This window comes from Rhinoraja longicauda, chromosome 1 (genome assembly GCF_053455715.1).
Source record: "Rhinoraja longicauda isolate Sanriku21f chromosome 1, sRhiLon1.1, whole genome shotgun sequence".
NCBI lineage: Eukaryota > Metazoa > Chordata > Chondrichthyes > Rajiformes > Arhynchobatidae > Rhinoraja > Rhinoraja longicauda.
Window position 1 is genome coordinate 127,464,495 of NC_135953.1, and position 144,179 is coordinate 127,608,673.

General features: G+C 44.3%; 2 protein-coding genes across 4 annotated transcripts; one reads left to right on the forward strand and one right to left on the reverse strand.

Moving 5' to 3' along the window:
• Nucleotides 1-49,613: 49,613 nt before the first annotated feature.
• ap1ar (adaptor related protein complex 1 associated regulatory protein) lies at nt 49,614-104,486 on the forward strand. Of its 2 annotated transcripts, XM_078406369.1 has the most exons (10): nt 49,614-49,897; nt 70,887-70,935; nt 72,591-72,617; nt 80,590-80,615; nt 81,054-81,150; nt 85,549-85,647; nt 91,726-91,790; nt 95,316-95,392; nt 96,244-96,366; nt 101,799-104,486. In XM_078406369.1, the coding sequence occupies exons 1-10, from the start codon at nt 49,764-49,766 to the stop codon at nt 102,062-102,064; spliced, it is 963 nt and encodes a 320-aa protein (XP_078262495.1). In that variant the 5' UTR covers nt 49,614-49,763; the 3' UTR covers nt 102,065-104,486. The 2 variants fall into 2 exon arrangements, with proteins under 2 accessions (XP_078262495.1, XP_078262503.1); XM_078406377.1 differs by lacking the exon at nt 85,549-85,647.
• An 8,130-nt stretch (nt 104,487-112,616) lies between these two features.
• Nucleotides 112,617-118,804, reverse strand: LOC144600642 (TRAF-interacting protein with FHA domain-containing protein A-like). 2 transcript variants are annotated; one of them, XM_078412495.1, is made up of 3 exons: nt 118,677-118,743; nt 116,184-116,304; nt 112,617-114,410 (listed from the first exon to the last, which is right to left on the reverse strand). In XM_078412495.1, the coding sequence occupies exon 3, from the start codon at nt 114,388-114,390 to the stop codon at nt 113,827-113,829; it is 564 nt and encodes a 187-aa protein (XP_078268621.1). In that variant the 5' UTR covers nt 114,391-114,410; nt 116,184-116,304; nt 118,677-118,743; the 3' UTR covers nt 112,617-113,826. The 2 variants fall into 2 exon arrangements, with proteins under 2 accessions (XP_078268621.1, XP_078268612.1); XM_078412486.1 differs by lacking the exon at nt 116,184-116,304 and having other exon boundaries at nt 118,677-118,804.
• Between the last annotated feature and the right edge of the window lie 25,375 nt (nt 118,805-144,179).

A 144,179-nucleotide genomic window follows, 5' to 3' on the forward strand; every position in this document is an offset into this window, starting at 1 on the left:
AATGCTGAATAAATAAATGTTAATGTACAGTGTACCTCATTATTACTCTCAATGGGCCTAATATAAAAAGGGAGGGAAGGCAGCAGTGTGCAGGCAAGACCTGAGGCTGCTGGTGAACCTGGAGAGCCAACAACTGACGTCTACTACAAACCTACTACAAACCCACCAATTCCCACAGTTATCTGGACTACACTTGCTCCCACCCTGCCTCTTGCAAAGACGCTCAATTTACTCTCACTTCACTTACTCCCAATTTCTCCATCTGCTCCCAAGATGAGGCATTTCGTTCTATGACGTCCAAGTTGCTCTCTTTCTTCAGTAAATATGGTTCCCTCCCCCCTGCTGCATCTTCTCTGTGTCCCATAAATCTGCTCTCGCTCCCTCTCCCCCACATGAAACAAGGATATAGTTCCCCTAGTTATGAATAAGGGGTAGGCCATTTAGAACTGAGATGAGGAAAAACGTTTTCACCCAGAGTTGCGAATCTGTGGAATTCTCTGTCACAGAAGGCAGTGGAGGCCAATTCACTGGATGTTTTCGAGAGGGAGTTGGATGCAGCTCTTGGGGCTAATGGAATCAAGGGATTATGGGAAGCAGGAACAGGGCACTGATTTTGGATGATCAGCCATGATCATATTGAATGGCCTACTCCTGCACCTATTTTCTACGTTTAGTCCTTACCGTTTTGCCAGACCAACAGAGGTCAGGGCCTTGGTGGGGCTGAGATGCTAGCCCACAACGTCGGCCGGGGAAGTTAGCTATGGGATCTGCTGGCTCAGGCAGAACCCGAGTTCCTGTGCCCCGGCTGCAGGTGGCAAATTCAACCCACCGATCGGCCATGGACGTCAGCCATGAGAACAAATCTGCCAGCTCTGGCCAGGCTGGAGTTCTAGAGCCCTGGCCGCAGGGGGCAAATTCAACCTGCTTCCGGGGGGGGGGGAGGGGAAAGAGAGATATTTTGTCCGGATTAATGGGGGGACCGACCACCAGTTGCCGAAAAAAAAGTTGGTGATGGACCTGTACCAGATTCCCGCTGTTAAGATTATATCATGGTGCTGGGGCCAGAGGGCTGCAATGTTTGAATATTAGGTAGGTCTGGTCTGTCCATGAAGGGAGCTTGTCGGTGCTGGGATTCACTCGTTATAAGTGACAACTTGCAACCAGATAGATGTTAGAAATTTCCAATATTATTCCTTAGCCAGTGCATCCTGCCTCTGGAGAAAGTGGGGGTGGAAGTTAAGTTCAAGGCCATTGGCTGCTTCAATAAACCCAGCCTTTATTTAGAGGGGAACAAAGCAAGTAAGCAGTTAAATTAAGAAAAGACATGAAGCATGTAATGTATTATATGTTGTTCAATACTCTTTGAGATGATGAAAGTATATGTTCCGTCAGAGAAGAGGAAATGTAAGGATACCCGAAAGCATCATTTAGCAATGCAGCCCAGGCCATCAAATACACTAGATGAAGTACTAGACCAAGTGGCTCCGTTGGGCCCAAACCTCTCCTGCAATGGTGCAGCACCCTCTTCTCTCCCTCCTACCCCTCCCTCTCCCTCTCCCCCCCTCCCTCTCCCCACCCTCCCTCTCCCCCCCACTCCCTCTCCCTCCCTCCCTCTCTTATTTTTCCCTAGGGACAATACAAGTGTAACATCATTAGTCAAAATGATATGCATCTTGGAGAGGATGTGACCAATGGTGGTATTGCCAACCACATGCTCTGGGCAGTACTTATTGTAGGTGCTAAAACACACCTTACAGTTGTGAAAAGTGTGTGCATATCAGGAATGGTTTAGGTTTAGACTTATTATTGTCATGTGATGTGATGTACATGAAAAGCCTTGTTTTGCATGGTATTCAAATAGATCAGATTACTATACATTGACATTAAGCAAGCTAAACTCAAGTATAATAGGTAGAGCAGAGGGGAATATGCAGAGTGTGTCATGTAGTTGAAGCAGATGCTGATCAAGTGGACTCCATTTATTTTCATGATCTATCGAGCTTCAAGTATTGGAGCTGCATTTATCCAGGCTAGTCGATATTACTCCATCTTGCCCTCTGAGCCTCATTGATGGTGAAAAGTCAGTAGGCAATTGACTTGCCAGACAATGTGTTAAAACTAATGCTGCATGCTTGACTTCGGTGCTGCCAGATTATCGGAATCTCCAAAGATAGGCACAAAATGCTGGAGTAACTCAGCGGGACAGACAGCGTCTCTGGAGAGAAGGAATGGGTGACATTTCGGGTCGAGACCCTTCTTCAGACTTTTTTCATTTTCTAATGCTGACCAGTGTGGAAATAAAATGTTGTGAAAAAAAGCCGCACGAAGTGCCAAACACACCAGAAGTCCTGTTCGATGGAACAATGATTTATTTATTATCATGACTAGAGAGGTAGAGCGGAATGCTATCAGAATCTCCGGATTGTTATTCTATTGACATTCCAACCGGCTTTTAATTAACTTTGGGTGTTACGTTGCCGAATAATACATTTTCCAGTGAACCTGGTAAGTTTCAAGGAAAAGTGGGAAAGAGAACCAGATTGTGGGAAAGAGAAGCATCACCGTATGCAGATTTGGAAAGCTTGGGACCCCGTTGAGATAGATGTGGGACCATTGGCAGATCCAAGTAGTCAGACAATGGATTATCCTGAGTTTTACTGATGCATGTGGCTAGTCAAGTCAAGTTATGGGGAATCGTATAGCATTTAACTGGCATGACTTGGAAGCTGCAAGATGGCGAGGTAGACCGAAAGTGCTGATTCTCTTTGCTCTTTTCCAGAAGAGGATCTGCTATACTCTTCTGTATACAGTATGATTTGACAGGATAAATTACAGAACAAGCATTCCGTTGTATCTCTGTACTCGTGATGATAAATAAACCATTGTACCATTGAACATGACTTCTGGTATGTTTGGCATTCCGTGTAGCTTTTTTTCACAACATTTTATTTCCACACTTGTCAGCATTAGAAGATGACAACTGATTCATGTCAACAATATTTGTCAAATGTCCTTGTCCACCAGGATTATTGTACCCATGTAAGTGGCCAAATGAAATCATAAAAGCGTAGAAACAAGCCCTTCAGTCCAATTTGCCCACGCCGACCAACGCGCCCCATCTACACTCATCCCACCAGCCATCACATGGCCCATAACCCCTCTAAACCTATCCTATCCATTTACCTGCCCAAATGTCTCTTAAATGTTATGACAGTACCTGCCTCAACTACCTCCTCTGGTAGCTCATTCCATTTACCCACCACCCTTTGTGTAACAAAATAAAGTTACCCCTCGGGTTCCCCCTCAAGTCCCCCCCCTCACCCTAAGCCTCTGTTCTCTGGTTCTTGAGAGTTGTGAATCTGTGGAATTCTCTACCTCAGAAGGCAGTGGAGGCCAATTCTCTGATTGCATTCAAGAGAGAGCTAGATAGAGCTCTTAAGGATAGCGGAGTCAGGGAGTATGGGGAGAAGGCAGGAACAGGGTACTGATTGAGAATGATCAGCCATGATCACATTGAATGGTGGTGCTGGCTCGAAGGGCCGAATGGCCTCCTCCTACACCTATTGTCTATTGTCTTGAACCTCTACTCTGGGCAAAAAAACTCTGTGTCGGTCCTGATCTTGTTAGACTTCCCAAATTGCCACACATCACGTTCCTCTGTATTAAATTCCATCAACTGTTCCTCTGCCCACCTGCTGTAATTTTTCACAACCATCTTCACTATCTGAAATGTCCGCCACTTTAGTGTCATCTGCAAACTTGCTAATCATGCCTTGTATGTTCTCATCCAAATCGTCTATATAAATGACAAACGGCAATAGGCCCAGTGCCGAACCTTGAGGCGCACCACTAGTCACCACTAGGCCTCCAGTCTGAAAAAAACAGCCTTTCACCACCACCGTGTGACACCTTCCATGAAGCCATTTGTCTGTCCATTCAGCTATCTCTCCTTGGATCCCATGCAATCTAACCTTCCAGAGCAGCCTACCATGCAGAACCTTGTCGATTGCCTTGCTGAAATCCATGTATGCAATGTCTACAGCTCTGCCCTCATCAACCTTTTTGGTCACATCTTCAAAAAAAATCAATCAGATTCGTGAGACAATATCTCCCACTTACAAAACCATGCTGACTCTCCCTAATCAGCCCTTGTCCATCTAAATGCATGTATATCTTATCCCTCCGGTAAATTTCCGACCACAGATGTTAGACTCACTGCCCTACAGTTCCCAGACTTTTCCCTGCAGCCCTTCCTAAATAGAGGCACTATATTTGCAACCTTCCAATCTTCTGGCACCTCCCCATATATTTAATGTCTTGTAAATGTGAGAATATATAGAGCATGCATGAACTTTTCAGTTGTCCTTGGCAAAATACTGCACATTACTCTCTCTCTCTCTCTCTCTGCTTTTCCTTGTCACAGGCTCCTATGGTTGTTGCAGAAAGCACTACTGATGACTACAAGAAGATGGGCACATTCTTTGGCGAAGTCAATAAATGTCTACTCAACATTGGCTTCTCGCGGATGCCATTTGGGGCTCGTGTTGTGGAACCAGTCGTCATGGTTTTCTTTTGGGTTCTGCTAGGTTTCCTTGGACTACAAGCGTTATCTTTGGTCGGTGCTCTCTGCCTTGTTATTATTTTCATCCAAGAATAAAAGAGGTCAGAAGAATGTACTTGAAATTCACTTTTCTACTTTGTACGTTATATAATTATGTTCAGAATTTGTATTGATGTGAATATGAATATTTATTATTTGGATATATAATATGCCAAAAGAACTTTAAAGTATTGCTATGTACCAACTTTTTAAAGCTTTTTTAATCTTTGCAAAAAAAAGTGTACTGTATATAAATGTACAATATTTACAAGGCTGTGGCTGAAATGCAATATTTTTAATGAACGTTTCATTTTGGATAGCAGGTGAATTTTTTTTGTGGAGAAAACTCAGGACATGAAGTATGAAATAGTTGCCATATTATTCATCAGTAAAAGTCTTGATTATTGTAACGTTATTTTTACTGTAAACTTTTTAAGCAAAGCCTTTGCTTTAGTAGCAGATGTATCTTTGGATTCTTCTGCAGCGCACTAAAGTGAAGAGTTACTTGAAATGTTTTTCTCACGCCAACTTTCATTTCATTGGTAATCTTGAAACTGCTGAACAATACATGGATATTTAAAATAAAAATATTTATAGCAAAATATATACAGTAGCATTGTATGCCTTGATTTATATTGTTTCTCTTCTAATTGGTCCTTATTCTGTGAAGCAATGCCCCAGCTTCAGATATCAACATTGAGAGAAGAATATATATACTAGGTGGTGTGTATATGGACAAGCTGTCATGGTAGAGACAAGTACAATTGTGACTTTCAATAGACACATCATCGGGGACATGGATAAGAAAGGTTTGGAAGGATATGGGCCAGTGGGAGGCATGTGGTGGCGATGATGATGATGATACTTTATTGTCACTTGTACCTGGGTACAGTAAAATTCTTTGTTTTTTTGCATACAAAGGAGACAACAGAGTCACCAACCACTAAGATGCTTACAAAGTTACAAAATGTACTCCTCCCTGCTTCGTTTCCCCACCCCACCCCCTGCTGGGTCCCCCATTCACGCCACCCCCCCCCCCCCCCCCTACGCCAGGTCCAACTTTGTTCTCAGCGGCGCCACCCAACCCTGACCCGCTTGACCTTGACCTGACCTGCTCCGACCTTGACCCGAACCGCTCTGAACGTGAGACTCCGACCCTGACCTGCTCCGACCTCGACCTGACCTCGACTCGACCCGCTCCAACCTCGAACTGACCCGCCCCAACCTCGACTAACTCGCTCATTCTGCTCTGTGAGTGTCTGATTGAGTGAGGTGTGAGGCTATGACTTTTGGTGTATGTTGACATGTGGGGCTAGTTCGGTTAGGCAACTTGGTCGACATGAAAGAGTTGGCCCAAAGGACCTGTTTCTATGCTGCATAGCTTAATAACTGTCACGTGGAACGAACAGAGCACATTTGGGAAACAATGCCACAACAGCAGAATATAAATGGGGTGACTTAGTGTAAATTGCTAAAGACATTTATGTTGGAAAATTGCAACATGATCATATTAAGTCACATAGCAAGGCATCAGGCCCTTTGGTCCACAGAGAATGTGTAACCCGTCAAATTCTTATTCATTACTAATCCCATCCTTTAGCACTTGGGCCATTGCCTTTTATGCATTGGCATTTCCAGTACTCATCAAAATATTCAAATGTAACGAGAGTACCTTCCTTCCTCATCCAACTCCAAGAATGTGTTCCAGATTTCAGTCATTCTCTGGATAAAATAACTCTTCCACAAACCTCCCACAAATCACGTACCACTTACTATAAACCTGTAACCATTAATTATCGATACCTCGTCAAGACGCCTCTGTCTGCACACCCTACCCATGGCCCTCAGTTTTGTACACTTGTACACTTCATTCGGGTCAGTCTTCAAATCTGAGCCCAGCCTGTCTCTACTCAGCGGATGTATTCCATTCCAGGCAATGTCCTGGGAGGGTCCCATGGCACAGGCCCCATAGCAGAAGCGTCCACGTCGCGGGGCTGGAAACTGGAAGTGTCCTGAGCTAATCCTGCCACCATCATCGTCTACTGTACAAATGACGGCTCCCACTGATTGGCGCCGGAAGCTTGCGCCCTTTTCAGGACGGACGATGACAGTGGTGTAACATTTGAAACATAGATGGTGGACACGAAAGAAGAAGACCATGGCACAGCTCTATGGGCTGCTTCCTCAATTCCAGCAACCTGGGACAGGGCGGCACGTAGAGTTGCTGCCTTACAGTGAATGCAGCGCCGGAGACTCGGGTTCGATCCTGACTACGGGCGCCGTCTGTAGGGAGTTTGTACGTTCTCCCCGTGACCTGCGTGGGTTTTCTCCGAGATCTTCTGTTTCCTCCCACACTCCAAAGACATACAGGTACGTAGGTTAATTGGCTTGGTAAATGTAAGAATTGTCCGTAGTGGGTATAGGATAGTGTTAATGTGCGGGGATTGCTGGGCGGCGCAGACCCGGTGGGCCGAAGGGCCTGTTTCTGCGCTGTATCTCTAAATCTAAAAAAAAATCTAAAATCCTTACCTCTAATACTGCCTGTGCAGAGTTGGCATGTTCTTCCTGTGAGTGCCCCAGTTTACCCCAACATGATGCGTTGCGCTGATGGGTGAATTGGCTACCACATATTGTCTGCAGTGTGTCGGTAAGTGATGGAGTCTGGGGAAATGTTGATGAAATCTCTGCACACTACTGAAATTGCACGCTTCCTATAATGTCTCGGCCAGATTTGCATGTGATCGTGTACAGCTGTGGCCTAACAAGTGATTTGTTGTAAAACCCTGTTAATCTGGCAGGCTTGGGAATTTAGTTACACCCAGGACTATTGGATGATAATCTTAATAATATGTAAGCACACCTATAATTCCTGTTTTTGATGCACGGTAAAATAATAAATGTCCCAGTGAACCACAGGGAGTTTAAAGAGAGCATGGTAATTTGGTTCCCCAAATATGGGAATCAACACCCATTTTAGCCAGATGCCAAACTCTCAGGATCACCGAGTTATGGAGTGGATATTCAGTGTTTTACAGTAAATGGTTGCAGCTTAGCCTCCCTCCTCATTACTTCCTAGATTCCTAATGTTCCAAAAAACTGCTGGAGGAACTCTTTTCCTCTCTCCCCCAGGGGGGGATTGGCCGAATGGCCTATTTCCACTATCACTTATGACCCTCCCCTCCCTCACATTTCTTCCCTATGCCCCACCTGGATCCACACCCATTATTTCTTCCACTAAACTCCCTCATCCTCTCGAACCGAACCCCCCCCCCCCCCCCCCCCCCACCTTTACCTACATCTCTTACTCTGTCCTATTAATGCATGCCTCTTCTCTCCTTATCTTACCTGTTTTTTGTTCTCCTTTTTATCTCTGGCCTTTGTCCACCCATCTGCAATCAAACCCCTTCATCTGGATCCAGCCATCTCAATAGACAATAGGTGCAGGAGTAGGCCATTCGGCCCTTCAAACCAGCACCGCCATTCAATGTGATCATGGCTGATCATTCTCAATCAGTACCCCGTTACTGCCTTCTCCCCATGCCCCCTGACTCTGCTGTCCTTAAGAGCTCTATCTAGCTCTCTCTTGAATGCATTCAGAGAATTGGCCTCCACTGCCTTCTGAGGCATAGAATTCCACAGATTCACAACTCTCTGACTGAAAACGTTTTTCCTCATCTCCGTTCTAAATGGCCTACCCCTTATTCTTAAACTGTGGCCCCTGGTTCTGGACTCTCCCAACATTGGGAACATGTTTCCTGCCTCTAACATGTCCAACCCCTTAATAATCTTAAACATTTCGATAAGATCCCCTCTCATCCTTCTAAATTCCAGTGTATACAAGCCTAGTCGCTCCAGTCTTTCAACATATGACAGTCCCGCCATTCCGGGAATTAACCTAGTAAACCTACGCTGCACACCCTCAATGGCAAGAATTTGGAGACCAAAACTGCACACAGTACTCCAGGTGCGGTCTCACTATGGCCCTGTACAACTGCAAAAGGACCTCTTTGCACCTATACTCAACTCCTCTTGTTATGAAGGCCAACATTCCATTGACTTTCTTCACTGCCTGCTGTACCTGCATGCTTCCTTTCAGTGACTGATGCACTAGGACACCCAGATCTCGTTGTACGTCCCCTTTTCCTAACTTGACACCATTCAGATAATACTCTGCCTTCCTATTCTTACCACCAAAGGGGATAACCTCAAAATCTCCTTCCTTTCTCCTCCCTATTCTTCTTATCGAGCCCACATCACAAGATTCGAAATTGTTCAGCCAGCGCTGAACATACTTCTCGGCATCTGCCCACAACGGCGTCTTGCCCTTCTTGTGCGCTTGTGTGTGTAGTGGTGGAAAGATTGGTGGAAACAGGGGCTGCAACGTGAACGCTCTTTCCTTGACCCCCCTCCTCCCTGCCAAAATCAGTCTACAGAACGTTCCTGACCTGAAATGCTTTCTATCCGTGTTCTCCAAAGATGCTGCCTGACCCGCTGGGTTACTCCAGCACTTAGTGTTTTTTTGTTCCAGGTTCCAGCATCTGCAGTTCCTGGTGTCCGCGAGAGAAACTCAGCAAGTCGAGCAATATATCTGTGGCGGCAAAGGAATTGTCAGCGTTTCCGGCTGAGACCCTGCATCAAGACAGGGAATGCATTGGGAAGATGGCCAGTAGAAAGAGGTAAGAGGGGAGGGTGAGTCGGGTTGGTAGATCTTGGCTGGAATCTAGTGACATGCAGGACTCGGGATCCCTGTGTGTATTGTGTATATCCTAGCCTTATTAATCTTAACATTATTCAAGATTCAGTTCCAGCTGCCCTTTCTCTGCCCCTCTTACAAATTCGTCAACATTATTCTCTAGATAAAGACTACCCTTTTCACTATCAATAAATTTTGTCATAGAAAACATAGAAAACAGGTGCAGGAGTAGGCCATTCGGCCCTTCGAGCCTGCACCGCCATTCAATATGATCATGGCTGATCATCCAACTCAGTATCCTGAACCTGCCTTCTCTCCATACCCCCTGATCCCTTTAGCCACAAGGGCCACATCTAACTCCCTCTTAAATATAGCCAATGAAATGGCCTCAACTACCTTCTGTGGCAGAGAATTCCACAGATTCACCACTCTGTGTGTTAAAAAAAACTTTCTCATCTCGGTCCTAAAAGACTTCCCCCTTATCCTTAAACTGTGACCCCTTGTTCTGGACTTCCCCAACATCGGAAACAATCTTCCTGCATCTAGCCTGTCCAACCCCTTAAGAATTTTGTAAGTTTCTATAAGATCCCCCCTCAATCTTCTAAATTCCAGCGAGTACAAGCCCAGATGATAAGTCATCTACTAACATTAATTATACCGCCAACAATCACAGTATAATCACCAATCCCTGGAGTACTCCACTTAGCAGGTGAGCAGCACCAAATTTCTGGGGGTGAACATCACCGAGGATCTCTCCTGGAGCAACAACATCACGTCCATCGCCAAGAAAGCCCAGCAGCGCCTCTACTTCCTCCGCAAACTGAAGAGAGCGGGAGCACCCACACCCATCATGTACACTTTTTACCGAGGTGCCATCGAGAGCATCCTCAGCAGCTGCATCACTGTGTGGTTCGGAAGCTGCACAGCCTCCAGCCGTAAGACCCTGCAGCGCATAGTGAACACTGCTGAGAGGATCACTGACGCCTCACTCCCAACACTCCTGGTCCTTTACACCACCCGCCTCACCCGCAAAGCATTGAGCATTGTGGGTGACCCCTCCCACCCCTCCAACAGCCTCTTCACCCTCCTGCCTTCAGGGAGAAGGTTTCGCAGCCTGAGGTCAAGCACCACCCGACTAAAGAACAGTTTTTTCCACCAGGCTGTCAGGATGCTGAACTCTCTCCCCTCCCTTCCTCCTCTCTCCCCTGCCCCTATGGGACCTGGACTTTAACACCCCACACACACGCACATCCAGCACCAGACACTTTTTTTTAAAAAAAAATTTTGAAGTGACTATATTTTATATTTTATGTTTTATGTTGATTGTTGTTTGCTGTGCCTTTTGTTTTATGCACTTTGTTCCTCGGGATTGTGGGAAACGGTATTTCGATTTTCTGTCTGTGTGAACTGGCTGAGGATTGACAATAAAATTGACTTTGACTTGACTTGACTTGTATCAAGGTTCCAAACAAATGCAACCCATGAACAACAATCTCTATCTTCCAATTTGGCAAATCACCCTGCAGCTCATGGTTCTTAACTTGTAGGCCAGCCTTCCATGTGCGACCTTTTCAAAGGCTTTACTGGTCCATGGATAATACAGTAAATGCAACACTCTCATCAAAACTCATTGTCACCCCCTTGAAAATTTCTAACAAATGAGCCAAACAGGATCTGCCTTTAACAAAGCTGCAGTGATGGTCCTTGATTAACCCCTGCCTCTCCAAGAGCAGATTAACCCTGAATTTCAGATTTAAAAAAAAAAATCAATACATTTCTGTTCGAATCACATGGATAAATGAGTTGCATTGGATATTTATATTAAATTGTAGCTCCGATGTTCAAAAGTCTTGATAAACTGTTTTTTTATCATGTAAGGATAAAACCAGTTCAGGGATATATAATCGGGGATCATGTCCATGTCATGTAGTGGCCTTCTTTTAATGTCTATTGTGGGTGATGTGCCATTGGAAATTAGAGTGTAAAAGCAATAGCTCCCTATTTAATACTCATACAGGCACAGATGTAGAAGAGGCCAGGTGGGTGTGTCCTAAAGGAACGTCCTTTAATTCTGAAGCTATGACCTCTGGTCTTAGACTCTCCCACTAGTGGAAAGATCAACCCATTGAATGACAACCCATTGAATGATGCATGGGTTTGAAACTAGGGGCCCTCGTGTTATTTACAGGTTTACCATCTCTTAATTCTCAACTGCCTCATGTCCCTGTTATTCAAGATTCAAGATTCAAGATAGCTTTATTGTCATCCAAATTGGACGAAATTCAGTCACCCACAGTCCAACAACAAAAGCAATCAAAATAGGCATTAAAATTACACAACCCCCAAAACACACAAAAGAAACATCCATCAAGAAAACATCCATCACAGTGAGTCTCCTCCAGTCCTCTCCTCACTGTGATGGAAGGCCACAATGTATTTTCCCTTCTCCTGCCGTCCTCTCCCGCGGTCAGGTTGTTGTGGCTAATCCTTATCTCATCCTGGCTCAAACTTTAATCTTATCTGCTTCCTATCACTGGCCACTCTAGTACATTTCTCACCTCTTTCCAGTATATCCAACAATTGTACATCTGATCCTTATCTCAAAGATAGACACAAAAAGCTGGAGTAACACAACGGGTCAGACAGCATCTCTGGAGAAGAGGAATAGGTAATGTTGTGGGTCGAGACCCTTCTTCCGACAAGAGCTCTGCATTGAAGTTCTCCTCTCTCCAACGAGAGTTCTGCAGGTATGCCTGATCCTTATCTCATCCTGGCTCAAACTTTAATACTATCCTACACACACTAGGGACAATTTACACTTATACCAAGCCAATTGACCTACAAACTTGTACGTCTTTGGAGTGTGGGAGGAAACCGAAAATCTCGGAGAAAACCCATGCAGTCACGGGGAGAACGTACAAACTCCGTACAGGCAGCACCCGTAGTCAGAATCAAACCCGGGTCTCCAGCAGTAAGGCAGCAATACCGCTGCGCCACCGTGCCACCTGTCACAGTCTATTGTCTCATTCGGCGTATGGTGTCCAAATGGTCTAGAAAGTCTCATGCCTATTTGTCTGATCCTAACAACCAAATCTCGATATGTGCACATATATGCTTCATTATAGCCAATCAGGGTCTGTGTGCATATTGTGGTTAATTTAGAGAACTGTTTGTTGTGTAAAGATATCTCTGTTAGTTTCAGAAATTGATTTAATGTCATGTGGCGAGAGTTCTTGTAAACGTCACTCAGCTGCTATTTTGGTCGGGCAATCTTGGATTGCACAAGTCTGCCTTAGTAATTCCAATTAATAATCATGCTTGCAATGCCAATAAAAGACTGAGCTCATTGATATTAAGAGGATGCAATGGAAATATGTTGCCTATTAGAACAGTACTGGCTATTTGGCCCACAATTAAATTGTCAATGAGTGCTCTGAACGTCTCTTAAAATTTCACTCTCTGTCTCACTCTGTTCCTTAATACAGGCAATTCTCAATTATAGTGTTGAACCTAAATTGTCAGACTGTTTCACACTCTGTGCAAAGTGATCAGAAATTTCTTTGCAAATAAATAATGGGAATACCAAAGCCTTGCACTGAGTTTATAGATGTCTTATGTGCCCTTCTATCTTGTGTCTTCCCACCATCTGTGACTACATTTTCCTTCCAGGATCCTGAGGGGTAACCTTTTTACACAACGAGTGGTGTGTGTAAGGAACAAGCTGCCAGAGGAGGTAGTTGAGGCAGGTACCATTGCAACGTTTAAGAAACAGGTAGGTTGGTACATGGATAGGATAGGTTTAGATGGAAATGGGCCATATGCAGGCAGATAGATGGGACTAGTGTGGATGAGGCATGTTGGTCGGCATGGGCAAGTTGGGCCGAAGGGCCTGTTTCCGTGCTCTCTGACTCTGTGTGATGACACAGCGATTCACTTGCACTTCCTTTTATTTCCGAATTTCCGTTTCAGATTTCCAACAGCAGCATTTTTTAAACTTTTCTACTTCTAGCCAGTTCGAAAACGACTACTGTTGTTTTGTGCTCTTCGCAGCCATGTCCTGACCTGCCGACTCTCTCCCATTGCTTTAAAATAAGAGCAGATAGAGCTGGAGGTATACATCAGTTCGGACAGCATAGGTCGAGCGACATCAAGGAGGTTAACATTTCAGGCCCTTCCTCAGATGCTGCTTGCTCTACTGAGTGTTTTCGGCATCTTCTCATTCCGTTTCAGATTTCCAACAACAGCACTGTGTATTGCATCGCACGATTCCAGCTTTATGTTCTTTTTGTTTCTATGTTTTTGCTCTATTTACACTTCGTCCTGACTGATTGCCTTTACCACCCTCTCTCAATAAACCCTAATGTGCATCATCCCTCTCTCATAGCCTCCACCCTATCATAGAAACATAGACAATAGATGCAGGAGTAGGCCCTTCGAGCCTGCACTACCATTCAATATGATCATGGCTGATCACCCAAACTCAGTTCCCCCTTTCCTATTTTTTCCACGATATCCCTTGATTCTGTTAACCCGAAGAGCTATATCTAACTCTCTCTTGAAAACATCCAGTGAATTGGCCTCCACTACCTTCTGTGGCAGAGAATTCCACAGATTCACAACTCTGCCTACCCCTTATTCTTAAACTGTGACCCCTGGTTCTGGACTCCCCCAACATCGGAAACTATTTTCCTGCATCTAGCCTGTCCAGGAACCAGGGGACACAGTCTAAGAATAAAGGGGAGGCCATTTAGAACTGAGGTGAGAAGAAACATTTTCACCCAGACAGTTGTGAATTTGTGGAATTCTCTGCCACAGAAGGCAGTGGAGGCCAATTCACTGGATGAATTTAAAAGAGAGTTAGATAGAGCTCTCGGGGCTAGTGGAATCAAGGTATATGGAGAGAAGGCAGGCACAGGTTACTGATTGTACATGATCAGCCATGATCACAATGAATGAGGGGCGGCACGGTAGCGCAGCGGCAGAATTGCTGCTTTACAGCGAATGCAGCGCCGGAGACTCAGGTTCGATCCTGACTACGGGTGCTGCACTGTAAGGAGTTTGTACGTTCTCCCCGTGACCTGCGTGGGTTTTCTCCGAGATCTTCGGTTTCCTCCCACACTCCAAAGACGTACAGGTATGTAGGTTAATTGGCTGGGTAAATGTAAAAATTGTCCCTAGTGGGTGTAGGATAGTGTTAATGTACGGGGATCGCTGGGCGGCACGGACTTGGTGGGCCGAAAAGGCCTGTTTCCGGCTGTATATGATATGATATGATATGATATGAATGGCGGTGCTGGCTCGAAGGGCCAAATGGCCTCCTCCTGCACCTATTTTCTATGTTTCTATGTTTCTAATCCATTCAAGGCGGCACGGTGGCGCAGCGGTAGAGTTGCTGCCTTACAGCGAATGCAGCGCTGGAGACTTGGGTTCGATCCTGACTACGGGCGCTGTCTGTACGGAGTTTGTACGTTCTCCCCGTGACCTGCATGGGTTTTCTCCGAGACCTTCGGTTTCCTCCCACACTCCAAAGACGTACAGGTTTGTAGGTTAATTGACTGGGTAAATGTAAAAATTGTCCCTAGTGTGTGTAGGATAGTGTTAATGTGCGGGGATCGCCGGGCGGCGCGGACTCGGTGGGCCAAAGGGCCTGTTTCCGCGCTGTATCTCTAAATCTATAAAAATAAATCCAAAAAATTAAGAATTTTATATGTTTCTATAAGATCCCCTCTCATCCTTCGAAATTGCAGTGAATATAAGCCCAGTCGATCCATTCTTTCATCATATTGTCAGTCCTGCCAAACCGGGAATTAACCTGGCGAACCTACGCTGCTATCATTGATATTCCTTTTGTTTGCCGCACCATCCCTCTTCTCTGCAATGTATGTTCCTAAATGTATCCTGCTTTGATGCAAGTTCATTAACGTGCGGTGTTAAATCTTTGTCTGGCTCTCCTCAGAAGCTCACTGAGCTGCTGAGCATTCGCACTTCCTGTTTTTATTTCATGCATGGCGGATCTGAAAGGAAAATTGTGCACTCTTTGTTCCATGTGGTAAGCCATTATTTTTTTTGTCCTAAGCGTGTTTTACAGAAATTAAACTGTGTGACATGATGGCACTGTGCAGCATAGTGCAATTTCTATGCCCATAATTGTGTCATTGTATAGAACATGGAACAGTACAACACAGGAACGGGCCCTTCGGCCCACAATGTATGTGCTGTACATAATGCCATGCACATCATCTGCATGCACTTAGTCCACATCCCTCTAATCAATGCATTTCCACATGCCTCCAAAATTAGTGCTCATCTTCCCCAGGTCTCTGTCTGAAACACTCCCAACAGGTTCCTACAGTTCTTGACCAACACTTATCAGTGCCATTAGTAGATAACATTTACTTGGCCCTTCTCCCACACCTTGGCAATGCCCGAGACCGACATGTGACTGCTTGCTTTCTCTCTGTTGCTGTCCCCCTGGTTGCAACATGGCAGTGAAAATTATGCTCAGTTCACTGGCCCATCTAAATGCATGTGACCTTTCATTTATAAACTACCTTTAACCTGTTCAGATATAGCGTGGAAACAGGCCCTTCGGCCCACTTTGGCACATTTGTCATTAAAGTGAGTTTATAATCATGCTATTTATCATTATAATCGTATAACGTTGTAATTATAACATCAATAAGATTGTCTATTTCCAGCTCCTTAACACTGCCAACACTTGACACTGCCTCCACTTATCTACTGATGATGCTTTTGTCTATTCCTCTTACTCTTAGACATCCATTCCAACCCCTTTCATGGAGAGCATCCTTCTCTCAACTCACCATAAACCTGAACTTGTCACACTCACTCTGCTACTCATGTCCGAACTCAGGTAGAGCCCTCTGAATCTATCAACACCATGCCCATTTATTCACAAAATGCTGGAGTAACTCAGCAGGTCAGGCAGCATCTCGGGAGAGAAGGAATGGGCGACGATTCGGGTCGAGACCCTTCTCGTCTCAAACCGAAACGTCACCCATCCCTTCTCTCCCGAGATGCTGCCTGACCTGCTGAGTTACTCCAGCATTTTGTGAATAAATACCTTCGATTTGTACCAGCATCTGCAGTTATTTTCTTATAACACCATGCCCATTTGTCTATCTTGACACCTGGTTAAGTTATATCTTAATGATTAAGTTCTAATCCTTCCTCTCAAATCCGGTCATGTGCTACGACCTCCCTATCATTCTTATTTAATTCAAACCTTCAGCCCGTTGAAATAAAAAATAAGACAAAGTGCTGAAGTAACTCAGCGGGTCAGGCAGCAGCTCAGGAGGACATGGATGATTTTTTTTTAGATTTAGATTTAGAGATACAGCGCTGAAACAGGCCCTTCGGCCCACCGGGTCCGCGCCGCCCAGCGATCCCCGCACATTAACACTATCCTACACACACTAGGGACAATTTTTACATTTGCCCAGCCAATTAACCTACATACCTGTACGTCTTTGGAGTGTGGGAGGAAACCGAAGATCTCGGAGAAAACCCACGCAGGTCACGGGGAGAACGTACAAACTCCGTACAGACGGCGTCCGTAGTCAGGATCGAACCTGAGTCTCCAGCGCTGCATTCGCTGTAAGGCAGCAACTCTACCGCTGCGCCACCGTGCCGCTTATGGGTAATGTTTCGAGTCTGAAGAAGGGTCCTGTTGGTTGCAACCTTTCCCCCATTGACGAACTTTGTACACTGCAAGGGCCAGGAAGCGAGCGGGCAAGATCATCTCTGACCCCTCTCACCCTGGCCATAAAATCTTTGAAGCACTTCTCTCTGGAAGGCGACTCCGGACTATCAAAGCAGCCACAGCCAGACATAAAAATAGCTTTTTTTCCACGAGTAGTAGTCTTTCTCAATAACCAAAGTCTGGAGTCTCTTTTTTGCTCTGGTTTATTTTCACCCACATGTTTAGACCGTAATGTTGTACCCTTATTGTTTTGATGTGTTTATGCTTTATTCTTAATTGTTAACTGTATGTTTGTGTTGTCATTTTGAGCGGAGCACCAAGGCACATTCCTTGTATATGCACATACTTGGCCAATAAACTTATTCATTCATTCATTCACTGAGATATCTGTGGCCCTCCACCCTCCAATTGTGACTTTTTGAGTATTTAATCACTCTACCATTAGCATCTGTGTCACCAGCTGTCAAGGCCCTAAGCTCAGAATATCCCTCCCCAATCCTCCATCTATCTTCACCCTGTATTAAGATGCTCCTTTAAACACCATCCTAATTAAGCTTTCAGTCATTTAACCTAATAATTGTTTGTACAGCTTTGTACAGCTTGCCATCTTATCTTGTTAGACTATACTCCTGTGCAGTGACTTTGGACCATTTAATTTGTTATCCTGTTCACTGCCAATTTTGTTTTTACTCTGTTGGTCATGACCCCAGCATACTCGGGGGTGGCACTAAACAGGTTAAAGGTAGTTTATATATGAAAGGTGACATGCATTTAGATGGGCCAGTCAATGCATTCTGCCACTCTTAAAGAGATTTTAGTGATTTAACGGCACATTTTCCAGTAACATTACATATATATTGGGCGGCATGATGACACAGCAGTAGAGTTGCTGCCTTACAGCACCAGAGACTCGGGTTCAATCCTGACTACAGGTGCCTGTCTGTACGGAGTTCGTACGTTCTCCCCGTGACCTGCGTGGGTTTTCTCCGAGATCTTCGGTTTCCTCCCACACTCCAAAGATGTACAGGTTTGTAGGTTAATTGGTTTGGTATAAATGTAAATTGTCCCTAGTGTGCGTAGGATAGTGTTCATATCTGTGGATCGCTGGTCCATGTGGACTCGGTGGGCCGAAGGGCCTGTTTCCACGCTATATCTCTGAACAGGTTAAAGGTAGTTTATAAATGAAAGGTCACATGCATTTAGATGGGCCAGTGAACTGAGCATAATTTTCACTGCCATGTTGCAACCAGGGGGACAGCAACAGAGAGAAAGCAAGCAGTCGTCTTTTCTTCATGTGTGTGCTCACTCCAAAAGGGATGTTCACCTGGAATTGGGATCCAACTTTTGCTTTTCATTGCAAACGGCAGTGTGCTTTTTAATTTAAATATCTGGTTGGAATTGGGGCGGCAGGATACCAACGTAACTGACATGATTAGTAAGTTTGAGATGACACAAAATGGGTGGCATAGCGGCAGTGAAGTAAGTTGTCTAAGGTTACAACTGGATACAAATGCCCCAGCCGATGAAGGCAAGCACGCCGCAGGCCTACTTCATCGCTCTGTATACCTGTGTGTCATTTTGTGCCCCAAGTCTCACTGATCACAGTATTACTGGATCTAGATCCTGGGAAAAGTGAGCAAGGGAATGGTTGGTACAATTAAACTCAGACAAGTGGGAAATTATCCATTTTGGGACGTCAAACCAGGCCAGGACAAGCACAGTTAATGGCAGGGCCCAGTGAAGTGTTATTAACTCCCAGCGAGACAATGAGTATAAAATGACACTCAGGTAGACAGAGCGATGAAGAAGGCATGTGGCTTGCCCGCGTTCATCGGCTAAGGCAGTGGTTACAGGAGTTGCTACGATGTGTCAGAGAAGACCAACTCGATGGTTGAAGCACACTTGCAGTATTGTGTGTAGGTCTGGTGGCCATGCCAAAGGAAGGATAAGATTATACTGGACAGAGTTGAGAAAAGATTCACAGGAATGAGGCCTGGATTGGAGGGCTTGAGTTACAACGAGTGAATCGTTGGCTGGGACTTTTTTCTATGGAGTGAAGGAGGTTGATGAGTGACCTTCATAAGAAGTTTATGCAATTATGAGAGGCACAGATAGGGGAGATCACAGCCATTTTCTAAGTGTAGGGTAGTCTCAAACTAAAGGGCATAGTTTGAAGATGAGAGGAATGATTAAAAGGGGTCCTGAGGAACACGTTTTTCACATTGATAGTGATGGGTATATGCAATGAACTGGTGGAGAAGGTGGTAGAAGGTACATATACAACATGTAAAACACATTTGGACAGATACGGCAGGAAAGATTTAGAAGGATATGGGTCAAATGCAGGAAAATGGGACCAGTGTAGATAGGCACATTGATGGTTTGGACATGTTATATCATATCATATCATATACATACAGCCGGAAACAGGCCTTTTCGGCACACCAAGTCCGTTCCGCCCAGCGATCCCCGTACATTAACACTATCCTACACCCACTAGGGACAATTTTTACATTTACATTTACCCAGCCAATTAACCTACATACCTGTACGTTGTTGGGCCGAATGGCCTGTCTGCACTGAATATATCAATGAATTTAACCCAACCAGCAACTCATCATCCTGTACTTTTCAAGTGTCCTACAAAAGCAGTAATCATAAAAGGACAAGATTTTGTTGTGGCATGTATACGGACTCCTTGTAATAATGTTGTTATACAGTAATTGAACTATACAGCACGGAACTAGGCCACCTAATCCATGCTGACCAAGTTGCCATGCTGGGCTCGGTTCAGGTTTATCATTGTCACATGTGCCAAGGTACAGTGGAAAAACTTTGTTTTGCATGCTATCCAAACACGTCAGATAGGCCCATGCATAGTTACAATCAGTTCAAACTCAAGCACAACAGATAGAACAGAGGGAAAGATACAAAGTGCAGTATATAGTTCTCAGCATCGTACTGCATCAGTTCCATAGGCAAAGCCCAACTTTCTCAATGGGGTAGAGGGGAATTGGACATTATCCTACCTGATGGAAAGACTGTTCAGAAGGCTGTTAACAGAGTGGAAGAAGCTGTTTCAGAGTCTGGTGCTGCCCGCTTCCAAGCTTGAGTTAGTTGGTTTAGTTTATTGTCACGTGTACCGAGGCACAGTGTAAAGCTTTTGTTGCATGCTAACCAGTCAGAAAGCTTCTGCACCTTCTGCCAGATAGGAGTAGGGAGAAGAAAGACTGGCCGGGGTGATTGATTATGTTGTTTTGCTTTTCCGGGGCAGCATGAAATGTAGATAGAGTCAATGGTGAGAAGTCTGGCCTCTGTGATGGACTGGGCTACATCTAATACTCTGCAATTTTTTGCAGTCTTCGGCACGGCAATTCCCAAAACTACGTTGTAATGCATCCAACAGTGTGCTTTCTATGGTACATCTGTAGAAGTTTGTAAGAGTCACTGGGCACTATCCGAATTTCCACAGTTTGCTCAGGAGGTAGAGGCTTTGGTGTAGACAATAGACAATAGGTGCAGGAGGAGGCCATTCGGCCCTTCGAGCCAGCACCACCATTCAATGTGATCATGGCTGATCATTCTCAATCAGTACCCCGTTCCTGCCTTCTCCCCATACCTCCTGACTCCGCTATCCTTAAGAGCTCTATCTAGCTCTCTCTTGAATGCATTCAGAGAATTGTCCTCCACTGCCTTCTGAGGCAGAGAATTCCACAGATTCACAACTCTCTGACTGAAAAAGTTTTTCCTCGTCTCAGTTCTAAATGGCCTACCCCTTATTCTTAAACTGTGGCTCCTTGTTCTGGACTCCCCCAACATTGGGAACATGTTTCCTGCCTCTAACGTGTCCAACCCCTTAATAATCTTATACGTTTCGATAAGATCTCCTCTCATCCTTCCAAATTCCAGTGTATACAAGCCTAGTCGCTCCAGTCTTCCAACATATGACAATCTGCCATTCCGGGAATTGACCTAGTAAACCTAGTAAATGTAAAAATTGTCCCTAGTGGGTATAGGATAGTGTTAATGTACGGGGATCGCTGGGCGGCACGGACTTGGAGGGCCGAAAAGGCCTGTTTCCGGCTGTATATATATGATATGATATGATATGATGATGATGATAATGTGGTATTATGTGGTTCATCCATGATAAATTTGCTCGTACAGTCTTGCTATGGAGGGCGTGCAGCGTAGGTTCACTAGATTAATTCCCGGAATGGCAGGACTGTCGTATGTTGAAAGGCTGGAGCGATTGGGCTTGTATACACTGGAATTTAGAAGGATGAGGGGGGATCTTATTGAAACATATAAGATAATTAGGGGATTGGACACATTAGAGGCAGATAACATGTTCCCAATGTTGGGGGAGTCCAGAACAAGGGGCCACAGTTTGAGAATAAGGGGTAGGCCATTTAGAACGGAGATGAGGAAGAACTTTTTCAGTCAGAGGGTGGTGAAGGTGTGGAATTCTCTGCCTCAGAAGGCAGTGGAGGCCAGTTCGTTGGATGCTTTCAAGAGAGAGCTGGATAGAGCTCTTAAGGATAGCGGAGTGAGGGGGTATGGGGAGAAGGCAGGAACGGGGTACTGATTGATAGTGATCAGCCATGATCGCATTGAATGGCGGTGCTGGCTCGAAGGGCTGAATGGCCTACTCCTGCACCTATTGTCTATTGTCTATTGTCTATTGTCGTAAGTGCATAGGGAGTATAATATGATGAATGAATGATTACTTTATTGTCACATGTGACAAGTCAAAGTGAAATACGTTGCTTGCACACCCAAGGTATGCAAATAGTCGCCATCAAGGGCGCTGACAAAGTTACAAATTATCCCTGTGCCAGGTCACCCTTTGTTCTCCCCCCTCCCCACTCCCTCACGACGGTCTCCCCCCACCGGGTCCTCCTTTGTTCCTTCCCCCTCCCTCATGACAGTCCCCCCACGACGGTCCCCCATTGTCCTTCCCCCGGCAGCGGCGTCCTCGCTCCCACATGGTCCGTCCTTGTCCGTTGGTCGGCGCCATCATCGACCGCCGCGGGCTCCAAAGGGGGGCTGAGAATACATCCTTGCAAGGCACCGGCGTTGAGAATTATTGTGGTGGAGGAGTAACCCTATCCTCACCAACTGAGATCTGTGAGTGAGGACGTCAGGAACCAGTGGTGCAGAGGGGGGAGAGCTGATTCCTCGGTCCAGGTGTTTTGGGATGAGTTTGGATGACATCGCGCTGTTGAAGCAGAGCTAGAGTCGATTAAATAGAAGTCTAACATAGGAATCTAGGTGTTCCAGAGATGGGTTTAGGGCCAGGGAGATGGCATCTGCTGCGATGGTCAGCAAACTGCAGTGGATCAAGGCTGGCTGGGAAGCTGGAGTTAATGTGCACTGTCATCAGTCTCTATGCACTTCATGATGGTTGGATGTTAGTCCAAAATGTCTGCATTTGGCCCATAGCTCTCTACACTTTACTTATCCATACATCCATTCGGAAGTCTTTTAAAAGTTGTAATTGTGTCTGTTCCTATAGCTTCCTCTGGCAGCTCATTCCAGGCATGGACTACCCTCTGAGTGAAAAATATGCCTCTGAGATACCTCTGAACTATCTCCCATTTCACCTTCAGTCTATGCCCTATCATTTTAGAATCCTCTGCCCTGGGCCAAAGACTGTGAGCGTTCACTTCATCAATGCCCCTCCTGATTTTCCCTTTGTAAGGCAACCTCCCATGGTCCCCTCAACCTCCCTCAGTCCAAAGAAAAATGTTCCAGCCTATTCATCCTCTCCATAGAACTCAAGCCCACAAGCCCAGGTAACTTCCTGGTGAATCCGTTCTGCTTAATGACATCCTTCCCATTGCCAGGTGGCCGGCGCCATACACAATACTCCAAGTGTGGTCTCACCAACGACTTATACAGCTGCACCACTATGTCCCATCTTTTGTATTTAATAACTTCCTCCTTCTGCTTGCTAAAGTGAAATACTAAAAGACATTTTTAAAAAAGGTCCTATGACAAGTCACAGTGAAATTCATTGCTTGCACACCCAAGGTATGCAACCCCCACCCAAGGTATGCAACCCCCACCCAAGGTATGCAACCCCCACCCAAGGTATGCAACCCCCACCCAAGGTATGCAACCCCCACCCAAGGTATGCAACCGAATGGTCTCCTCAGTTACACCTGCAGATAAACACCACATCCAGTTTAGACTGTAGAGATACAGCGTGGAAACAGGCCCGTTGGGCCACCGAGTCCCCGCCAACCAGCGATCACCCCGGACACTAGCACACTAAGGACAATTTACAATTTGACCAAAGCCAATTAACCTACAAACCTGTATGTCGTCGGAGTGTGGGATGAAACCGGAGCACCCAGCGAAAACCCACGTGGTCCTGGGGAGAATGTACAAACTCCGTACAGACAGCACCCATAGTCGGGATCGAACCTGGGACTCTGGCGCTGTGGGGCAGTAACTGTACCGCGGCGCCACCATGCAGGCTAAGTAGGCTTGAAGGGTAACTCGCCAACTTCTGCTCCTAATCCATATTTTGTGTGTTCCCATTAGGTGCCATCGGCATTGAATTTGGGTGTTAATAGAAACAATATTAATAAGTAACGGATCTAATCTGCAACTATCAGATTATACCAGGCTGCTTCACCATGGGACCTATTGCAAACATAAAGCTTAAGGTTATGCTTCTCAACCCACAGAAACACTGCACCCCATGTGACATACTGATAAAAAATAGCTGTTGAGATGTGAAGTTGGTTATACAATCTTTACACCTAGACAAATAAAAAACAACCTGCTATGGATGTGGAAAGTAGTGAAAAGGCAGATGAAGGAAATCAGCATTAGCAGTTAGGCCGCAGAAGGCATAACTGGGAAAATACATTACTATCATTGTAAAAAGATGGGAAACACCCTATTTTATCTTTTGTCTGTGGTGTGTGGTTGCAGACCACATAACACATTGGGCAGCATCTCCCCTAAGAACCATTTAGCTGCAACTGTTCAAAATTACAGGCTTATTTGAAAGCAGGCCAAAGGACAGTGGTGCCTCTTGGCCTATCTTCTGATTAACATCCCATGGATTCATCAGGGACATTTCCTGTGATACCTCCCTACATCTGCACCGGCAGGTAGCCTCTGCTCTTGGCAGTCTCACAGCAGCACTGACATGATTGGCACAACAGGCCTGTGAATGAGCAGTGGGCCGCTGGACATCAACCAAGACAGGCTGCATTCAGAAGAGCAACTGGCCCTTATGGGACACTAGTGTACTCTCACCTAGTATTTGTGATCTGCCATTGCTTTTCCTTTCCTCTTCCACAGAAACTGATGGACGAAGACTGAATAAGTTCTTCTTTTTTTTTTACATTCATTTGAGAATCTAAAATGAATCTAAAATGACTGGTAGGGCCGAACGGGCCTGTTTCCGTGCTGTAGTTGTTATATGGTTATATGGTTATATAAAACTAATAATGAAAAAGTCTGATTCCGAGAAAGAGGCCTGCCGTTGCAAACGCAAATAATAGGATATGAATAATGTGGTTAAACAGCAACTCAGTGCTTCATTGAGTAACAACTGTACATCCATTTAGAAGAATTTGTAGACAAAGCTGTTTTGGTTAAGACTGTGATATTTCAGTATGGCCCCTTTTTATGATTATCCTTTTTAGATATCTTTAAATGACCTCTGCTGACCCTAACCTTTATGACCTTTTTATTTCCTGGCGCTATTTTTGTTTGCGTTTTAGCTCATTTTAATCTCTTTGTTTAGCAGTCACAACCTGGATTCGGCAAAGTTCAAAATCATCAATCTTAAATGATTGAGGTCAGCCACTTCTAACCTCTTCTGGTGTACATATAAGTGATGCTATCAGGAGAGTTGTCGAGAAAGTTAGGAGGAAAAATAAATAGGATTAATGTAAGAGGTATGTGGGTAGTTGCAGGAAAAATGTTCCCAATGTTGGGGGAGTCCAGAAGCAGGGGTCACAGTTTAAGAATAAGGGGGAGGCCATTTAGGACTGAGATGAGGAAAAACTTTTTCACCCTGAGAATTGTGAATCTGTGGAATTCTCTGCCACAGAAGGCAGTGGATATATTCAAGAGAGAGTTGGATACAGCTCAGGGCTCATGGAATCAAGGGATATGGGGAGAAAGCAGTAACGGGGTACTGATTTTGGATGATCAGCCATGATCATATTGAATGGCGGCGCTGGCTCAAAGGGCCGAATGGCCTACTCCTGCACCTATTTTCTATGTTTGTATGGTCAGCAGTAACGATGGGATGAATGGCCTGTTTCCATGTTGTATCTCTACATGAATCTATGACTCTAAGCCTTACCATCCACTGGGAGCCTGCAGCTTATTTGGAGAGTTCATCTGGGAGCACATGGCAGGGAGAACATTCTTCCTAAGGTGAGTGACATTAAAAGCTCCAGTTTATTGGAGAGCTGCGAAGGTAGTCGACAAATCCAGACCGCCATGGTGGCGCAGGGGTAGAGTTGCTGCCTTACAACACCAGAGACCCGGGTTCGATCCTGACCACGGGTGCTGTCTGAACAAAGTTTGTACGTTCTCCCTGTGACCACGTTTGATTTTCTCCAGGTGCTCCGGTTTCCTCCCACACTCCAAAGATGTACAGGTTAATTGGCTTCGGTAAAATTGTAAATTGTTCCTTGTGGGTAGGATAGTGCTGGTGTACAGGGTGGTTGCTGGTGGGCTGAAGGGCCTGTTTCCATGCTGTATCTCTAAAGCAAAGTCTAAATTGGTAATAGGTTGAGAAACACTGGCTTAAATTAGGCAGAAGCATAAATGCATTTGTTAGTAACTTCTCTGTCCATGTGGAGAGTTCTTGTCCATTGATTTACTGTTCAACATGGTTCCTTTGTTTATTTATCCTATGTATGTATTCCTAACACAACAGTTTGATTCATGTACAATCCTCATTAAATTAGAATTTCCTACTCAGCATATTTCATTGTGACTGTGGGAAGTAAAACTCCTTGGCCACAAAGACAGGTGCCTGAGTCAATGCTGCTTATTTGTTGATTACAGCAGCAGTCTATGCTGCCAACTTTAATGCAAAACCCGTCAGCAAAGTGCTAAATTAAGGAGGGTGGAAATCTTGACATCAGCGTGTCAAAATTTCTTCTCCGAGTTAAGATCACAAAGTTTCCACTGATTTCTTACTGTAACAAGATTGAATAGTCCTGCTGAGAATAGCATTTGTGACTTTGCTCACAGATGCTTACGAAAGATGAGACTTTTTTGCCTTCCACTGGTAGCTTAATGAGCCTAAAATGAGTTTATTGACGAAAATGCTTCAATAACACAGATTCTGCCCAATGTTACTTCCCAATGTTAAAAGCCAATCATAATTTACCAGTGAGAGCTCCTCTCCTTTCTTTGGTAAGCCATTTAAACTGACCTGCTGTGTACGACTGAACGTACTTTTATGTTAAGTTGGTACCTCAAGAAGCAACTGCAAGATGGATAAATATGTCAAAATGTAATAATGGAAAACGCTGGAGGCATGCAGTGAATCCGGCATCAAGTGTTGAGAGAAAGCAGAAATAATTCCTCAATAATTATAACAAGATGAAGCTGTTGAGGTATGGAGAAACGCAGTTACTGCTTGGGAGCCCAGAAAGGGCAAGAGCTCGCAGGTCCTGTCAAATAGAGGAGCTGGAGCTTATTCAAAAGCCTGCATTGCCAATGGCCAGATTGTGGGCCTGGATGATGTTTGGGTAGGAAAGCCTACTATGCAATGCTGCAGTAGGGAACTGATGGTCAGTCAGCAACAATAAGGATGTGGTGGGTGGCACCTTGGAGAAAGAAGAATGGTGGGAGGGAAAGATTGTGGTACGAGAGAATCACTCACGCGAGCCTTGGATCAAACTAAAATGTATTCAGTTGATCAACCTTTCACCTGCAGGAGGGAGAAAGAGGCCCGTTCACCGTACTGGTATGGTCTGCACATTATATCCCATTTTTAGAGAAAAGCTACAGTATTTTCACCAGTGTAGAGATGGTCAGTTATCTGTTCAGGAAGAATCCAATAAGGGAAGTCTCAATCTCTCGCTCTGACATCATATTCCCTGCATGATCATCAGTGCCTTGTGGTCCCCCTCCCTCCCATTGGTCGGGATATAGGGGACACTTGCCTGAAGCTTCTCTTGGTTCAACAATTACCCATGGTGACCATGGTGAAGGTACCAGGAGCAGGCCCATCATCTCCAATTATTGTATTCCTTCCAGAGATCTTTTGTGTCTGTTATGCCACAGTTTAAGAATAAGGGGTAGGCCATTTAGAACTGAGATGTGGAAAAACTTTTTCAGTCAGAGAGTGGTGAAGGTGTGGAATTCTCTGCCTCAGAAGGCAGTGGAGGCCAATTCTCTGAATGCATTCAAGAGAGAGCTGGATAGAGCTCTTAAGGATAGCGGAGTCAGGGGGTATGGGGAGAAGGCAGGAACGGGGTACTGATTGAGAATGATCAGCCATGATCACATTGAATGGCGGTGCTGGCTCGAAGGGCCGAATGGCCTCCTCCTGCACCTATTGTCTATTGTCTATTATCTTGTGCCCTGTTAATCAACTATCCCATTTATTTGAGATAACAGGTATATATCATTGCTTCCCAATGTATCGTTAGATATATTTCTACTTGTATGCTAATGTTGATGGGTTCTGTCCTAACTCAGGCACTTGGTTACCACATAGACAGCACTGGAGGTATTCAGGGTTATTTGCCACTCACAGAGACAATCCCAGAGCTACCTCTGTTTAGTTTAGAGATACAGTGCAGAAACAGCCCCTTCAGCCCACCGAGTCCACCAGCAACCAGTAAAATTATCGTACACGCTAGGGACTAATTACAATTTTATCAAGGCCAATCAACCTACAAACGCACGTCTTTGGAGTGTGGGACAAAACAGGAGCTCTGGGGAAAACCCATGCAGGTCACGGGGAGAATGTACAAACTCCATACAGACAAGCACCAGTGGTAAGGATCGAACCGGCCCTCTGGCGCTGTAAGGCAGTAACTCTACCACAGCGCCACTGTGCCGCCACAAACTGTTATCCTGTTATCTCTATATATATGGACACAAAGACTGCCTTGTCGTTTAGTTTCCCATGACGATTCAGCTATTTCTAATGGGGCATTCTTCTGGACTGCTTGTAACTTACCCTGCACTGTTCACAAACCACATCTGATTTATTTGGGTGGAGAAAAATATATTCTGTTTCACTATATGCTTTATAGTGCATTATTCTGTTAATCCTACGTTCAATTTTCTCTGTGCACAAATGTAACATTTCAATGTTTAATGGCATTCTGTGCTTTGTAATTATGCCAGCAACATTTATTTAAAGGGTCCTCTGCACCTGGTAACTGACATGGTTACCAATTAGTCAGAGAGTCATAAAGTGATACAGTGTGGAAACAGGCACTTCGGTCCAACGTGCCCACACCGGCCAACATGTCCCAGCAACACTAGTCCCACCTGCCCGAATTTGGTCCATAACCCTCCAAACGTGTCCTATCCACGTACCTATCTAACTGTTTCTTAAATGTTGGGATAGTCTCCGCCTCAACTTCCTCCTCTGGCAGCTTGTTCCATACACTCACCACCCTTTGTGTGAAAAAGTTACCCCTCAGATTCCTATTAAATATTTTCCCCTTCACCTTAAACCCATGTAATTTAGTCCTTGACTACAAGGAATAGAGTCCCAGCCTACTCAACCTCCCTATAGCTCAGACCCTCTAGCCCTTGCAACATCCCTGTAAATCTTCTCGGTACCCTTTCCAGCTTGACAACATCTTTCCTATAACACGGTGCTTAGAACTGAACACAATTCCACCAGGGGCCCCGCACGATGGCTGCCTCGCCTACAGTCTGCCTGTCCTTTTCACTCTTTTTGTTATTTTTGTAAGTTTTAAAAGTATGTGTAAATGTTCTCTGGTTTGTTTTATGTGGGGGGTGGGGGAGGGGGGAGGGGGAAACTTTTTTTCAATCTCTTACCTTGCCGGAGATGCGATTGTTTTGCGGATCGTATCTCCGGTCGCTCTGCGGCCTAACATCACGGAGCTGGAGGTCTTGCCTGGGACTGTCCTTGAGTCCCCACGGGGGCGTGGACTTATCATCTGAGCCTGCGATCCCTTGCCTAGGATCGACGCTCTAATGCAGCCTGCGGACTTTAACATCAGGAGCTCGCAGTCTCGGGTTGAGACCGGACGGGAGCTTCAAAAGCTGCACGAGGTTCGACTGGTCCCGACCCGGGGTAGATCGCCGACGCGGGGGAGCTGAGATCCCCCCTCCCTCCCCCGATGAAGGAGCTTGATCGCCCCGACGAGGAAGGCTCGCCGCCGGCTACGGGAGTCAAGATCATCCCGTCAACGGAAGGTTAGAGCCCTCGACCGCTGGAGGACAAAGAAGGGAGAGTAACCTTTTTTCACCTTCTACCACAGTGAGGAATGTGGAGGAGTCACTGTGGTGGATGTTCATGTTAAAATGTGTTTTGTGTGTCCTGTTGCTTTTTATTGTTATTGTAGCGACCATAGAGAGTGGTCCTAGATGTCGAACCCTCAGATTGGCCAGCGAGGTCACGTGTGGGTGCGACCGTAGGGATTGGTCCAGGGAGTGAGATCGCTGATTGGACAGCGTGGTCACGTGCGGCTTTGGCGCCTAAAGGAGTCAGTTGAGAGACTTCTTCGAAGAGAACAGTTAGTTTTAATGATTGTCTGTAATCTCGTTATGTAAACTTTGTGATCGAATATTGCTGTCGCAATAAACTTCTTCAACAAAGAACGAGCCTCCAGACTCGCCATATTATGACTGTATGGCAAATGAAGTTCCTCGTATGTTGCAAAACATACTTGGCTAATAAAGTTTTATTGTGATTGTGAATACTCTAAATGCAGCCTCACCAACGTCTTGTACAAGGAACACTTGTCTGCCCCTTGAAAGAGGGTACTCAAAGATTCAAATCCATTGCATCCAAATGAAAGGAGACATGTTTCTGGCAATTAAATGTTATTTATTAATGTTTAGTGGGTCAACATAGACTCCATCCTCACCCAGACGACACAAGCTTAAATCAGTTTTACCAGTTTTACTTGTTTAATCTTTCCATGGTTCCACATTAGCTTGAATGGATCAGTGACTCAAGTGGGTCCACTCTTCTCCTTGTGTTGGAAGGAACTGCAGATGCTGGTTTTAACTGAAGATTGACACAAAATGCTGGAGTAACTCAGCGGCCCAGGCAGCATCTCTAGAGAGAAGGAATGGGGGATGTTTTGGGTCCAGACCCTTCGTCATACTCAATGGTGATGTTTTGGGTCAAGTCTGAAGAAGTGTCTCGACCCGAAATGTCACCCATTCCTTCCCTCCAGAGACGCTGCCTGGCCCGCTGAGTTACCCCAACATTTTGTGTCTATCTTCTCCTTCCCTTGGTCCTCTGCCCAATGCCGTTGACACAAAGCCAACAAATCCTTTGATCACTCATTGTTTCCCTTCAACTTACATCTTCCCACTCGAACAAACTAAAAGACCACCTCTGAATCAAGGACAGCCATGGCAGGAAAATTGTAAAAAGAATAATATTTATGTAACCTAGCTAAATAACAGAAATATTACACCTTGTGAAAAACCAGCCCTTTACTGGTCCTTTGCCAACTCCTTGTGCCTGATTCAACACCTTCGTGGGCATCAGCAAAGACAGAGGTCAGGCTGCTTAGATTCAAGCTCAGGTGGATGAGGTCTTTTGGAATCCCATACTCTGAGGTTTGGAGCTTGGGAGAATCTCGCCAAAGACTACTCCATCTGCACCTCATGCCCTTTGAAAGACAAGAGTCCCCACCTGTATGTCCACTTCCAGGCTTGGATAGCTGCCTCTGGAGATGGTCCAGAGGACGTTTACACGAATGATTCCACGAATGAGTGGGTTAGCATATGATCAGAGTTTGACAGCACTGGGCCTGTATTCGCTGGAGTTTAGAAGAATGAGGGGGGACCTCATTGAAACGTACAGGATAGTGAAAGACTTGGATGGAGTGGGTGTGGAGAGGACGTTTCCACTAGTGGGAGTCTGGTACTCGAGGTCACAGCCTCAGAATTAAAGGATATTCTTGTCGGTGAGGAGGAATGTCTTTAGTCAGAGGGTGGTGAATCTGTGGAATTATTTGCCACGGAGGGCTGTGGAGGCCAAGTCAGTGGATATATTTAAGGCCGAGATAGATAGATTCTTGATTAGCGGGAGGTGTCAGAGGTTATCGGGTGAAAGCACGAGAATGGGGTTAGGATGGAGAGATAGATCAGCCATGATTGAATGGTGGAGTAGACTTGATAGGCCGATTGGCCTAATTCTTCTATCACTTATGATCTAACATCATCTATCTCATTGCACAAATGCATTTCAAGAAAGTGTCAGATGTTCAAGAGAGCGTTAGATTCAACTCTTAGGGCTAAAAGAATCAAGGGATATGGGGGAAAAAGCAGGAACGAGGTACTGATTTTAGATGGTCATGATCATATTGAATGGCTGGCTCCAAGGGCCGAATGGTGTAATCCTGCACCTATTTTTTCTCTATTTCTATGTTTCTAGTAACAATACCGTGGGTGTGAACTCCATGATGGAGATCACAGAGGCATTGTATGGTTTACGTTTTGGTTCTGAAATCCTACGTTTGAGTCTAGGCATGTTTGGTCTCAGTTCGTTGCCGTGTTTGAGCTTGACATCCTATTTCATAATATGCCCAGAAATCATGCATTCATTCTCAAGGCAGGCAACAACGATGTGCAGTTGTGAACATATACTGCAGGTTCTCTGTTGATCCTCTGCGATTTTCCATTGCATTGAGTGTAACAAAAATGCAGCCCTCTTGTCCAGTTGACTAGAACATGAACAGTTGTACAGTCTCTAAAGTGGACTATCTGCTGTTGTGCCTGTCTCCAATATCAGTTTTTTACTCACTAGATGGAGCTCTTAATGAGAGCGGAGTCAGGGTGTATGGGGAGAAGGCAGGAACGGGGTACTGATTGAGAATGATCAGCCATGATCACATTGAATGGCGGTGCTGGCTCGAAGGGCCGAATGGCCTCCTCCTGCACCTATTGTCTATTATACCATCATCCTGAGAAGAAATACATATGGATAGAATGGTTTTTTAAAAAAATTGTGTTCAACAACGCCTCAAAGTAATACAGAACACCTTCACTGAACACATTTGCACAGTTCGCTTGGACCAACCTGATCTCCCGGTTGCTAAACACATTAATTCCCCTTCCCATTCCTACACTGACCTTTCTGTCCTAGGCCTCCTCCATTGTCAGAGTGAGGCTAAACGCAAATTGGAGGAACAGTATCTCATATTTTGCTTGGGCAGCTTACAACCCAGTGGATAGACACAAAAATCTGCAGTAACTCAACGGGACAGGCAGCATCTCTGGAGAGAAGGAATGGGTGACGTTTTGGGTCAAGACCCTTCTTCAGACTAATCATATGAATATTGATTTCTCTAAGATCAAGTAACCCTGTTATTCCCACTCTCTAAATCCCTCCCCCACCCAAATCGCTCCAGCTTCTCGTTTACACCCAACAAACAGCTAACAATGGCCTGTTTCCTTTATCATCGTTCCTTTTTTGCAGATCTTTCATTCATCGTTCTATATCTCCCTACATCACCGTCTATATCTCTCGTTTCCCTCTCCCGTGACTTTCAGTCTGAAAATGGCACTCGACCCGAAACGTCACCCATTCCTTCTCTCCAAAGATGCTGCCTGTCCCGCTGAGCTACTCTAGCATTTTGTGTCTCTCTTTGGTTTAAACAAGCATCTGCAGTTCCTTGCTACATAGATCCAACTGCATGTTTCAAGTCTGTCTCCAAGGACCAATTAACCACTCAGTGTTATCGGGTCAATCCTTTATCAGCAGGTTGGAGCTGAAGCAAACGGTTGCTAATTGCACTGCGTTGTTTTTCTTTGTGGCAATGAATCAGGCATTAGTTTGCAGAATACCACCAAAATCACCATGTTGCATGTCTTTCAGGCTGTGGTTAGCTTTGAGAGGAAATCATAGAGATGTATTACCACTGAGCAGAGCAAAGACAGACCAGTCTCCAGTGCACAAGGGAGTAAAGCATATGATTAATGATATGAATTTAGCTATCTTCAACTTCAGTTTCAATTAATACCTCAAAACGGCTTCGAAGCGGATAATTCTTGCACTCAAATTGGAGTGCTCCCAGTACAAGTATCCATTCATTTGCAACTCTTGGTTAGTTTCCTACCAAAGTGTTTCCTATGGTCTTCAGGGCTTTTAAAAAAAAATAGGTAGCTGCAGGTTTCGGTCGGGCTGAAAAGCCCCAACAAATCCAGGCGCCTTGTGGCTGTGTAACATTCGTCATGCGTTGAGCAAATCCGACACATCGCCAGAGGGTCATTGCAGTTTGCTTTTATGTATTTACCAAAATAATGGGGGTTAATTTTTAACTCCAATGCATTCAGTGAGAGTTTAATGAGACTGTTAAGAGTTCTTCGTCTTCTTTAACGATTGGCAGAGCAATCTCCGCCTGATGAAAGAAACATCGATTGTGGCGTTGGTGAATGACGCCGGGTTCGGTAGTGACCACACCGACACTCACAGTAGGGTGAACTCACAGTGGTAAGAAAGTCCAGGACCGCTGTCCCTCTCCATCAGAGCGCATGTCCAGTTGGGCTGGGGATTTTAGATTTAGTCTTTTTTTTAATTTAGAGATACAGCGCAGAAACAGGCCCTTCGGCCCACCGGGTCCGCACCGCCCAGCGATCCCCGCACACTAACACTATCCCACACCCACTAGGGACAATTTTTTTAAACATTTGCCCAGCCAATTAACCTACCAACCTGTACTTCTTTTGAGTGTGGGAGGAAACCGAAGATCTCGGAGAAAACTCACGCAGGTCACGGGGAGAATGTACAAACTCCGTACAGTACAGCACCCGTAGTCAGGATCGAACCTGAGTCTCCGGCGCTGCATTCGCTGTAAGGCAGCGACACTACCGCTGCGCCACCGTCGGGCTTGTCCCGGCAGCTCAGCCCTGGACTTCGAAGGAGGTGGTGTGGTGATCTCAGCCTTCTCCCTGCAGTTCAGCCTTGCCTCCCGGAGACGCTGATGGTCTCAGGTTTAACCTAGTGGCTCAGCTTCAGGCTTGATGAAGGGGCGCTGGCAGACTCTGGATTGTTCTGTCGACCAGTCTTTGCCTCTATGCGTGTGTGGGCCCAGTCCCTTGTCCGTGGGAAGGAAGAGGCACTGGCATCTCAGGCTTGACCCAGCCACTCAGTCTTAGCCTCAGTAGAGGCGCTGGCTGCCTGGGGTTTCGTCCCAGCGACCCGGACTTGACCACACGGTGGTGCAGGTGGTCTCAGCTCCTGAGACCACCTGCACCACCAGTGGCTCAGTCTTTCTCAAATCTTCGACAGACACAAAAAGCTGGAGTAACTTTGGCGGCAGGTCGATAAACTGGAGGTTATCCACTTTGGCGGCAAGAACAAGGAGGCAGATTATTATCTCAATGGTGTCAGATTAGAGAAAGGAGAAGTTCAACGAGACCTGGGTGTTCTTGTACATCAGTCACTGAAAGTAAACATGCAGGTACAGCAGGCGGTGAAGAAAGCTAACCTTCATAACGAGAGGATTTGAGTATAGGAGTAAATAGGTCCTTCTGCAGTTGTACAGGGCCCTGGTGAGACCACATCTGGAGTATTGTATGCAGTTTTGGCTTCCTAATTTGAGGATGGACATCCTTGCTATTGAGGCAGTGCAGCGTAGGTTCACAAGGTTAATCCCCGGGACTGTCAGTTGGAAAGACTGGGCTTGTATTCACTGGAATTTAGAAGGATGAGAGGGGATCTTATAGAAACATATAACATTATAAAAGGACTGGACAGGCTAGATGCAGGAAAAATGTTCCCAATGTTGGGGGAGTCCTGAACCAGGGGCCACAGCCTAAGAATAAAGGGGAGGCCATTTAAAACTGAGATGAGAAAAAACATTTTCACCCAGAGGGTTGTGAATTTGAGGAATTCTCTGCCGCAGAAGGCAGTAGAGGCCAATTCACTGGATGAATTTAAAAGAGAGTTAGATAGAGCTCTAGGGGGCTAGTGGAATCAAGGGATATGGGGAGAAGGCAGGCATGGGTTACTGATTGTGGATGATCAGCCATGATCACAATGAATGGCTGTGCTGGCACGAAGGGCCAAATGGCTTCCTCCTGCACCTATTTTCTATGTAACTCAGCGGGACAGGCAGCATCTCTGAAGAGAAGGAATGGGTGATGTTTCGGGTCGATACCCTTCTTCAGACAAATCTTAAGGGAGCACTTAAAGTTAGCAGTTCGTCTCCCTTCCCCCTCTCTCTTCCTCCTTCTCTTTCTCTCTCTCTCTCGCTCTCGCTCTCTCCCCCTTTCCCCCCTCTCCCCCTCCTCTCCCCTTGCCAATATCTCCCAACCCTTTCTCTTCCCTGTCCCCTCCACCGCTCACCCTGGCGTGCACCCATTTCTACCAATATCTTCCTCCCCCTTAGTAACCTGCTCCTTTCCCCTCCTCCGTTCACTCATGTCCCTTTCCCAACTCCCTCACTTCCCCATTACCCCCCACCCTATCTCCTCCCCCTATCCCCTTCCACATATTCCTCCATCTGGATTTACATTCCACTCCTCTTTGCTCCGTAACTGACGCCTTTTTGACTCAATTTCATCTCTAGCCTTTGTCACTTATTGGATCCATCTGTCACACAAACTTCGCTCCCCTGTATCTTTCTAGCACTTGCCTCACCCCCATCCCACCTCTCTTTCCCGATTTTCACCCCCCTACTGGAATCAGTCTGAAGAAGGGTCTCAACCCAGAAACATTGGTGTCCTTTCCCTCCCCAGACGCTGCCTGACCCATTGAGTTACTCCAGTACTTTGCATTTTACCTCTTGCTTTTTAATTGTCACATAAAGAATTCTCAGTAAGCAAGACAGGAAGGACAAAACACAATACTCAATTAACTCCTTTAGCATTTAATACAATGCAAAATGAAGATTGGTTTACTCATTCATAATTAAAATAAAGTTTGGAATTTCAAAATAAAAAAATATATATCAAAATATTTATACGAGGAAATTAAACTCCACACATATTGAATTTGATTCTTTAGACCAGGATGTTTGCTGATCAATCATAGTTTAATCCATTAGAATCTCAGATTTCACAGAATAAAGCTTTTTCAGGATATTTAACATTGACTAATATGAGACTAATTTGTAAATAATGTCTGTGTTCATTTTCACTTAGTTTCTTTGGAGCAAATTGGTACCACTTCAGTATCGAGCAGAAAATTTAAGAAATTGGGTGTCAATTGTTCACGATAAAAGATGCTGAGTTTCTCCAATTTTGTCTCATTTAAGGAGAATGGATACACATTAGCAACAAGGTGTGTTTCTTGCCTTCAGTCTCTGGGAGTTATGAACATCTGCAAGCTCAGATGCAGTTCAGCTATGTAGCAAGTATAAGTTATACAAGTAACGCCACAGGAACTATTTCTGCAATGACTCGAACAGATGTAGAGTCTTTGAACCATCCAAGGTTGAAATCTTCCGTTTCCGATGCAATGATTTCTGACTTTGACTCCACTAGTTTGACTATTTTGAGTTCTACAGTTCAATCTCAGTAAAACAATCATTCCTTTCATACTATTCCTAGGGCAGCTCCACCCATAAAGCCACTGGATGATCCCTCAGTCATTTCGTGTCGGACTACTGCCATGATATTCACCTTACGGGCGGGCGCGGTGGCACAGTGGTAGAATTGCTGCCTTGCAATGCTCGCAACGCCTTAAACCCAGTTTGATCCTAATTACAGGTGCTGTCTGTACGGAGTTGGCACATTCTCCCCACGACCCTGTGGGTTTTCTCCGAGATCTTCTGTTTCCCCCCACACTCCAAAGACGTACAGATTTGTAGGTGAATTGGCTTGGTGTATGTGTAAATTGTCCCTAGTGTGTTTAGGATAGTATTAACATGCAGGGATCGCTGGCCAGTGCAGATGCGGTGCGCTGAAGGGCCTGTTTCTATGCTGTAGCTCTAAATTAAACTAAACTAATCCAAAATGCAACTTCCCTTCCTCTCTCTCCTATCCCACCTGGTGCACCTTTACCATGGAACATTAAGCCAACGGTCCTGTCCTTCCCTTCGCCAGGTTTCTATAATTTCCCAGTCCCACATACCTATCTAGGCCCTAAAAGTTCATCCATCTTACCTGTCAGGCAACTAGCATTGAAATAAATGGAATTTGATCCAGCAATCTTTCCTCATTCTCATCCGTGCACCGGCCTGTCGAGTTTAGTTTATTATTGTTGCCACATGTACCAAGGTACAGTGAGAAGTTGTTTTGTTGCATGCTATCCAGTCAACGAAAAGACTATAAATGATTGCAAGCAAGCTCTCCACAGTGTACAGATACAGGATGGAGGGATTCATGTTTAGTGCAGGATAAAGTCCAGTAAAGTCTGATTAAAGATAATCCGAGGGTCTCCAATAAGATAGATGGTAGAGATCAGTCTGAAGAAGGGTCTCGACCCGAAACGTCACCCATTCCTTCTCTTCCGAGATGCTGCCTGACCTGCTGAGTTACTCCAGCATTTTGTGAATAAATACCTTTGATTTGTACCAGCATCTGCAGTTATCTTCTTATACAAGATAGATGGTAGGTCAGGACCGCTCTCTAGTTGCTGATAGGATGGCTCAGTTGCCTAATAACAGCTGGGAAGATGTTGTCCCTGAAATTGGAGGTGTCTGTTTTCATACTTCTGTACCTCTTGCCTGATAGGAGAGGGGAGAAGAGGGAGTGACCGGGATGAGACTGGTCCTTGATTACAGTGGTGGTCTTACCGAGGCAGCGTGAAGCGTAGATGGAGTCAATGGAAGGGAGGTTGGTTGTGTGGTGGTCCGGGCAACATCCACAATTCTCTGCATTTTCTTGCAGTCTTGGATGGAGCTGTTACCGAACCATGCTTTGATCCATCACAATAAAATGCTTTCCACAGCATTTCTGTAGGTTGGTGAGAGTTGCAGGTGACATGCCAAATTTCCAATGCCTTCCAGGGAAGTATAGAGGTTGGTGTACGTTCTTAGACGTTGCTTTGATGTGGCTAATCCAGGACAAGTTGCTGGTGATAATTACTCCTAAGAACCTAAAGCTTTCAACCATCTCCACTACGGGGCCATCAATGTATCCCAGGCAAATGTTATTATCAATGCATGTGTGTACCACTTCACTTCCTGAAGTGGATCACAATCTGGCTGCTCGTCCTCTCCCTTGAGAATGTTCTGCAGCCACTGAGAGACATGTTGAACCCTGGCACCAGGGAAGCAACATAACATTTTAGAGTGAAGATAGACACAAAAAGCTGGAGTAACTCAGCGGGTCAGGCAGCGTCTCTGGAGAGAAGGAATGGGTGACGTTTCGGGTCGAGACCCGTCCTCAGACGGAAAGTCACAGGGAATGGGAAACGAGAGACATAGACGATGATGTAGACAGATATAGAACAATGAATGAAAGATATGCAAAAATGTAATGATAAAGAAAACAGTCCATTGTCAGCTATTTATTGGGTGAGAACGAGAATGAGCCCGTCCGGCGGGGTTACTCCAACTTTCTGTGCCTAACACCATTTTAGAGTCCCGTTTGTGACCACAGAATCTCCTGTCTGTCACCTTAACTATCAAGTCTCCTACCACTACATCCCTGTCTGACTACACCCTTCCCCCACGTGCCTTGGTGTGACAGATGAGCGTTTGATGGCACAGGGCCAGTACTTGCTGGAGTTTAGAAGGACGAAGGGGGTCCTCATTGAAACTTATTGAATAGTGAAAGGCCTGGATGGAATGAATGTGGAGAGGATGTTTCCACTGGTGGGAGAGCCCAGGACCAGAGGCCATAGATTCAAAATAAAAGGGCTCACCTTCAGAAAGGAGATGAGGAGGAATTTCTTTAGTCGGAGGGTGGTGAATCTGTGGAATTCTTTGCCACAGAAGGCTGTGGAGGCCGTCAGCGGATATTCTTAAGGCAGAAATTGACAGATTCTTGATTAGTACGGGTGTCAGAGGTTATGGGGAGGAGGCAGGAGAATGGGATGAGGAGGGAGAGAAAGATCAGCCATGATTGAATGGCAGAGTAGACTTGATGGGCTGAATGGCCTAATTCTACTATTCCTTCTGACATGAGATGAGGAGGAATTTCTTTAGTCAGAGGGCGGTGATTCTGTGGAATTCTTTGCCACAGAAGGCTGTGGGGGCCAAGTCAGTGGATATTTTTAAGGCAGAGATTGTCAGATTCTTGATTAGTATGGGTGTCAGGGATTACGTGGAGAAGGCAGGGGAATGGGGTTGAGAGGGAAGGATAGAACAGCAATGATGAATGGCGGAGTAGACTTGATGGACCGAATGGCCTAATTCTGCTCCTGTAACTTATGACCATGAACTTTTGAACCTGGCCTTTGCTGCTTCTTTCTCCTGAACAGTCATTTGCCCAAACAGTATCCAAGAGTGTATACCTGTTTTCGAAGGGGGTGGCAACAGGGCACTCCTGGGGTATTGGCATGGAGCTAAGTGCGAGTTTATATTTCATCGTGCCACTCATGGAGTTAGTGCTCAACTTTAATTCAAAGGGGGAAGATCATTTTTAGTGCACATGCTTGCTTTCACAGGATCGTTTATCAACGACAATTTAAGATAATTATCATTGTTTTGCGTTCTTCACGCCAAGAACTCGACTCACTGCCACGAGCGGAAATAAGACGCAGTGACTTTGCTCCAGCAACCTGGTATCAATGTGTCTGAAGAAGGGCCTCGACCCGAAACGTCACCCATTCCTTCTCTCCGGCGATGCTGCCTGTCCCGCTGAGTTACTCCAGCATTTGGTGTCTAACCTGGGATCAATGCTGACCTCTAGTGGTGTCTCCCTGGAGTTTGCACATTCTCCCTGTGACCACATGGATATCCATTGGATATCCTCCCACATCCTAACGAAGTGTGGTTTTGCAAGTTCACGTGCACCCAGTGTGTAGCTGAGTGGTGGGATCTGAGGTACGACAGTGGGAACGTGGAGAGAATAACATGGGATTTGTGTAAAGGAGTGCTTGATGGTCAGCCCAAGGGCCCGGCCTCCATTCTGTATAACTCCATAAGTTGCAGCGTGTACATTCAAATGTCCGTATTATTGATCACCGAATAGAAACGTAGACATAGAAAATAGGTGCAGGAGTAGGCCATTCAGCCCTTTGAGCCAGCACCGCCATTCAATGTGATCATGGCTAATCATCCATAATCTGTACCCCGTTCCTGCTTTTTCCCCATTTTCTTTGATTCCGTTAGCCCTAAGTTAAGTTCTAGGAGCAGAATTAGGCCAAGCGTCCCATCAAGTCTACTCCTCCATTCAATCATGGCTGATCTATCTTTCCCTCTCAACTCTATGCATTTTATTGACAATGCACGTCACTTTTTTTTTGATAGTACATGTGTGCCAGTGGTGAAGGGATGAACACTTAGAGTGATGAAACCGACACCAATGGGGCAGACTTCTTTGTCCTGAATAGTTTAGTTTAGTTTAGAGATACAGCACGGAACCAGGCCCTTCAGCCCACCGAGTTCGCACCGACGAGCGATCCCTGCAAATATTTTCAGTCAGAGAGTTGTAAATCTGTGGAATTCTCTGCCTCAGAAGGCAGTGGAGGCCAATTCACTGGATGCATTCAAGAGAGAGCTAGATAGAGCTCTTAAGGATAGCGGAGTCAGGGAGTGTGGGGAGAAGGCAGGAACGGGTTACTGATTGAGAATGATCGGTGCTGGCTCAAAGGGCCGAATGGCCTACTCCTGCACCTATTGTCTATTGACACAAGCCTACATACTGTATAACGTACCAGCTCTGTCCAATTCAAGGTAGTGTTGCCTAGAAATGTATTTTTGGTTGTGATTGCTAAATTAGCTATTTAGCCATATCAGAGTGTTGTACTCTGTTTCAACTGAAGTTGGTATTGCGACTGCGGAGGAATTTCTGGGCATAAATTTTATTTCTATTTAGGGATTATAGGGACAATTTACACTTTTACCAAGTATTAAACCCAAGCCAATTAACCTACAAACCTGTACGTCTTTGGAGTGTGGGAGGAAACCGAAGATGTTGGAGAAAACCCACGCGGTCACGGGGAGAACGTACAAACTCAGTACAGACAGCACCCATAGTCCGGTTCTCTGTCCATGTAAGGCAGCAACTCTACCACTGCGCCACCATGCCACCCGTTCTCGTAAGTTGTTGAGCTTGCACTCGTCCAAACAAATGGAGAGAATTCCACCATCCTCCATCAATGTCCTGTAAAGGTGAAGACCCTTTGGGCTCTGTCAGGAGGTAAAGGGCCTGTCCCACTTAGGCGATTTTAAGGCGACTGCCGGCGACTAGGCTGTCGCCGACAATTCGCCAGGGTGTCGCGGGCATGATCGTGAAGAGTCTTCAAAGAATCGTAGTGGATCTCGGCTCATCGCTGAGAAATCAACCGGTATGAAATTTCTCGGCGACAGCTGGCTTGTCGCCAGGTATCATTGCATATTGCGGGCGCTGTCGCATGCTGTCCCCAGGTTTGCTAGGTTCTCTTAGATGCATTTAGAAGCACATAATATTAAATTAAGTAAAGTCATTTGAAGATACCATAAAATACTTGTGTTTAACCAATTTATTTACCGTCAGGACATTTGACAGGTAGATTGGAGGCGACAGTTTGACGGTCAGGTAAGCGTGGGAATTTTTGCGATGTTTATGGCCATCAGCGATTACATTTAAAGTAGGCTCCCAACCCAGATACGTAACCCAGAAACCAGATATGCATCTCCTGTACATTTTTAAAGAATGCCCATACTCCGCACAAAAATCCATTTTACCACTTTTAAAATTAAATTTCTTAATACTGCTATTAGTAAACTGGAAGTCAATCCAGTTTATGCCTTGTTACCATGAAGCTTGGTTTTCACGTATCCCGGGCAAGATGTTGTATTTCAAAACTCAAGTAATTACCGACTTGTCAGTGATTTCAGCGAAAATTAGGACGCCGGAGAAGCATTGACAGCGTGGGAATTTCACGATGTTTCCGAAGACGGTGTAATCTCGACCTGACTCGGCATTGTCGTGGTCATTGTCGTAGGGTAAAAGAAAAATTTTGCCGATCTGCTACAACTTTGACAGTCGCCGGCAGTCGCCTACAAAAACGCCTAAGTGGGACAGGCCCTTAAATCACTCACTGAAGCATACCCATCCTCTGACCTCGTCTTATAACAGCAGTATTCATGTGGCCGGTCCAGTTGAGTTCCTTAGTATACTGACCCCTGGATGTTGATGTGGAGAAACTCGGCAATATTAATGCCATTCACTGTGAAGAGAAGATGGTTAGGTTCTCTTGTTAAAAATGATCAGAACCATCTACAGCGTTCTTCATTTGTACAAGGTACAACTGGTAAGGTACATCAAGTGGGTGGCAGAGTTGCACAGTGGTAGAGTTGCTGCCTTACAGCGCCAGAGACCCGGGTTCAATCCGACTACAGTTGCTGTCTGTGCGGAGTATGTACGTTCTCCACCGTGACCTGTGTGGGTTGCCTCCGAGATCTTCGGTTTCCTCCCACACTCTAAAGACGTACAGGTTTGTAGGTTAATTGGCGTGGTATAAATGTAAAAAATGTCCCTCGTGTGTGTAGGGTAATGTTAATGTGTGGGGATCGCTGATCGGTGTGGACTTGGTGGGCCCAAGGGCCTGTTTCTGCACTGTATGTCTAAACTACACTAAACTAAACTAAACTCCAACTAATGAAGTATTTTCTCCTTGGTGTCTATTGATTTCAGATTGCCAGGGTTCCTGTACATGACACTTAATTTAGTGCTGCCTTGATATCAAAGACAGTCAGTCTTACCACAGCTCTATGGGCCATATTTGGATCAAAGGGTGTGATCATACAAAAAACCCTAACTGGCCATTGTTGGGCAGGTTATACTGTAGGTGAGTAGGATCTGCTTGATAAAACTGACAGAAATGCCTCCCATCAATTTACTGACAACTAAAATTATTTTGATTGGGTGAAAATTGCCAGAATTGATTTTTTCCTTTGTGAACAAGATGTACCGAGCCCGTTTTTCCCACTGTTGGACAGATATCATTATGGTAACTATTCTGGTTCAGCTTGGTTAGAAGCACCGATAATTCTGGAGCGTAGATCTTCGGTGCTGCTGCCAGGATGTTGTCCGGTTCCTTTGCCCTGCTGTATCCAGAGCTCTCAGTCATTTCTTGATATCAGGCGCAATTAATTGAATTGGCTGAAGACTGGCTTCTGAGATGGTGCAGATCTCAGGAGGAAAGTGAGATGCTGCCTGGCCCGCTGAGCTATTCCAGCTTTTTGTGTCTATCTTCGGTTTAAACCGGCATCTGCATTTCCTTTCTACACACGGATCATTCATTGGCCAGTTGTTCAGACTCACATTTTATGAAATCTCTTAAACAGGTAGATGCTGGAAAGTTTAGGGCGGAAATTCCAGACCTTGATAGCACAGGTCACAATCTGCAATGGAGCAATTTAATTTTGGTTGTTCAAGAAGACTTACTTGTAATCAAGATAACAAATGGTCTTAAATTTAAAGTCCTTTGCAAAATTGCTGAAGGGGAAATGTGGGGGATATTATTTCACACAAGATGTTATGGTGTGAAACACTCTCTCTGTAAAGCTGATGGAATCACATCAAACAAGGTCTTTTAAAAAGCAATTGGGAATGTAATTGCTTGAGTTAATTTTCTGGGAGACAAAGCTAGGTCAAAGGATTAAATTGATTAGTGCTTTCAAACGTCAGCATGGGTGGTCAGTTTCAGGGTAACTGTACTGATTAAACCCGTGCAGAGATAATTCCATAGTGTTAGCTGTCTCTCTTTGTTCACTCCTTATCTTTACCATCATAACATCCACCAACAATCAGCTCACCCTAACTTTCTGATGACTTCTGTGAGGTTTCTAGAACAACCTTGCGCATTTTTATATACCAGCAGAAGATGATCATGTGATATAAGTACCTCATGATTCTGTGACTTGCTGTTGGACAACAACAAAAATTTACAACACTGGAGTAACTAAGCAGATCGTCTGGCAAACATGGATAGGGAACATCTCGATCGGCATCCTGCTTTGGACTAGGTCGTAGGACAGCTAGAGTCTGAAGAAGTAGACATACTGCAGCGAGCGAGCATGTTGCTAAACTCTCGTTGAAGAGAGGTGCAGAGAGACAGCATGTTGCTAAACTCTCGTCAAAGAGAGGGGCACTTCTGAAGAAGGGTCTCGACCCGAAACGTCACCCATTCCCTCTCTCCTAGATGCTGCCTGACCTGCTGAGTTACTCCAGCATCTTGTGATACCTTAGAGTCTGAAGAAGGTTCCCGTCCCAAAATGTCATCTATCCATGTACGCCAAAGATGCTGCCTGACCCGTTGAGTTACTCCACCACTTTGTGTTCTATGCAAGATTCCAGCATTTGAAGTTCCTTGTGTCTCCATTGACCTGAAGCTATAGCTTTGTTCCTCCTCTGCAGATGCCGCCGTGCCTGTCTCCAATATTGATTCTCCAATATATGGTTTATACTTTTTCTTCAAAGAAGAATGTTCCATCATTCCGGATTGGGGTTAATTTGTTTTGTCATCCATATTCATCAAATACAACCTGAAACATCCAAGAATGAATGAATGAATGAATGAATGAATGAATGAATGAATGAATACTTTATTGACACATATGACATGTCACAGTGAAATTATTTGTTTGCATACTGTAGGTGTGCAAATAGTTGCCGCATAAGAGCGCTGACAAAGTTACAAAGTATACATAGTATCTGTGCCAGGTCCCCTTTTGTTCTCCCCCTCCCCCTCCCCCTTCCCTCACAGTGGCCCCCCCACACCGGGGCCTCCTTTGTTCCTTCCCTCAGCAGCGACGTCCTCACTTCCACGTGGTCCGTCCTCGTCCGTCGGTCGGCGCCCTCATCGACCTCCGCACTGACCTCCCCACTATTGCAGCCGGGTCCTTTTCGGACGTCTCCATGATGCTGACCCAGGCCCCAACCGTGGGCTCCATTGACTCGCGGTGCGCGGGCTCTGGTATCGGCCGCGGGCTCTGCTGACTCAGGCTCCATCAGCCACATGCTCCGCCGGTCGCGGGCTCCGTCAGCCACATGCTCCGCCGACCCAGGCTCCATCAGCCACATATCATATCATATCATATATATACAGCCGGAAACAGGCCTTTTCGGCCCTCCAAGTCCGTGCCGCCCAGTGATCCCAGTACATTAACATTATCCTACACCCACTAGGGACAATTTTTACATTTACCCAGCCAATTAACCTACATACCTGTACGTCTTTGGAGTGTGGGAGGAAACCGAAGATCTCGGAGAAAACCCACGCAGGTCACGGGGAGAATGTACAAACTCCTTACAGTGCAGCACCCGTAGTCAGGATCGAACCTGAGTCTCCGGTGCTGCATTCGCTGTAAAGCAGTAACTCTACCGCTGCGCTACCGTGCCGCCATGCTCCGCTGGCCCAGGCTCCGTCAGCCACATGCTCCGCCGGCCGCGGGCTCCGTCAGCCACATGGTCCGCCAGCCGCGGGCTCCGTCAGCCACATGCTCCGCCGGCCGCGGGCTCCGTCAGCCACATGCTCCGCCGACCCAGGCTCCATCAGCCACATGCTCCGCCGACCCAGGCTCCATCAGCCACATGCTCTGTCGGCCGCGGGCTCCGTTAGTCACATGCTCCGCTGGCCCAGGCTCCATCAGCCACATGCTCCACCGGCCGCGGGCTCCGACCCACCGGGTTCCGGCCTCGCCAACTTCGCAGTTGGCCGGGAGGCATCTGCTGCAGCGGCTCACCAGGAGGTCATCGTCATAGTCATAGAAATGGAACTTGAGTCATGTTGTAACTGTTGTAAATGACAAAGAATTTATTTTTACTTTACATGGACAATTATAGTTTGAGTGAACAGGACTTCTAGATTATAATCTTGATTGACAGATAGTTATTAGAGTTGCGGGTCAATACAGTTGGAGAAGGATACATATACAATAAACTCAGTAAAGTCGTGGGGCAGATGCAATGCGTACGTAGTACATAGTGATGATCTGAATCTCAAATTACTCATAGTTGGGGCAGACTATATTCAACATCCAAAGGAAATTGCAAATCAAAAGTCAAAGCATATATTTAACATTTGCATGGATATACCTAAGTCATCTTTGTAGACACAGTTGTCCAAGTTCCATAGGTGGAAGAGCTGTTTCCTCACAGCGCCATATCTGGGTTTGATCCTGACCTCAGGTGCTGTCTGTGTAGAGTTTGAATGTTCTCTTTGTGACTGTGTGGGTGTCCTCTGCATTCTTCTGCATACCAGACTTCTTCAGATGAAGGGTCTCAACCTGAAACGTCACCCATTACTTCTCTCCAGAGATGCTGCCTGTCCCGCTGAGTTACACCAGCTTTTTGTGTCTATCTTCGGTTTAAACCAGCATCTACAGTTCCTTCTTACACATAAAAATCCCTAGAGTAAGGAATACTGCAATTTATCCCCTCACCCAATGTTTGTTTCTTGAATGGTATGTCCAGGAACATTGAATCATGCTGGGATATACAGAAGATAAACCAGAGTTTTTTTGTAACAAGCCAAGGAAACGCAAATATATTTATGTGTGCTTGCATACAAATCTATCAATACTGTACTATTGGGCGGATGCCTAAACTTGGACAAAGTTGGACTCTTTTAGTTTAGATCAGTTTAGAGATCCACCAAGTCCACCGACCAATGATACCCACATATTGACATTATATTAAATTATAATGTAAATGTATAATATTAAATTATATTTACCAAGCCAATGTATCCACTGTACATACCTGTACGCCTTTGGAGTGTGGGAGGAAACCAAAGATCTCGGAGAAAACCCACGCAGTCACGGGGAGAACATACAAACTCTGTACAGACAACACCCATAGTCGGGATCGAACCCGGGTCTGTGGTGCTGCGCCACCCTGCCACCTGTGCTGTTGTTCAAGGAGTTTTCAAATTTATAGAAGGCTTTGGCTAAACCACATCGAGAAGACTACACACAGTTCTGGGCACTGCAATTCAGGAAGCAGAAACTGGCCTTGGAGAGGAAGAGTATAATCAGCCAGAATGTCACTGGGTCACAAGGGTATAACCTAGGGGAGGATGTTGCATTGCACATGAATAGAAAAGAGTGAAGTATTTAAGGGGCTGAAAACATTTAATAAGATGGCAGGAAGGAGCTATTTCCTCTGGTCGGGATGCCCAGAACAAGTAGGCATTGGCATAAAACTGGAACAAGGCCACATTCAGTTTTACTGTCAAAAAGCAGTAACAACTGTTCCACAGCTCTGCGAGCTGAATTCTGATGTAAATACTGTATCACACCACACTCTAGCAGTGATTATAATCCAGCTGAGCCAATGCTTCATCACCATCAATGCTCTTGATTGAGTTGGATGCAGCCTAACCTGGAGGGGAAGTAGTGGAGTAACCTTTACAAGAAAAAACTACGAGTCGAGATAAGGAAAAGCAATTTCAACCTAAGAGAGAGTGGGAGTCACCACACAAGTTGCCAAGAAGGAGAGGCTCAACAATGGGACCTCGGTGAGGGTACTCCAAGTCTGGATTTCATTCAAGTATTAAGTACACATCTGAAATAAAATTAGTATTGGTTGTGTTGAATTGCTACGAGACATATTTAAATATACTGAAGTGATGTGTCATGGAGAATCTACTGTATTCCTGTTGTCAAGTGCTTGTTGAAGGGACATGGAATCGTAATAAGTTCAGCAAAGAGGCTGCACAGTTTTAATTCAAAGAACAAGTACATTGTCAGAGTTAAGTACAGATCTGAGAAGAAATAAATTGAGGGAACCAGTCAACAAAGGGAATCTGTAATGACTGTATGTACTTGCAAAGAATACTCACATACTTCTATTCAAAGAGAGAAGTGGTCATAGAGTCATGCAGTATGGAAACAGGCCCTTTGACCCGACTCATCCATGATGACCATGATGCCCATCTATGTAGGGCATATCCCTTTAAACTTTTCCTTTCTATGTACCTGTCCAGATGTTGTTTAAATGCTGTTATTGTACCTGCTTCAACCACCCCCTCTGGCAGCTCATTCCATATGCCCACCACCCTGTGGGTGAAAGAGTTGTTGCACAGATTCCAGTTAAATTTTAAACCTATGTCCTTTAGTTATTGATTCCCCGACCCTGGGAAAAATACTCTGTGCATTCACCCTATCTATGCTGCTCATGATTTTATACACCTCTATAAGATCACCCCTCAGTCTTCCACATTCCAAGGATTAAAGTCCTAGCCTGCTCAACCTCTCCCAAAAACTCAATCCCTTGAGCCCTGGCAAGATGTGTGCATCTTTTAGAGGTGGTGCGAAGTGTTTCTGTGTAATAATGTCATCATGCAAAAACCATGTGAGCCCCTTGTTGTTATGTCTGAATAAAGTGCACACATTTACGTAGCCTATCCACACCCTCCACAGATGCTGCCTACCCACTGAGTTACTCCAGCATCTGCGGTGCCTTGTGTCCGCACACCTTCTGTGTCTGTATATTAAAAAAACAGCTCAGCTCTGAGCAGGTTAGTGGCAATCAGCACCGTCCAAGGTTCACTCCAAGTGCATTATCCCACACGCTCCAACATTTCTTTCTGTCAGCAGCCCTGCAATACTAGTAAATGCCCTTTGTTCAACCTTTGTCTTGGTTAGCAATCTTCATCTTCCCTTATCTACATGTTAAGAGACAAAATGCTGAAGTAACTCGGCTGGTCAGACAGTGTCTCTGGAGGCTGCCTGACCTGCTGAGTTACTCCAGCATATTGCGTCTTTTCTTTGTAAACCAGCATCTGCGGTTCCTTGTTTCTACACTTATCTACATGTTATTTGTAGTCGCAATGAATACCATTCTTGATTGGTATTCATTGCAACGAATACCATTCTTGATTTGTGCGGGTGTCAGAGGTTTTGAGGAGAAGGCAGGAGAAGGGGGTTCGGTGGGAGAGATAGATCAGCCATGACTGAATGGCGGAGTAGACGTGATGGGCCGAATGGCTTAATTCTGCTCCTCTCATTAATGATCTTATGACCATGTTTATAAAATTCGGGGGGGGGGGAATGCCAATCACCTGCACTTGAAGCTGCATAAAAACTTGAGAGTTGAGAATTGAAGAGGAGAATTGAAAAGCTGAGAGGAGGAAACAGGGAGCAGTGAAAAGCCAGTTGTTATTGCGGCTCACTGCCGCCTGGGGGAGCGCTGGGCGCGATTCCGAGCGCCCTGGCGGCCGAGCGGGAGAGGGGAACTGCGGCGCCCCCCAGCGTCAGGAGAGGGTGGAGCGGGGAGGAATAGCGAGGAGAGATAGGGGAGCTGTGGCGCCCCCAGCGGCCTGGAGGAGCAAGAGGAGGAGGAGGAGGAGGGGGCGGGGCAAGCAATGAGACGTGGAACGTGGCCCGGGCCGGGCCTGCCGGTGATGGGCAGGCGCGTGCAGGAGTCCCGGGGATTGTCGTGGTGTTGCTGCTGCTGCTGCTGCTGTCACTGTTGCAACCTCCACCGCCACACATGCCCCGCTCTTATAACCCCCGGGCACATGGGCTTGTCCTATGGACCCGGGCTTGTTCTTCACTTTAGCCCAGTGTCTTGTTGGTGACCGAAGAGCATGTGCCATGGGCAACTGCTGGGTTCAGTGCATGCGGTTGTTCAGGAAGGAGGCCAACAGAATCCAGCGGGGCGGAGGGTGAGTCTTTTAATCATTGTTCAGAGTGTTGCAAATTCAAGCGACGCTGTCTCAAAATAGGTGCGCACTGAGCGAGGTTTAATAGTTAAATTGTTTGGCACTCGTCTATTTTTATTCAGGTTATATATATCTAATGAAGACTTGCTACTTGAACTACTTGTTTGCAAAATAAAATCTTTTTTTTTTTTAACATTGTTGATTTTTTTTGTCTTGTCATTTGCCGGGAAGCAGTTAACATCCCTGAAACACTCCCTTCATTTAATTAGAGCTCAGTTTCAATGTGCAGTATCATGATGTCACATTTCACAAAGAGCTCGACGATAGAAATGTGTAAAAATAAAAGTCTTGGAGACTATCTAATATTCAGAATTAATACTAGAAATGCTTGGAAACTAAATACATGATTGTATTCATTTGGTTGTACAATCCTATTTTAATGTCACATTTTTATTTCTAAAAATCTCACTCTTTGTAAAGTTGCCATGTAATTTCTTACATCCTCTTTTCAAAAGAACTCAATGCATTTCAGTATGCGGACAGTATATAAGAACGAGATATTTAATTATGTGATTTGCTATGATATGTTTTAATATGGTCAACCCTTTCAGGAATAAGGTGAATGATCAGTTTCCAAAAGAGTTTGACAACTAGTATCAAAGACTGATAGGCAGAGAGTGTATTTGATTTATTGCTCTCAGATAATGGAAATGGTCTGATTGTATTAACTTGACCTTATCTCTCAAAGCTAAATTTGTAAGGAACAGTGTAAATGAGCAAAAACTTCTGCTATAAACGTTTATTCAGGGCTTCAGGACCTGTATTGTAACACCATTTTGTTGTGGCTAAGTTATTGTCATCTCAATGTGGCAATAAGCAGTTTTGCACACTTCTGGGTGTGTTGATGAATGTCATCCATAATTTATTTTGCTCATTTTTCTTCAAGAATCCTTGTTTTCTTGGACTATTGTCAGAGCACTAAACTTGCCCAACTGATGATAAAATGTGGACATTGCGTTATTACAAAATTAGTGAGATTTTCTACCAGATTGGTTGGACAACAGGTGTTGGTGGCTTGCACCTTGCTAATGCTGAAAGAATATTGGATGTTATTTAAAGGGGTAATCACTATAAACCTGTATTTATAGTCGGATGAACACTGCTTCAAATCTAGTCAAGCTTATTGTCATGTACACCAGTGCGATGAGGTACAGGTAGAATTAGAGTTGCTGCAGTAGGATTAGAGATGTGATCAAGAGCTTGATGGTTGTAGGACAGTAACTGTTCCTGAACATGGTGATGTGGGACTTCATGCTTCTGTTTGTTCTACCTGACAGTAGCAGCGAGACGAGGGCATGACCCAGATGATGGAGATCTTTGATGATAGGGCTGCTGTCTGGGGGCAGTGACTTGCATCGATGCTTTCCATGGTAGGGAGGGCTGTATTCGGTGCTAAATCAGTTTTGGGTGGAGACTGGGCTAAGTTCATCCAGCCTCTTGAGTCCCTGAACTATGGAATCATCATACCAGGCCAGGATGCAACCATTCTAGATACTTTTGACTGTGGCATCTGCTGAAGTTTGACTGTGTTCAGTTTTATAATGAATTCCTGTAAACCTCTAAGAAAGTAGACATGCCAGTGAGCCTTCTTTGTAATGACATCGAAGTGCTGGGGCATGTCAATGCTTGACAATTAGAAGTCATGATAGACACTGGAGTAACTCAGTGGGACAGGCAGGATCTTTAGAGAGAAGTAATGGGTGACATTCTCTTCAGAGATGCTGCCTGTCCTGCTGAGTTACTCCAGCATTTTGTGTCTATCTTCAGTTTAAACCAGCATCTGCAGTTCCTTCCTACACATTTAGAAGTTATCTACTCTTTCCCCTATCGATAGACAAATGAAAGCTGGCACTTGGTCTTACAACTTGTGTTCATGTTGAACGCTGAGCCTTCTGAGCATCTTCATTTAAAGCTGCAAATAAAACTGCTTTCAAGGACTCAATGCCCAACTGCTTTTTCACCTGTTCAATGGGCCATCTTTGTCTTAAATATATTTCTTGATAGACCAACATCTACGCAGGTCATGATTCCACGAGTTACCCCCATTAACATTTGTCACCTTTATAAAAACGCAAATGGGAGCTTGGGCCTATTTCTGCACTGGTATCTTGCCAGACCTGAGTTTGCTGATCACTATTCAGTAGCAGAGCTGAGGTCATTGACACACTGTATTCCACCACCTCCCAGGAGCAGGCAACCTGGCTAAAAACATACCTGCTTTGCAAGCATCTCCAAAGTGCAGCCATTTGGAGATTACACTCGTGTTCTTGCAGATGTCCCTGACAAACTCCTAGTTTAGTTTTTGGAGATACAAAGTGGAAACAGGCCCGCCTAGTCCGCACCGATCAGTGATCACCCGTACACTAGTTGTATGTCAGATCAGTTTTGTATCCTACACTTTATGGGCCGTCTACATAAGCCAATTAATCTACTAACCTGCACGTCTTTGGAATGTGGGAGGAAACCGGAGAACCCGGAGAAAACCCACAAGGGAACAGGGGAGAGAATGTATAACTCCATACAGACAGCACCCGCAGTCAGGATTGAACCCAGGTCTCGGACGCTGTAAGGCAGCAACTCTACCACTGTGCTGCGCTAGTCTGCAGGGTTTCTGTTAGGGCAACCAGCAATCTGCTATTGGAAATAATGTCCCAGTTTTCAGTGGGAAATGTCCTGCCTTTGTAGTGAATCAGTGTTGTGTTGAGATTTTCAAAGTAAACCATACATTCTAGATAATGGAAAAGCACTAATGGTGTCGTGTGCTTTCACCTTCATGTGCTGTTGGAAGTTCAAGGGTAGGTGTGTGTGTGTGTCAGAAGAGCACATGGTAATGCACCAGTGGTGAGTATTGTCAATTATTTTGGCAACAACTGTAAATGGTGGTTGGCCTTGCATCAGTGGGCATAGCTATAAGCATAGCTATAAGGGGGGGGAAGTTTAATGGAAATTTGTGGGGCAAGTTTTTTTTTCTCACAGAGTAGTGGGGGCCTGGAAAACATTGCCAGGGGTGATGGCGGAGGCAGATATGATAGTGACATTTAAGATGCTTTTAGATAGGAAGTGCAGGGAATAGAGAGAGATGCATGATGTACTGGCAGATAAGATCAGTTCAGCTAGACATTGTGTTCAGCACAATCATTGTGGGCTGAAGGGCCCATTCCTGTGCTTATTGTTCGATGTTCTATGTGGACTCGGTTTCTGTTTCTGTACTGTATCTCTCTCTAGTCCTGTGGCTCTACTTGACAAGGAGGCATGGGATTGGGGATGTGCCATATTATATTTGAGGTACAGCATTGACAATCCTAATTCCTTTGGGTCTCGTGTAGAGAAGACATCCACCTTGCCGGTAGAGTGACCCACCTACCTTTTGAGGTCTGTGCCAGTAACCATAGGAACATGAGTGATGCCTCAAATCCCTGGAGCAGTGGAAACAAAATAAATCTTACTACTGATGGAATACTGGTGATGGTGTGTGTTTGTGGCCTGACTACGTTCTCAGCTGCTTGTCCAAATGCTGGCAGCTTTGAGAAGTCCAACTCTTTTAATGCTTGATATTCCTAATGCAAAATGGGGCTACACAAGGGAGTCTGAACATGCTGTGTTTCAATCAAGGCTCATGCATTTCATCATGTTTTTTATAACAGTATTAAGGAGCCATGTAATGATGCTTTAACATTTAAATGATGGGTGTATGGAACAAGCTGCCAGAGGAGGTGGTTGAGGCTAGGACTATCCCATCGTTTAAGAAGCAGTTAGACTGGTACATGGATAGGACAGGTTTGGAGGGATATGGACCAAACACTGGCAGGTGGGACTCGTGCAGCTGGGACATGTTGGGCTGAAGGGTTTGTTTCCACACTGTATCGCTCTATGACTATGACACACAAAATATGATGTACACAAATTTTTGTTTGCTGTACTCGAGTCATTCTGACCAATGGCATATGGACTTTTCGTATTCACATTGCAATTTTCAACATCAGTTCATTAAAAAAAAAATCAATCCTGTTAAATGACAACCTATTTTAGATAATTTTATGTTCATCAGTTCAATGATGCTGCAGGATCCAACAATCTGATGTATTATATTTCTTATCTCTGTCTTTCTGTGTCAGTCAACCTTGTGCATATGTCGTACAGATTAGACTCTGGCTAAACCACCTCTTAGAAACATAGAAAAATAGGTGCAGGAGTAGGCCATTTGGCCTTTCGTGCCAGCACCGCCATTGAATATGATCATGGCTGATTATCTAAAATCAGTTGTCCGTTCCTGCTTTTCCCCCCATTTCCCTTGATTCCTTTAGCCCTCAGAGCTAAATCTAACTCCCTCTTGAAAACATCCAGTGAATTGGCCTCCACTGCCTTCTGTGGCAGAGAATTCCACCCTGTGGCAGAGAATTCCACTCTGTGGCAGAGAATTCTTCACTCCTATGTCTGCCTGGTCTGATATTTCCATTGCCCAAGAGACAAAATACGTGTCTATTATTGCCAGGAATCCTCTGTGAACTTGTCTGTTGGGAGTCTACTTGGTCTCTGCACATGCTGTATAATTTGTCGAGTTATTTACACTAGAGAGAGCCAGGATGAATAGGCTCAGATTAAGGTGGGTACGTAATAGGAGGCTGCCTCAAAGAGCGAGTAAAGTAGATGGGCAAAATAAATTAGTAGACAGTATAATCTGGGGAATGTGAGACTGATTCCCTAAAGAGGACATGGGCTTTAGATAAAATGGTAGACACAAAATGCTGGAGTAAATCAGCGGGTCAGGTAGCATCTCTGGAGAAAATGAACAGGTGACGTTTCAGGTCGGGACTGAAGAAGGATCTCGAAGCGGAACATCACCTATCCATTCTCTCCAGAGATGCCGCCTGACTGGCTGAGTTACTCCAGTATTTTGTGTCTTTCTTTGCTATAAACCAGCATCTGCAGTTTCTTTTCATATTTTGTACAAAATGGTGCTGTGAGGGAGCTGGGTCACCTTGTACATGAAACATAAATTCAGCATGCCAGGGCATCAAATAATGAGGCAAGTAAATGGAATCACAGAGCAGAACCAGAACGGTCCTGACCTGGAACATCACCTGTCCATGTTCTCCATAGATGTTGTCTGACCCGCTGAATTACTCCAGGACGTTGCTTTTTTCTTTCATGTAAACCAGCATCTTTGTATCTTGTTAAGGTAAGCAGAATGTTGGACTTGTTGAAAACAAAATGCAGTATAAAATTAGCCAGGGCTTAGTACAACTTTGGTGGGTTCCATGCTGGAATAATATACACCGCACTTTTGATTTCCTTATTTAAGGAGGGTGTATTTCCATTGAAGGCGATTCAGAAAAGGATGAATAAGACATTGTCTTCTGATGAAAAACGGGAAATTGGAAGAATGAGTGGTGATCCTATTGAAGCACAAGATGAATAAATTTGTAGATGATGCAATAATTGTGGATGCTGTGAACATTGATGAGGATAGTCTCGGGTTACTGAAAGATTGATCAACTGGTAAATTGAGTGGAGCTATATCAGATGGAATTTAATCCAGGTGCATGTAAACACAATGAGTGGTAGGACCCTAGAGTGCATGGAGGAACAGCAGTGCCTTGGTATAAAAATCTAATGATCCCTGAAGGTTGCAGCACAAGTAGACAGTATGGTAAAGAGCGTATACAGGATGGTAATCTTCATTAACAAAAGCAAAGAATGGTGATGCGAGGAACTTGTGGTACAGATTTGTATAACATTGGCGACGCCACAACTGAAGTATTATGCGCAGATTTGGAAGCCACAGCATGGAAATGACTTCATTGCTCTGGAGAGGGTGGAGAGGAGATTCACCAGGATGTGACTTGGAGTGTCAGGAGTGTTCAGTTGTCATATATACTGAAACGGAATCATGAAATTCTTACTTGCAGCAGCAAAACAGGTCTCTAAATGCAGTGCTCAATGGATAAACATCATCAAAAACAAAACAAAAAGTTCAATAAATTTTTTTAAGTGATATTAATACAAAACAAACGCTCGAAGTCCCTGGTGCAACCAAGACGGTTTGTAGTTTGAGGTTTAGTTGATGATTCTAGTGTTTAATAGCGAGGTCCAGGATGTACGTCTTCCCGACAGCTCTTGGGCTATTAAACACTAAAACGTCAAATAAGCTCAGAACTACATAGACTATTATTGCTCTGTTGTTTATTTGTTTTTTTGTGTGTGTATGTATATATAGAACAGTAGAATATGTAAATATAGTACACTGTAAACAATAGTACACTGTTACAATGGAATATGTAAATATAGTACACTGTAAACGATGTAATAAATGAGAAAGAAAGTTTATATATATATACACATACATATGCATATATATATGTGTGTGTGTATATATATCTATATATATATAAACTTTTTTTCTCATTTATTATATGGTTTACAGTACTATATTTACATATTCTATTGTGCTGCTGCAAGTAAGGATTTCATTGTCTATCTGGGACATGTGACAATAAAACTCCCTTGACTCTTTTGCTCATGTTTTTTGTATTACCTCATGAGAAGTGACCAGACCGGAAGTAACAGGTGTTATCAGGATGATGTTCAGAGTGCAACGAAGGCTGGGGTGGGTAGGCTGGACAATAGTGCAAATACGTGGTTAGATGATCATCTTGGGAATGAATACAAAACGTATGTTGTGAGTGAACCGAAGACGGACACAAAAGGCTGGAGTAACTCAGCGGGTCAGGCAGCATCTTTGGACAGAAGGGACAGATGACTTTTCAGGTCTAGAACCTTCTTCAGGCAGTCAGGGAGAGGGAAAAAAGAGATCTGCGAAGGCACATAGAACAAGTGAATAAAAGATACGCAAAAGAACAAATCAAATCCAGCAACGATGATCAAGAAAAGGTGGAGCCCCCAATGGTTGATTGTTGACTGTGGGGAAGGTGGTAATGGGTGATCTCAACAGTGAAACTCAGCAGGACAGCAGTGAATCTAGTATGATGACTCGGGAGTGGGAGGGACGGAGAGAGAGAGGGGATGCAACTTGAAGTTAGAGAAATCAATATTCATACTATGGTGATGAAGAAGGCGTTTGGTATGCTTGCCTTTATAAATCAGAGTATCGAATATAGAAGTTGGGATGTAATGTTGAAATTGTACAGGGCATTGGTGAGGCCGAATCTGGAGTATGGTGTGCAGTTCTGGTCGCCAAATTATAGGAAGGGTGTCGACAAAATGGAGAGGGTACAGAGGAGATTTACTAGAATGTTGCCTGGGTTTCAGCACTTAGGCTACAGAGAGATAGATGTTGAACAGGTTGGGTCTTTATTCTTTGGAGCGTAGAAGGTTGAGGGGGGACTTCATAGAGGTTTTTAAAATTTTAAGAGGGACGGACAGAGTTGACGTGGGTAGGCTTTTCTCTTAGAGTGGGGAAGATTCCAACAAGGGGACATAACTTCAGAATTAAGGGACAAAAGTTTAGGGGTAACATGAGGGGTAACTTCTTTACTCAGAGGGTGGTGGCTGTGTGGAATGAGCTTCCGGTGGAAGTGGTGGAGGCAGGCTCGATTTTATTATTTAAGAGTAAATTGGATAGGTATATGGATGGGAGGGGATTGGAGGGTTATGGTCTGAGAGCAGGTAGATGAGACTAGGTCAGAGAAAGTGGTCGGCGTGGACTGGTAGGGCTGAACGGGCCTGTTTCCATGCTGCATTTGTTATATGGTTATACTACTGGGTTGTAAGCTGCCCAAGTGAAATGAGGTGCTGTTTCTCCAATTTGCGTTTGGCCTCACTCTGAAAGTGGAGGAGGCCCAGGACAGAACGGTCATTGTGGTGGGCAGCACTTGTGGAGAGAGTGAAACAGAGTTGATGTTTCCGCTCAGTGATTTTCTTCAGAACTGTGTTCTCTGACAGAAGTTGCCTGATGCTGAGTATTTCCAATGTTTTCTGTTTTAATTTCACATCTCCAGCAGTCAACTGGCTGGGGAATGGTTGGTGTCAAGAATTGAAGGCCATTTTTTAAACCGAATAAACTGAAGCTCACAGGAATCTGTTAGTGTGTTACTTGGAAGGGTACCTGGGGTTTAGTTTAATTTATTTAGTTTAGATTATTGGCACATGTACTGAGGTACAGCGAAAAGCCTTTGTTGCGTGCGAACCAGTCAGCAGAAAGACAATACATGATTCCATTCGATCTATTTTACAGTGTACAGATACATGTTAAGAGAATACCATTTAGTGCAAGGTAAAGCCGGAATCGTGCGATACAATGCACAGTGCAGTTGTTGGAAATCTGAAACAGAATGAGAAGATGCTGAAAGCACTCAGTAGAGCTAGCAGCATCTGACGAAGGGCCTGAAATGTTAACCTCCTTGATGTCGCTCTGCGTATGTTGCCTGAACTGATGTATACTTAGACAATAGACAATAGGTGCAGGAGTAGGCCATTCGGCCCTTCGAGCCAGCACCACCGTTCAATGTGATCATGGCTGATTATTCTCAATCAGTACCCTGTTCCTGCCTTCTCCCCATTCCCCCTGACTCCACTATCCTTAAGAGCTCTATCTAGCTCTCTCTTGAATGCATTCAGAGAATTGGGCTCCACTGCCTTCTGAGGCAGAGAATTTCACAGATTTACAACTCTCTGACTGAAAAACTTTTTCCTCATCTCCGTTCTAAATGGCCTACCCCTTATTCTTAAACTGTGGCCCCTGGTTCTGGACTCCCCCCAACATTGGGAACATGTTTCCTGCCTCTAACGTGTTCAACCCCTTAATAATCTTATATGTTTCGATAAGATCCCCTCTCATCCTTCTAAATTCCAGTATATACAAGCCTAGTCGCTCCAGTCTTTCAACATACGACAGTCCCGCCATTCCGGGAATTAACCTAGTGAACCTACGCTGCACGCCCTCAATAGCAAGAATATCCTTCCTCATATTTGGAGACCAAAACTGCACACAGTACTCCAGGTGCGGTCTGGAGCACAACCTGCTCTTATTTTAGTTTCTTTTATCTTGTGATCGTCACTTCTGAAGAGTCCACCAGGGACTATACTGGAAGTATCCTATACCCACTAGGGACAATTTTTAACTGTCCTGCACCCACTAGCGACAATTTTTACATTTACCAAGCCAATTAACCTACAAGCCTGTACGTCTTTGGAGTGTTTGAGGAAGCCGAAGATCTCAGAGAAAACCCACGGGGAGAACGTACAAACTCCGTACAGACAGCACCCGTAGTTAGGATTGAACCTGGGTCTCCAGCGCTGCGTTCACTGTAAGGCAGCAACTCTACCACCGTGACCACCCAATGGGAAAGGCCGGCAGGTCAGGACACGGCTGCAGAGAGTTTCCAATGAGGTTGATAGTAGTTCAGGACTGCACTCTAGTTATGGTAGCATGATTCAGTTGCCTGGTAACAGTTTGTGGTACACCCCTGCACATTGGCCGGGTGGTGAGCTTGGGGAGGTGTCAAGATAGGTTAGGTTTGGTGAGTATCTGCAGTCCACCCTATAGTTGGTCTCCTAATTTGAGGAAGGACATTCTTGCTATTGAGGGAGTGCAGCGTAGGTTCACCAGGTTAATTCCCGGGATGGCGGGACTGACATGTGAAAGAATGGATCGGCTGGGCTTATAGTCACTGGAATTTAGATGGATGAGAGGGGATCTTATAGAAACATATAAAATTATTCAGGCCTTGGACAGGCTCGATGCAGGAAAAATGTTCCCAATGTTGGGGGAGTCCAGAACCAGGGGTCACCGTTTAAGAATAATGGGTAGGACATTTAGGACTGAGATGAGGAAAATCTTTTTCAGCCTGAGAGTTGTGAATCTGTGGAATACTCTGCCACAGAAGGCAGTGGAGGCCAATTCACTGGATGTTTCCAAGTAAGAGTTAGATATAGCTCTTCGGGCTAACGGAATCAAGGGATATGGGGAGAAAGCAGGGACAAGGTACTGATTTTGGATGATCAGCCATGATCATTTCGAATGGTGGTGCTGGTCGAAGGGCCGAATGGCCTACTCCTGCACTTATTTTCTATGTTTCTGTTAAAGTTCGTTTCTTAAAACAGACAACAACATAAACAGTTAAAGGTGAACCAAGCAAAGCTTTAATTATCGTCAGACGGTAGTGGGGGGACCAGTGCTAAGGGTGTATGACCATACTCGGCACTCCCCTTGCTTCCACTCAAAGATACAGCATTTTCACAGCATTTTTATACAGAATTTGCAGCAAGAATGTTTAACACAATATTTCCTTCAAATCAATCACATTGTATTAGAACACGATATACTTGTCACCATAAAGTCATAAACCATTTTACACAATAAGTCATTAGTCGAAGGGAAGGACCCTTATCATACCACAGAAGGTCCTGTTTTCACACTCCCACAAATAGTCAACAGTTAACCACATCCTAATCTTAACGAGAGCATTGTCCATCGTCTTTCCTGGACATCTTTCCCAGGGATAACAGGATGTACCACCCAATAGGCTTTAGGATCACATGGTCATATCGTGCCTGGTGCAATTTTGCAAACATCAGCTATTCAGGACCCAAAGTTCAGGCTCATCCTGTTCATTCATTCTACCATTTTATTATTCCTGTGGTTTCCAGGGATTGTAAATTTCACCTACCAAACACATCCTTATGTGCAATTAGCATTCCTTCACTTACAACAATTGGCATTTCTCCACAAGCATACAAACAGGTTTGCAGACAATGGCCAAGCGTCCCATCATGCAAAGTTAATAGCCATTAACTCTTTCATTTCTATGTCTATGTTTCTATGGTACACAGGGTAATTATAGTAGAACAAGTGATTTATTTTTAGGGGGGAACGGACATATCATTATGTTCCTTTGTCATGACCTTTGTTGCTGTTGCTGCTACATGTGACCAAACAAGTGGTGAATATTCCATCACATTCCAACATGTGCTTCCCAGATGAGGGAAAGGCTTTGGGTGTCAGAAAGTGAACCGCTTGCCACAGATTCTCATCGTCTGAGCAATCACAACATCAGCAAACCAATATCGCCATAAAGAGCACAGCTCCATCCAAGACCGCAAGTAATTGCAGGGAATTGTGCGGGGCAGCACAAACCAACCTCCCTTCCATTGATTCCATTTATACCTCACGCTGCCTCGGCAATGCCAGCAGCATAATCAAGTCCTATCCTGGCGACTTTCTCTTCTCCCCTCTTCCATCGGGCAAAAGGTATAGAAGTGTGAAAACGCACACCTCCAGATTTGGGGACAGTTTCTTCCCAGCTGTTATCAGGCAATTGAATCATCCTACCACAACTATAGAGAGGTGTCCTGAACTACTATCTACCTCATTGGTGACCATCGGACTATCCTTGATCGAACATTACCTGCTTTATCTTGCCTTATGTATCTCTTATTCCCTTATGTATCTGTACACTGTGGATGGCTTCATTGTAATCATGTATTGGTTTTCCGCTCATTGGTTAGCACACAACAAAAGCTTTTCACTGTACCTCGGTACACATGACAATAAACTAAACTAAACTCACCTTGCTGTAAATAGCAAGTTGAGGATTCTAGCGCATGAATCTTGAAATGTGGAAGCCCTGAAGTTGGTGAGAAGGAATGGGTAACATTTTGGGTCGAGACCCTTCTTCAGACTCTACTCGAAACGTCACCCATTCCTTCTCTCCAGAGATGCTGCCTGTCCCGCTGAGCTACTCCGCACTTTGTGTCTATCCAAAGAGAATTGTATTCTGCCCCATGTTGTATAAGTCACAAAACTAACAGATGTATGATGTTGTATAACGGTGTATTTTAAGTATTGCTCAGTTTATCATTCTTTCATCGCCATTCTTAGAATTGCTGGGGCAGAGCGCCTTGCAAAGTGTCCGACAGCCCCATTTTGTTTTTAGTTGAGGTTGGAGATACACCATGGAAATAGGCCCTTTGACCCACTGAGTCCATGCCAGCCATTGATCACCTGTCCACACTCGTTCTACGTTATCCCACTTTTGCATCCAGTTCCCACACACTGGCGACAATTTACAGAAGCAAATTATCCTACAAACCCACGTCTTTGAGATGTGGGAGGAAACGTGCGGTCTCAGAGAGAACATGCAAACTCCACATAGATGGCTCCCAAAGTCAGGATCGAACCCGGGTCTCCGGCAATGTGAGGCAGCAGCTCTACCTGCTGTGCCAATCAGTTTGCTCAGTGTTAGCTGATGGCGTGGAGACCAGTGAAGGGCTTGGAACTTTAAATATGGGACCAATGGTTGATGCTTTGACGGTATGATTAGCAGATTGGCAAATAGTGTAAAAATAGAGAAGGGGGGTGAATTTGAGTTTGTAAATTTGTATAACATAGAACAGTGCAGCACAGGAACAATGTATGTGCTGAATATGAAACCAAGATAAACTAATTGCATCCATCTGTACATGGTCTTATCCCTCCATTCTCTGCATATCCATGTGCCTATCTAAAGCTTTTTTGTGTCTAAATGTCACTATGTATGTGCCTCCACCACCACCACTGGCAACACATTCCAGGCACCCATTTCCCTCTGTTCTAAAAAAACTGTCCTTTAAACTTTTTGCCCCTCTTCCCTAAAGCTTATTGTTCTGCCAGGTCTCCCCTCAACCTCCAGCATTCCAGAGAAAACAATTCAAATTTATCCAAGCAGCATTTTGGTAAATCAAAGCAAAATACTGGGAGAAAAGATTGTATTAACTTTTTGGGAAAGTAGCAAAGAAATGATTTTAAAAATCACTTTTTAAAAATAATGGTATTCAAATCTTAGGCTTTATTTTGCAAACTGAGTCAAAAATGCACGATTTATCTTGCACACTTTGCTCACAGAACCTAATTACCAGGCTTTAATAATTTTGACACCATTTAAAAAGTCGATTACAAGACTCGTCTTTCCATGGCAAGTTTAATTGCGAGTTAATGTGCAAGTGTGCCAACCTTTTGACACGCACTGAGTTTAGTAGCAAGATGAAGTTTCTGTGCAGCGAGTGGCCAAGGAACACATTGTCTGCACTTTGTGGCAATTCACAAACCATTAAAAATGTCTTCGAATGATTTGCACGTTAATGCAACATTCGCCAATTTTTCCAAACCAGTTAGAAAACAATTTGTTCATCCAAATAAAAATGGATCTGAGAAGTAATTAGCACGCTATCCCGCTGTGACTTGTGTTCTGATTTGCTGGCAACACAGTTATGACGGGTGAGAAGTTAAGGCAGAGTATTTATAGCATGCAGTGAAGGAATTAATCTAAAGTAACCCAGTTCATTATATCTTTCAACTTGGTGTTTCAGCTAATTGCCACCTCGGCTAAGTTTTCAGTTTTATCTTCCCAGATCAGTTCTACACATGGGTAAAGAATATGCACATGTACTGATGGATGTATTTGTATTTGGATGTAATTTTAAATGGCCATGATGGTAGACATTTTCTGGGAAACATTTAACATGGTAGCACTAGTGTTTACTTCACTGAAGGTATTTATTCACAAAATGCTGGAGTAACTCAGCAGGTCAGGCAGCATCTCGGGAGAGAAGGAATGGGTGACGTTTTGGGTCGAGACCCTTCTTCAGACTGATGTCAGGGGGGCGGGACAAAGGAAGGATATAGGTGGAGACAGGAAGATAGAGGGAGATCTGGGAAGGAGGAGCGGAAGGGAGGGACAGAGGAACTATCTAAAGTTGGAGAAGTCGATGTTCATACCGCTGGGCTGCAAACTGCCCAGGCGAAATATGAGGTGCTGTTCCTCCAATTTCTGGTGGGCCTCACTATGGCACTGGAGGAGGCCCATGACAGAAAGGTCAGACTGGGATGGGAGGGGGAGTTGAAGTGCTCGGCCACTGGGAGATTAGTTTGGTCAATGCGGACCGAGCGCAGGTGTTCAGCGAAGCGATCGCCGAGCCTGCGCTTGGTTTCGCCGATGTAAATAAGTTGACATCTAGAGCAGCGGATGCCATAGATGAGGTTGGAGGAGGTGCAGGCGAACCTTTGTCTCACCTGGAAAGACTTTACTTCACCGAGTTGTGTTGAGCTATTGAAGTTTCAGTAATTTGCAATAGAACCACGTTTGTCACAATGCTAATTATCCTGCTTAGTTATTCCTATAGCACGTTGCAGGAATCAAATGAGCTATATCATTGTAGTTTTGCCAATCCTGCTGTTAATTTATGGTTCTCAAGACAGACTTGTTCAGGATCATTTCGGTTTTACTTCACAAGATTGTGCTGAAATTAATTTTTCACACGGTCCTATAAAGAAATTGAGGTGTTTCTCATCATGGAAACATGAACTAACTCCACCGTTGAATATGACCGCGGCTGTTCCTCTGGCTTAACGCCGTGCTGCTACTCTGTCCCTACCTCATGATGCCTTCTGTGTCAATGACTTGGCTTCTGTGGGGAATATCTATCAGTTTACTGCTGAGTGAAGAAATGTCTCCTCCATCCTAACCATACCATGGTACCACAGCAATGATTACTGTGGGTGATGTCTCCTTGCAGCTATTGTTGGACAAGTAATGGGTAATGATGAGTTGGAATATAGGAGGGAGATTAATAGTTTGATTAAACAGTGCCAGAACAACAATCTTCCCCTCGACATTGGCAAAATCTAGGCACTGATTGTCAACTTCAGAAGGGAAAAGTAGGGATCCGTGAACAGGCCTTTATTGAAGGCACAACGGTGGACATCGTCAACAGCTTCAAGTTCCTGTGTGTGCATATCTCTGAAGTTTTGCTCTGAGCCCAGGACACTTACAATCTCAAAGAAAGCTTACTTACCTCTTCTTTCTTAGAAAATTGAGGACATTTGGTATTCTGCCGAATACTCTATTGGCTTTCGACAGATGTACGGTAAAGGGCGTACTGACCGGCTGCATCACCACCTGGTTAGATAATTTGAACACTTAGGAATAAAACAGGTTATTGAGAGTGATAGATATTGCCCGGTCCATCACAGGTATTGACCTCCCCACCATTGAAGGGATCTATAGGAAACTCTGCCTCAAAAAACCCCTGCTAATATCAAAAACCCGCATCAGCCCAGCAACACTCGTCTTCTTGCTACCATCAGGAAGAAGGTACAGGAACCTGAGAACCGTGACCTGCAGGTTCAAGAACAGTTTCTTTCCTGCAACCGTTAGACTTTCGATACGATAGAACTTTATTTATCCCAGGAGGGAATTTGATCTGCCAACAGTCATAAAACACAAGATACATGAAACAAATAGTGCACAATCCTATTTCAAATGGTGCATAACCCTACCCCGGTAACCATGATCTGCTATGGACTTTGTTTTAGTCATACAACAAGAGTTCGGTTTTGTCTTGGTATTCTGATTAATTTATTGTACCATTGATTATTGTATGTTTATTTGTGCGTTGTGTCTGTTAATGGGCCCATTAAACTGCAGCATTTCAGAATTTTATTAGTCGATTGCCAATACATTTATGACAATTAAATACTCATAACTTTTTATCTATCCCCTTGGTTATCAATCATTCAGCTGATGAAAATAGTTTCTCATCATACATGATGCAGAGATTTTGGCTATAATTCCCAGCTGGGTCAGGTTTGTCAATTGTAGAGATTTAGTATGGTTTTTATACTCTGCCTTTTTTTTATAACATGCAGGGTCCTATTTCCTTCAACGGTTTGGGCCACTTATCCTGCTATTCTGTAGATGCTACACTGAGTTTCTTTGCAACTTCCTTCCCCCATCACCCCACTTCCCCTGGCCCCAAAACAGCAATGAAAATCAGTAATGGATACAGTTTTGACTCTTAATGACCCCTTTGCCTATTTCCATCTGAAAAAGAGGCATTGGCAATGTTTTATGTTTGTGCATTCTTTCTCTCGGTTAACTTTTTATATCCTTTCCGTTACTGTCTCTTATTCATAAGCTTCATTTTTGCCTGCATGCCTAATAAGTGATAGTTAATCAAACATCATCTGAAAGTCAAGAGGAATTTGGTGGTCTGAAGAAGGGTCCGACCCAAAACATCGTCTGTCCAGTCCCTCCACAGATGCTGTCTGGCCTGTTGAGTTAGTCTAGTAATGTGTTTTGCTCAAGATTCCAGCATCTGCATTTTCCTGTCTCTACCTTCTGGAAGTCGATATACAGAATTATCGTAGAGCCCTTTGCATACCAGTTGGCACGTTGCTATGGCATTGCTTTAATCTACTCAGAACTTGGATGAGGAAAATTAAAATGGAACTGGTCATCTGTTTCAAAGATTCCAAAAATTAAGATCTATTACAACCATAAACTGTTTATTAGTGTCCGCTGATTAGTGTTTATACTAAACCCAAATGTGGCCCAGGGAGATTATAACTTATTGCCATGCTAGGATTTATTATTTTGTGACGATCAATTTGAGTTGAGAGATTTTAATGAAATTTCTGATATAACTTGTGTATCTCTATTACAAATTTAATACCAGATACACATGGCCATCCCAATGGTCAATCTTTTGTTGATATTGCACTGGGTATTTTCAGCTGACTGACCAGCTCATCTGCCCCTAGTCTAGAGTTATAGTCTTGCAGTGTGGAAACAGGCCCTTCAGCCTAACTTGCCCACACCGGCCAACATGTCCCGTCTACACTAGTCCCACCTACCTGTGTTTGGCCGATGACAAAAAAAGCTTGAGTGTACAAAACTCATGTTATTTTAGTGTGTTGCAATGCAGACCTTGACAGCTGAAGGTATTTATTCACAAAATGCTAAAGTAATTCAGCAGGTCAGGCAGCATCTCAGGAGAGAAGGAATGGGTGATGTTTCGGGTCGCTGCATCTGTAGTTATTTTCTTACAGACCTTGACAGCCAGTCTGCAGAGGTTTAGAGAAGGAAACTGATAATTAAACCTCACTAATGTGTCAGCTCTTTCTTAGTTTCTTTCAATTCACAGTCACTCTTTAAATATTTATTGCAGACTTCTTTGGATGCATATTAGGCTAGTAGATATGGCCAATATTTTTGATGTGTGAAGGCCACTAAACTGCCTTTTAAAGTAGAGCCAACTCATCCCTTTAATGTAGGTGTAATTAAATGTGTTCTTTCTGTAGGCTCTATGCTTCTGGTGACACCCACCCTCTACTGAAACCTTTCATGTTAGGTTTACGGAATAATTTATTGTAGATAAATACTTTCCTCAAAGCTGACATATTTTCCTCACAGGCATTCTAATTTTTTTTTTAACTAAATAACACAGGGCACTTGAATAATCACTGTGCATAAATATTTGCCAGGCAGCTCAGTTGAGTAGAGCTGCTTGGTGTACAGTGCCTTCATCGCCATCACACACTGCACCTTAACACTCATGCCTGAGATAATTGTTGCATTACCTTTGAGACTAACAAATGTCAGACAGGCCTTGACAGAAACAAACCCACAAACTACTTAATGAGCACCAAGTTTATCTTTTGAGTTTTCAACAAAATATTTGAAACTGTAAATAATGTTTGTGGTTGTCTTGCAAAATTTAGTGTAATTTATATATAATTGGTTTTGCATATTTGAGTTTGTGTGCCTGTGATACTGCTGCAAGCAAAGGTTTCTCATTGTGTCTGTACCTCACCATACTTGTGCACATGACAATAAACTCATTCTTGGAGTCCAAGCTAAACAACATAGAGAAAGGCCCTTCACCCCCACCTTGACTGCGTCAGCCAACCTGCCATTCTGGGCTGGTCCCATCAGTCCTTCTTCTTAAACCCTTCCTATCCATATAACTGTCCAAATGTCTTTTGGAAGACGTAATTGTATCTGCCTCAGTAGCATCTTCATCCCAGATATGGACTACCTCCGAGTGAAAACGTTGCCCCACGTGTCCCACTTAAATTGCTCCCCTTTCAACCTTTGCCTATGTTCTCTAGTTTTAGACTTCTATCTAGGTAAAATGACTGAGCATTCACTTTATCCGTTTCCCTCATGATCTTGTGCACCTCACAAATGTCACCCCTCAATCTTCCACACTCCATAGAAAATAGTCCCTTGCTAACCAGTCTCTCCCTACAACTCAAGCCCGCAAGTTTGGGAGGCATCCTGGTGAATCCCGAATGATCTCGACCGGACTTATCATATCATATCATATATATACAGCCGGAAACAGGCCTTTTCGGCCCTCCAAGTCCGTGCCGCCCAGCGATCCCCGTACATCAACACTGTCCTACACCCACTAGGGACAATTCCCACATTTACCCAGCCATTTAACCTACATACCTGTACGTCTTTGGAGTGTGGGAGGAAACCGAAGATCTCGGAGAAAACCCACGCAGGTCACGGGGAGAACGTACAAACTCCTTACAGTGCAGCACCCGTAGTCAGGATCGAACCTGATTCTCCGGCGCTGCAATCGCTGTAAAGCAGCAACTCTACCGCTGCGCTACTGTGCCGCCCTCACTTGATGCTGTTTAGGCAGCTAATGTTTCACTGCAGGACCAAGGATATTGTGGCCCATCAGTAACTGACCTACAAGCATATCTGGAAAAAAAAATCAGCTTCAATGCTTTGAACTCTTTGGAAAATGATTTTCAACTCTTGCTCACCCATGTTTCACCTGATAATTAGAAACGATGGCACCTGAAGGACCTGACGTACACCCCTGCTTTTTGTCGTGGTTTACACTTAAATACAGTGCACAGTGAAAAGGTTTGCAGGTAAAATTGATTAACAATGTTGGACAGGCCAGGAAATGGGAATGAAGACTAATTGACAAAAGGGCCAAGAGTGCCACAAACAAAAACCCTATAAGCAGGAAGTTATTCTACCGAGACCGCGCAGGCCAGCGATCCCCACACATTAACACTACACTACATACACTAGTGGCAATTTTACATTAATACCAAGCCAATTAACCAACAAACCTGTACATCTTTAGAGTGTGGGAGGAAACCAAAGATCTCTGAGAAAACCCACGCAGTTCACGGGAAGAACATACAAACTCCATACAGACAGCACCATTAGTCAGGATCGAACCCAGGTCTCTGGCGCTCTAGGGCAGTAGCTCCACTGCTACGCCACATTGCCGCCACCGTACCGAGTTCTCATGGACACCACCCGCAGGTTTCTTCCCAAGTTGCATCAGCCTGAAGAAGGGTCACAGCCTAAAACACTGCATTTCCTCCACAGATGCTGTCTGATCTGCTGAATTCCATCAGCACCTTTTTTTGCACATTTCCCATTTTCTCCAGCTCCTTCCTGAATTCTATTGTATTCACCAAACTTTTAGCTAGGCGATCCTCATCACTCTTGTGTGAAGAGATTTTTTAAAAAGCTGTAAAATATCATGTGATGCTGAAAACGTGATGAGGTGTAAAAACAAGCTTTGATGTTGATAGTTTCCTTTCTATTGACTGATGGTAGCTATGCAAGAACATTTGTGGTAAAGGACTTGCAAACAGTGTTAAAACATATTTACTACCCAATCATCCCTTTTTAATTTACTGGTAAGTATGTAATGACGTTTTTGACAACTGGAATTACATTTCCTGTGATTTATTTGCTAAATTGGATACATCGGTCAGAATATAGTTGATACACAGCAGGCAGTGAAGAAAGCCAATGGAATGTTGGCCTTCATAACAAGAGGAGTTGAGTATAGGAGCAAAGAGGTCCTTCTGCAGTTATACAGGGCCCTAGTGAGACCGCACCTGGAGTACTGTGTGCAGTTTTGGTCTCCAAATTTGAGGAAGGATATTCTTGCTATTGAGGGCGTGCAGCGTAGGTTTACTAGGTTAATTCCCGGAATGGCGGGACTATCATATGTTGAAAGACTGGAACGACTAGGCTTGTATACACTGGAATTTAGATGGATGAGAGGAGATCTTAAAGAAACGTATAGGATTATTAAGGGGTTGGACACGTTAGAGGCAGGAAACATGTTCCCAATGTTGGGGAGTCCAGAACAAGGGGCCACAGTATAAGAATAAGGGGTAGGCCATTTAGAACTGAGATGAGGAAAAACTTTTTCAGTCAGAGAGTTGTGAATCTGGAATTCTCTGCCTCAGAAGGCAGTGGGGGCCAATTCTCTGAATGCATTCAAGAGAGAGCTGGATAGAGTTCTTAAGGATAGCGGAGTCAGGGGGTATGGGGAGAAGGCAGGAACGGGGTACTGATTGAGAATGATCAGCCATGATCACATTGACAATAGACAATAGACAATAGGTGCAGGAGTAGGCCATTCAGCCCTTCGAGCCAGCACCGCCATTCAATGCGATCATGGCTGATCACTCTCAATCAGTACCCCGTTCCTGCCTTCTCCCCATACCCCCTCACTCCGCTATCCTTAAGAGCTCTATCCAGCTCTCTCTTGAAAGCATCCAACGAACTGGCCTCCACTGCCTTCTGAGGCAGAGAATTCCACACCTTCACCACCCTCTGACTGAAAAAGTTCTTCCTCATCTCCGTTCTAAATGGCCTACCCCTTATTCTCAAACTGTGGCCCCTTGTTCTGGACTCCCCCAACATTGGGAACATGTTATCTGCCTCTAATGTGTCCAATCCCCTAATTATCTTATATGTTTCAATAAGATCCCCCCTCATCCTTCTAAATTCCAGTGTATACAAGCCCAATCGCTCCAGCCTTTCAACATACGACAGTCCCGCCATTCCGGGAAATAACCTAGTGAACCTACGCTGCACGCCCTCCATAGCAAGAATATCCTTCCTCAAATTTGGAGATGGCGGTGTTGGCTGGAAGGGCCGAATGGCCGCCTCCTGCACCTATTGTCTATTGTCTAAATTGGATACATCGGTCAGAATATAATTGATTCACTGCTACATTTTTAACATTTTGTAAATTATGTAATCTTGAAAGCTTAGAGTAAGAACTGCCATTTTATATCAGCTTTCTGTCATTCTGTTTGTTTAGATATTAAAAGTTTTTTTTTTTTTAAATTAACAATTTTGTTTTTCCCTAGATCAAAGTATTTTAGAACAACTTCTGTTGGAGAGCACTTTACTATAGAGGTATGTGAAATTTAATATCGTCTGAATTGTATCTCATTCACCTTTCTTGACAAGCATGCAGTAACAGATGACTTTAATACTATTTAAAATTATTTGTCTTTCTTTTACTATTAGCATTACTGTGGGAGTGAATGATATTTGTAGAGACAAGAAATTCATATCTGAATTATAAATAACTGCAATATTCAATTCATTGGTGAAATGCATGTCTGCACCTAGTTTTCTCTGCTACATAACTAAAATTGGTACAGTTCCATGGATGAATGGTTTTGGAATCTATCCAGTTTATGGTCTAATCGTTACCTCGTGCTATAACATTATGGTTTCCCACCCCATCTTAATGAAAACAAAATATTTTTGTTAAAGCAAATGTTACTGAATTATCCCTGCAGAATTGTGAAAAGTGCATAATTTTGATTTTAGTCTAGAATATTTTCTGACCCATTTAGAGTCATGCATGCTAGAAACAAGCCCTTCAGCCCAACTCATCCATGCTGACCAAGACGCCCCATCCAAGCTATCCCCATTTACCCGTGTCTGGCCGACAATCATCTAAATCGTTCCTATCCATGTACCTGTCCAAATGTCTTTAAAATGTGAAGAGTCAAGAATGTTTTATTGGTATATGTACGGAAATGAAACAATGAAATTCTTGTAGCAGCACAATGTAAACACATTACTCAATCGATACTATAATAACCATTAAAAAAAGTTAAATAAATAAAAAACCTAATATAGTACAAAAAAATAAAACAAAGCCCAAAGTTCCTGGTGCAACCAAGACAGCTCATAGTTCAGAGATTAGTTGGAGATTGTAGTGTTCCAGAGCCTGACGATTATTGGGAATAAGCTATTACTGAACCTGGACATTGGTTTTCAGACTCCTATACTTTATATCTAATCCCTTTGATGGTAGAGAGGTCAGTACCCATGATAGATTGGACAGCGTTCAATGTTTTTTATGATCTCCTTCGTTCTTGGATGTTCAAGCTCCGGGCCATGATGCAACCAGTCAATATGCTCTCTACCCTACATCTGTAGAAGTTCATTAAAATATTTGCCGACCTACTGAATCTCCTCAATCTTCTAAGGAAGTAGAGGCGTTGATTAGCTTTCTTTATGATTGCATCAATGTGCTGAGTCCAGGGCAGATCTTCAGAAATATGCATCTAATTGTTGAAGCAGTGGCTGTTCACATTCCTGCTTTGTAGAAAGTCTTGGAAATTGCTGTCAAGCCTGAAATACTTGGTTTCTTCACTGGAGGTCACAGTTGAGAAATACTTGTATTGAATCGGATGCAACAGATTAGCAGCCCAATGATAGGTAACTCCATTTTGTTAAGGGTGTGGTTATGGGACAATGTGTTGTGTCATACTGGTAATATCTGTACTGTATTGAATCTTTCTATCTTGTAAAATTCATTATCGCCATGAATGTTGAGACTCAAGTTCAGTAAGGAATGTTAGCTGCAAAAACAAAATCTCTGCACTTTTCACAAAAACTGATAGGGCTTTTCCTTGGCAGAGATTCTAAGCTTATTTTTTTGTTGTTGCACTATGTCCTTTTTTTCTATTGGGTGGCGTATATCAGTAAATGCATCATCTTATGGTACATGACATTATTTAAAAATTAATAGCCACTTTGTTTTCTTGCAGTTTGAGAATTTGGTGGAGAGTGATGAGGTATGTTTACATCGTCTCTCTTGAATCTGCCAGAGTGCATGTATGGCCATCAGTAAATAAGTTTCACTATTGGGTTCTTAATAGACATGAGATTGCCATTGATTATCTTATGCAACAATTGAAGCCAGACAAAACATCTCAACCTGTGAAATGACAAAAGAGATTCTATTGTCTTTGTGCCCAATTTTGATATTTGGGAGGTGTAGAAAGAAGGAACTACAAATGCTAGTTTACAGAAAAAGACACAAAGTGCTGGATACTATATTACAGCAGGGGCAAAACCATGTTTACTAAAGAACGAGGATCTCTCGGATGTCCTAGAATGGAGTCTCATCTTTCTTCCAGCACGTTGTCTTTTTTCGGTATTTAAGAATTTGTATGGAGATGATTCATATTTCCAAACATTAATTCTAGTTGTCTTTTAAGTACAAATGGGAAGATTGTTTAAATTTTATTTTTTAATTCTAAATATGCATTTTGTGCTTTGAAGTATTTTACTCATTCTGAACAATAGACAATAGGTGCAGGAGGAGGCCATTCGGCCCTTCGAGCCAGCACCACCATTCAATGTGATCATGGCTGATCATTCTCAATCAGTACCCCGTTCCTGCCTTCTCCCCATACACCCTGACTCTGCTATCCTTAAGAGCTCTATCTAGATCTCTCTTGAATGCATTCAAAGAGATTGGCCTCCGCTGCCTTCTGAGGCAGATTTACAACTCTGACTGAAAAAGTTTTTCCTCATCTCCGTTCAAAATGGCCTACCCCTTATTCTTAAACTGTGGCCCCTGGTTCTGGACTCCCCCAACATTGGGAACATGTTTCCTGCCTCTAACGTGTCCAACCCCTTAATAATCTTATATGTTTCGATAAGATCCCCTCTTATCCTTCTAAATTCAAGTGTATACAAGCCTAGCCGCTCCAGTCTTTCAACATATAACAGTCCCGCCATTCCGGGAATTAACCTAGTAAACCTAAGCTGCACGCCCTCAATAGCAAGAATATTCTTCCTCAAATTTGGAGACCAAAACTGCACACAGTACTCCAGGTGCGGTCTCACTAGGGCCCTATACAACTGCAGAAGGACCTCTTTGCTTCTATACTCAACTCCTCTTGTTATGAAGGCCAACATTCCATTGGCTTTCTTCACTGCCTGCTGTACCTGCATGCTTCCTTTCATTGACTGATGCACTAGGACACGCTCACTGCCCTGGTTATAAATTAGATTTATTTATATGCATGACATAATAAGGTCTCCAAATGCTGGAGTAACTCAGCGGGTCAGGCAGCATCTCCAGCATTTTGTGTCTGAGATGCTGCCTGACCTGCTGATTTACTCCAACATTTTGTGATACCTTCGATTTGTACCAGCATCTGTAGTTATTTTCCAACACATAATAAGGTCTGATAGTTGGTAACTATTTTTGTATCACGAATATCAAAATAACAACCGATTAGCAGAGTAGTAAAATGTTATTGTATAAGTTAGTAATTTTGGTTTCCTCTCGTGGTCATTGGTGACCAAACAGTGGGATCTTTATAACAGTCGCCAGCACTGTTGAATTCTTCAAATGTATGTTTTCAATAGCACATAGATGTTCCAAGTGTGACATTTTTTACAATATAAAGTGTAAAAAAATATGTATTCCAAAAATCTTCCTGCATAAATGTGATAGATGGTTATTAGAAGATAGACCCAATGCTGGAGTGACTCAGTGGGACAGGCAGCATCTCTGGAGATTTAAACCTTCCTACACATAGATGGTTATTATAATAATAATAATAATAATAATGTAGCGCGTCGATAAAGGCAAGGAGCCAGGTATTTCGGGAAGGTATATTTTATTGTATCGTGGGTCTCAGACGGGTCTAGTCTGCCGGAATGGCTTGGCGCCCAAACCTTGTCCTTATATACCTGAGTCCAGGACCGCCTCCCGGGACTGGTCCATTCCCGTGCCGAGGGGTCGGTAGTAGTATGGCCCGACCCTTGGGAGCCGCCACAGTACCCCCCCCCCCCAGATCCGGAGGCACGAAACGCACTGGTGGTCGCACAACCCGACCGGACCGCGTACGGTAATCGGTCGTCAGAGGGGCCGGCGGAGGCACAGTTGGAGGGACAGGCGGTGGGACCCGCAAAGGGGGGCGACCTCGTGGCCGAGGCTGGGCCACCCGCACCGGTTGGTCGATGTCTAAGTGGGCCGGCTTCAGGCGGTCAATTGACACGGCCTCCGGCCGGCCCCCCATGTCCAAAACAAAGGTTGTCTGTCGGGCCTTCATACGGCCTCTGGAGTGGCGCCTGGTGGGCGTCACGGCGCAGGAACACAAAGGCGCAGTCCCGGAGGGCCGATGGCACGTAAGGGCGGAATGTCCCATGGCGGGACGTCGGCACGGGTGCGAGCTTGCCAACTCGCTCTCGGAGGCGATGTAGGGTGGATGAGGGCGGTTCCTCTCGCCCCGGCAACGAGGGCACGAACTCCCCGGGCACCGTGAGCGGAGACCCGTAGACGAGCTCCGCTGAGGATGAAGCCAGGTCTTCCTTGGGGGCAGTCCGGATGCCCAGCAAAACCCATGGTAGCTCGTCCATCCAGTCGGGGCCGGCGAGTCGCGCCTTCAGCGCTGCCTTCAGCTGCCGGTGGAACCTCTCCACCAAGCCGTTTGCCTGCGGGTGATAGGCCGTGGTGTGCTGCAGCCGCACGCCCAACAGGTGGGCCATGGCCGACCACAGCTCGGAGGTGAACTGTGGCCCCCGGTCCGATGAGATGACCACCGGCACACCAAAGGGAGCAATCCAGTGCGCGGCCAACGCACGAGCGCATGTGGCTGTAGACGTATCAGCCAGTGGTATGGCCTCCGGCCACCGCGTGAAGCGGTCCACCACCGTGAAGAGGTGGGTGATGCCCCGGGACGGCGGGAGCGGGCCCACAATGTCCACGTGCAGGTGGTCGAAACGGCGGCAGGGTAGACCGATCCCTTGGAGTGGCGCCCGGACGTGGCGTTGAATTTTTGACGTCTGGCACGGAATGCAGGTGCGGGCCCATTGGCCAACCTGCTTGCGCAGACCATGCCACATGAACCGCGCAGCTACCAATGAGATCGTTGCCCGGATGGATGGGTGAGCCAGCCCGTGGACCACGTCGAACACCCTCCTGCGCCACGCGGCCGGGACGATGGGGCGCGGCTGACCTGCCGACACATCGCAAAGTATCGTCGTCGCTCCTGGGCCGAGGGGAACATCCTCAAGGCGGAGGCCAGAGATGGCAGTCCGGTAGGCGGGCATCTCCCCGTCCGTTAGTTGGGCCTCCGCCAGGGCAGAATAATCAATGCCGGGTGCCACTTCTAACACGGCATTGATGGCGGGGCGAGACAATGCGTCGGCCACCCGGTTTTCCTTCCCCTCGATAAAGCGGATGGAGGTGGTGAATTCTGATATGTAGGCCAGCTGGCGCTGCTGTCGGGCGGACCATGGGTCGGAGACCTTTGCCAGGGCGAAAGTGAGCGGCTTGTGGTCCGTGTAAGCGGTGAACGGGCGGCCCTCCAGAAAATAGCGGAAGTGACGAACGGCCAGGTACAGGGCGAGGAGCTCGCGGTCGAAAGCGCTGTACTTCTTCTGGGCGTTGTCGAGGTGCCGGCTGAAGAAGGCCAGGGGGCGCCAACCCCCGTCCGTGAGTTGCTCCAGTACGGCACCAACCGCCAACTCTGAGGCGTCCACCGTAAGGGCTGTCGGGGCATCCTCCCGTGGGTGAACAAGCAGCACAGCCCGAGCCAGGGCCTCCTTCGCGCCGTCAAAGGCTGTTACGGCCTCGTCGGTCCACACGACGGTCTTACGCTTGCCCGCCAGCAGCTCGTATAGCGGCCGCATGATGTGGGCCGCGGATGGCAGGAACCGGTGATAAAATGCCACCATGCCGACGAACTCCTGCAGGCCACGCACCGAGGACGGACGGGGAAACCGGCGGATGGCGTCTACTTTGTCCGGCAGGGGAACCGCTTCTTGCGAGGACACACGGTGGCCGAGAAAGTCGATTGTGGCCACGCCAAAGCGGCACTTGGCGAGGTTTATGGCCAACCCGTGTTCGCTGAGCCGCTGGAAAAGCTGCCGGAGGTGGGCACAGTGCTCCTGCCGCGAGCAGCTGGCTACCAACATGTCGTCAAGGTAGACAAATGGGAAATCCAGCCCGCGACACACGCCGTTCATTAACCGCTGAAATGACTGCGCGGCGTTCTTGAGGCCGAACGGCATCCGTACGAACTCGTAGAGTCCGAACGGCGTGATGATTGCCGTCTTGGGTACATCCTCCGGGTGGACCGGGATCTGGTTGTAACCTCGCACCAGATCCACCTTTGAAAATATCGTGGCCCCAGCCAAATGGGCGTTGAAGTCCTGGATGTGGGGCACGGGGTATCGGTCCTCGGCGGTAGCGACGTTCAGCCGCCGATAATCCCCGCAAGGCCTCCAGCCCCCGTTTGCCTTGGGGACCATGTGGAGTGGAGATGCCCATGTGCTGTTGGAAGGGCGGACGATCCCCAAGGACTCCATCGTGCGGAACTCCTGTCGTGCCAGGCGTAGTTTCTCAGGCGGGAGTCGGCGTGCTCGTGCGTGGAGGGGTGGGCCGGTAGTTGTGATATAATGGTACACCCCATGCTTGGGGGTCGACGACCGGAATTGCGGGGCCATAATATCCGGAAAGTCCGCCAGCACCCGAGCGAAATGGGAGTCCACGGACGACAGCGGGCGTATAATGGGGTCATTCAGCCACAACGCGATGGGCTCCATCGTGGCGGAGTGGACCAAGCGCTGCTGCCTGACGTCCACGAGGAGAGAATGAGCCCGCAGAAAGTCGGCCCCGAGCAACGGCTGGGAGACGTCGGCGATCATAAACAGCCACGTAAAATGACTGGCGCCGAAAACGATGTGGACCGTGCGGACGCCATATGTCTGAATAATGCTCCCATTTGCCGCGGTGAGGATGGGCCCCCGCTTCCCAGAACGAATGTCCAGCGGCGAAGGGGGCAGGACGCTCAGCTCCGCCCCGGTATCCACGAGGAAACGGCTCCCGGACTGCCGATCCCAGGCGAAGAGGCGGTGAATCTGGCCGGCCACCGCAGGTACTATTGGTAGCCGGCCCCGGCGTTTCCCGGAAACGTGCACGGCTGGCGGCATTGTCGGGCTGCCGCACCCCAGCGCTGGTGGTAATAACACCAGTACCTCTTGCTGGTGCTGGCTGGAGCCTGCTGATGTGGGACTGCAGGTGCACGACACGCAATGGCCACCGGGGGCGATCTCGCAGGCCTCCGGGACGTAGCTGTCACTCCTTCCACAGCTCCCCGCCCGACCGGAGAAAATCGGGCGCTTGTCGAGTGACGTTTAGCGCACTGACGTCATCACGGCGCGCCGCCCACAGCGCGTCCGCGCGCCTGCCGAGGGCCCGGGTGTCTTCAAAGGAGGCGTCTGTGAGCTGCAGGCGAATGTCGGCCGGCAGCAGGTGCAGGTACGTATACTCTGTGCCCGTCGAGTAACGCGACCATCTCCTTCAGGAGGCTAGATGGGCGCCGGTCACCGAGGCCTGGCATGTGGAGGAGCGTTTCGGCCCGCTCCATTCGGGTTAGCCCGTAGGTTTGGAGCAGCAGCTCCTTAAGGGCTTTATATTTATCGTGGGCCGGTGGGTCCTGGAGGAACTCCGTTACCTCTTCGGCCGTGTCCTGGTCAAGGGCTCCCACCAGGTGGAAAAACTGGGTGTTATCCACTGTGATGCCCTGCAGCTGGAACTGGGCCTCCGCTTGGTAAAACCAAATGCGAGCCCGGGTGGTCCAGAAGGTCGGGAGCTTGATTCCTACCGCGTCGACAGCTGGGGGCTGGTCGGCCTGCGAGCCGGACGGGCGGTCGGATTCTGCTTTTCTGTCCATCCTAATGAATGGACCGTCGGGGTCACCAATGTAGCGCGTCGATAAAGGCAAGGAGCCAGGTATTTCGGGAAGGTATATTTTATTGTATCGTGGGTCTCAGACGGGTCTAGTCTGCCGGAATGGCTTGGCGCCCAAACCTTGTCCTTATATACCTGAGTCCAGGACCGCCTCCCGGGACTGGTCCATTCCCGTGCCGAGGGGTCGGTAGTAGTATGGCCCGACCCTTGGGAGCCGCCACAATAATGCATTTTATTTATATAGCGCTTTTCTTATACTCAAAGACGCTTTACAGAGATTTTGAGAACATAGGGAAATGAATAAATAGATAAATAAGTAAATAAATAAATGAACAGAGAAAGGAGACAGAAGGTGAGGTGACCTTCAGTGATTGAAGGCAGTACTGAACAGGTGAGACTTCAGCGATGTTTTGAATGTGGTGAGTGTGGAGGAGTCTCTAACGGTTTGGGGTAGTGAGTTCCATAGGGTGGGAGCAGCGATGGAGAAACCCCTGTCCCCCCAGGATCTGAGTTTGGTCCGGATGTGGGGGGATAGGAGATTGGCAGCGGCAGAGCGGAGGGTGCAGGTGGGAGTGTGCCTGTGGAGGAGGTCTGTCAGGTAGGATGGGGCCAGGTTATGGAGGGCTTTGTAGGTTATGAGGAGGATTTTGTATTGGATTCTCTGTGGGGATGGGGAGCCAGTGGAGTTTATGAAGGACGGGGGTGATATGGTCACGGATCGAGGTGTGTGTGAGTAGACGGGCAGCGGAGTTTTGAATGTATTGAAGTTTATTGATGATTTTTGAGGGTGCGCCATAGAGGAGGCTGTTGCAGTAGTCCAGACGGGAGGTGATGAAGGCGTGGATGAGGGTTTCTGCAGCTGTGGAGGAGAGGGATGGACAGAGACGGGCAATGTTTTTGAGGTGGAAGAAGGCTGTCTTTGTGATGTGTTTGATGTGTTTGTCGAAGGAGAGGGTTTGATCAAAGATGATTCCAAGATTCCGGATGTGAGGTGAGGTGGATACTGGGAGACCATCAATGTTGAGGATGAAGTTTTGGGTGGATTTGGTGAGCGTTTTTGGACCAATGATGATGATTTCAGATTTGTTGCAATTGAATTTGAGGAAGTTTGATTGAAGCCAAGATTTTATTTCAGTGATGCAGTTTGTCAGTGTAGAGTGTGTGGTGGGGGAGATTGACTTGGTGGAGATGAGGAGCTGGATATCATCGGCGAAGCAGTGGAAGTTGAGACCATGACGGCGGATTAATTGACCAAGGGGGAACAGGTAGAGGATGAAGAGGAGGGGGCCAAGGACTGAGCCTTGGGGGACACCTTGGGGGAGGGGAGCGGTGGGGGATTTACAGTTGTTAATGGAGATGAACTGGTGTCTGTCAGAGAGGTAAGATTTGAACCAGGATAGGGCTGTGCCGGTGATGTTAAGGGAGGTTTCAAGTCGGGTGAGGAGAATGGAGTGATTTATGGTGTCAAAGGCGGCGCTGAGGTCAAGTAGGATGAGGATGTTGAGGTTGCCAGCGTCGGAGGAGAGGAGAATGTCGTTTGTGATTTTGAGGAGCGCAGTTTCAGTACAGTGGTTTGAGCGGAATCCGGATTGGAAAGTTTCATACAGGTTATTGGTAGAGAGGTGGTATTTGAGTTGGGAAGCTACAGCACGTTCCAAAACTTTGGACTGAAAGGGTAGGTTGGAGATTGGTCTGAAGTTGTTTGGGGTGTCAGGGGTTAGACCAGGTTTTTTCAGAATGGGGGTGACAGCAGCGATTTTGAGGGATGGCGGGACGATTCCAGTGGACAGGGAGGAGTTTATTGTTGCAGTGATAAGTGGAGAGAGAGCATGTTGGTTTAGCCAGTCTACATTTAGGCTATTAAATAATAAACATTTTTATCTTTCGTTTATATAAAATATGTATAAATGAAAATGTTTTCTTACATTTTTAGTTTTAACCAAGATGGCTGCCACTGAAATGGAATAAAATCGTAGTGTTAGTGCTACAGGCTTAATGGTTAATAATTTATTTTAAAAATAACATTGTTTTCTTAAATGTTATTTTTACAGACTGAAAGTCCAGGGTCCAATCAGAGGTAAGGAGTTTACCGTGCATTTAGTGGGTTCTGTGTGTCGTGCCAGTATTCAGTCAAATAATCCGCCGTAAATCTGTGTGGGGAACTTAGTTAAAATAAATATGGTGGTTTTTGCCCTGAATGATGAGATAAAACTTGGCAGCAGCTGCCTACAAAGATCGTGCTTACTGTGACATTGTCAAGCTAGCCACTGAGAGGTGTGTTGCTTTAGATGAATAATTTCAGTAAACCAGCATTAAAAACCTGTCGTGGGGAACAAGTGAAAGATGATGGGTTAGTGAGGGTTGTCGAGTTTATGGTCAAGGTCTTCATGCCCCACAAAACATATTAAAAGCATTGTCACAAGCACTTTCTCTTATTATGTTGTGTTTGTCCTAACAACCATAATGTTTCTGATATCTGTCAGTTGCCACAGTCTTTGCGGTTCCAATTTTGCAGACCAATCAATGAAGATGAAGTTCAAATCCTTCGCAGTAGACAGTATGAAACATTTACTCAGAGTCAAGTGGCAGTGGATACACAGCTCCAGACTGAGGTACTATATAGATAATTCAGTTTGCTCATTGGTTATTTTAACATTTAATTTTCAATGTTTATAAATTTGCTGGATTTCAAAATTCATACTGCTCAATTAGATTGGATCCTATGGTGAGCTGTTCTACTTTGTAACGGAATCTGCATATCTAGTCCATAAATGGAATTATGAAGCGCACTGTAACATATTTCACAATATTCCAGTTTTCTGTTTTGTACTGTTCACATTGCTTAAAACCAAGGACCATTGAATTTATTTTGCATAACCCCCAGAGAATACACAAGGCATATTAGCAGTCCTACTTTAATTCTGCATAAATTGTCAGCTGAATGGGCTGCCCATTTTCATAGCCTTTTCAGCACCGACCCATTCTAAATCTAAAGTTTGGAGAGGAATGTCTACTGTGGGTGAGTACTGTTTTTTGTGGTGTCACATTTCTGGTTTTATTTGAATTTGTTTGATGGCTGAGACTTGAAATACCATTTATCGCTTGCTGGTAATTTTTGTGTATAAGAAAGAAATAATTCTAGTGTATAAGAAAGTAATAATTTAACGGCGATTGATTGATTGATTGATTGATAGTATTAAATTGCATAAACTTTCCCTGTGACTTAGAGCAAAAAGAGAATGATTTACACTTGCATATGGTCCCATATTATTAATTTCTACAGTGGTAATTTTGGTTGGAAATGGTTTCATGGATCCTTTTTGCATAATGTTTAGAAGCTTAAGGTAATTCAATTTATTTGGCTGAGGATGCATTTGTAATCTGGAAAGATGGAAGTTGAAGCATTCTGCTTGAAGTCTTCATATTCTATTTAGGGATTGATTTGTCTTAAATGAGTATTTAAAATACATTAGAAATGTACAGAAAATTAGATTCCAGTGAACCATATTTCATATAGAAATTAATAATCCTCTGAGAATATTATGTTCATTGCATTCTCTCAAACCTTGGATGCAGTGTTCCATCTCCTGCTCCAGCTGACACAACCAAAGTCATGAACAGATTGGAAATATAGAGCAAAGCAACCTTGGGATCACAGATGAACAGCAGAGTTAATATTAATTTATTCACAAAAAGCTGGAGTAACTCAGCAGGTCAGGCAGCATCTCGGGAGATGCTGCCTGACCTGCTGAGTTACTCCAGCATTTTGTGAATAAATCGATTTGTACCAGCATCTGCAGTTATTTTCTTATAGCAGAGTTAATATGTTCCCTGCCACAATAGCTTTGTCCAATGATTTCATTGTCCTGAATCAATCACTTTTTGGATTGATGCAAGTGGCAAATCAGCAAATTAGGTGACCCTGTAAGTTCCATTTCACCTCTTTGAATATAAATTTAGGCTAGTGTAGTTGTTAAAATTATGGTTTCTCCTATTGCCCTTTGAACCACTAAGAAAAGTAGGAAAGTATTTGCAAAGTACTCTGACTGTCTAAAATGCATCTGCTGGGGGCTCACATACACTCTACCACAATTCTACTGTGATGCACTTGAGGTTAGTGGGTATGAATCCATCTTAGATTGTCCTGTGACATAACACCTTTTCATCCTATATCTTTACAACTGTTAATATTTTTCAGAGTTGAACTATTTCAATTCAATGTCCATTGGACAAATTGAGATTAAGCCATTTTACCGCCAAATGCGGTATTCATTTTACTTTATCCTTAAATAATAGGGAAGGAAAGAAATGCTATTTTGCCTCTCTGTCATTTTTCACCATTTTGGGTAGATATCTTGCATGCACATAAATATCTGAGTTGTTGTCATGGAAGCTGAAAATGAAGTCCAATTATAATACTGAGCACCACAGCATTTGAATTCAAGCCTGGACTAAATAAATGTATAGAATCAAAAATGAAAAATCATCTAATATTGCATTAACTTTTGGGGTATAAATATTTCAAACTATTTTCATTATTTCAAATGCTAATATCTGTGCTGTGAATGAAGAGTGATAGCAATTCATTTGTGTTATTCATCGAATTTAAAAAAAAGAATATTATAATGTATTTTTTAAATATCTGTCAAAATATTAATTTAAAACTCCAAAGATTTTCTAGAATCTTAGACACAAATTGCTGGAGTAACAGCGGGGACAGGCAGCATCTCTGGAGAGAAGAGATGGGTGACGTTTCGGGTCGAGACCCTCCTTCAGAATCTTGTCATGTGTGCATGCCTTAAAATGCTGACAAATCCAACCAATTTTTTTTTTAATGAAGAAATGTGAAGAACCTGATAAGATTACCTTTTCCTGCATGCCATTTAAATACAAACCAAGTCACATTTGGTGACTCCTCCAACTGGTGTTTATAAATTAATTTGCAACCACAGATCGGAGTCCAACAGTGTTTTCTGGCATACCCAAGGCACATTTTTTTCTTCAAAGGCCGTTCATCAAAGCAAGGAACTTGATGCTTCTCTGATTACCTCATTCCCCTGCATTACACGTGCCAACTATAGAAATGCATGAATTGACAGCAATCAGGTGTCTCCCATTTAGATAGGCAATGTCGAAGGCTATGTCGGGAACATTGTCTTCCTGTTGATCAAGATGCTCCCAGGAGCATATTTTGAAATTCGTAGACTGAGGTTAAAATGATGGTGCATATAATTTAGAATTCTGCTGGATGTTATTCTGTTTTGCATTTAAATTCTATTTTTATAGAAAATTACATTTCTAATATTAGCAGTTGTTCTGTTGGGATAATGATGCTAAAAGGGAATGCAGGCAGGTTGGTATAATTAAGTGTGTTCACCACGGCCATCATGTTGGAATTTAAAGTGTTTGCCATTTTACCACCATTCTCTTTCCTTAAAGCGTAACTGATTCATTAAACTGAATAACAGTTGATGCGGGAGAGAAAGTACCACTAATTTAATTACTTTTGAAGCAGTGAATTCAAAGGACATATATGTTTACTTGCTGCTGTGAAGAGGGAAAAAAAAGACTCGAGTTGCACACTGGATACGGAGTAGATTTCAAATTAAATAGATTACAGTACGTTGAAAAGTGGTTTTCCCAATTCGGAACAGTGTAAAATTTTGGCCTAAGCACGGAAAGCATGCGACTTTGAGAGGATGCAGCGTTGTTAAAAAAAAAATGTGGCTATAACTTAATCAGTTTTGTCAGAATGGATGCAAATATTTCGTTTTGACTGCTTGCAGAAAAGAATCCAATGATAAAAAATATTTCTGAATCAGATATGATTAATATTAAATTGAACACATGTTTTAAAATTAAGTCATTTGACAAAAAAACAGTTAGGATTTGGATGTTTAAGGAGAACAATTGCACCAAAATGTGAATAAATAATTGCAAAGATTTTCCATTATATCAAATGTTAGGAATAGCACATATTTGCATAGAAATTCAAACACACGGCCTTTTTAATTCCAACATTCCAGCATTGAAGCTGGTCATTTCAGGAATTAAGCATGATTACAATAAGCGAGTTTGGTATCTCAACTGGTCATAGGTTGCAGGGACTAAACATTCTCGCTGGCTGTTTTGTGTGTATACAGACCTGCGTTTCATCCGTGTTTTTCAGTTTTGCTTCGTAGCGATAAGAAAATACAGCTTTAAAAAATATTAATTAGGTGTATTTATGGTTCATTTGTACAAGACTATGATGATTTTGTAGGTTTTATTGCTTTACGCTTCGGTGAGTAAGCGAGATTGTTACGATTTTCTTTTGCTGTTGGTGCAGCGATTAGACAGCTGCAGAGGTCAGCATCCAGCGGAGCGGTTTGTCTGATCAAACCCTCCCTATAATATCACCCGGTAGACACAAAATGCTGGAGTATCTTACCGGGACAGGCAGCATCTCTGGAGAAAAGGAATGGCTGACGTTTCAGGCCGAGACCCTTCCTGTACTGCTTCCAGTAGCAGTATTTTCTTAACTCTACAAAGCAAAACTGGAAAATACGGATGAAACGCAGGTCTGATCCACCATTGGCTGCCAAACCCATTCTCTCCAGGCTCGTGTGAACAGAGGTTCCCCAACCCTGAGATTCCAACATCTTTTCTTCCCTTTCTGACTCCATTTGCACCTTGCCTCTAACCCGTTCGCAAAGCTGCCAACATCTTGCATCTGGTTTTGGGTCCTCTTTCCTGGACCCCCATGTTCTTGTCCATTATTTTGTGCAATATGGATTGAAATGAGCCATATTTCACCATCGTTAGGAGGCGAGGTTACAATTTTATATATATATTTCATTTAACTTTGCTTTTCCCAATTTGTTATAATGTCCTTTTCATTCACTTTAATTTCTGGTTATGTATTTTGTGTTGTATTTATATGCGGCTCAAAAGTGTTTGTAATGTTTTTTTAAATTATCTAGTGAGGTTTATCATTTTTGTTAACCCCTTTTTATTTCATTCACATGCAGTTAGCTGCACAAGAGGAACAGTTAAGGATAGAAGAAGAAGCATTTTACGCTGCACAGCGTGAAGCAGCCAGGGCAGCAATGCAGAAAAAGATTTTGGAGGTGAGGGCATGAAGCCCCTATTTGGTGTCTCAGCTGAAACATTCTTTAGCCACATCTTGTTGGCAGAGCATATTTAAAACATCAGCAATAATCTTTTAAAGTGATTAAAGACCACGTCTTGTTCATATCGCACCAGAGTGCTATTGGTTCATTTCTAATTATTGTTTACAACTCCAAAGCAACAAACCTGCCTTTATCATGGATATTGCATTGAATTCAGCAGATAGGGTAATCAAATACAGTAACAAAACGTGTTTCTACATGACTGCAACTTGATGAAAGAAGCGTAGAATAACATTTAATTTGGAGCTGTCAGTATGACAATTTTGAGTTATTATCCTTTCCATCATTTTCTTTGACCTTTTAGCAATTTAACAATGACTTTTCAGGTTGTACTCATCAATGGCGTAAACATTTCACAGAAGTTGCACTATTACTTACTGTTCAGTATTTGAAGAACAAAATTGTGGAACAGATGCAAAAATGATGGTATAATTGTGCTGCTGTCCATATTAGTCACTGGGGATGTCTGCCATCCTCTATATGATTCTCTTTTGATAAACTTGACATTAATGGAGCGGCACGGTGGCGCAGCTGTAGAGTTGCTGCCTTACAGCAAATGCAGCGCCGGAGATCAGGGTTCAATCCTGACTACGGGTGCTATCTGTACGGAGTTTGTACGTTCTCCCCGTGACCTGCGTGGGTTTTCTCCGAGATCTTCAGTTTCCTCCCACACTCCAGTCGTACAGGTATGTAGGTTAATTGGCTTGGTATAGGATCGTATAGGATCGTGTTAATATGCGGCAATCGCTGGTCGGCGCGGACCCGGTGGGCCGAAGGGCCTGTTTCCTCGCTGCATCACTAAACTAAGCTAAACTTGCAATCCACACTGAGCAACTCTCCCAGTGTTATGATCAGTACACAGTTTGAAGAATGGAACCAGCTTTTTGCTACAACTTGGTTAAATTAAAAAGTGATTACATTTTAACCTGGAGCACAAAGTTGGCTCCATCCTTTATTCTGTATTTATATTATTTTATGCTATACTGCTACTCTGCACTATTATTATACTTTATAGAGAGATGAGATGAGATGCTTTTATTGTCTCATGTGACAAGTCAGTGAGATGTTTAGTTTTGAATACCTAGGCATGCAAATAGTCTCCACGTAAAGGGCGCCGTCTTTTTTTGCACCCCCCCCCCCAGGCCGGATCCTCCTCCTTTTGTTCTCGACGGCCCTCCACTCCGGGTCCCCCTTTGCGACCTCGGGCGTCGAATAGAATATTCCTTCATCTAAATATCTAACTGTCTTCTGATCATAACACCGGAAGAATTGATCAGTTTGAATTCCAATGATGTCAACATTATCAATCAAAAGTCGTAGGTAGAGTGTCAGATGTCCTACGTGATTAGGAATGGCACCTACGCAAAAGATGACTTTATATTTAGAGCAGAGCAAGCTGGCAATGCAAATATACCATCATTTATGTGCCACTTCAGCAGCTCAGTTCCACAGTTGTATTGTTCAAACACTTTTCACTAGTGAAATGTCCATGGAATTTTTACATCATTGTCTGCTATAACTTGATGCAAAATGTGAGCATGTGTACATCTGCAGACTTTTAAACAGTTTGGCCTAGAAACTGTTTACTTTTACTTTTAACTCATACTTTTCAAGTGTATGGATCTGAATTGCAACACAAAATTGTAACATTCCCCACGTGATGAAACATACAATTCTGATTTTGTGGATTCAGTGGTGAAGTTAATTTTCTGCAAACATGTGAAATTGATTCACCTGTGTACAGTCAACAAACATTGTGGCTATCTCGTAGGATACATTCTGTATTCATACTGTTTTATGCTATACTACTACTTTACACTATTATTATGCTTTATACTATTCCTTATTCTGTATATCTATCTGCCTTCTGATATCTCATAGATATCATGGGATATTTCAACATCAGAACAACCTGTGCCAGTTAAAGGGCCCATCAGTTAAAGATGAGTTGGTTTGGTTGTTGAACATAATTTCTTTGGGTTCAACAGCACTAAAGTTTGAAGCTCTGATGCTTCTAGAGATTTCAGATCCGTTTGGAATTGAAAACATTGGATTTGATTCTACTTGTTCTCCAGCAAGAACAAGAACAGGAGCGGAATCTAAGTCGACTGCTTCACTGTGAAGATCGCATAAAGAGGAGCAGATGACCTGGGGGGGGGGGGGGGGGGGTTTATGTCCATGAGTCTTTGGAAAGTTTGCGCTGGGATCCATCCATCCCTGCAGCAAGACAGCCAAAGGCTAAAATGTTTAAATGTAATGGGCTGAACCACTCTACCTGGACAATCCTGCATGTGGAGATGAGAATTATTCCTTTAAAGATGCTGAAGAAGCTTTACCTTATTTACAGTAATCAGCTCGATATACATTGGTATCCAGATGACCCATTCTGAGCATTCATTGCAGTTCACCATTTACCTCGTGCCCACACCATGTACCAAATTCATAGGAACAATTTGTCACGCTTCCTCCTTGTGGCAAGGAGAATCTTTGCCCTGAACCATCTAGGAGGATCAGGGCAACTGTCCCTTGGGTATTCCAAAACCAGCAAGAGGTCCCAAAGTTGCGTCCCATCCTTGGCTCCACATTTTTCCTTTTCATTTTGATCGGTCATTCACCGTTGTAATTGCCCCACAACCTTAGAAACATAGAAACATAGTTGTTGGAATTCTCTCACCACAAGTGGTCAGAATGATGTCTCTTCACCAAGAATGACCACGTGGTCAGAATTATGTCTCTTCGCCAAGTAGGGATCAAGATATGCGGAGCAAGTTTTTTTGTTTTTTTTCACCCTCGGAGAGGGTGGTGAGTGCGAGGAATGTGCTCCCAAGGCTGGTGGTTAAGGCAGGTACGAAAGTGGTATTTGAGGGACTTTTCAATAGGCATATGGAAATGCAGGGAACGGCAGGATATATATTATGTATAGGCTGATAGGAATTGGTATGGCATTATGTATCTCTAAATCTAAAAAAATCTATGTTCAGCACAGACATTGCTATTGAGGGCGTGCAGCGTAGGTTTACTAGGTTAATTCCTGGAATGGCGGGACTGTCATATGTTGAAAGACTGAAGCGACTAGGCTTGTATACACTGGAATTTAGAAACTTATAAGATTATTTAGGGGTTGGACACGTTAGAGGCAGGAAACATGTTCCCAATGTTGGGGGAGTCCAGAACAAGGGGCCACAGTTTAAGAATAAGGGGTAGGCCATTTAGAACTGAGATGAGGAAAAACCTTTTCAGTCCGAGAGTTGTGAATCTGTGGAATTCTCTGCCTCAGAAGGCAGTGGAGGCCAATTCTCTGAATGAATTCAAGAGAGAGCTAGATAGAGCTCTTAAGGATAGCGGAGTCAGGGGGTATGCGGAGAAGGCAGGAACGGGGTACTGATTGGGAATGATCAGCCATGATCACATTGAATGGCGGTGCTGGCTCGAAGGGCTGAATGGCCTCCTCCTGCACCTATTGTTTATTGTGGCTGAAGGGCCTGTTCTTGTGCTGTATGATTCTATATTCTAGGACAAGAAGTCAAGGAAATTCAAAAGCCTTCAGGTTTCAAACCAAAATCATACTGGGCCATTCGGGCCAACCCGGAGATGATGATCAAGTGCGTTACTGCAGCTTTTTGTGTCTCGATGCTACATGTGAGTTGTTGGTCCAGGCTAATGGAGACCATAGATGGCCCAGCATGAGTGGGCAACCATCCAGCAGCTTGATTGTAGATACAGGAGTTTTCTACTGTGAATCGAACGGCAAGCAAATACACAGAGAAGTCAAGTTTGCTGCAGAATGCACCGTTTATTGTGCATACCTACTTGGCACTGAGGTGGTGAAGAAACATCATTCTGACCACTTGTGGTGAGAGAATTCCATCAAGGTTGTGGGGCAATTCTGACGGTGAATGACCGATCAAAATGGAAAGGAAAATTGTAGAGCCAAGGCTGGGATTAGTTCATGATTTACATTTGTCTGCCAATGGCTTTCACCTTTGTGTTCAAATCCTTCCGTGACGTTGCCTCTCCTCAGCGCCTACAACCGTCCATAAGTGCTGCACTCCTTTAACTCTGTCCATCCCACTCCTTTCACCCCTTTATTCACAATCATCCCATTCATGCTGTGGGGCAGAAGCTCCAGAATCCCCTCTGTTAACCAATCTACCTTTGCTAAGATCCTGAAATTGTACCATGTTGACAAACTTCTTCGCCACATTTCTCACTATATTTGGCTCAGTGTTAATGTGTTTTTTTAATCACATTCCAAGTGAAAGTTCATTACCTATTTAAAAATAACTAACTTCTGTTTGTTTCTCTGTCAATTGCACATTACACTGTTTATTACCCTGTGTATTTTCTGATTAGAAATATTTGATGGAACTACAAACACTAAAAAAAAAGTTGTACAGAAAGAGTTTGACTAATATCTTGATTAAGGTGCCACATGAAAATGATTTTGTTTTGAAACGTAAAGGCTTTTGAATTTCCTTGACTTCTTGTCCTAGAATATAGAATCGTACAGCACAAGAACATGCCCTTCAGCCCACAATGTCTATGCTGACCATAATGCCAAGACCAACTCCTATCCAGCCTATACATAATACATATCCTGCCGTTCCCTGCATTTCCATAGGCCTATTCAAAAGTCTCTCATATACCAGTTTCGTATCTGCCTCAACCACCAGCCTTGGGAGCACGTTCCTGGCACTCGCCACCCTCTCTGGGGGTGGAAAAAAACCTCGCTCCGCATATCTTCTTTAAACTTTGCCCCTCTCTCTTTTAAAACTAGGCCCTCTGCCATTCCAGAGAAAGCAATCCATGTCTGTTCAACTGTCCCCTGAACCTAATGCACCTAATCCAGGCATCATTCTAGTAGACGGCCGGTGCCCCCTTTTCAAAGCCTCCACATCTTGTATGTAATGAGGTGACCAGATACTTCAAATACGGTCTAACCAAAGTTCCATAAAGTTGCATCATAGAAACAGAAAAATAGGTGCAGGAGTAGGCCATTCAGCCCTTCGAGCCAGCACCCCCATTCAATATGATCATGGCTTATCTTTAGACTTGAATCTAACAATCTCTTGAAAACATCCAGTGGATTGGCTTCCACTGCCTTCTGTGGCAGAGAATTCCACAGATTCAAAACTCTGGGTGAAATTGTTTTCCCCTCATCTCAGTCCTAAATGGCCCACCCCTTATTCATAAACTGACCCCTGGATCTGGACTCCCCCCAACATCGGGAACATTTTTCCTGCATCTAGCCTGTCCAATCCTTTAAGATATAAGTTTCTATAAGATCCCGTCTCATCCTTCTAAATTCCAGTGAATACAAGCCCAGTCGACCCATTCTTTCATCATATGTCAGTCCCGCCATCTTGGGAATTAACCCGGTGAAGTTCCGCAGCACTCCCTCAATAGCAATAACGTCCTTCCTCAAATTAAGAGACCAAAATTACACACAATACTCCAGGTGCAGACTCAGTAGGGCCCTGTACAACTGCAGTTGGACCTTGCTCCTAAACACAAATCCTCCAGCAATGAAGGCCAACATGTCATTAGCTTTCTTCACTGCCTGCTGTACCTGCATGCTTACTTTCAGTGACTGATGTACAAGTGCACCCAGGTCTCGTTGCACCTCCCCTTTTCCTAATCTGACACCATTCAGATAATAATCTGCCTTCCTGTTCTTGCCACCACAGTGGATAACCTCACATTGTGACTTTCTGACATACTCAGTGCCCTGACCTATGAAAGCAAGCATACTATATGCCTTCTTTACTATTCTGTCTACTTGTATTACCACAACCGGAGAGCTTTGGACTTGGAACCCAATATGCCTCTACAACAAATGCTATCTTCTTTACAGCTGTCTAATATTTAGTCTATTCTAAATAACTGATTTGCAGAATTGCATATAAACGCCTACATTTTGTTTCTCTCCCCCCCCTCAGGGTTCTGGTCTGCTTATTAAGATGTAGCATTCCATATGTAAGGATGATCCACTAATCAAATTTCTGTGCTTTATAGCAACAGAGGCTACACAAGATGAAGCGAAGGACCCAGCCCGCGGCATCTCCTGATCAGCAAAAAGGGTGAGACCTCCATAATCTTATAGCATTTGCAGGGTCACTCGGTAGCTTGTTTGTATGTTCTTCCTCTATGCAGAGAGCTGTGGAAATAGCACCTGAACTATAAAAGCAATGAACTTGGCTAGGTTGCCCAATCTTAGCTGGTGGTTATAGCAGTTTCATAATTGGGTTCAGCACTTCTGAATTTAAAAAGGAACCATTTGTTCTTCCTGTTTTTTTTGTTATTCTTAATCTGCCAATGCACATGGAAACATGCATCAAGGCTGAGCTAAGAGAATGTTGCATTGATATTGGATTCCAATATTGGAATAAGTACTTGGTTAGGTCCCATTTGTCCTTCCTCAAATTAGGAGACCAAAGTTCCACATGATACTCCAGGTGCGGTATTGAGAGAAGAAGGGACTTTACCTGGTGTTCATACAGGATCTGGTGTTCATACAGCATACAGCACGGTGGCGCAGCGGTAGAGTTGCTGCTTTACAGCGAATGCAGCACCGGAGACTCAGGTTCGATCCTGACTACGGGTGCTGCACTGTAAGGAGTTTGTACGTTCTCCCCGTGACCTGCGTGGATTTTCTCCGAGATCTTCGGTTTCCTCCCACACTCCAAAGCGTACAGGTATGTAGGTTAATTGGCTGGGTAAATGTAAAAAAAAAAATTGTCCCTAGTGGGTGTAGGATAGTGTTAATGTACGGGGATCGCTGGGCGGCACGGACTTGGACGGCCGAAAAGGCCTGTTTCCGGCTGTATATATATGATGATGATGATGATGATGATGATGATGATGATGATGATGATGATGATCTGTAGAGAGAGAGAGAGAGAGAGAGAGAGAGAAGTAACAATTTTAGTTTGATGACCTGTAATGGAAAATTTTGGGATCTTTAGCTCTTGCTCCTTCATCCACGTCATTTATCATTCAAGGCACCAGTGTAGTGAAAAAATCACCAAGTGCTGGAGTAACTCAGCAAGTCAGGCAGCTTGTCCCACTGCGTTTCTTCAGCACTTTACCATTTTTTTTTTGTAAACCACCATCTGTAATTCCTTATTTCATAGTGTTGGGGATATCCTTCTGCCAATTTTAATGTGTACATTTTCCCCTGCTGTTTTCCACCTTCTAATGAAGTAATGTTTGCCTGAAGTTGTACATGCTCCCATTTGGTTTAGTCTCCAGTACGGAATCTTGTTGAATGATTTCTCAATGTTTTCTTAATATCCACTTGACACTTCCCTATCTGCCTTATTTGAGTCATCTCGAAAAATGTTAACTAAATTCATTGGAAATTATTTTAACTTTTACAACATATTTGTGGCTCTCATCATTTTTATTCAAATGATTAGTTGCTCTCAAGATTCTTGTAAATTCATCACAACTGACCTGTGACAAATTGGGCTGACAATTGTTTTATTTTCATACTTTAATAGGGAATATTTGATAATTCACCCAAAAAGTAGTTAATTCTTCCTTCAAGCCTCGTTTGGGAATTGTTGTTAATCCTTTTAATTGTTAAATGGTGATTTATTATTTTTATATCTTGGGACAGAAATATGTCCCATTAATTTGTCAACCTTTAGGATCAGTTTGTCCATTAACATTTTTTTAACTTATTGCATCTATTTTTTTTCTCTTGTCATAGTGGATATTTTGACATCCTTAACAGCAAAACCATATATGTTTAGTGATTTCTGATTCTAATAAGTTATAAAGCCATAGAACTGTACGGCCTGGAAACAGGCTCTTCAGCCTACCTAGTCAATGTCGACCAAGTTGGCATGTTGAGCTAATCCCATTTGGCCTATCTCCCTGCAGCCAAAGCCCTACCTATCTATATATCTGTCCGAATGTCTTTTAAAAGTTGTGATTGCATCCGTTTCTGGAGCTCATTCCAGATGCGGTCTACCCTCCGAGTGGAAAAGATTGCTCCTGAGGTCCCTCTTAGATCCCTCCCCTCTCATTAAGTCTATGCCCTCTAGCTTTTGAATCCTCTGCCCTGAGAAAAAGACTGAGGGAAACTTGCCCACTGTTCCTTTATCCTGGCACTAGTACAATGTTGCCCTATTCAAGATAGAAATGAGCTGCTGGGAGCATTTAATTTAAATGTATTTCAATATTTTAAAGTGGGTGTTTTAAAAATTATTTAAAGTTATTTTTAAATTTTCAATGTTTCCTTTTTGGTTTGGGTTTCTAGATTTTAATTTTATATTCATAATTGTTTTTCAGTGACCATATTTAAAAGGTAATAGATCTCGGGGTAAACCAGTGGCTAACTATTCTGGGAACAGAGACAGCTACGTGCACAGTCTCTACCTGTGTATACCACTGTGCTGCATTGGGCCAGGCTAGTGATTTGGAAGCAAGTCTCCCAGCAAGAGGCTGGAAAGGACCATACTAGAAGGAATTGTGACCAAGTTCAGATCAGTTTAGTTTATTGTCGCGTGTACTGAGGTACAGTGAAAAGCTTTTGTGTGCTAACCAGTCAGCAGAAAGTCAATACATGATTACAATCGATCCATTTACAGTGTATAGATACATGATAAGGGATTAACGTTTAGTGCAAGGTAAAGTCTGATCAAGGATAGTCCGAGGGTCACCAAAGAGGTAGATAGTAGTTCAACACTGCTCTCTGGTTGTGGTAGGATGATTCAGTTGCCTGATAACAGCTGGGAAGAAACTGTTCCATAATCTGGTGGTGTGCTTTTTCACACTTTTTCTATACTTGGTGGGAGAGGGGAGAAGAGTGAGTGGCCAGGGAGTGACTCATCCTTGATTATGCTGCCAGCCTTGCCGAGGCAGCATGAGGTTATAAATTGAGTCCATAGAAGGGAAGTTGGTTTGTGCAGTGGTCTGGGCTGCTTCCACAATTCGCTGCAATTTCTTGCTGTCTTGGATGGAACTGTTCCCAAACCAAGCTGTGATGCATCCTGATAAAATGCATTGTATGGTGCATCTGTACAAGTTGGTGAGAGTTGTAAGGGACATGCCAAACCTCCTAAGCCTTCTAAAGAAGTAGAGGCATTGGCGTGCTTCCTTGGTCGTTGCCTCAATCTGGGTGGTCCAAGAAAAGTCGTTGGTGATATTGACTGCTAGGAATTTGAAGTTTTCGACCATCTCTACTTTGGCACCGTCAATCCAATGGTGTATGTGCACTGCTTTGCTTCCTGAAGTCTATCTGATGTTCTCCGAGAGGAAAAGATCCACCCCTTTATATCATTTTGTCACAAATGATTTAATTGACTATTACAATTATCATAAATGTTTCATATGTTATGCATTCTGCTATTGAGAGGGGATGCTACATCAGTCCAAGACATTGCCATCCCGGAGTACAGTATGGAAATTCAGGCAGACCCTTTTTTCTCGCCACTAATTTTAATTACGAGGATTTTAACTGTAATTTCCAGATTTCTTTTAGCGGTTGGCATGACTGCTTACTGAGACCAAAAACACTTATCAAATCTGTTTCAAACATCTTTTATGTTGATGCTCTTAACTCAATGGGTTGTTTATTTTTCTACTGATTTCTGCAGTGAAGCAGGGGAAGAAGACTTTGAATCGTATTCGCATCATACAAAATCTCAGTCTGAAGCACTCAGGAATCAACACAGTAAGTTTGCTTGCTGGAAGATATGTCCAAAATATTCTTCCAAATACATTTTCTTAAAATGTCATTATGTTGGCTAACTGTCAGTAAATGTAGTGTAAGAAAATAACTGCAGATGCTGGTACAAATCGAAGGTATTTATTCACAAAATGCTGGAGTAACTCAGCAGGTCAGGCAGCATCTCACGAGAGAAGGAATGGGTGACGTTTCGGGTCGAGACATTTGAGATTGAAAATATACTGGAATACTAAGCCAAAAACATCGGAAAATTAGTTCCATTTTCGTAGATATAAAATATAAAATTCAGTTTGTCATCTGAAACTGTAACAATATTGCTATCTACATCCGAGACCAAGTCACCTGAAAAAAACAATTAAGTATTGAAACTAACAGCAAGTGGCCTCTTAACCTTAAAACACCCATCCATTCTGTTCTTCACGTTGTGGAGTCAAATTTCACCAAACTCTCACTTTTCCCTTAATTTTGCTTTTTCTCCTCCCCACCCCCCTCCCCCCCCCCCCCTAATAAGGGACAATATCATCTTAATAAAAGCAGTTTGTTGTTCTAAGTGGGGAAATTATAAAATTGAGCTTTGGTAATGTTCAACATATTAATCAACATGTAGAGAGAGGCGAGGTTAACTTTTTGAATTAATTATTTCTTTTGAATCGGTGGGGGGGGGGGGGAATGCAATGCATTTATTGTTGGATCAGCTGTAATACAATTAATTACATCGTGTAGTGCTTTGTCATATGTGAGGAATTTAATATTTTTAAGTTGTGCATGAGCCTCCATTTTTTGGAAATGAATTATTTGTCATCTCGCATTAAGTATTGTTCCCACCTTCCTGCTAGGAGTCTTGACAGAGCCTGCACTTCTAACGCCAAACACTGATAGCAGCTGTGACCTCACAACAAAAAACAGATCAACAAATGATGACAGTACATCACTGGATCTCGAGTGGGAAGATGAAGAAGGTACAGCTATTTTAATCTGTTAACTTTTTTTTCCCCCCGCTTTCAATTATTTCAAGGAGATGAGGCAGGAAATCTGATATTTGGGTAAAACTGGCTCCAGTTAACCACCTCTGCCAATGACAATGAATCATTAAACCGAGTAGCTTCCATAAGTTTGTAACGATTACAATTTGAACAGCGTCTTATCACATCAAATACTTTGACCATTTAAGTCTTTAAATTTTTTTAAAATAAGCAAGTCAACTTAGAGACCACAATGCAGAGGTGGTTGTTTAGAATGAAATTTGTGGGGTTGCAGGAAGACATTTGTGGATTGATTAAGTTGGCATAAAAATGGAAACTAAAATTGTCTCTGGGATACGTGAGGTAGTGCATCCAGGAAGAGCAAATAAGGCAGCAGAATAAAGGTTGAAATTGTACTAAGAAATGTAGAGGAGCAGGGGACAGAATACAAGAGCTTGGAGGTTTTACTGGAACTCGATAAAACAAGACACCTGGATATCTAGACACTACTATAGGAAAGAGGTGAAAGATTATCAGTAATCTGAATGGTCCTTCCTTAGGTTGGGGTACTGTCCAATTCGTCTTTATCCCATTGTAGATATTGGACTTTGTCTTTGGAACTGTTGCTCTACAATGCTGAGAACTACATTCTGCACTCTTTTAACTTTTCCTTTGCTCCAAAGTACCTATTGTACTTGACGTTGCTTTGATTGTATTTATGTATGGTATTATCTGATTTGATCGGATAGCATGCACAACAAAACTTTCGCTGTACCTCTGTACACATAACAATTATAAATCTAAACCTAACCAACAGAGAGATTTATGATTTCTCATTCTGGAAAATTTTAATAATGAGGGGAGATCTCGCCAAAGTCCTTGGTTATTTTCAGTGGAACTAAATAGTCTGACTGGAAATTTAATTGAAATATCTAAACTCTGGTCTAGAAAGAGTGAATAGGAAGGACCTGTGTCCTTAACAGGGAGATTAATAATTGATTTGTTGATTAATGGCAGGATTAAAGGAGATGTGGGGATTTGCATAATTGAAGAATGACTTTCTACTTACAAATTCAACTGACAGCCAAACTCGCCCCTTCGTTCCTGCATTTCTTGCCAGCTATTATTCACAAATATAAAGAAAAAATGTCTTGGAGTGTTCGATGAATGAGCAAGGTTTCTCCTTGGACTCCATGGCTCAATCGCATGTGTCACTGTGACATTATTACATTCTCCTATCCAATCAGCAAGAACATGTGGAAGATGTATTTCACCTGCCTGCAGCATTTCTGTGAGTGGTTCACCAATTGTTGGCTGCACAACATCAACCTGTAGAAAAGCTTCTGAGAACTGCAGAGGACAATTGGAACCGCTCGAGTCCCAAAAAACAATATTTGTTGTCTGTCATCTCTTAACTAGGAAATATGGTCGCAGTATTGATTTATTGTTGTCACATGTACCGAGACAGTGAAAAGCTTTTGTTCGGGTGCTATCCAGTCAAATCAGACAATACTTTCCATGAATATAATCAAGCCGTATACAAGCACACCATGTAGAACAAAAAGAAAAATACCTAGAGTGCAGAGTATAGTTTTTCAGCATTGTTGCACAACAGTTCCAGAGGAAAAACTCCAATGTCCACAATTAAGTGGATTGGAAGGACTGTTCAGCAGCCTGTTAAGAGGGGAAGAAGCTGTTCCTGAGTATGTGGGTATGTGCGCTGGTATCTTCTGCCTGATGCGTGCAGAGGGAATGAGGGGCGGAAAAGATCCTTGATTATGTTGGCTGCTCTCCCAAGGCAGCGTGAGGTGTAGATGGAGTCAACGTTGACTCTGCCATCTAAACCTTCCTTTGCATCTTTCACATAGGTGGTTGAGTATTGGACTCATTATAAAATTCAGTTTCATTTACTACAATGAATGGAAAAGAAATACACACCGCAATATTGTGCATTTACCATAAAGGCCTGAGGCCAACTTTCAACCCCTTAATGTTTCTTCCCACAGGATGTGATGGTGTGTAATTTGTACATTTTGAAACTTAGTCATGTTTCATTAAACTCTCACTTTACTGATTTAAGAACCAGAGATGCTTTACTGTTGTGCATGCAGAACAGCCCATTATATTTGAGGTGAGGCGAGACATTTTCTGTCAGCAGATGTACTGAGATGGAACTGCTGCAATGAAGCCGTTCGAGCTTGTGTTAATCGTTCACGGTGAAGACGGTGCATTTTTACTGAGGAACGCAGTTGAAAGACACTTGTGTTCTGGCTTTAAATTACTTGAAATTTGAAAGGAAAGAATGTGACACAGTTGCAGAACATACTGTTTTTCCAAACTTCAATTCAAGAACGAGGTGAAGTAAGAGTATTCATATCAATGAGCTTGAAGAAGGGTCTCGACCCGAAACATCACCCATTCCTTCTCTCCAGAGATGCGGCCTGTCTCGCTGAGTTACTCCTGCATTTTGTGTCTTTAACAGTATTCATAGTTGACTAGCTACCACAAGACATGAATGTTTTACATAAATATTTTTATACCAGGCAAAAGCAGGATTGTCCATGCAATCCAAGCAGCTGTTTGTTTTTATCCAACATATCTGCTGGATACTATCCTGAAATTCATAGGCAAATCTGTGTTTAAACCCTGACTCTGGAAAGAAGACTACCATGCAGCTAAAGGCTCTGTGCTAATACACTATACACCGATGAGCCAAAACATTATGACCACTGACAGGTGAAGTGAATAACATTGATTATCTTGTTACAATGGCACCTGTCAAGGGGTAGGATATATTAGGCAGCAATTGAACAGTCGGTTCTTGAAGTTGATGTGTTGGATGCAGGAGAAATGGTCAGTGAGTAAAGACCTGAGCGACTTTGACAAGGGCCACATTGTTATGGCCAGACGACTGGGTCAGAGCATCTCCGAAACGGCAAGGCTTGTGGGGTGCTGCTAAAAGATTTGCTGCTAATGATTTGGCGCCAGATACAACAGGACACCTTCAGGGATCTTGTAGAGTCCATGTCACGGCAGGTCGGCGCTGTTTTGTCGGCACACAGAGGACCAACAGCATAATAGGCAGGTGGTCATAATGTTTTGGCTCATCTGTGTGTGTATATATGAACGGCCATAATCCTTCAACTGTAAAAACAGTTAAAATTTAATGATATAATTTAGTTCTTCCGGCATGATCGAGATAACATGTTCTCACCACAGCCTTCACTGCTTGTGATTCTCTTCTCTTTTGTAAACAAATTGATAGCCAGTTGGAGATTTCATTTCATCTTCTAATGTGCCAAGTTTTGACCAACTCTTCCACAAATTGAACTTGGAGAAACGTTCATTTACAAATAAAACTACTGCTCTTTTTTTTTCTATTATGAATTAACCCACATTAGCAGCATAGAATAAGAAAATAACTGCAGATGCTGGTACAAATCGATTTATTCACAAAATGCTGGAGTAACTCAGCAGGTCAGGCAGCATCTCGGGAGAGAAGGAATGGGTGACGTTTCGGGTCGAGATCATAGAAGTCGTGCTTTCACTGTTCTTGCCTTACCGCATTACCACCTTGCTCAGCTATACCGGTTTTCATGTGCTTGTGCGTCAGGTAAACTGGACCCTTTCGAACATCATGTACACCTAAGCAGAAAGAGAATCCAGAACCAAGATAAGGAAGAATCCTCCAGCTTAACTTGGGGCAGGAGATTGATGCACCTTTTTCTCCTCTCCATCGTAAATATTTTGCTTGTGCAAATCTAATGGAGTTTTGAAAGTATAATGGTATTAGCTCAGACTAACTTGCTTGATAACTTGACAACGTGAGGCACAGCCTCAGAATAAAATGACGTACCTTTAGAATGGAGATGAGGAGGAATTTCTTTAGTCAAATGGTGGTCAATCTGTGGTTTTCAATGGCACAGATGATCAATGCTAAGTCACTGGGCTTTTTTAAAGCAGACTAGACCAAGTGGACCCGTTGAGCCCAAATCTCTCCTGCATTGGTGCAGCACCCTCTCCTCCCCCCCTCTGCTCTTCCACCCTCTCCCTCCGCCCTCTCCTTCCCCCCCCCTGCTCTTCCACCCTCTCCCTCCACCCTCTCCCTCCACCTTCACCCTCTCCCTCCACCTTCACCCTCTCCCTCCACCCTCTCCCTGCACCCTCTCCCTCCACCCTCTCCCTCCACCCTCTCCCTCCACCCTCTCCCTCCACCCTCTCCCTCCACCCTCTCCCTCCACCCTCTCCCTCCACCCTCTCCCTCCACCCTCTCCCTCCACCCTCTCCCTCCACCCTCTCCCTGCACCCTCTCCCTGCACCCTCTCCCTGCACCCTCTCCCTGCACCCTCTCCCTCCACCCTCTCCCTCCACCCTCTCCCTCTCCCTCCACCCTCTCCCTCCACCCTCTCCCTCCACCCTCTCCCTCCACCCTCTCCCTCCACCCTCTCCCTCCACCCTCTCCCTCCACCCTCTCCCTCCACCCTCTCCCTCCACCCCCTTCAACCTTCCCCTTATCCTCCCTCCACCCCGTCCCTCCCTCCCCTCCTTCCCCCTCCCCTCCCCGTCCCCCTTCCACTCTCCCTCAACCCCCCTTATCCTCCCCCTCCTTCCCTCCCCCTCTCCCCCCACCTCCCTCCACCCTCTCCCTCCACCCCCCTTCAACCTTCCCCTTATCCTCCCTCCACCCCCGTCCCTCCTTCCCCCTCCCCTCCCCGTCCCCCTTTCACTCCCCCTCAACCCCCCTTATCCTCCCCCTCCCTCCCTCCCCACCTCCCTCCATCCCTTCCCCCCCCCCCCCCCCCCCCCGGAAATAGATTTAAACTTTAAAAAGTGATTAACTTAAAAAATATAACACTGATTTCAATGAAACTTCTTCCATTCACACCAAAGGGACGACGGTGAGTAAGGTAGGCCTAAAATTGTCGCGCTATCGTGGACCGTTTTAGCTGTAGTTCAAAAACAAACAACCAAACAAGAGTTTTAGTTTTTTAGATATTGGTAGTTTCTTTATTAGTCAGGGCATCAAAGGTTCTGAGGAGAAAGCAAGAGAATGGGGTTGAGGGGGAAAAACAGGTCAGCCATGATGGATTGGTGGAGCAGACTCGATGGGGCAAATGGGTCTCCTAATGCTTATGGTTTAACACTCGTGTGTTAACAGCTGACTAGGATGCATCACCCATGGTCAGCCATGACCGAGGGGGGCTAAGAGGGAACACTCTTGTGAAGTTCCTTATTATTTAGCTAATGCTGCAAATTGTTTTGTGCATATGATTGCTTTCGTTCATTTAAATTCATTAAATTTAAAATTGTCGGAGGTTTTCTGTTTGTACAAATAAATAATTTTCACTGTGCTGTTTTGATTTTGAATCCAAGTGTTTTACTGCTGTGTTAAACCGAAATGTATGTTTGTTTTGAAAATGTTATTCAAGGAATGAACAGAATGATTCCAATGAGAGAACGTTCTCGGACCGAGGAAGATATTTTCCAAGCAGCCATGAGGCACAGCAGTTGCAGACCTGGCAGCAACCCCTTGTCTGCATCAGATGATTCAACTGGACTAGAATGGGAAAATGATTTTGTCAGTGCTGAGATGGATGATAATGGGAATTCTGAATATGCTGGTTTTGTGAACCCTGTTCTAGAACTCTCTCCTAGTGATGTGAAAATCACAGAGGATAATCAACAAGATAGATAGTGCTCTTGCCAGAAAACATGGATTGGTTAAAACCAACCTTTTATGACGCTCTAAAAATGTTTTTCAACTTTCATGGGACTTCTGTTTTTGTTGACTGGCGGTCTGACTCAACATGGAATACAAAACAACGCAACTGCTTTGTATCGTGCTAACACGTACAACTTATAATTAAGTGCAATTCTTGTAAACTTTCAGTTTGTGAATGAAAATTTTAAGCCATTACTTTGGGTGTTGATTAAAGTGTGTTGTAAAGGGGAAAATGTGATGAAGTTTAATTGAAACTCTATAGCGAAATGAGGCTTGTCGGTAGGTATTCACTGTTTGAGTCACTGCTGCTGTAGTTTTATGAGTAACAAAATTAGTGAACACACCGGATAAGTAAACCATTAATGAAAATTGTTATTTTATAGAATTGAGCTGCTTTTTGTTGTTCTATCTTTCTTTTCATTGGAAGGTATTAGAGTCATAGTTGTTCAGTACCGAAATGGCCCCTTTCGCCCACCATGTCCAAGCCAACCAAGTGGGTTTACTGGGCTAGTCCCATTTGCCTGCATTTACCCAGTTGTCCTGTAAAATCCATCCTATCCATATATCTGTCCAAATGTCTTTTAAAAGTTCTAATTGCATCCGCTTCCATTGCTTCCTCTGGCAGCTCATTTAAGATACTGACTACTCCGAGTGGAATCAGTTACTCCTGAGGACCCTTTTAAATCTCTCCCCTCTCACTTGAACCTTGCGCCCTCTATTTTTATAATCCTTTAATCTGAGGGAAAATATTGTGGGCGTTCAGTTTATACTCCTCTGGACCAATTTGCATGTCATTTGCAATTGTACTTGCAGTGTTAACTACATTGTCATCCAAATCACTCATGAATATAATAAATGGCAATGGAACCCACGCCAACCCCTGCGGCACTCAACTGTTCACAGTCTTTCAATCACAAGAACGACCCTCCACAACTCTCCTTTGACTCCTTCCAACCTATTTTGCATCCAGTTGGCCAGCTCGCCTTGGATTCTTGGTTGAGTGCTAGCTGATATTTATCCAATATATCAAAAGCAGTATACTGCACCTGTTAGAAACCAAAAGCAAACCAGAAAATACTGGAATATACCAGGCAAGTTTGGTAGCATCTGTGGAGAGGGAAACAGATTTAACAATTCAACTCGATAATCTGGAGAATTGCAATGAAATGTCATTTGACTGAAATGTCAAATGTCTGAAGAAGTGTCTTGATCCAAAATGGCGCCAAGCCACGTTCTCCAAAGATGCTGCCTGACCAGCTGAGTTACTCTAGGACTTTGCGTTCCATACACATTCACAACTCCTTGTCTTTCCATTGACCTGAAGCTGTAGCTTGGTTCTTTCTCTTCCACAGATGCTATCTGATCTGTCTCCAGTATTATTTCTCCAATATGTGCTTTATACTTCAAACAAGAATGTTCCATCAAAAACGACACACAGCGCTGGAGTAAATCGGTGGGTTAGGCAGTATCTCTGGAGAACATGGATAGGTCAGTTTGAAGAAGGTTCCTGAGCTGAAAGCACTTGAACATGTTTTCTCATGTTCCCCTCTTGATCCTTCTACCTTGCCTGTTGAATTATTCCAGCATTTTATGTCTTTCTGGGTAAACCATCTACAGTTCCTTGCATCTCCAAGACCATTTCAGCATTTTAGATTGGTTAATTTGGTTTATAATCTATAATTGTTAAATTAATTGCCATCTTTCCATCTTCTGGCCCTTTTATATATATTTTTTAAGAAAGTTGATAAGGTAGAAAAGCGCTTTATGTAGTTATGTGACGGATATCAACAGGCTTTAAGCTAAAATAGTTTTACATAAAAGCGTAACCTCTCGTAACTTTGTTCACATTTTGCTGAATTCATAAGAAAAGTTGGTATGTTTGCTGGGAATTTCAGTGTGGTCTCCTTGTATGTAATTTGCAGGGCAAGGCTTTGGCCTAGTGCACTTAACACATATTATAACCTGTGTAATGTATTTGGTTTCTGAAGATGTTCCATTTTTCAGTAGTTGAGTTAAATACATGTACTTGAAGAATTACCAAGGATAATGGTTTAATAGATTAACACACTATCCATTTGTCCTCAAACGTGGATTTAAAGATATATTTTCCAGTGACTGACTCTCTTTGGTGTTCTGTCTGCAGTGACCTCTGAAATTAAATTGTGCAACATATTCCTTTTTTCTAATAGGAAGTACAAAGGACTACTACCCATATGATTTACACAGAACTAACTTCAAAAAGCCATAAGGATATCTTGCCTAAGAAATGCACTAGACATCAAGCTGACATACCATTGGAAAGAATGCGTAGGAAAAACCTGCAGTTGCTGGTATCAATCGAAGATAGATACACAAAATGCTGGAGTAACTCAGCGGGACAGACAGCATCTCTGGAGAGAAGTAATGGGTAACATCACCCATTCCTTCTCTCGACAAATGCTGCCTGTCCCACTGAGTTACTCCAGCATTTTGTGCATCTATATACCATAGGAAAGAGTTGTGTGATAAAAGTGTGGCACCTTGCAATGCAAAAAGCCTTTTACTTTACACCTGCACTGAATCTGGGCTTGGCATTTAAGAATAAAGAATCTGCTGTTTGCATTCCTCATCTCTGGCATGTTATTATATTGAGCACAAGAGATTTCCCAAACAAAACCAATATCCTACAGTTTTTAAACATTTTTTTGAGGTGTTTAAATATACAATAAGTTGACAGTTTACAAGGATCATGTATTGTTAATATTTTCTTCAGCAATGTTACAGTCTTTCTCCAACACCATTTATTTTCAAGCAAGTTGGTAATTTTGCTTTAAGGAATACAGGCAACTGTCCTGTAACTGTCTGCATGCATTTGCCGATGTACATTTACCATTCCCTAAGTATTATGGAGGCTGTCGTGAACAAAAATTCAATGTGGGCATAAAATAAATGAAAGGAATTTTGCCATGCAACAGGCCGTCAGGCACTACAACTCTGGAGACCTATGAAAAAGAGCTTAATGCTTTGGAGTTCAGTGAATGATGAGAGAAGTAGAGAAAAAGTGCAGAGATTGAACTGAAGAATGTGTTTGTCAGGTGAGATATGGTTAAGTGTAATGAAAGTTGTTTGGGCCTAAATACCAGCACACACCTATTTGGATGTTGTTGGCATTTGCTCTGAATGATGCACTACTTGAGTTGAAAGCAGTTCTAATTTAGTTCTTGTTTTTAAAATTCAATTTCATTTCTATAACTTTGCCCATGGGAAATGTTTGCATATTGACATTTGATCATTTCCATCATTCTTAAATAAACACCCTTTAGAGCATGCAAAACATTTTATCAAAGTCATTACCAGTTTTGAAATACGCTATGTTCAATTGCCTTCCATTGCCTCAGTTTCGGACAAAACCAAATGAATTTGCTTGCTGCACACTGGCAAATAGCTTATTGAAAAGGCAGTTGCGACGAAATTCTTTTTAGCATAATATATTCATGAATTAACAGTAAAATAAATGTAAAGGTGATTTGGAGTAAAAGATATAATTAGTTTTAAATGTGCTTTGATTACAGTCTGAGCATAAGAGTAACTTTAATTTTGTTTTAATAATGTGACAATTCCAAAAGATATTTCTTGTTCTTACGGTAATAATGAACACGTAAGCTCTTTCGAGTATGCGTCTTTTTTATACACCACCTGTTGTCGCTGTTGGCTTTGTTGTTCCAATGGTATTCAGGGTAAAAATGTTCCAATCATTAGCGAACCAGAATAACATTTAACAATATTAATATTGCACTTTGCATTAAACTATGTGTGTGCAAACGTTGAGCAAATCGATTAACAATTCTTTAACACCAAGGTTCATGGCATCAACTAAGAAGTACTCTGTTCTTTCATAATTCTTGAAGCCTCATCAAATACCACCAAGCCAAGTAAACCAGTAGGAGATTCCTCCTACTGTTGCAAAGATAGTCACTGACCTACCCTTTATTTAATAACCTGCATAGAAGAAAAGATCATTCTGAGTGAGTTCACCTCTCAACCACTGTATTAAATATATTTATTTAATGATGGGAATGTGGCTGGGCCACTCTGATCCCAAGTGCAGCTTTACTTTCCACCATGTGGAACCAGCAAATCTTGCTATAGGAATGTGGGTGTTGGTTCTCGTCTCTAAATAGTTTCCATGTCAGTGGTTTTGAAAACCGAGGGTCGTATAGAAACCCAAGTTTTCATTACATTTGTTGACTTTACATTTTAAATTTGCCATTACTAAAGGGTCAAAAGTAAACCTTTTAAAGTCCTTTCTCAAGAACTCTTCAAGGCAAACACCCCGAACAGCATTCTTCAATGTTTCCATCAGATATGGAATCTGATAATCGCAAGACCATTGACTTTTTTTTAATGTTAAAATATTAATGCCCTTGTTTAAATACTTGCAAAAAGGTAACTACAAAATGGCAGTAATATGTGCATTTCCTAATGTGTGGCAATGGGACATTTTCTATCAGTTACTGGCAGTGCTGGATATTGCAGCAGAAGTCCTTAAATCCAATGACAGCTTTGCTGTTTGGGAGGCCTAGAAGGTGCTTGCCAGCCTAATTTAGCAGAATGAAATTGTCAGATCCATACAATGGGAGTTTCTGTTAAGAGATTTGAAATATGCCTTCTCCAGTCATTTGTGACGCACCTTTTAGTGTCTGTTTAGTTTAGAGATACAGCGCGGAAACAGGTCCCTCAGCCCACAGGGTCCATGCCGACCAGCGATCCCTGTACATTAACACTATCCTACACACACTAGTGACAATTTACACATACACCAAGCCAATTAACCTACATACCTGTACGTCTTTGGAGTGTGGGAGGAAACTAAAGATTTTTTTTAGATTTAGAGATACAGCGCAGAAACAGGCCCTTCGGCCCACCAGGTCCGCGCCGCCCAGTGATCCCTGCACATTAACACTATCCTACACACACTAGGGACAATTTACACGTACACCAAGCCAATTACACACCTGTACGTCTTTGGAGTGTGGGAGGAAACTAAAGATCTCGGAGAAAACCCGCACGGTCACGGGGAGAACGTACAAACTCCGTACAGACGGCGTCCGTAGTCGGGATTGAATCCGGGTCTCTGGCGCTGCAAGCACTATAAGGCACCAACTCTACCACTGTGCCACCCTAAGGTTAAGTCTGCTGTGTATTCCATAGTTTAAAATTTATAGTCATTCTTTCCACTGGGTTGTCTACTTTCTCAGTTGCATTCACTGGCGTGGGAGAGATAATAAAAATTTCTAGCTACTTACGCCTTTCATTCTTTTGAGACGTCAGTGGTTTGAACATCCTTCAAAACAGCTATGATCTTTAAAATAAAGTGTTTGCAGCATAGAAACCTATCACGATATTTCTGGTGTCATTTAACTTGAAATAATGTACTGCTTTGCTGCATCAATGAACAGATTCTGTTGAAAGATTTCTTGAATTTCCATCAGTTAAATTTTGCAGCAACGATTATCAGTCTGATATATATCTTAAACAATAAATTCAAAGCTAATTCTTTTTGAGGACAAAACTTGCTGTGAGACCACCTTTAAATCAAGTTATTTATTATTTTATTGATGAAGGAATTTAGTCAATACTAGAACAAGATGGACCCAACAAGAATGGTGTGAAAGAGAATGACCTTGATCGGCCACTGGAATCTGATTTGTGTATGCTGTCTGGACCCAGATGTTTCAGTGGCAAGAAAGATTGAGGGGGAAAAAAGGAAAGAAGAAATTGTTGAAGTAATGCAAGGCGTGAGAAGTGTGCAGATGTAGTTGAGAAGAGAATGAACAAAGGGAGAAGGATGGTGAGAACTGAGACCAGTGGGGTAAGAACCAGTTGAGCAAAGTAAGCATGGTCTGGGTTTCTGATAATTAGGAATGAGCTGCAGTGGAGATGATGCCTGCAGTTAAATTTCTTGACGTAAAATGGCAATTAATTTAACAAGACAAAAACAAAAGCCAAATAACTGGATTTAAGAAATCGATTTCTACGGCTGATCATTTTCCTTTGGGAGAAGCACATCTGCCAGATCCAAACCAATCTCTTCCTTGGCCAAGTCATTTGCATTATGATTCCCTTCACTGGAAGCCTCATTTTAGATTTCTTACCATTATTTCTCCAGAAACTTCATGGGTCCTGTTTGAAGACTTTTGAAACCGGGGTTAGAGAGTAACGTCTTGATGTGAACTGTTTGGAATCCACCATATCTTGACCAGAAGATCCTGTGTCAGAAAATTACTCGTACTGAAAGTCTAAATGTAGACACGGGAAGTGAAAGCTCATTTACATGTATGGTCATTTCCACTGCAGCTGCTAATTCATTTTGTTGTGTAGATTTTGTGCAGGCACTTTAATGGTTGATGACTAATAGGTCCTGTTTTCCCTGCTTTTGCAGTCAGTATTTGTATCTTCATTATGGGGAAATGCTGCTGCTATTCTTTGACCTTCCCGGCCATTTTATACATTTCAATAAGTCTACTTCACATTTCCTAAATTCAAGAACGTCTAGGCGCATCAGCTTAATCCCTCATCATATGCTCCCATCCCAGACATAAATTTTGATCCATAATTAATATGAATCAATTCATAACAAATATACTTTGTTAGGTAAGGAGATTAGACCAGTGCAGTCCCACCACATCCCTATATAATTACAGTAGGGTGTCTTTATACTTGAACTCAATCATCATGCGATGTCAACATACTAGTCTGTGGGAGTCTGAAGAAGGGTCTCGGCCTGAAGCGTCACCCATTCCTTCTCTCCAGAGATGCTGCCTGACCCGCTGAGTTACTCCAGCATTTTGTGTCTCAAAATATCATTAGCAAATTTGCAGATGACATAAAACTGGGTGGCAGTGTGAACTGTGAGGAAGATGCTGTGAGGTTGCAGGGTGACTTGGACAGGTTGTGTGAGTGGGCGGATGCATGGCAGATGCAGTTTAATGTGGATAAGTGTGAGGTTATCCACTTTGGTGGTAAGAATAGGAAGGCAGATTATTATCTGAATGGTGTCAAGTTAGGAAAAGGACGTACAACGAGATCTGGGTGTCCGAGTGCATCAATCACTGAAAGGAAGCATGCAGGTACAGCAGGCAGTGAAGAAAGCCAATGGAATGTTGGCCTTCATAACAAGAGGAGTTGAGTATAGGAACAAAGAGGTCCTTCTGCAGTTGTACAGGGCCCTAGTGAGACTGCACCTGGAGTACTGTGTGCAGTTTTGGTCTCCAAATTTGAGGAAGGATATTCTTGATATTGAGGGCGTGCAGCGTAGGTTTACTAGGTTAATTCCCGGAATGGCGGGACTGTCATATGTTGAAAGACTGGAGTGACTAGGCTTGTATACACTGGAATTTAGAAGGATGAGAGGGGATCTTATTGAAACATATAAGATTATTAAGGGGTTGGACACGTTAGAGTCAGGAAACATGTTCCCAATGTTGGGGGAATCCAGAACCAGGGGCCACAGTTTAAGAATAAGGGGTAGGCAATTTAGAACGGAGATGAGGAAAAACTTTTTCAGTCAGAGTTGTGAATCTGTGGAATTCTCTGCCTCAGAAGGCAGTGGAGACCAATTCTCTGAATGCTTTCAAGAGAGAGCTAGATAGAGCTCTTAAGGATAGCGGAGTCAGGGGGTATGGGGAGAAGGCAGGAACAGGGTACTGATTGAGAATTGTCAGCCATGATCACATTGAATGGTGGTGCTGGCTCAAAAGGCCGAATGGCCTACTCCTGCACCTACTGTCTATTGTCTATTTTTGGTTCCTTCCTACCCATACTGTCCACTTTCCTCATTGTTTTCTTTACCTGCGTGTTATTTATCAATAATTTCTACATAAGCACTGTACAGTCAAGTCCCTTTGAACACCAGTTCTCAATTTCTGACTAGTTAAAAATATTCCTCAATGTTCAAACAACATTTTTATAATGTTTATATTTAGTTTGCCTGTGGATGCTTGTCTACCTGTGTTTCTATCTTGTGTTTAGATCCTCATTTATGGTGAATGGATCGCTCCAAGCCAAACTACAATGGGTGATCAAAGACCCTGGGATGCCAGATCATGATCACAATCTTATGTATTAATAAATGATGGAAATCCCCCTGGTTGTAAAAATATAGTGAATCTAGTTGCAGATTCAGAATGTTACTGGTCTGAATGTCTTCATAGCCCAGATATCATTATGTTTTTGAATCTATTCCAGGGGGTATCATTGATCAAGTCTTAATGTGTAATTTCATGACCCACTCTCCTCACAACCCCTATGCTGCCATAATTAAATTCACACAACCACTTGTTCCTATTGTCACACCACAAGGTGTAAAGCCTGACACACATAGACTCTTTCACTCTCTCACACACAGCTCTGTCTCAAGGTATCAGATTAGGAAATTACTGGTAGAAAGGGATTGCTTTGGGATCTGACTGAGGTTGTGAGGAGTGGAAAAGGGAAAGAAAAACCTGAGGAATTTCTACATCAGCAGGTTAAAGAGATTGGGCATAGATGAAACTGTCTGGATCAATCAGGAGAGGGTGGAGCCAGAACTACAACCAAATGGAAGAACCACCCAAGTGAAGATAGACACCAAATGCTGAAGTAACTCAGCAGGACAGGCAGCATCTCTGGAGAGAAGGAACGAGTGACGTTTCGGATCATGACCCGAAACTTCAACCATTCCTTCTCTCCGGAGATGCTGCCTGTCCCAGAGTCACCCCAGCATTTTGTATCTATCTTCGGTTTAAACCAGCATCAGCAGTTCCTTCCTACGCAACCAACCAAGTGATCTGCGGCTTACTGAACAATTGCTTTGGTGGATCTTCATGTCAAGACATGTGGAAAATCCTTCTTTCTGATGGTGCTTGTTTTATGTTAACAACGCCTGCACTGAAAGCTAATTTTATTACTCCATTACCAGTCGCTCAAAGGTGTTGACTTTGGTTTTCTAAATGAGTGAGTTGGCTGACTTTGGTTGTTGACATTACCAGTCAACCACATAATAAGGGAGTAAAACAAGATCTAAATAGGAAACAGTTGACAATCATTTTCATCTTCTCTTTTCCTTCTCCTAACTGGACTTAAATTGCACAGCATTGACAAAGCAAGATTTACTGAATCTCTGGGCTAGCAGGGGTAGGGTGGAAGCAGAAATTCTGAGAGGAATATAATTTATATAATTGGGTGTGAGTTGTTCATCACCTATAAAAAAGATCCTGAGTGTTTTGCTGCAAAAATAGTTTGAGAACCTTACATTTCAATGTCCATATTAATTGGGAGAAGCAGAACATGCTGGCTTCCAAATGAGGCCACTTTTTTTAGTGAATATATTTGACTGTTTGGCACATTATGTGCTAGAACCAATATAATTTAGTTATGATTTATGAGCCCGAATATTCAAGAAAATTACTTCAGAGAAAATCCAACTAAAAATGACAAATTTACCTGAATTCAATATTAGTTTTAAATGCCGATGAGCTTGACTGAAGCAATGAGAGCAAAAAGGACCATTGAAAACTGATTAAAGATGCAGAAGAGTATTCAACACAAAAGAAAAAAGAAATAATGGGAAGACAAGTATTGGTATTAATATGATTTTTTTTTAAATCACAATCTATATTCAATTGCCTCATCCATACATGTCAAAGGTTGACACTGCATGTTTCTCTGGTCTATACGAAAGTAGAGTCGCAAGCTATGAGGTTTGAGGACTTCATGAAGTCATGAGAACATGCAGTATGAGGTAGGAAGGAACTGCTGATGTTGGTTTAAACTGAAGATAGACTCAAAATGCTGCAGTAACTCAGCAGGACAGAAGGAAGGAATGGGTGACGTTTTGGGTCGAGGCCTTTCTTCAGACTCTATGAAGTACGAGGACTCCTCAGCTCAGTTTGACAGTTCTGTTCCTGGAGCTTAGTAGAAGGCCAGATGACCTCTAACCTCCAGCTCATTTCCAATTCCTATACAGCATGAGATGTCATGAATGTACTGAGGTGTGAAAAGCACCACTGCCAAATACATTTCAATCCTTTATTTCTATTTCCACAGATGTTCACTGACAGGTCGACTGCACTTACATTTTTTTAATTTTGGATTTCTAGCATCTGCAATTTTTCTTTGATTTTCCATATCACCCAAACTTTAAGTATTTATTTTGAAATCAGCTAAGATATAATATATGTACTGGGAAATTACAATATATATCAAATTAAGTTTTCAGAGCTAAATAGTTTCCTTTCACTATGTATGTGCCAGTACTGTATTGAAAGCTCACAAATCTGATCCAAATGCAAGATTTTACTCTTTATTTTAGAGTGAGACCAGTTCTATTATTTTGAATGATTTCAGTTTAATTGTGCAATTATACTATCACAATTACGACTGTCACTGCATGTATTTCAACAAACATTTAATAAGTAAGTGTAAAAACAAGGTGCTGCAGGACAGGCGGCATTTGTGGAGGGAATGGGCAGATGAAGGAGGTTATCGGCCAAACTTCATCTGCCCATTCCCTCCACGGATAACGTCACAGAGCTGATGCCTCAGCACCAGAGACCCAGGTTCAATTCTGACTGTGGGTGCTGTTTCCGCAGAGTGTGTACATTCTCCCTGTGACCACGTGGGTTTATCCAAGTGTTCCAGTTTCTTCCCACATCTCAAAGATGTGCAGGTGTAGTTTATTTGGCTTCTGTAAATTGTCCCTTGTATGGAGAATGCAAGTGGGATAACATAAGAACTAGTCTGCAGGTGATCAATGGTCAACATGCGAGTCATAGTTCCTGTTTCCACACCGAATCTCTAAATGTTTCCTGAACTGCTGAATTCCTCCAGTACCATTGCTCAAGATTCAAGCACCTGCAGTACCTCCTGTTTTTAACTAAATTAAAATGTATTGGTATTAATAGGAATAATATTGAATATTCTACAAATCTTTTTATTCAGAAACTTGAATAAAAGTTCTGCAAATGGAAAACTTGAACCGTGGTTTGGCTGACTGATGACATTATCAACAGGATTATTTGCCTGCCTCTTGTCTTACAAATTCTTAATGCTTTAATTTAACGATTTCTAACTAATTCTTACAAATTTGTATAGACAATATGTGACAGTAAATGAGATACAATGAAGATACAATAATTTCACCACTACTATTTTTAGTGATAGATAAGCAATGTTAAGAGTTAAGAGTATCTAACCAATGAGCAGTGTACTGGTGACAAGCAGAATACCATTTTAAAACCAGCAGCAATGGAGTTGAATCTAGTAAAAAAGATTTGACTGGCGAAAGGCCATCACTGGAAACAAATATTTGAGTTCCTATTTCCAGTATTTACTGCTTTAATTTCATATTCAAGTATCTGCAGTATTTTAAATATCCTGATAGTATGTGATTGCTAATCCCAAACGCCATGATATAGAATTGCTTGGCTTAAATTCATACTATGATTATGAATAGGATGGAGCACATAATTATCTTAAGGCACTAGTGTAGTGGGTCTGGACGCGGTAGGAACCAGGCAAGATGCCAGGTACGTATTAACAGTAATTTAATGAGGCAACGGAACATCCACACTCTCTTCAGTCTCAAGCACGAGTTATCTCTCTAGCCCCCAGGCAAACCCCGTAGCACTAGTCCCTTCCCCAGCCCTGTCCAACCCGTGCCGAGGGGGATGATCCGAGGAGTGGTCTAATCCCCGGGTACCGCCACACTAGTTTATTTAAAGTTCATTTTCATCAGTCTCCACTGCAGAACTAAATTGGCACTGGGCTACTGGCATACTTAAATCATTTGAAATGCCACATTCGGCCACGGGATGATGTAGAGTCTCCACAATAGGCTCCTGACAGAATGGAACCAGGGAGAGTGTAAGCAAGATCTCAAAGTGTTCTCTGTCTTCTCCGTTGTCTTTCTCAAAGTGGAATTGATATTCACCAAATTGCAAAATACAGTTCCTTGGCAGATCAATCCTATTAAGGTGACCCAGAACAAGGCCGTTGACAGACAGTGGAGCCTTCACACTTGTATTTTTGATTTCAAAATAGAGTTCTGAGCTGTCACTGTGTCGGAAAGCTTGAATTGCAAACTGAATTCGTGATGCACGCTTGTCCACCAGAGGAAAATAGCATATTTTAGACTCGCGACCAAACTTTATCGATTCATCCACCCGATACTTCTGTTTCCCATTGAAATTCAGGGATTTAAATACTGCGGCCTGCGGATGGTAGACGCTTATATGTAGAGAAGTTATTGTTTCTTCTGTTCTAGCAGTTTCAGAGTACATGCTGCTGCCGGTTTATATTTCTGTGGAAATAATAATTATCATTAGCCTTTCCTTCTGTAGCAAATGGTTGCATCACAAGAAAAAAATGATGGATATGAAAATGTGCTAAAATGGTACCAATCTTTGGGAACTCCTGAGGTTTTGAAATGAAAAATGTGAATATACATTCACAAATGTGAATATACATTCACAAATGTGAATACACATTCGCAAATGTGAATTTACTAACAATTGACAGAACTATTCATCCAGGTGTTCCAATCCTGATGTAGGGTTTTGACCCAAAATGTCAATTATCCCTTTGCCTCCACAGATGCTATCCTGAATTCCTCCAGTTGCTCGTTTCTTTGACCCGATGTTTGATGCTTACAATTGTTAAATACAGTCTACTACATGTTAATACATTCTAAACAGTACAGCTAGTGTTCCTTTTATTTTGTTTTTGCATCTAAACAAAGTTTAGATTCTTACTCGCATTCCTGCAAATTCCCAAATTAAAGGCATTAAAGGACTTCTTAAAACAGACCTGGCAAGAAAAGAGAGCTTTGAAATTGAACTTACAGGTCTCTTTAAATTGAAATTACTACCAAAAAAAAATGCAGCCAACCACACAATCTTAACAAATGGCACGGTACCACATTTCAGAGAGGATAGAAGACTCGGAGGATGCAGAAGGCATTTACTAGAGTGATATTAGAAAAGGTGATCTTTAGCTTTGTGGAGAGTCTGCAGAAATCAGAGGCTTAAATTAAGTGCTTAAATTAATTAATGGTTTTGATATACTAAATATATAGAAACTGCCTCTCCTGGCAGAAGATGAATCAACCAGAGAGCACGTACTTAAGCTGAAAGATGCAAGAATTGACACAAAAACAATTTTTTCTTTTACGGGTTAGGCATCAGAAAATCCTCCATGATAATTCACAACACAGGAGTTGCACCACCCTGCATCCTCACCCCTTACTACACTCATTGTACACTCATAACTGTACGGCCAAATTCTGCACCAACTCCACCTACAAGTTTGCAGATGACACCACTCAAGTGGACTGGATCTTGGACAACGATGAGGGAATACAGGTAGCAGATAGAGAGCTTAGTAGCATAGTATCAAAGCAACATCCTCTCCCTCAACATCAGCACCAGGAAGGTGCTGGTCATCAACTACCAGAAAGCGAGATGGTGCACTTACCCCAGTCTGCAGCAATGGTACGAAAGTGGAGATGGTCAAGATGTATAAATATTATCAATAATTTGATCTGGACCAACCAAATCGATAATGCAGCCAAGAAAGCACACCAACATCTCTATTCCCTCAGAAGACCAAAGAAATTCAGCACTTCTCCAAAGACCTACCAATGCTCTATTGGGATGCATCACAGCTTGGTTTGGCAACTGGAGTTAAGAAGTGAACTCTGAAGTTTTCCAGAGGAAATTCTGTAAGAATGATTCCTTTCTGGAGATTCTCAGACCTGAAGGAAGGGACGGTCTCAGAATAAAGGGCTGCTGGCTATGCTCCAGATACCATCTGCATATCCAGCCGTAACCATGCTCCTAACTCCCATCCTAACCCCAGCTCCACACAACCGCACCCCTTCCACCTCCATACCTTCCTCCTCAATACCCCCCCACCTCCTCCTCCCCCCCGTCTCCTCCTCCCCCCCCCCCCCCCATATCACTATCCACCCAATCTTAGGCTCTGGACACATTCCCAACACTGGCCAAGTCCATGACCTCAATGATCTGTTCATTGATCCCCAAAACTGACAATCGACAATGGGATTGGCACTTACGCCGTTAAATGAGGAAATCCAGCAGTTGCCGACTCCAACAGCCTGCTCTCCCACTCAGTGCCCTGTTGCAGCAGGCAGAGGCAACTTAGAAGTTGCGATTTTAAAAAAATCAGCAAATTACCTGAATAAAATGAAATTAATTTTTTTCAAAACAGCAAATTACTGGTGAACAACCTCTAGATTCTGTGGGGTTAATTTACTACCATTAACTCCATTCTTAGATTTAAATAATCAATATGTTCCTAAATTTTGAAGTTTGACAAAATTATGATTTAGCCATTTCTTCCCATGTAGGTCCCAGTTTTTATTTGTCCAAGGTACAGCACAGTAACGTTTGCTAAATATTGGGGATATCAAAAGTAGCTGTCTCTCAAAACTCTATTCATTTATCATTAAGCCCTCATTGCTCTCTCCATCAACTGTCGCAGATTAGATCAAAGACGCTGTCATTTACAAAACCAAGATGAATTATGGACCCCCATGTCCACGCCAGCACAAACGCAGCAGATTTGCCCTCCATCAATTCAGTAATCTCTGGATCAGCCTCAGCTCGTTGTCTGTGCAGGAAGGAACTGCGTTTGGTCCATATCCCTCCAAACTTGTTCCATCAATAGACAATAGGTGCAGGAGGAGGCCATTCGGCCCTTCGAGCCAGCACCGCCATTCAATGTGATCATGGCTGATCATCCACAATCAGTACCCCATTCCTTGTATCCATGTACCTGTCTAGCTGTTTCTTTTTTTTAACTCATATTTTTTTACAGATTTGTTTTTCTACTGATGTAAGGACATCTATCTGCAGTTCATTGTTTCTAATTTTCTATCATCTGCCTATGTCTTACTCCTGCCCTTGTTTATATTTACACTACCGTCCCTCACCACAGTTCTCGACCCGACACGTCCACAATTCTTCCAACCCGCCCTACTGCGGGATCCGCTGAGTTCCTCCAGCAATAGAAGATAGTCACAGAAAGCTGAATTCAGGCAGCATCTCCGGAGAAGATTTCCGCATCTTATTAACTTTATTTATATGCTGTAACTGTAATTCTTTTTTGTGCACAATCCGCAGGCATTGCCACTTTCATTTCACTGCACATCGTGTATGTTGTGTATGTGACAGATAAACTTGACTTGACTTGAAAAGGAATAGATGACGTTTCGGGTCGTGAGCCTGAAGAAGGGTTTACCCACCACCAACCAGTTCCTTCTCTCCACAGATGCTGCCTGAGTCACTCCAGCTTTTTGTGTCACTCTTCGTTTTAAACCAGCAGCATCTGCAGTTCCTTCCTACACGAATTCCTCCAGCAGTTCTGTCCTTCCCCCAGGCGCCAGTATCTGCGGGCTCTATTCTTTCTTGTGTCCCGAAATCTTCCACTATAACAGTTTTGTTATCTGCCGCTATCCGCTGCTGTTACATTCATGGGGCATTTGTTGTATGGAATTACCAAAGCAACCGGCGAGTGCCATCACATTTATCGCGGTGGGCGATGTTTGTGTGTGTGTTTGCCTTCAGAGTGCACAAGGACGAGGGGGGAGAAGGAAGAAGGAAGAGGCTTCAATTACAAATTCAGCTCATCCTCGCATTTCTGAAAGCAAAACCGCGAGCGAGCAGCAGAGAATGGAGAAACGCCACGTATTTGTTGGTGGGTGGGTGGGTGGGTGGGTGGGCAGGCTGTTAAATACCTTTAGGGTCTGATGCACAAAAAAGCTTAACATCGCAAATGTTGAGCCGGTTCGATTAAAAACATCCTCCTCCCCCACCCACACACCACACCCACATCCCAACCCACACCCTCACACCCCCACCCACACACACACACCCCTCACACCCCCACCCACACCCCCACTCACACCCACACCCCACCCACACCCCCACTCACACCCACACCCCCACTCACACCCACACCCCCACTCCCACTCACACCCACACCCCCACTCACACCCACACCCCCACTCACACCCACACCCCCACTCACACCCCCACTCACACCCACACCCCCACTCACACCCACACCCCCACTCCCACTCACACCCACACCCCCACTCACACCCACACCCCCACTCACACCCACACCCCCACTCGCACCCCCACCCACCCCCCCACTCACACCCACCCCCCCACTCACACCCACACCCCCACTCCCACTCACACCCCCACCCACACCCACCCCCACTCACACCCACACCCCCACTCCACCCCCACCCCACCCCCACTCACACCCACACCCCCACTCACACCCACACCCCCACCCACACCCCCACTCACACCCACACCCCCACCCACACCCCCACCCACCAAAACAAAATCAGTCCTCTCTAGAAATCCACCAGTCTATTAATTAAACCGTTAAAAATGCAAATATATCTATTAATCACGAGAATGTAACACCCCCGAAATAATTACAAGTGAACCAGCCACCCATCTCCCGACCCCAGGCACATTGGTTTGCCTTCAACAACAACCCCCTCCCGGTTCTTGTTAGCAGCACCAACCTGCCACAGAGCACAGAAACGCTCCGAGTTTGCACAGCGGAAAGGTTAAGCCACGCTTCACGGATAACGCAAAAGCTCAGATGAGCTCGCCCTGAGGAGTTGTTTTAACTCAACCCCGCGATCCAAGCCCGTCCTCTCTATGATTGACGCCAGGGATATCCAAACGCAACAGAAGGTTCGCCTGCGATTGCCACCTCCCATTGCTCGTTGTTCCAGGCGTGACACTTGGCCCAGGAAGATTGCTGATGTCAGAAATATGATATTTTTTAAAAAAACCTTCACAAACCAAAAACTGCTGGAGGAACTCAAAGGGTCGGGCAGCATCTGTGGAAGGAAATAGACAGGCCGAACTTTCTTCAGATTAGATTTTATGTATCTCCACAAAAACCGCCACCCTGCCTTAGGTAATTTCTTCAACGTTGCAAATTGTCTCCACTCGGTTTGCAACTTCTCTGAATTGTACTGAAACGCCAGCTCCGTTTTAATTCCTACGGTGTTGTAAAATATTATTAATTTTACATATTATTTTACAGTTTCTGCAGCGCCTGTTCCCAAGAATTTAAAAAAAAAGTGGAGTGAAATTCTGAAGGTCATGTGCACCTTCAGAAAATAAATTATTTTCATTTGGGTGCATTTGACACTCAGAAGTTTGCAACGCCTCTTCTCTCCTGGACATTGATTTAGCACATAAAAATTGAAGTGTTGGAGCAGGTGAAGTCCATGCGGTCCTCTGAGCCTGCTCCACCATTGCTCATCCTCTCCAATAACATGTGTCCACTCTCTCCCAATACTGCTTGATGCCTCTTTCTGTTTGAAAACCGATCTCCATCTTAAATATATTCAGTGATATGGTACCCACAACCTTCTGGGGTAGATAATTCAACAGATTCACCACCCTCGAAATGAAGTTATTTCTTCTCTCTTCATTCGAAACATCTGAAGACATCTTATTGTCTGAAGACATCGACCAGGTCCCACATAGGAGATTAGTGGGCAAAATTAGAGCACATGGTATTGGGGGTAGGGTACTGACATGGATAGAAAATTGGTTGACAGACAGAAAGCAAAGAGTGGGGATAAATGGGTCCCTTTCGGAATGGCAGGCAGTGACCAGTGGGGTACCGCAAGGTTCGGTGCTGGGACCCCAGCTATTTACGATATACATTAATGACTTAGATGAAAGGATTAAAAGTACCATTAGCAAATTTGCAGATGATACTAAGCTGGGGGGTAGTGTGAATTGTGTGGAAGATGCAATAAGGCTGCAGGGTGACTTGGACAGGTTGTGTGAGTGGGCGGATACATGGCAGATGCAGTTTAATGTAGATAAGTGTGAGGTTATTCACTTTGGAAGTAAGAATAGAAAGGCAGATTATTATCTGAATGGTGTCAAGTTAGGAAGAGGGGATGTTCAACGAGATCTGGGTGTCCTAGTGCATCAGTCACTGAAAGGAAGAATGCAGGTACAGCAGGCAGTGAAGAAAGCCAATGGAATGTTGGCCTTCATAACAAGAGGAGTTGAGTATAGGAGCAAAGAGGTCCTTCTACAGTTGTACCGGGCCCTGGTGAGACCGCACCTGGAGTACTGTGTGCAGTTTTGTCTCCAAATTTGAGGAAGGATATTCTTGCTATTGAGGGCGTGCAGCGTAGGTTCACTAGGTTAATTCCCGGAATGGCGGGACTGTCGTATGTTGAAAGGCTGGAGCAATTAGGCTTGTATACACTGGAATTTAGAAGGATGAGGGGGGATCTTATTGAAACATATAATATAATTAGGGGATTGGACACATTAGAGGCAGGAAACATGTTCCCAATGTTGGGGGAGTCCAGAACAAGGGGCCACAGTTTAAGAATAAGGGGTAGGCCATTTAGAACGGAGATGAGGAAGAACTTTTTCAGTCAGAGTGGTGAAGGTGTGGAATTCTCTGCCTCAGAAGGCAGTGGAGGCCAGTTCATTGGATGCTTTCAAGAGAGAGCTGGATAGAGCTGGATAGAGCGGAGTGAGGGGGTATGGGGAGAAGGCAGGAACGGGGTACTGATTGAGAGTGATCAGCCATGATCGCATTGAATGGCGGTGCTGGCTCGAAGGGCTGAATGGCCTACTCCTGCACCTATTGTCTATTGTCTATTGTCTATCTTGATAGTGATTTCACCCAACAAACAGCTTACAATGGCCTGTTTCCTTAATCATCGTTACTTTTTTGCATATCTTTCATTCATTGTTCTTTATCTCTACGTCATCATCATCATCATCTAAGGTATTTATTCACAAAATGCTGGAGTAACTCAGCAGGTCAGGCAGCATCTCAGGAGAGAAGGAATGGGTGACGTTTCGGGTCGAGACCCTTCTTCAGACTGATGTCACCCATTCCTTCTCTCCTGAGATGCTGCCTGACCTGCTGAGTTACTCCAGCTTTTTGTGAATAAATACCTTCGATTTGTACCAGCATCTGCAGTTATTTTCTTATACAACATCATCTATATCTCACATTCCCCTTATCCCTAACTAGACCCGAAGGGTCTCAATGCCAAAATGTCACCCATTCCTTCTATGCAGAGATGCTGCCTGTCCTGCTGAGTTACTCCAGCTTTTTATATCTATCTAGATAGTGACTTGGTTCTCAAACTCAGAGCCATTGAAATATCCACTTTGCAACCAGCCTGTCAGAATTTGTACATTACAATGAAATCTGCCCTCATTCACATGTGAAAACAGCTCTCGTCAATCCATGTGTAGGAAAGAACTGCAGATGCTGGTTTAAATCGAAGGTAGACAAAAAATGCTGTAGTAACTCAGCGGGACAGGCAGCATCTCTGGAGGAAAGGAATGGGTGACGTCTGCAGAAGGGTCCTGACGTGAAACGTCACCCACCCCCTCTCTCCAGAGATGCTGCCTGTCCCACTGAGTTACTCCAGCATTTTGTGTCTAACTTCTAGTCAATCCATGCCTCCTGTTCTTGTTAAATTAGCTTTCTTTGCTTTTGAGATTGACTTGACAAGTTTCGATCATCAACAGCACCAGTTAAAAAAAATGCTTCAATAATGTTTATGGTTTTGATACTTGACTCTGTTTGACTTTCTGGTTAGTCATTAATGACACTAACAGAATAAAGGGGAAGAGATAAGAATCAAGGAGGAAAGGAGAGGGAAATGTGTGGAAGAGTGGAGAGGCGGCTGGAGAGTGGGAAGAGGGGCTGGCACAGGAAATATGTGGAGGGAAGGGGGAATGGGATCAAGATGATGTGAGTGGGAAGGATGAGTGGGTGAAGGAAGAGTTGGGAAGAGAAAGCCAAACATTTTAAAAAGTCAGGAGAAGAAAAAGGTCAGTGGAGAAGCTGGAGAAACAAAAGCTTACATTTGTACTGGAACTATCGTTCTCTTTCTTGAAAGCACAGGGTGCTTTGCAACATGTGATACTATTGAATATAGAACATGGAATAGTATGCTCAGGAACTGGCCCTTCGGCCTATACTGAACATGATCCAGGATAAACTAATCCCTTCTGCCTGCACATGATCCATGTCCCTCCATTCCCTGCATATCCACGTGCCTATCTAAAAGCCTCTTAAATGCCCCAATTACATCTGCCTCCAGCACCACCCTATGCAGTGTGATTCCAGGCACCCAATGTGTGAAAGATACATCATCTGTATGCGTTGGGACGTATCCTCAGTGATGTGACCTGGGGTCATGGGGTGTTTCGGGTCTCACAACATCAGATACCCTCGCCCAGGCGACCCAGCCAGGGTTGATCAGGCCCCGACTTGCGTCCCAGCAGCAACTGCCCACGGATCAGCCCTCTTAATAACTGCTCTGCAGGGGTTGGGAGACTGGTGCGTGGAGGGACTGGGCTCTGTGGGGTGAGTCCTGGCCGGGTTCCTCCTGCGTCTCACCAGGTTCAAGGCCTGTGAGCTGCACCTCTTTCTCCTCCTCCGAGCATTTCGTTCTTGCCTGATGGCATAAGGCCTTTCCGTAGCTTATTGGGTTTCTTTCTCACGAAAGACACAGACTGGGATGCCAACCCATCCTGTCCCGGGTACCGTCTTTCTGTGCCTTTTTATCTGTGTAAAAAAACCATCTCCCTTAAACTTTGCCCCTCTGCTCCTGAAAACCATGCCCTCTAGTCTTTGACATTTCCATCCTGGGAAAAATGATTTGGACTGTCTTCCCTCTCTACACCTTCATAATTTCGTATACTTCTATCAAGTCTCTCCTTGAAATGTGAGGAAATAACATAGAAAACACAACAGCCTGATTATCTGTAACAGTTCCAACATCCGCATTATGCAAACGATCAGATGATCAGTTTTATGATATTGGGCAAGACCCAAAGATTGCCCAGATCTCAGGAGATAATCTCCCAGCTCCGCAAAATGCTGATGTGGGATCTTTTATCTCTTTATGAGGGAAATCAAAGGTTGGTACCTCATTTCAACACCACCCCCCCCGCCCCCCCATCCCTAAAACCAACACTCCCACCCCACAACCACCACACCAGCCATCTTAAAACATTGTGCTTCTCTCTGAAGTTAAAAGCATGCACCATCTTCAAACTCCCAGTCAAATGTTCTCACAACTGCGCCATAGTGTAGAGGATATATGGAGAGGTGGAGATGTGGAGCAGGGGGAAGGGGGTGGGGGAGAAAGAGAGAGAGAGAGAGAGAGAGAGAGAGAGAATTGGAAAGAGTGGTGGGATGAGATGGAATAGACAGAGGTCTGGGGAGCAATGAGGGGAAGCGGTGAGAACAAGCGGAAGAGACAGGGTGATGAGTAAAAGTGAAAAATATGAATGCATCGAGCGAGGCACAGAGGGAGGGAGGGAGGGAGGAGGCGGGAGAGGGGGAGGTGGAAGGAGAGGGGGAATCTGGAAAGAGAGAGGGTATCTGCGAAGGGGGGGGGGGGGACCTGGTTGTAGAGGGTTAAGGGGAGGGTGGTGTGATGTGGGGAGAGAGAGGGAGGGAGGGAGGGAGGGAGGGTGTGAGTGAGTGAGTGAGCTACTAGCCATTACCGCTACTGTTGTGAAATCACAGCAATGCAGGAAATCCCCGCGCCTGTGAGAGTCATGAGCCCAAGAGAGACAACAATGATCCGGCGGCTTGTTCCGAGAAGGAGAAGTACACGGGGGGGGGGGGGACTTCCAGGAACTCTGTGAGTAGAGGCGAGGATTGCAGGGAAAGGTAAGGTCAATGATCTTGTCTCATAAACATTTATTGAGCGATGGTTGAAAACAAATCCCGCGGCAGGTTGTTGAGTACAAACATCCACACCGGGGCCAGCGACCCGACCCAGCTCTCCGAGTGTTGTGCGACATTGGGAACTCCCACTTGAAGTGATCATTACTGATCAGAACAGTGTTGATTCAGCCACTCCTCACCATAGAACAATACAGACAGCGACAGGCCTTCGGGCCACTGTGTCTGTGCTGAAAATGAGGCCAAGTTAAACCAATCCTCCTCTGCCTACATGTGATCCATGTACCCCAAGTGCCAATCCACAAAACTCTTCAATGTCACGTTGGTAGCTGCCTCCACCACCAGTGCATCACTGGCACCCGTCAATCTCAGTGTAAAAACAACCTGCTCCACACATCTCCTTCAAAATGTGCCCCTCTCACCTTCACGCTTCGCCCTCCAGTCATTGAATTTTTCACCCTCAGAAAATAGTCATCTGACTTTCTACCCTATCTGTGCCTTTCATCATTTTATATACTTCTATCGGGTTTTCCCTCAACCTCAGAGAAAACCACCCAAGTTTGTCCAATCTCTCCTTATAGGCAAGACCCTCTTATCCAGGCAGCATCCTGGGAAAACATTCCCGCATCCCCTCCAAAGCGTCTATGTTCTTCCTGTCATGGGGGACCAGAACTAAATGTGAATTCCATATGTGGCATCACCAAATGCTGGAGTAACTCAGCAGGTCAGGCAGCATCTCTGGAGAGAGGGAATGGGTGGCGTTTCAGGTCGAGACCCTTCTTCAGACTGATGTCGTGGGGGGGGGGGGGGGGGTGGGGGCGGGACAAAGAAAGGATATAGGTGGAGACAGGAAGACAGTGGGAGAACTGGGAACTGGGAAAGGGGAAGGGAAGAGAGGGTCAGAGGAACTATCTAAAGTTAGAGAAGTCAATGTTCATACCGCTGGGCTGTAAGCTGCCCAAGCGAAATAAGAGGTGCTGTCCCTCCAATTTGCAGTGGGCCTCACTATGACACTGGAGGAGGCCCATGTCAGAAAGGTCAGACTGGGAATGGGAGGGGAGTTGAAGTGCTCAGCCACCGGGAGATCAGGTTGGTTAAGGTGGACTGAGCGAAGGTATTGAGCGAAACGATCGCCGAGCCTGCTTTTGGTCTCGCCGATGTAGAACCTACAAAGCTGCAACATAACTTCCTAATTCTTATACTCAATGCCCCAACGTTGAATGCAAGCATACCACATGCCTTCTTTACCACTCTTTCTACTTGTGTTGCCACTTTCCGGGAGCTATGGCCTTGGACCCAATAATCCCAGGTCAGATATCCTTCCTGAGGTGTATGCCAAAATAATATTGCATATTACAGATATGCTCTGGCCAGGGATTTGAATAATTTTAGCAAAAACATTCTCACTTGCATTATTGAGTCTATTATTTCTGACAGTTAACATGTTATTGACCCTGAGCATTGAAAAGAAGCACACTGCAGGTCTGGCATCATCTTAGATTACCAGCAACTGCATTAAAAAAAAAATGAATCAGCTTTATGAATCTGTCATTAGCCATTGCATGTGTACCAGCATTCAAAAGCACAACAGATTAAGTTCATAAGACATAGGAACAGAATTAGGCTATTTAGCCCATTGAGTCTGCTCCGCCATCCGATCATGGCTGATCTATTTTTGCCTGTCAACCCTATTCTCCGGCCTTGTCCCCATAACCAATGACATCCTTACTAAATAAGAACCTGTCAATCTCCACTTTAAAAAAGACCCAATGACTTAGATTTTTAGATTTAGATTTAGAGATACAGCGCGGAAACAGGCCCTTCAGCTCACCGAGGCCGCGCCGCCCAGCGATCCCCGCACATTAACACTATCCTACACACACTAGGGACAATTTAAAAAAAAAACATTTTACCCAGACAATTAACCTACATACCTGTACATCTTTGGAGTGTGGGAGGAAACCGAAGATCTCAGAGAAAACCCACGCAGTTCAGGGGAGAACGTACATACTCCGTACAGACGGCGCCCGTAGTCAGGATCGAACCTGAGTCTCCGGCGCTGCATTCGCTGTAAGGCAACAACTCTACCGCTGCGCCACCGTGTCGCCCTTCATCTCCACTGCTGTCTTATGACGATGAATTCTACAGATTCAACGCCCTCTGGCTAAAGAAGTTTCTCCTCATCTCCATTCTAAAGATACGTCATTTTATTCTGAGTCTGTGCCCTCTGGTCCTAGACTCTCCCACTATTGGAAACATCCTCTCCATATCCACTGTATCTCGGTCTTTCATTATTCAGTTGGTTTCAATGAGATCTCCTCGCATCCTCCTGAACTACAGCGAGTGCAGGCCCTGAGCCACAAATGCTGCTCATACATTAACCCAATCATCCCCTTGGATCATTCCCATAAACCTCCTCCAGGCCCTCTCCAATGCCAGCACTTCCTTCCTCAGATACGAGGCCCAAACCTCCAAACCTCATTTCCGAGGAACTGCTCACAATATTCCAAAAGGTGCCTCAATATTCATGTTTGATGATGTAGTCCTTCCAACCCTTCCCTGTTTAATTTTTCATTGAAGGTTTGTAAGAATTTTTCAACTGCAAGAAATTGGAGAGTTTTGATGAAACAGGTGAAGGAAGTGATAAAAAAGAGCTAATGATGGAGACACTCGACAGGTCAGGCAGTAATGGTGGAGACGGTCTTAGAGAACAAAGCCATATGGCACACAAACTGGCCTTTCGGCCCTCCATGCCAACCATCAAGTACCTACCTACATTAATCCCATTTACCAGCATTTGGAGCACAGCCTCCTTGCCTTGGCTATTCGGGCGCTTGTTTCTTAAATGTCGTGAAATTAGCTGTGTCCACAAACCCCTCAGCCAATGCATTACGGAATCCAGCCACCTTCAAGGTGAAACAATTCTTCCTCAGATCGTCTCTAAACCTTTATACCTCAAGCTTATAGCTCTAGTTTTGGATACCTCTGCCATGGGAATATTCTTTCTGCTATCTACTCACTCAAAGCCCCTCATAATCCCGTGTATCTCCGTCAGTTACCTCTTCAGCCTTCTGCACCCTAAGTGGAACAAATCCAACCAACCTCACCCCCATAGCTAATACGTTCCACCCCAGGCAACATCCTGGCAAAACCTCTTTGAGCTGTCCCTCATGTTTTAACATATCTTTCTTACAGTGTGGTGATGCAGAAGTGTGCATAATACTCCAGCTGTGGAGTATTATGGAGTGGACATTGTAGGATGAAGGGTCTGTTCCTGTGCTGTTTTCCATTCTATGTTGTTGAATATTTTTTTTAAGAGTTAGATGTGGCCCTTGTGGCTAAAGGGATCAGGGGGTATGAAGAGAAGGCAGGTACGGGATACTGAGTTGGATGATCAGCCATGATCATATTGAATGGCGGTGCAGGCTCGAAGGGCCGAATGGCCTACTCCTGCACCTATTTTCTATGTTTCTATGTTTCTAAGTCCCTGAATGAAGGGTATACTTAAATGGTAGAAAAGTGACGTGTTTAAATGACTCTTTAAAAGTGTTAACAATTACTGAATTGGCATTTAAAATAAAGAAAACAAAAACTCTAAAACAGACAAACAATGAACCACATTAAACCAAATTCAAATAATTTTGGATTCTGTGGCAGATTTAACTTGCTGCAGAATCTGAGAGAAAGCACAAAGTGCTGGAGGAACTGGAAGGATCAAGCAGCATCTCAGGAGAACATGGATGGTTGACCGTTTTGGTGAGGACCCTTCTGAAAACTGATTGTGGTGGGTGGGGAGGGGGGGGGGAGGGGTGTGAAGCTGGAAGGAAGGAGGGACAGAACAAAGGTTGGTACAGGTGAGGAAAGAATCTGAGAGGTTCTTCCAGAGTAAGTGGTTTGGAAAATGCAGACACAAAAGACTGCAGAATCTGCATTCTGGAGCAACAATTTACTGGAAGAATCAGCCTGAAGAAGGATCCTGACCCAAAACATCACCTATCCACGTTCTCCATAAATGCTGCTTGACCCACTGAGTTATTCCAGCATTTTGCGTCCTTTACTGGAGAAACTCAGTGGGTTGAGCAGCATCTGTGGAGGGAAATGGGACAGTCAACATTTCTGGTAGTGACCCTTCATCTGCACTTCATCTATCAGTGAGTTCCAGACTTCATATCAGCAAATGCAAGCACAGAGTTGCAAGACTTGCTTTCATTTGAACAAGTAAAGACTTGTGGTACTGTTTGTAATTGCCAACATTCGCAAACATTCGCTGTTCGTGGGAGATGGTCTTGGAGGGGAGGATGCTCCTCAAACTGCAGAGTATCCCAGACAAAGCAGTCCACCCCCTCCATGGCACACTGGTCAACCTGTGGAGTACCTTCAGAAGCAGACTGGTTCCACCAAGATGCAGGACAGAACACCACAGGAGATTCTTCTTCCCAGTATCAAACTGTAAAACTCCTCCCCCTTCTGTCGTGGGGTAGACTGATTCTCCCCACACCCCCAATTTTTGCGCATCCCCAATCCTTTCTACTCGTCACTCTAATTTCATATATTTTGTGCTTTTATGACTGTTGCCAGATCAATTTCCCTCCTGGGATAAATAAAGTTCTATCGCATCACATTGTAACAAGGTCTGGGCTAACCCTTCAGCTTCGGTGGTAACTGTTTCTTGTTCTGCAAAGTCTCTTTGACCTGCTGGGTATTTTTTAGTAGCTATCACTTCACTTTTCACTTTTCATCAGGGATGCCACCTGATCAGTAATAGCTGCACTGACACTCACAGCAAAGTGAACTCACATAATAGGCTTTGTTTCCAATGTCAGACAATAGTGTTTGTAAGGGCCAGGTCCACTCGAGGACACAATCCCTCTTCAGCAATGAGGGGGCACAGGCAACTTGGAATCTTCCCAGCAGCTCCCCCTGGTCTCAAGAGGACATGTTGACAGTCTCAGGTTTGTCCAAGTGGCTCAGTCTTCCTCTGCACCTTTTTATTAACGAGTAGTCCAGAAACACTGTTAAGAGGGAGACCTTCCACTCTCCTGGCTGGATCACCTGCGTTTATAAAGAGTGGGGCTGATGAAATGCGGGTGACTTTGTCCAATAAGTACTAATTGGAGATAGACACAAAATGCTGGAGTAACTCAGCGGGACAGGCAGCATCTCTGGATAGAAGGAATGGGTGACATTTCGGGTCGAGGCCCCTCTGAAGAAGGGTCTCGACCTGAAATGTCACCCATTCCTCCTCTCCAGAGATGCTGCCTGTCCCGCTGAGTTACTGCAGCTTTTTGTGTCTATCTTCGGTGTAAACCAGCATTTACACAAGCACTAACTGGACCCGGCTGTGGCTTGTTTGGCAGTGCCTCAGTGCCTCAGTTTACTCGGGAGTGCCGGTGTTTTCCAGCAGCTGGTCGTCGTTTGTCCCGCTGGCCCTAGGTTTCCTCTGGCCTGTCGGCTGGTGATGGGGATAGGAGTGGCCCTGAGGGAGGACATGTCTTCACAATCCACATGACGACATTCTGGAAGGGATATTGGTCTGGGTGGCATGATGCTGTGTTGCCATGAAGGACTGGATACATGCAAGTAACATCAAAATTGGCACAGTTCACCTGGTAGCAATGGGGTGGAGGTTTCTGTGCGTGCATTTTAACTGATGTCAGACGTCAAGGGGTCCAAAATCGATAATGAGGAATCATAGATCACTTCATTCCTGGTGAGTCTGTCCACTTGGTGTCATTGGGTACACCAGGTCTTGATAGGAGAGTGGTATAGTGGCTAATAGATATGATTCTGTGTATGACTATGTCAGGCATGACCAGCATATGAGATAGCTTTCTCAATGGAGGCATGAAGCACTGTGAGTGCTTTGCTGATACTTTTTTTTGTTTGCATTCGGATATTGAGTTGTCAGTCTGTTTTAATGCTGCCGGTATAGATATTTTCCATCAGCAAGGTTGATATATAAAGTTATATAAAAAGTTGCCAGGACTAGAGGGTGTGAGCTATAGCCTCACATAGGGAGAGGTTGAGTGGGCTGGGACTCTATTCCTTGGAGTGCAGGAGGATGAGGGGAGATCTTCTTGAAGTGTATACAATTATGAGGGGATTAGATCAGGTAGATGCACAGTCCCTTGCCCAGTGTAGGTAAATCAAGGACTAAATGGCATGGGTTTAAGGTGAAGGGGAAAAGATTTAATAGGGATCTGAGGGGTAACTTTTTCACACAAAGGGTGGTGGGTGCATGGAGCAAGCTGCCAGAGGAGGTGGTTGAGGCAGGGACTATCCCAACATTTAAGAAACAGTTAGGCATGTACATGGATTGGACATGTTTGGAGGGATATGGACCATGTGAGGCAGGTGTGATTAGTGCAGCTGGGACATGATGGCCGGTGAGGGCAAATTGGGCTGAAGGGCCTGTTTCCACACTGTATCACTCTATGACTCTAAGTCTATGTAGAAAGAAGTGCCAGTGATCACTGACCTGAGCCCAGTGTTCTGTAATGTAACCAGGAGCAATATCACCAAAAAGAAAGCTGCATTTAAATACAGTTGCAGTTTCCGACATAGCTTTTGCAAATTGATCGCCAACTACATTTTGAAACCAAAGCCGTTTCCCCTTTTCTAAAGTAGAACTGATGAGAGACTAAGTACAAAACAGAAAGCCTCAATGTTCTAAACTAAGCAGAAAATAATGCTCCGTTGCTGACTGTAGAACAGTACAATCAATTCAAAGACGCAACAAAAGACGAGGACCAGTGGGAGGAGCTTAAGGACAGGGGACAAGTCAATGAACAGATACTGTTCAGGGAATAAATCTGCTACACTTGGGTTGTTTCCGAATGTCTGCGAGGAACTAAGAATGAAGAGTAAATTTAGCCTTGACAGTTATACCTACATCCTGGAACCAAACTTTTTTAAAAAAGTCGAAACAAGGAACTGCAGATACTGGTTAGTACACAAAAGAACCCAAAGTGTTGGAGTAACTCAGCAGGTCCGTCAGCATCTTTGGCGAACATGCACAGGTGACGTTTCTGGTCAAGAGAAGGGTCTCGATCCAAAACATCATCGACCCATGTTCTCCAGAGATGTTGCCTGACCTGCTGAGTTACTCCAGCACGCGGCGATCTTTTTAAAAAAAAAGTCAGATTCTTATTAGAATACATATCAGAGTGTGTACACATAGATTCTTGGGGATGAGGCCGCATGAAGAGTCTATAAAGAGCCATGTGGGATTCTGAGTATTAAATGTTTGGAGAGTTAAAGTAAGTCTATGTGTAGATCTGTGCACTCTGGATGATGTGAGAAATTGGAGCTTTATGACTATTAGAACAAATGTAAGGGGCCAGAACTTCCTGTCCGAGCTGAATCAGCTCCGGGTCCGGGTTTTTAAAATAATTTGGTCTACATCAAGGGTCTAGGGGCAGCACGGAGGCACAGCGGTAGAGTTGCAGCGCTTGCAGCTCCAGAGACCCGGGTTCGATCCCGACTCTGGGTGCTGCCTGGAAGGAGTTTGTATGTTCTCCCTGTAACCGTGTGGGTTTTCTCCAAGATCTTCGGCTTCCTCCCACACTCCAAAAACGTACAGGTTTGGGTTAATTGGCTTGGTGTAAGTGAAAATTGTTCCTATTGCGTGTAGGTAAGATAGTGTTAATGTGCGGGGGTCGCTGGTCGGCGCGGACTCGGTGGGCTGAAGGGCCTGTTTCCGCGCTGTATCTCCAAACTAAACTAAACAAAACTAATCAAGGTAGTGCATTTTGGAAGAGGAAGGGCAAGGCTCCTTGGTAGCTTGACAGAGATCATGTGCAAACTTCTCACAGATAGCACCAGAGGTCAGGGTTGACTCTGGGTCACTCTATTGGTTTTGCCACACAACACGGTAGAGGTCTCGACTCAAAACGTCACCCATTCCTCTGTCCAGAGATGCTGCCTGTCCTGCTGAGTTACTCCAGCAGTTGAATGAATGAATGAATGAATAAGTTTATTGGCCAAGTATGTACACATACAGCTTGTGTCTACCTTCGATTTAAACCAGCATCTGCTGTTCCTTCATACACGGTAGAGGCTATCCTCAGTGTAAAAACAGTAAGTAACCCTGTCTCCACAAAGTTTGTTCAGTGTCCTTAGCTTAGATCTGTCTATTGTGTGCAGTTCAAGAAGCCAGCCCATCACTACTTTCATAGGGTATTTAAGAATGGGCAATAGGTGCCCATTCTTAAGAAAGTAGTGGTGGGCTGGGGTAACTCAACGGGTCAGGCAGCACCTCTGGAGTGAGGGAATGGGTGACGTTTAGGGTCGAGACCCTTCTTCAGACTGATGTCAGGGGAGTTGGCGGGACAAAGATAGAATGTAGTCAGAGACAGTAAGACTAGTGGGAGAACTGGGAAGGAGAGGGGGTGGAGTGACAGGAAAAGCAAGGGCTATCTGAAGTTAGAGAAGTCAATGATCATACCGCTAGAGTGTAAGCTACCCAAGCGAAATATGAGGTGCGGTTCCTCCAATTTGTACTAGGCCTCACTCTGACAATGGAGGAGGCCCAGGATAGAAAGGTCAGATTGGGAATGGGAGGGGGAGTTGAAATGCTGAGCCACCGGAAGATCAGATAAGTTAAGACGGACTGAGCGGAGGTGCTCAGTGAAACGATCGCCTAGCCTGCACTTGGTCTCGCCGATGTAGAGAAGTTGACACCTGGAACAGCGAATACAGTAGATGAAGTTGGAGGAGGTGCAGGTGAACCTCTGCCTCACCTGGAAAGACTGTTGGGGTCCTTGGATGGAGTTGAGGGGGGAAGTAAAGGGACAGGTGTTGCATCTCCTGCGGTTGCAGGGGAAAGTACCTGGGGAGGGGGGTGGTTTGGGTGGGAAGGGATGAGTTGACCAGGGAGTTTCGGAGGGAACGGTCTCAGGGGAAAGCAGAAAGGGGTGGAGATGGGAAGATGTCCCTCCGACTCTACGGGTTCGTTCCCCCATATATATATATATATATGTGTGTGTATATATATTCCACAGTTGCTGCCAGGGAAGGATACCACAATACATCATGGGCCCATATAGACTACAACTGGTTTATATTCAGCATAGGGTTATCTACCTTCTCCGGGGTTCTGTAATGCTGCTCCTCGGAATGTCATTGATGCCCAAATGCAGCCAAAGGATTTTCTTTGGCATAGTGAGGCATGAAAATGGCGGGGACAAATGTGATTAAAGTTATCAGTTTCTTTTTTTACCAGAAGTTACAAGATGGAAGGTAATATTAGCAGGAGACATTAAAATGAAAGCTCGTGCAATCTTGGAACCAGACTAAGGCACTAATTACAAATAATTTGGAGCCAAGCTCAATAGGAAAATCGTCCTTGCATGTAAACATCTGATGAGGGTACATACCTGGTTATAGATTATGCGTGTCAGAAAAATGTTAGCATCTGTAGAACTATTCCTTTAGTTTCAAGATAATGATTGAAAAAGATAGAGTTTAGAAGGGTGAGAGAGAGGATCTTATAGAAACATATAAAATTATAAAAGGACTGGACAAGCTAGATGCAGGAAAAATGTACCCAATGTTGGGCGAGTCCAGAACCAGGGGCCACAGTCTTAGAATAAAGGGGAGGCCATTTAAAACTGAGGTGAGAAGGAACTTTTTCACCCAGACAGTTGTGAATTTGTGGAATTCTCTGCCACAGAGGGCAGTGGAGGCCAAATCACTGGATGGATTTAAGAGGGAGTTAGATAGAGCTCTAGGGGCTAGTGGAATCAAGGGATGTGGGGAGAAGGCAGGAACGGGTTACTGATTGTGGATGATCAGCCATGATCACAATGAATGGCGGTGCTGGCTCGAAGGGCCGAATGGCCTCCTCCTGCACCTACTTTCTATGTTGCTATGTTTCTATGTTATGAGTGGTCCACAAGTTAAAGTCCTAAATTGGGGCAAGGTGAAGAATTTTGATGGCACAAGACATGAACTTGCAACAGTTGATTAGCTTGGAGAGGTTGTTTGCAGGTAAAGGGATACCTTGCAAGTGGAAGGTTTTTAATAACCCTGGCTGATGAGGGATATTGAGGCTTTGGTCAGGGAAAAGGAGGCTTACATCAGGTCTCGGCAGTGGTGATCAATCAATTTTTTTAAGAAGTGTAAGGGATGTGGGAAAACAGAAGGCAATTAGGAGGGCAAAAATGGGCCCTAAAAAAGGACCGTAGAGAGCGCCTTGGCCTACAGGGGGAGCCGCCGGGCTGGCACGGACTGCCGCCCAACATTAGACCCGGTGCTTTGTGGCCCGCAGTTTGTTCAGTTTTGAAGATTTTCCCATGATTGATGTGTTAAAGAATAAGTGTAAGAAAATAACTGCAGATGCTGGTACAATTCGAAGGTATTTATTCACAAAATGCTGGAGTAACTCAGCAGGTCAGGAGAGAAGGAATGGGTGACGTTTCGGGTCGAGACCCTTCTTCAGACTTAAAGAATAAGGTCAGGTAGAGTTGCAACATCTTCATTGGTCACATCACCCCCTCCCCCCCACCCCCCTCCTTGTTATCTCAATTCAATGACTGCAGTTTTGAATTTCTTCGGTGACAAAGCGCTTAACTTGTATTTCAGGTTTCAATTCTTGTTTTTATCTCATCAGTGATGCAAAGTGCTTATGCTTGACATTCCTGCAGGCGAGCTCGAAAGCCAAAAAGGGTTAATCTCCACAACGTGATCACTAATGCAGTCATATCCTGCCTACAGCCTATGCCAGTAAGAACCTATAAGAAAAACAAATTTAATTTGCCGGTCTGGCCACAGTCTACTGAATTTTACAAGCTGACGTCAACAACACATGAACAAGCCATGATGATGCCAGGTATTGGGTGCCAAAAAATTGTTGCCGCCATTTAGTCGTGTTGAACGGCTGGTTAGTTGGTGGTGCGGCTAATAGAACTGCTGTCCTGCAGTGCCAGTGATCCAGGTTTGATCCTGACCTCCTTACCTACAAACAAAAACTCACACGGGAAGATCTAGTACAGAAAGTCATTCAGTGCTGGTCATCGCGGCAACAGATGACATCCTACGTGACTGCTTTGAGTCAGTGGACTGGTCCCTGTTGAGGGAACCAGCGACCAACTTGAGTGAGAACGCCACTGCCGTGACTGACTTCACTGGCAAGTGCGTAGAGGAGGGCGTGCCAAAGAAGACAGTCCGAGTGTTCCCCAACCAGAAACCATGGGTGAACCCTGAGGTCCATTCCCAGGTGAAGGCTGGACCTCTGCCTGTAATTTAGCCTTGCCTCTAAAGTCAAACTATCCCGAGTGGTACAAGAAATCATGCTACAATCTTTGTAAAGCCGCCAGGAATGCCAAGAGACAATACATGGACAACGTGAGTCCCAGTACAATCACTTGGACACTTGTCGACTGTGGCTAGGCCTGAATACTATAACTGGCTGCAAAGCGAAGTCAGACAGCATCGCTGGTGATAGTGCGACCTTCCCTAATGAACCTAATGTATTCTATGCTCAATTTGAGCAGAAGGCCAACAGGGCGATGGTCCATCCCATTGGACTCGAGTATGCCTTTACTCCTGGTCACTGTTGTAGTCGTTAGATTGGCCTTCCTGACGATGAACCCATGGAGAGCAACTGGTCCATACAAAATCCCTGGCCGAGTCCTTTGGAACTGCGTGGACCAACTAACGGGAGTGTTTACGGACATCTTTAATCTCTCTGTACTTTGTTCTGAGGCACTCAACTGCTCAAGAAGTGAAGCAGTACACAAACTGTACTGTATACATTGATGGCACCAAAGTAGAGATGGTTGAAAGCATCAGGCTCCGAGGAATAAATATCACCACCTATTTGTCCTGGACCAGCCAAGTCGAAGCTATGGTCAAGAAAGCACACTAACACTGCCACTTCCTGAGAAGACTGAGGAAATTCACCATCTCCCCAACAACCCTTACCTATAGTGTTGTAGAAAGCATTTGATCAGGATGAATCACAGCCTGGTTTGGGAATAGCTCCATCCAAGATCACAAGACGTAGCTCAGACAATCACGGAAACCAACCTCCCTTCCATTGACCATCTCTCCTTCATGCTGCCTTGACAATGGCCACCAGCATAATTAAGGACCAGTCTTGCCCCAGTCACTCCCTCTTCTCTCCTCTCCCATCAGACACGAGGTATTGATGTTTGAAAACGCACACCTCCAGATTCACAGACAGTTTCTTTCAGGCTGTAATCGGGCAACCGAATGGTCCTCCTATCAGCTAGAGGCCTGAGCTCCCATCTACCTCATTGGAGACCTTAGAACTATCTTTTTAGGACTTTATCTGGCACTAAATGTTGTCCCCTTTATCCTTTATCTGTACACTGTGGGCGGCTTGATTATAATCATGTATAGTCTTTTTTTTACTGGATAGCAAAAGCTTTTCACTGTACCTCAGGACACGTGACAATAAATTAAACTAAACTAAACTGAATTTCAAGTGCTGTGTGTGTGTGTGGAGTTTGCACATTCTCCCTGTGACTGCATGGATTTCCTCAGGATGCACCAGTGTACTCCGACATCCCAAAGATGCGTGGGTTTGTAGGTTCATTGGCCTCTATAAATTACTCCTCGCGTTTAGGATGGGTTGTGAAAGTGGGACAATGTGGAAGTAGTGTGAATGGGAGATTGATGGTCAGTGTGGACTCAGTAGGCTGAATGGCCTGTTTCCATGCTGTATCTTTCAATGATTAAATCATTGAATGAATATCAAACCTGAAACTCTGATTGAAGACACAAGAAACTGTCGATGCTGGTCAACAAAAAAAAGACACAAAGTGCTGGAGTAACTCAGCGGGTCAGGCAGCATTTCCAGAGAACATGGATAAGTCGCATTATGGGTCAGGATCCTTCTTCAGACTCTTTCCACATATGCTGCCTGACTTGTTGAGTATATTTACAATATTTTTGTGTTTTGTTGATAATCTGAGACTTGTAGACGTTGGTTGTTCAGGGCTCCTCCCGGACGGTCACAGACTGTAGACCAAAATACACTCTCAAGAACTCAGTGTTTTCTCTCATCGAGGTATGATTTCTCACCATTCTGAGAGTTCGAAATTTTACATACATACAAACTACTCTGTGTTTCTGTAATACTTTCCCCAGCCACTGGAGGGCACATTTTACCCACTGTAGAATCGGCCTCGATTTTTACCATATCCCTAGTCGGGATAGCCTAGGCAAATGGACTCTCAACTGCGTTCAAAAGGTTATAGGTTTCAAAACTATTGACCTGTGGTGGTCTCAACCAGCTGAAGCAACTTCCTCGACGGGCCTCACAGGAGGAGACACATTAAGATGCATTCTTTTCCCAAGGTCGGGTTTGATAGGTTGCTTGCAGGCTGGTCTATCTTTTGGCAATGGGGTTCAGGGTAAGGCATGAGGGATCAGAGTAGAGTCCATGTTAGATGTGTGGACATCAGGCCAGCATTGGTGGAGGGAGGGGGTGAGGGGGATGGGGTTGGGGAGGTCTCACTAGGCAAGGTGGAAACCACAGCCAGGGATGGAGGAGGAGGAATCGGGGAGTCGGGAAGGATGAACTCCAGGAAAGGGAAGGCTGCCATCAGTGTGGGGTGGAATCTGTGATTAGAAATGGGGACATAGTAAGCAAAAGGAAGGAATTGAAAGAGGCCGGCAAGCAAGGAGGGGTTTGGAGGTAGAACACAGGGTGCTGGAGTAACTGCAAATCAGGCAGCATGTCTGGAGGACATGGACACGCGATGTATCCACTAGTGGGAGCTATTCCCACATTAGAGGATGTTTCCACTAGCGGGAGAGTCTAGGACTGAGGTCATAGCCTCAGAATTAAAGAACGTTCTGTTAGGAAGAGAAGGAGAAATTTCTTCAGTGAGAGGGTGGTGAATCTGTGGAATTATTTATTTGCCGCAGAAGGCTGCAGAGACCAAATCAGTGGATATTTTTAAGGCAACGATAGATAGATTTTTGATTTGTACAGGTGTCAGAGGTTATGGGGAGAAGGCAGGAGAATGGGGTTAGGAGAGAGAGATAGATCAGCCATGATTGAATGGTGGAGTCGATTTGATGGGCCGAATGGGGTAATTCTACTAACACCTATGACCTTATGATGTTTCGGGTCAGGACCCTTATTTCAAGGTGTCAGGGGCTGTTCATTGTTGTGTCGGTGCAAGGGGGGGGGGGGGGGGGGTAGTAATATAGCTAAGTTTTGCCTCTGGGTTCTCCCAGGCCAGTAGTATGAGAGTACGGCCATGTTCTTCTGGGTTTGACCCATGATTGGGATTAGGCAGGCTGGGTTCCCCTGCCAACTGTGCTAAAGGAGCCCTGAACAAGAAATTACTTCATTCTATGTCTCCTTTAGCACCCACTGGATTTCACAATATTTTAATTTAACCCAGAAATTGTTGCAAAGGCAGTTCCCTCAGGTTTAAACCAATTTCCAGTGACACAGCAAAAACCAAACCGCAGGAAGCTGCCAGCAGGTTAAGCAGCATCTGTGGAGGCAAAGGAATGGTCAGTGTTTAGTATTGAGAGCCTACAACCGGAGCTTCATTCAATAGCACTCTCTATGCTATCCCAACAATATCCCAAACACCTTTAATTTAGTTTAGTTTAGAGATACAGCGCGGAAACAAGCCCTTCGGCCTACCAAGTCTGCACTGTCCAGCGATCCCCGCACATTAACCCTATCTCACCCACACTTGGGACAATTTATACATACACCAAGCCAATTGACCTACATACCTGTATGTATTTGGAGTGTGGGAGGAAACTGAAGATCTTGGAGAAAACCCACGCGGTCACGGGGAAAACGTACAGACTCCGTCCAGGCAGCACCCATAGTCGGGATCGAACCCGGGTCTCTGACGCTGCAAGCGCTGTAAGGCAGCAACTCTACCGCTGCGCCACCGTGCCACCCCAGGCTTCTTGACTTCTTCATTTCCTGTGGCTTTACTCAATACCATACCTTCCATGCACGGAGCTTCTACTATGATTGTCTTCAAATCGGGCCTGAATTATTATCAGGCAACTGAACGGTCCTCTCATCAGCGAGTGTGCGGCCCTGACCTCCCATCCACCTCATTGGAGGCCTTTGATCTATCTTTAATTGGACTTCAATTTATAATATTGTATAATTTATTTTACAATATTGTATAATAATTTATTATACAATATTGTATAATATTCACTGTACCTCTGTACATACGCAATAATAAACTAAATTAAATAGACATGACCTGATTCAGCACCTGAGAGTCTCGCCCGCCTTCAGTTTGGAATGAACTTGAGCCTTATCATACAATGGCTCAGCATGACAGGGAAACAAAACATTTTTAAACAGCACTAACTTTATGACAGGTAACCAAATGTTTCTTGAGATTTTCACTTAGTTTTGTTGAGTAATCCATTTCTCCGAAACAACAAATTGAGTGTACAAACAAAAATATTTAAATGATTCCTCATGGATTTGGATTCAAATCCCATCCATCAACGGGAGGTGTCTTTTTGACATCTTCTCGTTCACATCAGATTATTCCTTTGCCCTTTTTTTTAGCTTTTTAGATTTAGAGATACAGCGCGGAAACAGGCCCTTCGGCCCACCGAGTCTGCACCGCCCAGCGATCCCCGCACATTAACACTATCCTACACCCACTAGGGACAATTTTTACATTTACCCAGTCAATTAACCTACATACCTGTACGTCTTTGGAGTGTGGGAGGAAACCGAAGATCTCGGAGAAAACCCACGCAGGTCACGGGGAGAACGTACAAACTCCGTACAGACGGCGCCCGTAGTCAGGATTGAACCTGAGTCTCCGGCGCTGCATTCGCTGTAAGGCAGCAACTCTACCGCTGCGCCACTGTGCCGTCCTTTAAACTTTTTTAATTTGGCACTGCAACAAGCCATTTCACACATCTATGGAAAGTGAGACACAAGGAACTGTAGATGCTGGAATCTTAAGCAGAATACAAAGTGCTGGAGTAACTAACGATTATTGTAGGAAGGAACTGCAGACGCTGGTTTAAACCGAAGATAGACACAAAATGCTGGAGTAACTCAGCGGGACAGGCAGCATCTCTGGACAGAAGGAATGGGTGAAGTGAAGAAAGGTCTTGACCCGAAACGTCACCCATTCCTTCTCTCCAGAGACGGTGCCTGTCCAACTGAGTTACTCCAGCATTTTGTGTCTACGTGCTGGAGTAACTAGGCAGGTCAGGCAGCAACTGTGAAGGGAATGGATAACTAGTGTATCGGGTTGGGACCCATCTTTAGACTTCAGTTCAAATTCTGAAGATGGGTCCTGACCCAAAACGTCGCTAGTCCATTCCCTTCTCAGATGCTGGCTGGCCCGATGAGTTACTCCAAAACTTTGTGTTTTAGTCTATGGTGAAGGTTTCTTGTATGGATAAAGTATACATAGCCAATTTGGCGATAACGTAATTGGAATGTAGAAGAATGGAGTTTCATTTTGTATTGTGTGTAGAAATAGCAGTTGTGTAAACTCGGTTTCGGTCCTATCAATGGGGAAATATTTTTTTCTGACGCAATGCTAATTTCCACTTACTGGAAATTGATTGGGTGCAGTATTGCCTTTTGGCCACAAGGTGATGTCAGATTCCTACCTGACAGTAAAGGCCCTGTCCCAGTTTGGCGATTTTTTAGGCGACTACAGGCGACTACAGGCGACTAGGCTGTTGCCGGGGTGTCGCGGGCATGGTGGTGAGTAGTCTCCAAAGAGACGTAGAGTTTTTCTGGTCGTCGCTGGATTTAGTGAAGGCATGAAATTTTTTGGCGACTGTTGGTTTGACACCAATGAGCGTAGCTTGACGTCTCCTGACGTAGGCGCTGTCGTAGGTTGTCGCCAGGTGACGTAGGTTGTCACCAGTATTGACTTCGGCGAATTCCAAGTGTGGACTTGATCACATCAGTGTAATGTGTCCATAAATGATGTTAGATTTTGTATGTTTTTGCACTTGTATTCTGTTTAAAGTTTGAATTTTAAAGTTTGAAGTTTATTGAAATTTATTGAAGTTTATTACAATATTTTTGTATGCACTGTTGTATGTTCTTATCAAACTTTAAAAAAAAATTGTTTGTATATCAATAAACGAGATTCTTGACATTTTGATGGAAAGTTGATGTATGAAGTTATTGTATTTCAGAGTAGTTTCTCATGGCATCACTTTCAAATAGGGCGGCACGGTAGCGCAGCGGTAGAGTTGCTGCTTTACAGCGAATGCAGCGCCGGAGACTCAGGTTCGATCCTGACTACGGGTGCTGCACTGTAAGGAGTTTGTATGTTCTCCCCGTGACCTGTGTGGGATTTCTCCGAGATCTTCGGTTTCCTCCCACACTCCAAAGACGTACAGGTATGTAGGTTAATTGGCTGGGTAAATGTAAAAATTGTCCCTAGTGGGTGTAGGATAGTGTTAATGTACGGGGATCGCTGGGCGGCACGGACTTGGTGGGCCGAAAAGGCCTGTTTCCGGCTGTATATATATGATATGATGATATGATGTGATGCAGAATGATTGGAAACCCTGCCGTACACCCCCTTTTATAGGGAAAGTGGGTGAAACGTGAATTGTCCAGTTGTCTTCAGTCTTCAGGGTCGTAGCTTGTCGTAGCTTGTCGCGGGTGGGCGTAGGTTTTCTTCAGTTGTCGTAGGTTGTCGTCTCTGTGGTGGTAGGTTGTCGTAGATGCGGTCGTAGGTGGACGTTCTACTTGCGACGATTGGGTCGCCGGTTGTCGGTAGCTTGCCGTAGCTTGACGTCGACTAGGTGGTAGGTGATACCTGCGGTACACCACGAGTCACAGAGCTCCGATCAGACAAACATTCTTTATCACCTTACCATTTGCGTCCTATCGCCAAGCTAAATTTGGACTCAATTAGACAGCTTGCCTTGGATTCCATGTGCCTTAATTTTCTCGTCAAGTCTACCATGCTGGAGATTGTCAAATGCCTTACTAAAGTCCATGCAGATATTGTCTAGTGCCCTGCAATTTTGTGAATGTCTCTGTCATAGATTCATATAGCATGGTAACAGGCCCTTTGGCCCAACTCGTCCATTCCGACCAAGGTGACCCATCTTAGTCCCATTTTCCAGCGCTCGGCCTATATTCATCTAAACCTTTCCTATCAATAGACAATAGACAATAGGTGCAGGAGTAGGCCATTCAGCCCTTCGAGCCAGCACCACCATTCAATGTGAACATGGCTGATCATTCTCAATCAGTACCCCGTTCCTACCTTATCCCCATACCCCCTGACTCCGCTATCCTTAAGAGCTCTATCCAGCTCTCTCTTTAATGCAGTCAGAGAACTGGCCTCTCCACTGCCTTCTGAGGCAGTTGTTGTAGCTTGTCGTAGACATTGTCATGGGGGGGGTCCAGTCGCCGTTTTTTCGGCGACCTGCTACGGCTATGACAGTCGCCGGCAGTCACCTTAAAAAATGCCTACCTGGGACAGGGCCTTAAATGTCGTTTCTGTTGCCAAATTATTTAAAACATCTCCTTTCCATGTAGCCAAGTTGAATTATTAATAAGCTTCCATGAGATCCTAAATGCTGCGCAAGGGGAGAAAAAAATCTCCGGATGGAACTATTACTTAAATAGCAAGAACATAATGTGGGAAATGAAAGTTTAGTTTTGAGATACAGCGCGGAAACAGGCCCTTCAGCCCACACCGACCAGCGATCCCCGCACACTAACACTATCCTACACACACTAGGGACGATTTACAATCTTACCAAAGCCAATTCACCTACAAACCTCTTTGTCTTTGTAATGTGGGAGGAAACCAGAGCACCCAGAGAAAACCCACGCAGGTCACGGGGAGAACGTATAAATTCTATACAAACAGCACCCGTAGTCAGGATCGAACCTGGGTCTCTGACGCTGTAAGGCAGCAACTCTACCACTGCACCACTATGCCGATAGGAGAATCGTTGCATGATGATTGCAAATTGAAGCTAGCACATCAATAAGAGTGAGAGAAACAAATTAGATGCTTAGAGAGGTTAGAATTAAACAAAAATAGAGAGGAAACTCTGTCATGTTATACTGGGGTCATTGCGCATCTAATACTGTGTATAATTCTGGGAAAACAGAGCAGGAGGCAGGATTTTAGGGAGTGGTTATATTTCTGGACAGCTTTGCAATGAAGAAAAGTTGATTACGGTCCAATTTCATCAAAATTTAGTGCGATTGGAAGTTTGGTGGGTTGGAACATATCCGGTGAGTATACTAGCCTGCACAGTTTATCTGAAAGTGATGGGATGCGTGTGTTTTTTTAAACTGTTTTTACCAAGGATGTGCTGTGTTACTGCGATTACAGTGGGAAGATTAGGGAGTTTTGAACAGTAAATGTAGAGGTTCGAGGATGATTGTGTGCCCTGCGTGGTGACAGGGAGGGCTGGGGAGCTACTGTACACGGGAAGGAACTGCAGATGCTGGTCTACACCGAAGATAGACACAAAATGCTGGAGTAACTCAGCGGGGCAGGCAGCAACTCTGGATTGAAGGGATGGGTGACGTTTTGGGTGGAGACCCTTCTTCAGACTGAGGAGCTGGCAGATTGGAGGGGGAGGTGGGAGGTCAGGGCAGTCAGATAACTATGGGGGTGGGGTGGGGGGTGGTTGGGAGATGAATGGATGAATGAATGAATGAATGAATGAATGAATGAATGAATGAATGAATGAATGAATGAATGAATGAATGAATGAATGAATATTTTATTGTCACGTGACAAGTCACAGTGAAATTCTTTGCTTGCACACTGAAGGTATGCAAATAGTCGCCGAAAAAGGGCGCTGATAAAGTTACAGGGTATCCGCGCCAGGTCATGTGGAGTGTTGTCAAGGGACAAATGGAGTTGAGATAAATCCCTGGGGCCTACAGTTCCTTCACACCCCCACACTCCCAAATCATACTTAGAGGTTCTGCTCTTTGTGTTCCGTTTTCCTTGCCAGAATTCTCAGGGAGCAATGAAGCAGGGGTGAAAACATTGATAAATGCAGATCCCACTTCCTTACAAAGCTTTGGTGATCCACCTGCTTCAAAAGAATAGATAAGCTGCATCATTTCACTAAAAAGCCAGAAATTGAAAAGTGCTGGAGGAACTCGGTGGGCCAGGCAGCATCGGCAGAGGGAGTGAACCAGGCAACAGAACTCTCTTCAGACTTCTTCTTCAGAGGCGACCCGACCTGAAATATTGCCTGTCCATTCCCTGCTCAGATGCTGTGTAAGAAAGAACTGCAGATGCTGGTTTAAACCGAAGATGGACACAAAATGCTGGAGTACCTCAGTGGGACAGGCAGCATC

Bases quoted from the DNA above. Each gene is read 5' to 3' on its own strand.
- ap1ar (XM_078406369.1), top strand. From the start codon at position 49,764: ATGGACCCGGGCTTGTTCTTCACTTTAGCCCAGTGTCTTGTTGGTGAC. The intron at 49,898-70,886 runs GTGAGTCTTTTA...GTTTTTCCCTAG, and splicing joins AGAATCCAGCGGGGCGGAGG to ATCAAAGTATTTTAGAACAA. The intron at 80,616-81,053 runs GTAAGGAGTTTA...CCAATTTTGCAG, and splicing joins AGTCCAGGGTCCAATCAGAG to ACCAATCAATGAAGATGAAG.
- LOC144600642 (XM_078412486.1), bottom strand. From the start codon at position 114,390: ATGTACTCTGAAACTGCTAGAACAGAAGAAACAATAACTTCTCTACAT.